Genomic DNA, 122,017 nt, shown 5'->3' on the forward strand with positions numbered 1-122,017 from the left:
GCTCTCTCCCACCCGTCCATATACCCCACCCCACAGCCCATCCACCCCCAACCAACCGTGGCGACTGCGCCGGCACGCAACAGCGAACACACACACTGCATGATAATCACAAGCCGCTCACCTCTTCTGTAGTTTCCACCTTACCCTCACCATCCCCAAAATCACATATGCGGTGTAAACAGACATCTACGTTTCTCTACATCCGTCACATTTACAACAAATCTTGTGCTTTATTTCTAGTATTGAAATCCAGCATTGAATCCTGTTTGTGATTGCAGACATAAAACACAAGAATACACAATTTCGTAAGAGTTGATTGTGACTGCTTGACCTTCTCTACTCCCCAGGGTCTGGCCCTCGTCACCATCGGTGCTGTGCTCTCAGCAACTCAGTAAATACCGTTAGTTTTAACAAAGTCCACCAGCGTTAGCTGCAGATTCGCCATCACTCTCAAGAAGAGAAACGATCACGTTGGAGATTATTTTGTGCTGACCTGACATGCATTACAGTACTTGCACCATGGCAACTTCAAATAAGCGAGTATATTTTACCATGACACAGTTTTAAAGAGTGTCAAACTATCACAGTCTCTCAGCTGGCTGAACAGTGTGAACATTATGAACTGTATGTGGCATTACTTAACAGTTTTCTTCCTTCTTGGCAAATCTTGCCTTAGCCGTTTATAAGAATAACACAATTTGAAGTCAAATTTTGAAGTTCAATTTGAAGTTATACTACAATAATGCCTGGAATATGTTCCCTGGCAACATTGTAAGTGGGACATTTATGCGCTGCATGTGAGTCATAGGGATCCCGGTGGGCATTTCAAAGTGCAGGACTTTGACACCAGAGACATCGACTTGTGGCTAAGTTTAGGCAACAAAAGCAGCTTTTGGTTGAGGTCACAGAAAGACTGTGGTAACCCAGTAGCATTATGATTTACTCATCAAAAAATGGTATTTCTAGAGGTTTGTAGATTAGTAATGGTGCAGAGGTAATATGGCCCACGTATTCCAACTCCACTGGAGTGACCGTCTTTTAACATATAGAACAAATCAGTTGGAACAAATCATCTTGGCTGAGGCTGACTGATGCAAAGCTGGGAGCCAATCCCGTGTTTCTAATTAGCCCCGGCTCTGGTGTGCCAGCCAGCCGACCGACGGTTGGCATGAGGCAGCAGGACAGCTGCACCAGTGTCCTTCACTCTGCCCCAGGTGAGAGTCTCCGGGTCCATTGCTGCCTCTGTGAATGGCAAGAAACTGAACCCTGGATCGGAGGGGAAAGGTATAGCTCACACCCCACGTAACACTCGGACCAATATTTCATGTTTAAAGGGAACTCTCCATCAGCAATCTGATCTCTACCACCCCTCACTGCCGCCACGCTCCACTTTCACACTTGCAGTGTGAAACCCTGTGGAGCAGCACTCTCACTACACAATAACAAACTGACTGATAAACAGCATAATGAGTATAGGTTATTGATATGCAAGTATGAAATTAGAACATTCCAATGCACAATGGAGACGGCAGATGAATCATTATTAATTCTGGTTGCACAGTGCATGTCGGCAACAATCGAGACACATTTTTGAAGGCCTTTTTCCCCACAACGATGACATGATCACAGCAGCACCAGCAGGCATTTTTGCCAAACCAGCAAAAGAGGGAAAAGAGCAGCAAGAGATAAAGGCAGAGAAAGACAGAGTGAGAGGCAAGTGTACAATTAGACACAGTTTGAGGAGAGGAGAGAGAGAGAGAGAGAGGAGGAAGGAGAAGAAATGGGGAAAGAAGGGGAAATGAACTAAGAGCTGGAGAGAGGCAGAGAGGGAGCAATTTAATGCTGTAATGAAGTTCCTGATAGCACCCTGGGAGATGTGCTTTGGAGTAGCTCCAGGACAGCTTAGCATTGCACCGAGGCTCTTAAACCCACTATCTATGCTTCCACACACACACACACACACACACACACACACACACACACACCGTTTGAACAAATAGAAATTTAATACGAGCAGGCTCTCTGCGCTCTCGAGCCAATTCTGAATCCCCCGAATATGTGTCAGCTCCACCAAATTATGCATCGACAAGAAGAGACACAAAGGAGGAGCAGACTGGCAAGAGAGATGGCTGTGAGAAACCATCACTTGCAGTCATTCTCCCGTCGCTCTCACTCACACACTGACGTGCACACTTGCAAGCTACCTTGACAAGTACACACACATCATCCTTATGAGAGCACGAATGGAAACCTGTCTCAGAAAATATTCTTTTCTTCTTTCCCTTAATGTTTACAGTGCTGCTATCATGCTTCTGCCACCTGAAGCCGCTCGATGCTTCCCACTGCACCTGTTGTTTTTCTTTTCCCACTCTCTTCTTTGGCTGCATGGCGGGGCAAACGTATCTCTTGAACATCAGTTGCAGTGCTGACCTGTGAGACAGTAAGTTTGACAAGAGGGCTAATGTGGTGCCAAGTTGTAAAGGTATGAAGACTGTGGGAAAAAAACGCAGCTAATTTTCCCATCTGTGCATTCCTGTCAAGATAAAAAAGGTGCCCACTGAGAGGAGGAGGGAGAAAGAGGTAAGACTACAGAGAGGAAGGGATGACAAGGAGAGAGGACTCAGAGAGAGCGAGAGAGAGAGAGAGAAGGAACAGGCAATTACACCCAGCCCCTCTCCAACAGACCCATTCCTCGCCTCCTTCAGGCCAAGCGCAGCAGCAGCACGAGCAATAGGATTTAACTGAGGATAACGCGCAGCAATAGGATCTGAGATTTCTCGGGGATTGGCCGCCAAAGACGGAGGAAAAAAGGATATAGTATCGCAAAGAAATAGTTGTCATTACAGAGTCAAGAGAGGTGAACAAGTCAATCTGAATCGACTCCGATAGATTCCGTGGCTCGTTACAACTACAGGACGCCTTTCGGTTCGCACCTGTGCGTCGTGCATGTCCTCTTTCTCTGGGGATAAAAGTGCGTTAAATTGATACCGTTTTTACGCACGGTGACACGCCGAGCTGGAGAGACTCGGATACGGTCCTGGACGCACGATGCTGATCGGTAAGTGTTCAATACTCCACTCTTTACCGGTGATGATGTGGCTGCGCTGCCTATAATAAACGCTGTGACACATTTATGAAGGGTTCCATAAATATCACGAGTGATGTCCATGTGGATGTTATAGAAATGTTGCAGCGGTATTATTGGTAATAATGTTCTTATTCGGTCACCCTAAACTAAAAATAAAGTATCTGACATTAAAACACATCAATAAGAGGAACAGGCGGACTGAAAGTCGCTGTCAGGAATATTAGAAATACTGATGATGAAGGAATTAATCGGGCGCGCATGCTGCGCGGTCAAAAAGAGTCGTTTTATGATGGGATTTTGAGCGGAACGTATCAATACTTTCGGTCATGTAGTCGTTTACACGTCACTGTAATGGTCACTGCAGAATTGAATCTGTATCGATCCAGTTTTATGAAGCTCAGAAATAGATCCCGATACCCAAATGTGCGCGTCCTGACTGGTGCGGAGTTACGGACACCTGAGCCTCCTTAGTCCTTCTCATCCCCCTATAGCTGGAAGTTTATTCTTATATTGGGAAAATAGAGCATATGGATTTGGCAAATTAATAATGAGAATGTTGAATTTGTCTCTTCTGAAAAGTGAGAAAGTCGGAAAGCATCCGGACTGCCGATAGTAGGCCTATCTGACCTGCATGTCACCTGCAGCTCTAAATGGAATTTAACGACTACGTCGATGAGAAAATAATCAGCAAATTTACGTTCAAAATGGATAGTGATAAAATGATTGTCTGTTAAATCAGAACTCATTTGTGTGAAACAGGGTTATGGGAGTTTATGCGCAGAGGATGACAGAACAGCGCGATGTGTAAAGGATTTTTCTTTAATGGAATATTTTTGCATCTTCTCTTGATAATATATAGAGTCAAAGACGTGCTTCTAAAGTAATGGTTTTACACTTATTTATTTCACAGAGAGACTTCAGACAATTACTTGTTCATTTGTTTTTATTAATAAGATTGATCAACATGCCTTGACTTATTATTAAAGTAGTGAGGTTTCCTAACGGTGGAGTAAAAAAATCTTGACTATATTCGAAACTTTTGATTTGATAAATTTGGCATAGCTGACAATGAGAAAAAAAAGACCCAGTAAATCCAGAATAGAGAACTTCTTCACTTCGTTTGCATAATGAACTCCATCTCATCTCTGATTATATCAGAGAATGAAGGTGTACATTTATCTGTGTGAGCTAAATTGAGGGATGGAGCTACTTAACCTTCTCTTTTTTTCTCCCTCCAAAATGTACCAATTGTCATCGGGCTCTGAGCATTGAGCCGTTTCGTACATTTCAGTGTAGAAAGAAATAGAAGACCAAAGAGTATTTTAAAAAAGTGAAAATTACGAGATTATTACAAAGGTTTTAAGGGAATACGCTGATAGTTGTGCTTACTGATTTGTAATGGTTATACACTCACTCAGACAAAAACACACAGGTACACCGGGCCGCTGGATGTGATGGATCTGGCTATAGGTGAGATTGTGGGGCGCTTTGAGATCTCGGTGCTCTTAAAATGGCTTCGGCACATGGGCCAATGACTCATGCAAATGGCTGCCACATTAGCATTTCTCCAGATATTTACTCCTCCCAAACGCCACTTCCCAATCCCTCCGCCAGTGAGCGTGGATGTATACGCGGGGCACCAAAGCCTTCAGTGTTGAGGTGTTTCACTGAAATGTTGTCTTCATGTGCTCTCCCTATCGCCCTTTTAGTCAGCTCATAAAAGTGCAGCTCTAATGTCAAGTGGAGCCCTAAACAGGCCTTTGTCTTGTGCTGATTTCAGCATGGCCATTATGTCGTCTTAAAAGGCACTTGGTGGCTCACAGGGGAGCTCTGTGGCTGCATCAGCTTCTTCTCAGTACCACATAACAGTTACTTGACGACGACGGCCATGATAATTCACCGTGTTGTTGCCTTCTGAGAGACAGGGCTCCGTTCCTATTCAGTATTGACTTGAGGAGGAACAAGAGCTGGTGGTGGGGGATCAACCTTGTCTCACTTTAGCCATCCGTCCGTGACCGCCCCGCCGCCTCCCCAGGCAGGAGACAGGTTGTGGGGCTGTAGGAGGGCTGATTATAGGCCTGTCCCTCTGGGAGTGGGTGCCATTCCTCCTCTTCCACCCCTTTTTTTATCTGCAGGATCTGAGGTGTGTGTGTGTGTGTGTGTGTGTGTGTGTGTGTGTGTGTGTGTGTGTGTGGAGGGGGGGTGGTTGGGAATGCATAGGAGACGGGGTTAATCTCTGCTAAACAGGGTCCCGAGTCAGGACTAATTACAGGGGGTTAGGGTTACAGTCCGAGACCGTAGGGGGTTGGGCACATCCTGAAAGCATGCTGTGAGAGATTGATGAAAATAAGTACAACGGCAATGAAAAGCAGTGTTGTTTCTTAGAGATAGACGAGCGTAATGATAGCATACGTACAGACCAAACAGGCAGTTCTCGACCTTGAGGCGTCTGTGTCCGCTTGCCCTTGGTTCCAGCTTAAATGTGTAGAGGATGGAGGGGTTCCCAAGCAGTGGGCAGCAATAGCACGTCTGTTTGAAGTGGTTGTGCAGGTGGGTGGGGGGGGGGGGGGTGTAAATGAGGGAGTTAATTAAAAGGCCGCACTGTTGCACTGAGGGTTTTGCTACTCTTCCCACCAACTCCACATCTGCACCATCGGCCTCTCAGACAAACACGCTCTTCCTCGAGTGTGTGATTTGCTTTGGTCTCTCGGGTTAAAGCAGCTGTGTGTGTGTGTGTGTGTGTGTGTGTGTGTGTGTGTGTGTGTGTGTGTGTGTGTGTGTGTGTGTGTGTGTGTGTGTGTGTGTGTGTGTGTGTGTGTCTGTGTCTGTGTGTCTGTGCACATGCAGGCAAAAGCAAAGTGTGAGAGGCAATGAGACATTATGATGGATGGATCTCCTGAGCCTCCTGTCTCTTTGTTCATCCCTCGTGAGCCAGAGGGATGAAGGTGGCAGCTCTCCAGCTCCTGCTCCTGCTCAACCCATTTCAACCTTCTCTCTCTCACTCAAACACACACACACACACACACACACACACACACACACAGCAGAGACAAATAACCCACTGCTCTATTAGCTCAGCAAACACCTCACCTCAAATGACAAATATGTAGTCACACTGACTTTTTTATTTTTCATTAGCTCTGCTCCTATTAGTCTGTCATCTCAGTAAAGACTCCTGTGAGAGTGAGAGGAATGTCTCCAACTACCACTAACTGTATAATATATTATTTCATACTTATTGTTTCTCATCTCACTGCATTTTATATGCTGTCCCACTGGTGTAAGGTTCTATTCCACTTTTATGCAGTCGTCGATGCATGCGTGTGGCTCTTTTTCACTTTAATGTGCCAGTCAGCCATTGCTTGCAGGGAACAGGAACAGTGGGACGTGTTATCACTCCAAAACTCAATTTTTTTTAAAGTCCTGCTGTAGTCACTGTTCTTGATCTTGTTTTATCTCTCCCTGTAGAGATCAGTCCAGGAGGTGATGTGAGTTGTAAAAGAGGATTCCATTCATAGAAGCTCTCACAATGTTGCATATCATCAACCTCTGATGCTCAGTGAATTTCCAGGAGTCGTTTCATGATTAAGTGCTGGTATTCGAGCGAGAGTCTAACCTTCAATACTCATAATAAGTGTCTTATAGAAGCACATTGTCTTTTGAGGTTGTTATATCTGACTCTCTGATGGATTTCTTTCTGTATGATTGTATTATCCTACACACCAAAGCAATGTTTACAGGTCTGCACATGAGAAAAAAGTTGCATGAAGCCTGCACAAAAGAGGAAGCTGCACAAAAAAAAATCGAATGCATTTCGCCCAAGTATGAAAATGAAAGAAATGTGGGGGTGTGAAGTTAAAGAGAAGTTAGCTTTCCAGATCTCTATCGCCCGCTCCTTATTTCGTTTAGGCGGCAGGTTTTGATAAGTGTGGAATAAAAAAAGGCAACATCTCTGCTTCTGCTTCATCGATTTTGCCAATCCGACTATAGGTTACAGGGGTGAAATGCTAGGTTGATGTAGTTTTCGTTTAAATATGGAACAACGTTCCACGTTTGTATTGAATTTATTCGATTATTTTATCCCTGAAAATGGGGAAATACCCTGAATGAGTTGCTGGACTTTGCTTTATCTTTTTACCAAACTCCACTGTCACTGGTACAACGTCAAGCTGAATGTGTTTGAGTGTTAAAGCTTCTTTTGCGTGAATTTTATTCAGAAGGGCTTGGAGAGCAGGGTGAGTGGGTGGACTGATGCAGAGACAATAATTAGACCTGTCTACATGGACCTGCCGGCACCTTTCAGACAGGTCAAAGGTCAGAAAAGAGCAGAGGTCACGAGTTAATGAAGCTGGCGAAACATGACCTATTCAGTGCTAGTTTTCCCTGATCTCCATAGATATTCATGAGATCCCTTTTTTAGTTTTCACACACACACTTTGTATGTTCTTTGTAGTGGTGGAGGCCATTGTTGTAGTCAAACCACCTGAAACGAGACAATGTCATGACAAGGACCAGCGTGTTTTTGTGCTTTTGCACGTACAGCGTTTGTATGCACAGTTTGTATGTGTCCCTTTCTGGCCTTGGGGGGCGGGGGGGCTTGTGTGTGAGTGACAGTTCAAGTAATTTCACTGAAGTGACAGCATGGGTTTGATTGGCCCGCCTGCTGGAGTGAAGGCTTCTGGATGCTGAGAGCTGCAGGCATACGTGAGGCCCAGCGGGAGCTCTGACAACATGAGAAATGGTCCCGCGCTGCACTCGGCAACAAAACCTCACCACTTAGCCTCTCTTTCCCCAGGTGCTAAGGCTAAAGATGGAGACCTTGAAGGGAAGCAGCAGCACATCATCTCCCAGTGCTGTGTGTGTGTGTGTGTGTGTGTGTGTGTGTGTGTGTGTGTGTGTGTGTGTGTGTGTGTGTGTGTGTGTGTGTGTGTGTGTGTGTGTGTGTGTGTGTGTGTGTGTGTGTGTGTGTGTGTGTGTGTGTGTGTGTGTGTTTTTCTGCCCTTGTGAATTCATTGGTCTTTAGCAGGTAAGGCAGCTTCTAACTGAAATGGGGACGACTTCTCCTCCACTTCATTCTCTGACCTCGACCTAAATGATTGAGAGAAGAGTTAAAGGCTGTTGAGAGCGACAGACCAGACTGAAGGATGAGAAGTAGCGCATAAAGAAAAGAGAGAGAGAGCGCTACAGAAACTCAGACTGGTTGGAATAGAAAGGATTGAAACTTAAAGGGAATATAATTTGAATATAAACTCTCTTGTGGTTCTCAGTTCTCGCACCGTCTCAAGTGCATTTGTAAGTCATACCAGACTATGTTTATGTAACCACCCCGGCTCTCTAAGCAGGAGGAGGATCAGCAGCTGAGACAATAACAAAAGACATTGATTTTACAGTCAACTCCAGCCATCAGAACCTGGTGCCCTGACCAGCGATCTGCAATACTCCAGGGTCCAATGTGCATAATAGAGTGCAGCTAGTGTGTAAATGGTGGTAAGTGTAAACAGAAGACTCGGTGATCCAGCTCTAATGGCCGTCTTTGCTGCACCTCTTTGTTAGCCATCGGGATGCTGACCTACGCCTGTACTGCACGCCATCTCAGGAGCGTTTAACAGCTCGCCGGATTAATTACAGTGGCTGGGAATTAATGTCTGATCCTTGTACTACAGTACACACAAGCAATAATATATGGAAAGTATTGTAAACATAATAAAGGCTGTATTCACACACAAAAGACAAACTAATGAGCTGCTGAACCACCGGAAATCTGTATTGTTATCGCTCATAAATTGATCAACAGCCCTGTTAATAAACTTAGATATACTTAAAAACCAAATGTAGGTTATTCATGGTTTCTGTAAAGTTTTGTTTACAGCAGCTGTAATCAGCAGTAAAAACATAAAAATAAAATAAAAGTCAGTTGAGAAACAATAAAATCTTAAATAATGTCTGTGAATAGACTTCACAAGATTAAGGCTTGTACGACATGTATAATTGATTGGAAAAATGCAATCACAATACATAAATTATAGTGTACATCTTTTGTAGACACACAAACACACACAAGTAGATCTCAGCATTGAATTGCTGTGCCTAAACAACAATTGAATATACATAAATCATTGACAAAATGCAATCACCAAAGCATATGGTTTGCATTTTCCGTGCACAAGCAAACACAAGATGCAATCCCCAATATAAATAGTAAGCATTTTCTGTACACACACACACACACACACACACACACACACACACACACAGGAACACAATTGGCAGAGCTTGTGCACAGCAGAACACACTTCGCCAATTTATGATACACATCAATCAAATGAAAAACCACAAATGCAAATATAGAAATTCTGGCAGGCATTTCTTTTGTTCAAGCAGACGCACATTTAAATGCAATCAGTGGTATAAATGTATAATGGGACTGCAATGAGTACACACAAACAGAATATGAATATACCTAAATGAGTTGGGTTGAAAAGTACATAAATAAATGTTTTTGGGTGTGCGAACATAATTGTGTATGAAACACGTCGAATATGTACAAGCTTTGTACATAAATACATCTCAAGTCACCCGCTGTTCAGTTCAGCTGTCTCACTTCTCTGTGTTGATATTTTGCACTACAAAGGTGTGTGTTGGTGTTGTTTCTGAGTGTGTCTGTGTGTTGGCTTACATCACCTACAGAAATTGGCATTCGCTTCTTGTCGTCAGTACTGAGCCGTTGTGGAGAGAGCCTGACTGGGAATGATCAGCTCTAATGATTTTATGAGAGTCTACATGATTAATGTTGGCACAGCAGTGAGTTTGCGAACAAACCTTTCTCGCTCTCTCTCTCTCTCCCTCGCTCTCTCCCCCTGCTCTTCATCCCCTCCCACGCCACTCTCCCTCCCCCATCTCAGAGGGAATATCCAGTCTCAGTGTGCGCTGCTTTCTGTGGCGCTAGCTGGCGTTTGCCACATTAGTGTGTGTGACAATGGGCCTCTTTGAAGTGGGTTATTCTAGCGCGGCTCACAGCCCGGCGCAGCAGAGAAGATGTGCCAGCTCGCTGTGCAGACAGGGCCATCTATATATGCATAGACGCGCACGTGCACGCCAGCACAGACGAAATACCGGGGTCAACACAATAGCTTTCACACCCACATCCTCTAAATACGCTTTATGAAAGCTCTTCCATGGCAGACAAAAGCCGCGCACTCCTCCTGTGTAGGCACGCATCTGCCTCAAAGCACAACACCGCACCAAATAAGAGCCTGCACCATCCTCCCATCACTTCAACCTCAATCTACCCATCTATCATTCCATCCATCCGTTTAGTTGTTGTTTTCTCCCCGTCCTCCTCTGTTCCCTCTGCAGGCCCAGTCCAATCTGAAAGCTTAGTTGAGCTCGGTCTCTCTCAGCTTATCTCCAAAGGCTGCCTTTCATTTGAGAAAATGCCTTCATTCCCAGCTCCTCTATGAAGAAGCTGATAAGGGATGTCTTTTATCCACAGCAGATACCCCCCCCCCCCCCCCCCCCCCCCCCCTCCCCACCAGCCCAGTGTGGGTGCTTGGCTTATGTGTATTTAAACGCCTGCACAGCATATGCAAAATGATGTGTGAGATTATATTTGTGAGTCTTGTGTGAATATGTTTTCTATGTATGTATATATATATATATATATATATATATATATATATATTCGTAAGACTTAAATAGTTTTTTCTATGCATGCGAATAGCCGGTGATTCTATGGTGTGCTTTGAGCCATCATTCCGTGCTGCTTATCATTCCAATGTGACATTTCTATGATTACCCATAATCACACAAGACTGCTGCAACCTTGCAGGTGTCTCTAATAGGAAGTGATTAAGTAGTACAAGCTAATCATCACAGAGCCTCACACTCGTGTGTGTGTGTGTGTGTGTGTGTGTACGTGCATGTATGTGTTGAAGAAGAGGCTGTCTAAGGAATTGATTGGGGCTGCAGGGTGGATTCGTTGCCAGGCATGGAGAGATAAGTTTTGTCTGTTTGACTAAGTCGTTGCTGAATGAATGCTTCTGTCCCGCTTTGACACAACAAATACATTGATTGGCCTTTGATGCCGCAAATGTCACAGCGTCTTTGAAGACATTTTTAAGTGTTCAGAATGAGACTCGGGGCTGAAGTCTGTGCTCGACCGTCTCGTGTCTGTATCTTTTAATACTCATGTCTCTGATTAGAGTCCCAGTGGACACACCCTGCTGTGCCTTGGACATTGGCAGGTGGTAGTAATGGTGTCACACTGCTTTTCTCTGATCTCAATCTTAGTTTTGGGCCAGAGGAGCTGCTCCCTTCTCTCTTTTAGCCTACATGGAAGACACAGCTTGTCGTCTCAGATCTGCATTTTCCAACATCGCCCCTGCCCGTTTGGAGCTCCTGCCCTCCCCTCAAGCATAAGCTCGCTGCAGTCGCTTCTCTCCAGGGACCTATGAATAATATTTGTAAAGCTATTAAAAAAAAAAATACTCCTCACTGCTCCCCGCGGAGCCCCAACCTCATTGATTTTTTTTTTTTTGTTGCTTGAGGCCAACGATTGTGTTCAGGCTAATCTTAGCGGAATAGCGAGCGCATGCGTCAATGAGAGCGATGCATTAGCAGCTCTGCATCTATTAAAGCTGCTTGCTGTGGTTGAAGCCACACACCACTTTGATGGGATTTATCAAGCAGCTTTACCAAAGAGAGGTGATTGAATTCATTTGCTTACTACTGAGGAGGGATTGCGAATTGTACACTTCCCCAACTACACTTCCACCTATTTAGAGCCATTTCCTCATTACTGCAATCAAATCCAACATTTGCTCTGTATTACAATCAAACCTTTTTGTCAGCTCATCAGCCGCCTTTGTGCCTTTTTGGTACTCAAACTCGTTGTGCTGCTTTTTGTTGCCTTGTGTCATTACGGGTGAGAGCTATACCTTCATGGGGATAACTGAGCAGCAGAATTTGAACCTTTTGCAAATCTATCTGTACCACCTCAAGTTTTGGGGTCAACAATACTGATTTATGTTGTTTGAAATAGAATTGGCTAATTTTAGAGTCATATTTTTCAATTCCAAGACAGTTTAAATCGTTTGTTGAGGTGTCTTTTTTTTTTTTCTTATGTGTAATCCTATACAAGCATTCAAGTCGAATCATATCCAATCAAATTAGTGTTTGCTCTCGTTCTCTCAGTCAATCAGCAACATTGATTTTATTAGAGGTAATTGTTCCCCCTTGATAATCATGATTAGTCCTATTCTCTGGAGCGTTATGGTGGAGTACGCACTTCTGCTGTTGTTGAAGCCAGATTAGCGGTAAATCCTCTTTGTCTCAGCAGACAGACGCAGACGGAGTGAAGTGGGTTAGCTAAGACGGGGGTTACAGTGTTGTAGCCAAAGGTCAACAAAGCTCTTGGTTCACCAGAGTTTTGTCAACTCAATAGCGATGAGTCCCTGAGACGCTGCCTTATTTTGATCCCCGTGATGTTAGGACTGATGTAACTGTGTGGTAAGATCTTGTCCCAGTCCACTCCACAATGGTACCACCCTCAGCTGAATTTTATATCTGCAACTCACATTTAATGTTACATTCATTTCTGTTCAAACCTTTTTTTTAATACACTTTTATTAAAAGTTAAACAAATTATAGCCAAAAAAAACAGGCGTGTTTAGAGGTACAGTATATTGAAATCTATGCCACACTTTATGTAAGATCTAAATTTCCAGCATGATTTTATACAAAATATTTTGCAAATATATTTCTTTAATTATTTAATAGTTGATTGCTCCTGTAATGAAATTGGAACCTAAAAAATTATATTGAAGGATCAAGTAAGGCAAGTCACTAATTAATCATTACAAATATTTAGAAATAGATTTAGAATAAATTGAATGATGCCTTTAAAAAAGTGGTCTAACCAATACAAATAAACAAAGGTATAGTTTTCAAAACTTAAAAAAGTCCCATAAACTTGTCTATGAGTAATAAATATGAGTAATAAATATGACGACAAAAATCACAAATAACAATCATTCTTATATTAAACAATTGATGAGAGTTCAAACATTAATACAACAGCAAACCTGTAGAGAATAAAGTCACACTCTTCAGCCTCGCCGGCCTCACGTGCATGTTAGTGCATGTGAATCCCTCCCTTTGAAGCGGTTGGCGCCCTGATTTATGAAGTGACTAAGAAAGTGACTTCTCACACCGCAGTGCTAAGTCCAGTTCGAAGCGTTCAGCTAAAGGCAGCCTTCCAGATGTTCCTTTAGAAAGAACACACATTCTTTGTCTCTTACAAAGAGAGAGAGAGCTAAGACCAGAGTCAACATCGGTCTGGCAGTTTCCCAAGCCCTCCGAGCTGCTAAAGGTCTCCAACTTGACTCGCCCATTTGTTTTGGTCAAAGATGCTGATCAACTAGTGATTCTTAATGGTGTATATCGAACCTTTAAATAACATAATGCCCATTGCTGCAGTTGGATTTTGGCTGATTTTAAAAGCCCTGTAAACTATCAATGAGTGTCTAACTGTAAGTGATGGGATGATGTGCACATGCACTATTATGTGCTATTCTCACTGGTTTGAAGTGGGTGACAATTAGTTAGATCAGGGTGATGTCATTAACTTCTGTGCAACAATCAGGATTCAACAACATTTGAATCAGAATGTGTTGCCACGGTGGATCAAAACACACCCACACAGTCTTGATGAAGCACATTAGCTGAGGATTGAACTCTACTATAAATAGTCCCTAAAGACATTTTCATGCATTCTGTTTTTCGGGTTGTCCATCCGCCTGTCTGCACATCTGTCCCCTTCTGTAGTTTGTACTGTTAGTAATGTTAGAACCGTTAGCTGCGAGCTGCCGGCTCAGCCGCAAATGAAATGCTCCCAATCCTGTATATATATATAGCACCTGTATACGATTTGACTCCAAGTTTTCTGAGGCTTTGAACTTCAATGATAGAGATTGTGAGCATTACATCGCAAACACTCAAGTTGCTGTAAAAAAGTCAGCCATCATTAATATGATGTCAATTTGGTATTAGCTTGCCTCGAGGATACAATAAAATGTAGAGCTGCATTCAAAATAGATCCTGGCATTGTGTCGTGCCTAAAGTAACAAAGAGCATCCCAATTAAGGAATACAATGAGAAAGCAATGTAAAGCATTTTATGGTCATTATTTACACCCAAAACGCATGGATTTTAGGAACTTCTGCTCTGTAAAACATTTAAGCTGGTTCAACTTCAAAACATAAGTGTCTCTGCTGCCTTAAAATAAAGTTTAAATGTCATATCATACTGTGAGTCATGATGTAAAACCAGTTCACTAACTCGAGCTAACAAGTTCAATAATATAAGAACAATGTATGCTGGGAAGTCTGCTACTATGCTAATTATGTTTCTTTGGAAACTTAATTGACTGAATAGAACATTCACTAAACTCATCGTTTCAAAGCCAAAAGCCTTCAAACAGATCAAATCTATTATCATTGAGAATGAAAAAACATCAGTTGATTCCACTAAACGTATTGTTTTACAGTGTGGTGTTTCAAAAACTGCTTCCCTCTGGTGACCTCTGACGGATAGAGAGTTTCGGCGGTGTTGCGCAGCGAAGCGGTAATGTTATAGTGCCACATTAAAATCACGTTCCAGACGATTTCATGTGAGAGGAAGAGTTTCTCTCAGCAGCCCAAAACCGTGGTACTAATGCTGGACTGCGTGGTGGAAACACGAAATCCATGCAGTTCCAACAGCAGCAGTCCAGGGCTTACCCCGGACTGTCTGATAGATCAAAATTTCACACGATTAAGGTTTAATCTAGTCTGTGCGCACTTTACAGTACTGCACGCTTTGAGGGTGTTCGTCCATCCCCAATGACCCCAGCGCTTATTTTCAGTCTTCATTGGATCGTCTCCGCTGTGCTCTCTCCCGCGATAAGTAGCAACGCTTTGACGCTTGAGGACACTTCAGCAACTTTCAATCGAGATTAATCTGTCTTTGAGATCTGCCAAGGTCTCCGTGGATGCACAGCTGAGAGAACGAGAGAGAGAGAAAGAGAAGGCGGTTATAGAGACGGGCCATTTGTAGCTGCTGTCTCGGAGATGTGGTTCCATTCCCACTTTACAACCAGAGGGGACAGCTCACTATATCATTCAGCCGTTTGTTATTTTTGTCTGACGCAGTAGATGGCCGAAGGGGAGAAATGTCTGTCTCTTTCTCTAGTTGCCTGAAGGTGAAACCCATGCATCATACAGAGAGTGTGTGTGTTTGCTTTGAATGCATTCTTGTGTGTGTGTGTGTGTGTGTGTGTGTCCATGCAGATGTCCACATCAATACGTGTGAATAAAGGGGAGGCTTATTCTGGAGCTATCAGGTGTCAGAGACTATTGTTCAGGCTGAGTGAACCAGATTGAATTCCTGATTCAGTTTGGTATTTCTTTAGTGTTAAACTAAACAAACCAGACGGCTTGCCTGTGTTTTTTGACAACATCCGCTTATTTCCAGCCTCTACCCTCTTTGTCTATCTATCTCCGTTCCCTTGGCTTTCAGCGGTGCTCCTCTTCTTTTCTTATCTGCCCATACCTCTTTTACATCTCCTTTATGCTCGCATACTGATGATCAAGTTTTCATAGAGCAGAAAGCGGGGTTAGCGTTTGACTTCATGGTCCTCTCTGGGTGTTTATGAGGTCTGTGTGGCCACAGCGACGGGAGACACGTCTGCAATTCCCAGGCGTCCACAGTGAATCGCAGTGATCCGTGTTTCTGCTGTTTCTGCGTCAGTTATTAAAAGCCAGGGGAAAGGTTACCGTAAATGCCACTCAGCTGATGTGCAGCTCAAGCTTGGCAGACCTCCTCAACTCCCCTGCCACCCTTGGTTTCACTCTAACATTTAGAGGAAATTCACCTTACTTGCTTTTTTTTTTTTTACCCCTGCTACAACCCCCTTAAAAAACATCTTCCAATGCAGCCGTAGCTAAAGCAGTACTTCCTGCCGCAGAATTGAAATTAAAAGCATGAAAAGTAAAAGTAACCCCAAGCCTAAATCGAGCACCTGAGTCTGACAAATTGGCAGTTTCCTCTGAATCATCCCCCTACACCTCCACGTCTCCAGTACTGTCCCTCCGAGGCTTCCTACCCCCTCCTCCCCCTCCCTTGTCACCACTTGTCCCAGACACCCTGGGCACTCATCACAGAGGTCACGCACCTGTCGCCTGCTGTAAACAGGAAATGAATAATTCAGGAGACGGCGCTGGGTGACTGCAACAGCTGATGGTCTCTCCGTGACGAGCAAAGATTTATCCCAAGGATTCGCATTATAATCCTGAGCTGGAATCACACTAATGAGAAACGCTCGAGAGAGAGAGAGAGAGAGAGAGAGAGAGAGAGAGAGAGAGAGAGTCTGAGGGCCCACTCGCAGCCAGACCACATGTCCTTGACCTCTGTGGCTAATGAAGTTAGTTTGAAATGGCAGCCTGTAGTTGAACGAGGAACTTCCTCCGCACTCACTTTTTTTGCATTTTTAGATTTGCAGGAGGATCGTACTGATATAGTTGGACCACATGCGCTCTTAACTGGACTAACTGTTAACAAAAGAGCCTCTCCTCTCCTCTCCTCTCCTCTCCTCTCCTCTCCTCTCCTCTCCTCTCCTCTCGCAGAGGGAGCTGACCTATAACAGAAAGCCAGTTATGTTTGAGAGAAAAACCAAAGTAGCAGGTTGAGAGGCAGCAAGATGCCGGTTGGGGCTGCCGGCTAGCTGGAGTGATTGCTTTTCGCTCCTTATCGCCACACCAGCAGGTGTCGAAGACGCGCTGTACTGCGGCACTTATTCACAATTATAACACCCTGGCCACCGGCTCACCCACCACACCACACACACACAACTCCCTTCGCCACTTCCACCCATCCATCCCTCTGCACTTCTTTTGTAACTTCCTTCACATCGAGTGAAATCCTGCTGGCCAATAGCAACTTGGGAATCCTGTTATGGCCTCGCTCCTCCAGACATCTGCCCAGGCTCTGATAAGAATCCTTATCTGCTCAGCCCCATGTCTCTTCTCCGCACCCAGGCTGAGCAGGAGGGCCTTCCGGCTGGAGTGGAGGTTATATAATACAGTATAAAACCACCATGGGTGGTCACATATTGTGTCTGGTGCGTCATTTTGGAAGCGTCACGGAGTAGGCAGCTGCAGAGCGACGTGTTAAATCATTTGCTGTGGTGAAGTTTTCCTATTTAAAGACGCCGGCTGCCTCTGGCTCGGGTGTGCCGCCTGCACTACAATGTCTCGTATGTAGAATGATCCCTTCATGCCGTTCTCCCATCTTTGTAATTACTCATGAGGAATGAGAGGAGACATCTGCACGCCAGCACTGTGAGGAGAGGAGGAAGGAGATAACAAAGGGCAGAGCAGCTTCTCACAAAGACTTTCCAATTTGCAGCTTGCAGCTGTTTCTCTTCAAAGAGCTTGTCGAACGGCCCGTCCTCTCTCAGCCTGGAAGTGGCTCACAATCCAAATTTCTTAGCCGCCGCTGATTAGGGGCCAGCGTCTGGCAAACGATGACACTTTTCCTCCTCTGCAAAAATGTGTTAACCGTGTCTGAGCCCGACTCTTCTCCATTAACAGGTGTTTAGACGTCGACGTGATAAGAGACACAGCTGTACTCACACACACACACACACACACACACACACACACACACATAACCTTCAGTCCATGAACATGGGTCTTTCTACATCTGTCATCATTGCACACTATGTGCATGTATTGGCACAAGTGTTGTAAAACTGTGTGCATGTGAATATTGAGCAGTTTGTGCATAATTGCGTTGACTTGTCTCTTGACATTTCCTACCCATTGTTTTACCTTTGTATAGCTGCATATGCTGTACATGATTGAAAACCAAATGAGTCTAATGGATCCACAAGGCATGGCACCGCAACCCGTAAATTAAGTCCCGCAGATGTGCTTCTGTAGATTAATCTTCACGCTCCTGAGCAATTATCCTGTCAGTGACGCTGAGGCACGAGGTTGATTTGAAACAATTACAGTCCAGGTTGGGCAAAAATTAGCTCCGTTACTGCACAAGGACGCTGCTGATTGAGAGTGAGGGCATTTTAAAGAGCAACCGAGGGGCGATTGTTTTTCAATATCGGCTACATTGTCTTTCAGCCGACCTTTTCCCTGAGCACAGTCATTTTGAGGGTTAAATTCTTTCAGTAAATTGTCTCTCAGTTTTGCTTTCAGTCAACAAAGGTGTTATATCGTGTAAGCACATTTGGCTAATTAGAATGATCTTTTAATTATCTTTGAATTGCTACTGTGTTAGCTTTTTCTTGAGGTGTTATCTACATTATAGAATGTGAGCTAATTTATGCATTACCACTGTGCCAGCCTTCCCAGCTGGAGGACTTTTATTACCAGTATTCCTGTGTCATAATTCTCATGTAACTGCATTTCTGTTCCTCAAATAATATGAGAGCTGTCTTCCACTTCCCTGCTATGTGTTAAAGGGTAGAAAATAAATTATTGGCCCTACAGCTAGGACTTAAAAAGAACAGGAACGCTTTGCCTTTTGATAGCCAGTACACATTTCCATTACCGGTTTTAATTGGCCGTAGACACACGCCTGAGAGCGGAATTCAAATTAGCTGAGAAAAATCGAAAACGAAGAACCTGGAAAGAGGGAATGAATGAGGAAAACTAATTCAGGTGGAATTGGAGTAGATGATCATCAAGCCATTTGATAGAAAGGAAAAAAACAATCTGCTCTATAAAGGCAATTTACAAGCTTGCTGCAATACAACTGGCTAAGCAGGAGCTCCTTTGCATAAAAATGATTGTAATAATGCAAAAATAATGTACAGCGCAATGGCCTCTGCAAGCTTTTTTCCTAGTGTCGTTTGTATAAATAAAGGGAATGTTCTCGCCTGCGATACATAAGAGTGTGAGTGTAAATCAATCATTAATTGTAAAGAGCTTTTCTCCTGTGTGTGTGTGTGTGTGTGTGTGTGTGTGTGTGTGTGTGTGTGTGTGTGTGTGTGTGTGTGTGTGTGTGTGTGTGTTTGTGTAGGTGTGTGTGCGTGTGTGTTGTGATACACTATTCAAAGAAATTCAAGAGAGGATAGTGCCACTGTGTTCAGCTACAACTTCATTTTCATTTCACATTCGTCACAGCCTCGTAACCACCTTTGTGTCTGAGCGAGCGTTCTTTTTCATCTCTGGCTCCTCTCAACTCATCAGCCGAAGAGTTAAAATTAGAAAGCAACCTCTGTCTTGTGCTTATTTTCTCTTGTACACCGCTTCCCTCTCTCTCTCTCAAACATCCTGCCAGCCCGGCTCGCCCACCATATCTAATCAATTTATAATGACCTGTCACAGTTGGCGTGATGGCTGCGTGACGCTTGGTCGACCAGCCTGATATTTATTCATGTAAGAGCGATGTTGCACTTAATGCCGCTCCCACAAATGACTCAATTTGTTGAGGAAATGATCCTCATCTGAGTTCCTGTCACTCCTGCAGAATTCCTGCAGCCCTGGGTTGTTGCATGTGTGTGGGCATGGCTTTGAATTAGTTCATTTTGTTTTTTTCACACGCCACTGCAAGTTGGTAATGCTAGTTATCACAACGAAAGGAAGATGATGCCAACGTCGACTCTGTCAGACAGATGTTAAAACTGTCAGCGTTTTGTGGCTTTGATCATCTCCCACCTTTTCAACAGAGTGTTGTAAAAGTTTGTTTTTACCTAGAGGGAAAGGTCCGACACCTGCCATTATCTTTGCAAAGCAAAAAAGGAGGAGATTAAGAAAGTGTGGGTGACTTATTAAAGCTGCTCACCCTAAGGCTGGAAAGCAAATACAAATTTATTTTTCTTCTTCTTTCTTCTTTGCTGTTTATCGTCACATTGAAGCACTGTGTACAGCTGCTGCTTCTGCAGAGCAATGGCTGGCCATCGGCGCCATCTGCATAGATTAATGTGTTTGATATTTCCACTTTTCCTCCTCTTTTTTTTTTGCCTGTGTAGCATCAGGAGTAAAGTAGCATCTCTGTTGCCCGCCCATAGCCGTCTGCCTCGCAGGGCTTCGCAGTGGGGAAGCTGAGCAATTTGTTTCTGGGTGGCTCCGGGCTTATCGTCTCAGCTTGACAGATGGGCTTTGCCTCTGCTCAGGTTGGGTTCGGTAGCAACGCGCTGTTCGCTGCTTGCCTGACAGAACTCATTATAGACACTGCCCGGGAGAAGAAGCATCTCTACGAGGTCCCTCTACCACCGCCGGACTGCCACGACTCACTGCTGAGCCAAACAATGTATAGACCCAAACATACCGCTGAAATCTGTTCTGTAGTTTGAGGTAAAATATCGAATTTAGAAATAATTTGTTCAAATCTGATCTTTTCAGGTAAAAGAGCAACTATTAATGTCAATGTGTTGCTTTATAGCAGTAAGAAAAGAGACGGCAATGTCAGGGTCATTTGGAACCTCTCTCGGTGAACAGTACTTACCATAATTTAATTTCAACCTTGTTGTTTATCAATGCGGATAACAGGCAAAGGTTGATATCTTCCTCTGATGAGGAAGCATCACAGCTGAAGCCAGAGGCTGAATATTGATCTCATTTAAACTTCAATGTCAGGTCATATTTGATTTATAAGCTGTAAACTAGCCTCTATATATACTTGTATTCACTTCTTCTCATTGTGTCGTCTGTCATTACCAAAGCGGCAGAATAATGATGTAAATGTACCCGACGCAACAGGAGAGCAGAAGCCTGACTGAGTAGAGGGAAGATTTTGGGGGTTGACTGAGAGGTAAACACACACCGATTCAGGGTCTGACTTTGTATAATTCCTCCAAAGCTGCATGTGAAAGAAAAGTTATGAAGTCATCTTCCTTCCAGAAATTGCTCTGTTTTCAGTCAGGAGGCAAACTGTGCTTAGCCTTGCATATAATCAGGCCACACGGAGCAATCTGCCACCTCCTGCAATCCTGGGGAAAGGAAAAGAAAGGAGGGCACAACTACACCTATTTGAGATTTTTAAAAAAGCAGATTATCTTCAAAAAGGTTCCAGAAAGGAAGTCCTGAGATTAAATATAATCCTCATAAGAAAAATCCTCACAACGTTATTAGAGGCTGACTCCAGTATCTCTGCTAGAAATATCTCAGCCAACATTTTTATCATGCAGCTTTTTCGATTTCTGTTCTTCTCCTCTCGCTCTGTTCTGCTCAAATATTCCTTCCACATATTTACCGAATAAACTGTATCTGTCTGCTCGGAATACAAACTGCCATGTGCAGCGCACACAGTCATTAGCTTACACACCCCAGTACACAACGTAGTCGCAGAGCAGCCAGCACGGCATGTTGAGTGACCCAGAAAAAAAAACATGATTCAAATAAACAACTTTAAAGGCTTTAAGGTGAGGAAAACGAGTGAGGGAGAGGAGGGAGGGCAGAATAAAAGGGCTCTTTGTGGAACTTTTAAATTACAGAATAATTTACGTTTCTCTACTGAAGCAGGGAAGTGGCTTGCAAACAATTTTTTTTTCCCAAAAGCTCAATTTGAATGCAAAAGCAGCTTGAGTAATGTATTTATTTGGCCACTTTTCAGGTATGAGTCTCATGTTTAGAGTAACTGTATGCATCACGATGAGATCATAACTGCAGTTGTAGAGACACATATAATTCTTGCCTGTTTCATGCATCTGAACCAATCTAATTGGCCTAATTGGGGGCCAAATTAAGTTCTTTCATCATCTCTGCACTGTTTCATCTAATCAGTCCTGTCGCACCCTATTTTATTGTACTCAGGTCTGCGGATTATCGTCATATTTTTAGAAGCAGTGGAGAAAAGAACTGAGGGAGGAATGGCTGGGGATGGAGAGGAATAAAAAGCTGCAGTTTTTAATTAAAACTGATTGTGCTTAATGTTCTCCCTCCATGCTATTATGGTTCCCACGGTGGCCCTCAGACCACCTCCTGATCAAGCGGAAGCTAATTGGCTGTTAAGAGTCACTTTTCTCTCCCTCCCTCTTTGTCTCTCTCCCTGTGTCTCTCAGTGGAGTACATTTGGACATCCAGAGGCATGAGCAATGTCATTTCATGCCCTCAAACGGCCGTGAGTCTCTAATACACCATGAGGCCAATTTACAATTTCCAGGCGCAGCGCGTCTGAGGAAGCCATTTGTATGCATAGCATGTCTTGGGTTATTTCATACCTCGGGTCGAAAAAAAAGCCTCCGTTGGTTGGGTTATTGTAACTAAAAGGCTCCAGTTCTATATTTATGCATAGGGTTGTAGTTGCCGGCTCTTCCTGCTCCGTCAGATCCAGTCCCATCAGAGGGCAGCGGCTGATGGGGAGTTTGCGGGGTGGCTGGGGGATGGTGAAACAGTGTGGCGACAGCGCGGCAGATGCACAATGAGCATCATCGTGTCATGACTCTTGAGTGTGCGTGTAAACCGGCATATGAGGACTGCGCTAAACATCATCAAAAAGAAAGATTATTATGTGTACTTGGCAACTGACGAAAGAATCATCCACATGGTGCAGAGTAATTATGCTCGCATTGTGCCTGCACTTAGTGCTCATCATTTCACCGGTCAGCAATTTTCCTTGCAAATTTCCCTGTTCAACATATTCAAGTTGAGATGTGTAGATATTCATTATCCCAGCTGGATAATCAGATCAGAAGCCTGATGGCGAAGGTCTATCTGACAGTCCAACTGTTACCCAGCAGGCAGGCACTCACAGCTGAGCAGCAGAGATGTGGTGAATAATGCCCTTACATTTTGCAGAAATCAACAGCTTTTATCCCGGCAATCCCACAATCACTTCACCAAGAAAAAAAAAAAATCAAAATGACACAGCCAACTCCTCCTCTGGTGTATTATCTGAAACCCACACAAAGGATTTCACCATGCTTTCTTTAGGCGCTATAGAAAACTGCATAATACAAATTCTATTCTGAGTTTCTTCCTTCTGTTGTGGTTGTTGAAGGACTTGGTCTTGCATGTTACTTTACCTCAACACAGCGGCCTTTTGTCTTTTTATACCAACAGTATATCCAAAGTCATGCGTGTCCTCAGGGATTCACAAGGGCACAGCGCTAGCAGCGGTACAGTGTCCTTGTTTTTTCAGTGATGTTTCTTTCTCTGCGCAACGGATGACGACAAAGGGAGTTCTGTCATACTGGAGTCTACAACTATTGAAACTATAGTTGTTGAAAAATAAGTTGAAGCAATTTTTTTTGGTGAAAAAAATCATTTCCGGAAAAGACAGATTTTTCCTGTTTGAAAAAAACAAAAGGTGACAGCCAAAATGCCATACTGGAGGCTTCAAAGCTGTCGTCCACAAACCAATGGGTGACGTCACAGTGACTATGTCCACATTGTATTTACAGTCTATGCCTAAATATATGTCGCATTGGGGCTCTTGCTCAAACGACTGATACCGGTCTTTTTTGGAGGACTCGAAATCTCGAAAAGGCACCTGTTTTAAGCAAGATCATACGAAGCCAAATTGCGGTGCATTTTTTGAGCGGCTATAACGGTTAGAAGGAAAAAGAAGGTGGAGATCAACTCTACCAACTCCAAGACCCTGCTCTGCCAGCATCTAACCCACATAATTACACTGGGCCACAAATAGAAAGGCCGTTTTCTCTCCTACCCGACTCTCTCCTTTTTCTCCTTCCTGTGCCGCTCAGCAGCACTTTGCAGGGATACGCAGCGCACGGGGGCAGGGCGGAGGTATTTAGATGTGAGAAAAGGCAATTTGTCAGAAACCTAAGGGACCCACTGGAGTGATGACAAGAGAATTACAGTCGAAGGCCTAAATGTTGAATGTCTAATTCTGTGAGAGTAGAAGAGGAATGAGGAAAGAAGGCTCAGTATGTTTGCTTGTGCACGTTGGAATCCATTATTTTCTCATATGTGCAAGAAGAAAATAATTGAAATTCTGTGGCTGGGATGCACCACACAACCATCCGAGTAGATGCGATGTGACGGTAGCTGTTGTGTAACAAAGCCCAGTGAGTCATGAGAGGGAGGAATGCGTTGTTGTGATGGTTGGAGGAGGAGGAGGCCTGCCTGGGGAGAGACTGGCGGAGACTGGCGGAGACAGTCAGATCCGTTAGCAAAGTCATCTCGGAGAGAGAGAGAGAGAGAGAGAGCCTGGACATTTGGTTTCAGGCCTTGCCTCAACCGCCAGTGGTTGTCTGGACCCCGGACCACAACTGGGGCGTAAATAAACCTAAGACTTGACCCAGACATGGCTCTGGACAGAAAGAGCATATGTGCACATAACGACATCCGCATACATATGTGCAGACACACACACACACACACACACACACACAACATTAAATGAGTGGAAAATGACGCAGAGTGAGAGAAGGAGGTTATCAGGGGCTGCAGGCTGAAATAAGCCATCCTTCCTCCTTGCACGTACACACACAAACACACATTGAAAAAACACAAGAAATGCGCTTGAAAAATGTATGTTGCTTTGCTTTAAAGTGTACTCCTACCGGAATCCCACACAATATGTGCCAAGTGCCTGTGTGCATGTTATGTGACTGTGTTCATATTGACTTCTTTCTTGCCCTGGGAGCTATTTGTTTTCAAAGGTGCGTAGGCAGTTCTGTTTGTATGCGTTTGTGTGTGTGTGTGTGTGCGTGTGATACTGGTCTAGTACATGCAAGCAAAGCGTACACACACACGCCTTCGCTCGCTGTCGTACATACCTGGATTCGGGCTGTGCCTCTGTGGCAGCGTTATCATCCAAAGAGGCAAACAGCCAGGACCTGATTTAATAAGCTGCCTAGGGAGTCTCAGAGAGGTGGGGAAGCACTATCAGCTGATAACCGTCGTCCCTGCAAGCCCAGCCTTTTCTCTGATAGCCCTGCCAAGAGACGACTCGGCTTCTCCTCGTTTTCTGTGTGAATGTGTATGTGCGCTGAGTGTGTGAGCGATCTCCCGCCGGCTGCTGCCCACGTGTCTGTAGGCTGGCCGTGTCCAACCTTTGCTGCATCTCTTTGGGCGTCAGACAAACAGCAGAGGGGAGTCACACATGGCAAAGGCAGGCCTGAGCCCAGCACTGAGGAGCATATGCTCAGAGCTCGAGTCTTTTAGCCCAACCACCCAACAACCACATACATCCCCGCGCCATAGCTGCCAATCCTGCCAAGCCGCAGAAAGCCATGGGCCAGACTACTGACAGATTTCCCCATCTTTCCCTCTGTTCTGTGCTTCACACAGGACATACAGCAGCAAAAAATAAAATAAAAAAAGGTTGAGATAGTGGATGGGTGCGAAGTGCACTTGGTTTTCATGGTGGAGGCAGCAGACCTATAATTAAAGTTGGCTTTTTTTAAAACTAGGATCTTTTCATAAGAAAAATCTGAATGCCTTGTTGAACCACATGTTTTCTCATCTAGGCAGCGCACAAACAACTGACTGGGTTGTCTTATTTCACACTTTGTGTGTTGCAGATACCCAAATGTATGTGCACAAGCGCTGACAAAGTGAGTTCTCTATGATATGTCCGCCCCGACAAAGTGTCTCAATTAATTAAGCTCAAAATTGGGTTGTATTTGTGAACAGGTTTGGATTCAGAGAAGATTCAGTTTAAGATTTGTTCAACTTCGTGACACTAGTTGCTAGTGCAGTGTTAGCTATATCGGTGTTGAATTTAGCATTTTGTTGACATGGGAAAATGCATACATTTCTATCTATTTGAGTTCCATGTGCTACACGACATGAATGAATCCAACATTTCTCAGACTGTTGTATTCTTCTTTTCTCATAGTTGTAATGTAATTTTATTTCAACAACAAAAAGTATCATAGAAGATCATATCAACACCACTGTTTCTGTCTTTACCTTTACCTTTTTCCTCCCACCATCTTTTTTTTGGCCAATGTTTTTCTGTATTTCTAAGCCGCTGGTATTATTGTCATTATAAGGTCAGTGATTGCTTTTTTTGTCTGTGGTGTGCGTTATCACGTCAAGTATCAAGTACTACCTCCTCACTGTATGTGGAGTGTGTGTGTATGTGTGTGTGTGCGTGTGTATGTTGCAGGGGGGCTTACATGATAGGCATACTTTGGTGGTGGCCACGGTGACCCGCAGCTGACACTGATGATTGATCCTGGTGCTGGGATAAGTGCCTGTGCACCGGTGAGCACACTGGTCCACTGAAACGCAGCCAAGCGGAAAATTAGAAATCTCTTCATCCCTGGTCCATTTGAAATCCGATATCTCCCATCTTCCCCTCGCACAGGCACCTTTCCTTAGCCAATAAATCAGTAATTAAATGATGTGTTTGTATGTGTGTGTGTGTGTGTGTGTGTGTGTGTGTGTGTATGCACATGAAGATGGTGGGTTGTCCTTGGGGGATCAGCCTGGGCAATTGGGGTGATGGGAGTATTAAGTCTCCAGTAAAAGTGCCCGTGTACATCTCCTATTGTCTGCATAAGAAGAGAAACACACACACCGTATTGTCCCAGACACATGCACATGCACATGCGTACACACACACACACACTTGAGTTGTACAATGTGTGTCGGATGTCAGCCGGAGGTGTAATGGTGCCTCTGGTACCAAATAAATCAAAGTCAGGCCTCCTCTGAGCGCAGCACCTGACCTTTTGGAAGCCTTCAGTTCTACTCCTACAATCACACAGGGACAGAAACGGCCCCCTGTGTTAACATGTCCCGTTGTTTTGCAACTTCTCACATCCATCTCTTTGTGTTGTCCAGGTACGTCGGCCCAGGGCAGACCCCTTCTGGCTTCCCTCCCCATCCCGGGACGGCCCCTGCAGCCTCAGCTCGACCTCAAACACCTCCTGCCCTTCAGACTCAACGGATCCTCCCCACTCAGCCTCTTCCCTAACTTTAACACGGTGAGTGCGATGGCTCTTTGGCACCTGATATCATGGAAAATAGCAAATAGATAAAGTGGAGTTACTTAATCTATCCTCTAGGAATTTCAACAACTAAGGTCTCAAGCAAAGACTGACAAAATATCTTATAAAAAATGTTCTTTTCTCATCTTGCACACGCTTGCAACAGTGGTATTGATCAAAAATCATGTCAACCCCCAACAAACATGTTAACGTTTTTAATACTCTGAGTCAGGAACAACCTTAGTTTTATGGGTCGGGGTTGTGATCCAAATACTTCATACATTTAGTGTCAATATTCAACCTCATGATCAGTGAGAGAGGCTTAAAGACAGACAGGGCTATACAGCCATGTCCTAATGCTATTCTGCCAGACCTTAGCCTCAAATACTCGTCCCCTAAACTCTCCCTCTGTCCCTGCAGGGGCTTTACCTTCAGTTTGGGATGCTAATCTTTATTCAAGCAGTGTTTCACCTCTGAGCAGTCCAGTTGTCACCTCAGTATCAGCATCTCAACAGATGAGACCCTTATTACTTGGTTCCAAGCCTCGGCAGCAAACTGTTCGGTGCTTACCTTGCCTCTGTGCCTGGAATTAAAAGCCTGTATCTTTGATCCTTTACTTACCAGCGCTATACCCATTGTCGTTTTGTGTGTGTATGTGTGTGTAGGCACTTCTGATTTCTTTGATCCTAGTTTTACACGCGTGTGCTTGTGCACGAGGGTGTGTGTGTGTGTGTGTGTCTGTGTGTCTTCGCTTCACTCATCGCACACTGTGAAACCATCTCCAGTTCCGTGGTCTGTAAATGAAACATAAGCCACAGCTTTCGCTCCAGCATACACTTTACGCCTTTTCATACCAAGCGGGAAAAAGGTTGAAAGAGAGAGAGAGGAAGGGCCACACAGACTACTGGCTGGTTGCATGTGTGAGGGGGTGGATAAACGTGTGCTGTATGATGTGAATGTGTGTATGTAGGGGGTCTCCAACCTGCTTTATGGCAACATTAATTCCTCTAACACACTCGTGTATTTATATTAGTGGTGGAGGCAGTAGGGCAGCTCTCTGGTCAGTGTTTTGTCTCTGTAATGCTTATGTTTCAGTGAGGAAATTGCTGTTTTTATTCTCAAATCAATGTCTTGGCCTTGCAGTTCTGTTCTAGCCTTTATGTTGTCTGATATAAAGAACTCCTGGCAACCCACAGCTGATATATTCGAGAATTTAGAAGGCCTCATGCTTCTTTGATTAGAAAAAAACAAAAGCAGTCATATTAGAAACCTTTCTTGCAGAAGAATATTAATGAATGCATAAAATCATACTTACAGAGTTGCAATGGTATTCAGTCTTTCAGCCATTGTTATATACAGTAGAATACAACTCACAGTAGGACGTGGAATCCACCACAACCATAATGCAGAAATTATAACTGTGGAAATAAAGTAAAATCAGTGTCGCTTCAGTCCGGGGAGGAGATGATTAGCCTCCATAACACACAGTCTGACAGCGCAGCCGTGGCATTAATCACAAAGTCCATTCAACGGGGAGCCCCGGGTTCTCTTAGCCCTGATAAGGCACATGTTGTCCTTTACGTGTGCAGGGGGGAAGATAAATGCACCTGTCTCCAAAACTAAATATCCTCCGGTTCCCCTGGTGTCCCTTCTTACATCCCCCCTCTCTCTGTGTGTCTCTTTCTCTCTACCTACCATTAAGCCCCATCATGGTCTCAGCCGCCCAGGCGCAGGATAAGTTCTGTCTGCACCAGGATGGCGGGGGAGGACGGAGGGCTTGGACAAAAGACTCATTTATAGCAGTTGGTTCAGGATGGCTACAGACGGACAATGGGCACATTCTTTGGTTCCTAAAACAAATAGCTGTGAGCAACCTGCCCTGCTAAGGCGGACAGAGGGCAGCAGGAGTGGGAGAGCTAGGTTTCAACAGTCAGGCTTTGGCTGGTGAAGGGAAAAGTCAGTTGCTCCCAGAGGTGGCTTTGAGTGAGGCAGAAGAGGCCAAAATAAAGCAACAAAGGCCAATATAGCCCTTAGGGAGAGACCTTCAGCGTGGAGGTTTCAGTGTCAGGTGTGTTTATATTCCCTCTCACACCTGGCCTTCTTGAGGAATCCGTAGTAAACAGACTCCGCCTTGGACATGGCACAACTCTTTGTGTGGAACGAAGGGATCTGATGCTGTTCAGGCTTGTGTATCCGTATCAAGGCAGCGCGTCATCCTGACTGCCATCAATACACCAACGCTCCTTGATCTCTGAGCCACTGAGGCTGTAGTGCCACTGGTGTAGATCCAGTGAGCGGTCTAACTCTGTGTGAGTACTTCGCTGTCTGCGGTCACCGTTCTGCCAAAGCGAGCAGAGGAATGGACCGGGCCAGGCCCCGGGCCAGCCTTGGGAGCGATCCAAGATGATTGTTATTATGCGATACCACGCTGAAGGGTGCCACAATGAAATCAGCTGTGGCATGCAGACCTTCTAATGAAGCCCCGGCTTTCACTCGACTGTTTATAGTACGCCGTTCTGGGACTGTCTGCAGTCTATTTACAGACGGTTAAAATTGAATTAGTCTGCCCAAAACCCTCTCCAAACGCTTCCCTCTGGGCTGCACTGACTCATAATGTATTAGACAGTCACATAACTGGGATTACAATGAACTCTAACTACATTTAAATACAAGCTGTAGTGAGGCTTGCAGCAACAGGCCAATGCAGTCGTGTTAAGAACAATATTACATATCCTGCAGAGTCTGTCTGGAGAGAAAAAGACTAAAGCTGAATTTATAGTCTACATAAGAGGTTAACAGGAGTCGCCCTATAGATACCTGTATCAAGCATCAGATTGATATCACTTCACCATGTATTGTACATGATCAGCCTCTATCATGCTTGAATTATGTTCGCCACAGTAACTGTATGTACATTGTGATACAGGGCGATGGTGCGGGGGGGGCTACATACATACTCGCAGAATCCATCTGCAGTGCAACGGCTCTGCTAGATGTGTGTTCCTGAAAAACAGAAGACTACTCTACCTCTGCAAATTCATTCACTCTCAACAATCTCTCAAAGAAATCTGAAACTTGAATGAGAAAATACAAGCACCTTAAGCTGAGCAATCAGAATTCTTTCAGTCCTAACCATTGTCGCTTGTAGCCCTGACGTGCAGTTACATTTTTGCGAAAGCATGTGCACAGGTACAGTGTAACCGCTTAACACAGAAGTATAACTCCAGTCGATGGAAGTGAAAGCCACAACTCAACCGCACCGTTAAAGCAGCAAAGATCATCCATCAGATCTCTGAATACTCCTTGAACTTACGGGAAATTCCTGCGTTCTGGGTGGGTGTAACTCTCTCTTAAACTTGCATCATATGTTCATTTTTATGTCAGAAAGAACAATTTTAGGAGCCATTGTTGTCAGTATTGTTACCATTTCTATCCTGGACACCAGTGCATTGTGACTAATTGTGAGCATGGGGCCCTGTCACGGGGTGTGAAGGTGGACCCAAACGCAGGCACAGACCAGGGAGTATGGGTGTAAAGGTTTATTAACCAGGTAACCAAGGGGGGAAACAACCAGAGCAAAGCGGGAATATCCAGGGAGGGCGAGGATGGAATCCAGGCAGGAGGAGGCAGGGCAGGCAGACTGGGGAACCAGGAGGATGAACAAAACTGCGGGAACAGGGAGACAGGGTCAATGCAATGGCACACTTGGGAAAAAACTCTGAATAATTCTCAAACCAGCGCGGCCAAGAACGACTAACTACCACGTGAGCTGTAACAACGATCTGGCGAGGAGTGGATGAAGAACCGGGGTAGATATACTGTTGAGTTGATTAGTTGATGGAGTGCAGCTGGTTTGACTGGGCAGGTGAGGTGAATTGTAATCAGGTAGCCGGGAGGAGACCAGGTCGGAGCCCTGGCCATACCACACACACACACAGGACAAGCAGGAGGCACGGCCTGGCCGTGACAGGCCCGTCTTGGCTCGGCCCCATTTTTGAGGTCTGGATGTTGAATTAACAAAAAGGTGGAGCTCTATTCATGCATTCCGCCCTGTGAAAGCAGGGATAACCCCGATGATTACTTGCCTGCAATGCATGAGTGAAGAGTGAATCTGACACACAGTGACCAGTCACACACAGCAAAACGGATTCCACACCAGTGGAATGTCTCCTGTCTTTACTGTGTCTGCAATTAAGAACCAACAGCTAACGGCCACAGATTTGCTGAAATCAAAATAGTTTTCTCTTCCAATTTTATTGTTTAACACAAAAGTACTCAGGTGCACAATAAAGTGACATTAAAACCAGTAGTCCCTCAGACTTTCATAGGTGCTTACATAAAATATGTCTTATAGGATAAAAATGTTTGAGGAATCATGAAGAAATTGTGTGGGAGTAGTAATATCATCAGTGTAATTGCCATTAAACTGCAGACCTTCTCAAGGGAGGCCATCTTTATGTGAGGCGTCGATGTATAAACTGCTGACTGATCATCTTTAGTCAGTGGGCCGAGCACTGTTTGTCTTCTTTTTATATTGGTGAGGGATTTCTCTAAGCCATATGTGTTGAAGTAGTTATTCTTGTTACTGAATTGAACTGATGGCTCATTGATTGCACCTGTTGACGTTGTTGTGTATTGTAATGGTACATTTTTACTTAGTATATATTTCTACTTTGTATAGATATTTCTTCGTAGTATAGTATATGTAGTAAAGTATATATTTCTACTTAGTTTGCTCTGAACTCGGTTGAACTTCACTGTGTTCTCTGCGGTATCTTTGCCGGCGCGCAAAGATACCTGTAACTGTGTTGTATGAGAATGTTCCAGCGCCAAGGCCGTCTGGCCGCTTGTTTTCGTTGCTGGCCGTTTGTTTTTCACGGTTGTTTCTCGCAGTCTGAGACCAAAATGTCACATAACGTAACATTGGCCCCCACCTTTGCTCCTTCTGTATAAAGAAAGCGCGTTCACTTAACACGGGGTTCTTCCTCACTGAGACTGTACACATTCTGTTGCGATGATTGAACCTTCTCTGCGCAGAGAATAAATATGAAAAAGACAACCTCTGGTTTTCGGTATTCGGTATTCAGTTCACTAGCAACACTCAGTATAGTTGAAATACATAAAGTAGGCCACTCCTCTCTGAGCTGGTTATTTCTTCTAGCTGGTTTTCCCTCTAGTGCGTCATAAGAAGTGTGTCAGTGGCACTCTTAACTTCTGCTTTTTCTCTTTTTATAACAAGTAACAAAATAAAATACGTCCACTGGTCAAGTTACTCCATGCATGCACAAAGCTCTGAGTATCGCACACTGTCCTTGAAACTGAGATATTCCCCTCACATCACAGGGTCATGCAACCTCATGCTAATTCACTGAGTGAAGTTTTCATTTTTTTTTCCGGATTCATGCAATACATCTGCTCAGCTATCACAGGTACACACATCCAGCAGCAAGATGATCATACAGTTGAAACATCGCCTCACTAAAACAGATTCAACAAAAAACTGAACATTTTAACCTTTGTGAAGATAGCGTTCATTGCAGGACTGATGTATTAGACTGCATTTGTGTTAGCTCGCCAACTTTCATCTCTAACAAGGGATTAGCTGTCTATCCTCAATATATCTCTCAACATTGGTGCCAAATGTTCACCATTTATCACAAATAACATTATTTCCCCATTACATTCTGCTGTAGCTAAATCAGTTAAGTGGCTATTTCTGCTAACTGGTTAAAAACTACACATTCACTGTTGGCCTGTGACTCCTTATATTTTTCTTTATATGGCCCAAAATCAAAAAAGGATGGCCACCCACCGCTGCACTAGAGGATATAAAAGTATGGCCACACCGAGGATTGAATCTTGTCTGTCTGGGGAATAACCTCACATCTGAGTTGTGACATTTCTCATTTGGGAAAATCAAAATTTGATAGAACTGACGTGGTTTGTACTGGTCTTTTCTTTCTGCCCCTCAGATGGACCCTGTCCAGAAGGCAGTGATCAACCACACATTTGGTGTCCCTCAGCCCCTCAAGAAGAAACAGATTATCTCCTGCAACATTTGCCACCTGCGCTTTAACTCGACGGTAAGGTTTTAGTGGCATTATATGCCTTGGTGTTTATGAGAAATATAGAGAGTTTGTGGGACAAGAAGAGAGAAAGAGACGAAATGCCAGACTGTGTGATTTACAACATAAATGCAATCTGTACCAAAAAGTGTGTCATACTCAGAGAGAATAATTGCTTTGTTTTGTGCTTCTGCAATCGTCTTGAATGTTGCTTTTTGAAAATATGGCCGCCCCTCATTTACTTAAGCCCTTCTCATCCCCACTGAATGTGTGTGTGTGTGTGTGTGTGTGTGTGTGTGTGTGTGTGTGTGTGTGTGTGTGTGTGTGTGTGTGTGTGTGTGTGTGTGTGTGTGTGTGTGTGTGTGTGTGTGTGTGTGTGTGTGTTTGTGTGTGTGTGTGTGTGTGTGAGAGTGAATAAGCAAATCGTTGCGTCTGTATGCAAAACAAAAAACTGGAAGCGGAGCCCTTTCTGTAAATTTATGTAAATGTTAAAGTTGCTCATTTTGTTTTTGTTCTAGTTATGTGTAAAAAAAAAAAAAAAAAAAAAAATGTCTAAAGTTTCCCTTTCAGTGGGATCTGTGTGTCTGTTGTTTTTGGTATGAGGGATTAGACAGCAGGGAGAGCTGTCGTTTATCAGCGAAGAGCAGAGACAATCAGCAGCCACAGCAGGAAGCAGCAGTCTCGGCTCCTCGTTCCATTTCTCCCATCCTTGCCACTCCAAGCACGCGCACACAAACACACACAATACTGTAGGCTGGCAAACATGCGCACTAGAGCACACGCGTACATACACATAGACACACAGGCACACATCCCATGACATTTCATGCATATTCACATAAACAAATAGATAATAGTCCAGAAGGCCTTAAGACGTCTCGTCTGGCACTGTAAAGTACACACACAGAGACACACTTTTTTTTCTGGACTCCATCTTCAAAGAAGGGCTGAGGCACAGGGGACAGGGAGCTGAGGGGGGGGGGGGGGGGGGAGGAGACTCAGACGTGCTCCTCTCCCATTATAGAGAAAATCCCATTCCCTGCCGCTGCACACCGACTTAAAGAGGAGTGTCGGGTCTGGCTGTAGCTTTATCTGTCTCTGTGAGACCATGAATACGTTCCTAACACCTCCATGTACCCTCCTCAGAGTTTTCTAACATATTATACCAAGTTATCCTGACGCATAATTCTCAAAGGGGGGAAAAAATAAGCTTTCTCTGTTGCTCAGTAGAGCACAAATCGACCTTAAAGAGCAACTTAACAGCAGCTGAAAATCTTGTTTTTGCTGACCTCCATTGGTTCAACTGGTCACCTACCTGCAGTGATATAAAGGTGCACCCCAGGGTGTGTCAGTGCACTGTGACATCACTGTTGGGTGTGGGTACAGGTGCAAAAGAGCACAATTCTGGCGACACATACGTGTTGTCTAATGACACTTTTGACATATTGGGAAATACGCTTGTTCACTTTTTTTGCAGAGAGTGAGATGAGAGATCAATACCACTATCATGTCTGTATGTTAAGTCAGCAGCTGGTTCGGCTAGCTTAGCACAAAGACTGAAAACACAGTAAGCTAGCCTGGCTCCGTCCAAAGGTGACAAAATAGACCTAACTGCACCTTTAAACTAACCTGGTTTCATAGGGGGTCGTGTGCCGCACTATTTCTTGGTTGAATAAAGTAACTCCCGAGAGTCTTGTCATCACTATCACCATATGTGATGATGAAGATGATGAAGCATATTTCCCAAAATGGCAACTTATTTCTTTAATTTCACACTAGAGGAACACCTGCGCAGTCAAGGGTCCTCTGGTTGCCTTGGCCCTTTCTGCTGTGAAGATAAAAACCCCTTTTCAATCCAGAAAAGGAAATTAAATGGTTTGAGGACGTGTTGCTATCGAGGCATCTTGCATGTTAATGTGTGTTAGGTATTTCTGTTATGAACAGGGTTTTTTCGACTTTCATTAACAGTCAAGGAGATGGGAGGGATTTTGTCTGTCAATGGCTTCTGAAAAGGGCTTGAGGTTGTTTGAATGTTGTTTCAAGAAGCGTGTGTGCGTGTGTGTGTGTGTGTGTGTGTGTGTGTATGTGTGTTTGAGTGAGAGTTTTCAGTTTGTCTTCGACTCTTGTACCTGCATACATTTTTTCATTTGATGTCTTTCCTCTTGTTCATCATATTTCTAATTCCTACATTGTGATAACATAATAGAACATAATAAGGCTACATGTATTTATAGCACACAGAGACAACTGTGACTGGCAGATGTTTTAAAGGCAACATATGATTACCACCAATCCTACACTTTTTAGTGACTTGCGGGGAAATGTGCACTTCAACAATCAAAGACATGAAACAAAACAGATCTGCCATTTGGTTTGCTTACTTCATTTTGTTATATTTTTTGCTACAAGCAAGTCATTATTGGGAGAGAGGGTTCAGCACCATATCAGAGCTATGGGGGAGGCATGTTCCACGGCCACGAAATAGAATACTATGCACCAGATATAGTCCAGTGTTTACTCTTAGCCGAAGGATGGCTTAATCACTGGACAATGAAGGATCCCTTAGAAAGAGTGCTGTACCCTGCTGGACGGGATGGTGATGTGAGAAACAAAGCTCATTTCACAGCTTGTCCCTCTGCCTCCACTGAGACTCAATTGGACGGAGGGGACTGGTGGTGGAGAAGGCGCTGGCTGAATTCGTCACATCACGCTAATCTCCGAAGCCTTTTCACGGCAGATCAGTCACACGATGCGCTGAAGTATTTTACAGACACTTTGACAGCCACGTTATTCATAGGCTGCCACTATGTCACACCATTAGGCTCGCTAATGTGAGGTGTACATGTTTAACTCCATCCTCGGACTGCTGGTGTTCACATTAGAGCTAAGCTAACACGTGGGACTGGAGGCTGTGGTTGGGGGGCATGTATGTGCACCTGGAACCTTGGATCTGTGCACAGCAGACACTAATCTTATTTATTGCTCCCCGGACTTAATGTATTGTTAATGCTCAGGTAATCAGAGGAATCCGCATTTTGCTCCGACTGAAACTTTTGTCATTTATGCATGTATTTATTCTTCACTTAGGAGCCCTTCAAAATATAGTCCAAAACCTTTGCTCAACTTGTTTTGGCAAGGATTTGCATGATTTATTTCTCGAAGAATTAAATCTGGATGCGAGTTTGGAAGGAAGCATTGCAGCAGTGGAAGAAAGACTTACCGAGCTCCACATGTCAAAACACCCTTCCGAAAAAAAGAGTATTTTATACCTAATCCTTCACCCTTAATCCATTTATCACCTAAATATTGAGGGTATGAAAATAACCATATTACTCGGTAGTCTCTATGTTCTGGGTTATTTGGGGACATTTAAGTTGTGCACACTTTGGATTTAATTCAAACAAAACTCCTCATTTAGCCGGCGGGTTCTAGTTCTGCTTCTTCCCTCTATAACTGTCCTATCGAGGCCGGGAGCTGATGAGCGCTGATCCCTGGAGGTTGTTTTAGCTTTTAATGAGTGATCTCTGCATTGATTTCTCTGTAATTCCTATGTATCCGCGCTTGCTCTGACAACAGGGGGCTTTGTTCTCGGATTGAACAGGACCGTGAGAATGATGAGAATGTGAAGGTAAATCTCCATCCACCCGGAGGGAAATTTGTGTGAACGTGTTTATTGCTGCATCGCAGTCAGTGTTTTGCCTCTGATTTGTCTCAGATGTGTCTATGTGTTGCCACGTGTGTAGGATTTGCAGAGGCTGACTCTCACAGTGCACATTAATAGGGTAGTTGTGGAGATGGGATCCTCACTCTTGTTGCATATTACGCATGCAATTATACCTCTGGCCTCCCAATGTGCCAGCGCCGTTATCAGGTGGAAACAGACTCGCGTCCTCGCAGCCTGCATATGCCTGCAAGCGAATATTCAGCCGTGCATTTTAACATTTATTGCACGTGGGCTCCAGTCCTTCCTCCACACAATACATTAAGTCAGACACTCCTTTCTGCTTTTTCCTCCTAACCTGTTTTTTTTGTTTTTTTTCTCATTTTCCTGCAGAACCAAGCAGAGGCCCACTATAAGGGCCACAAGCACGCCCGGAAGCTCAAAGCCATGGAGACCCAGAAGAACAGGCAGCGACGGGCTGGGGAGGCCTCATCCACAGGAAGGGAGAGAGACCGAGACAAAGACCGGGGACGAGATCGTGACAGTTGCAAGACGTCCACACCCGAGGCAGCTCTTCCTGCGCTCATGGATACAAGCTCAGTGGAGGGAGCGAGTAAGTAAAGAGAAAGCCTCTCTTGATGATCCCTCTATCCTCCTCCTCACATCATTGACAGCTTCCATCCTCCTCCTCCTCCTCCTCCTCCTCCTCCTCCTCCGTATGTTGGCCTCCCTTATCTCTGTCCCTCTGCTCCGTCCACTACTCGATGAGATTACATCTTCCGTATGCCTTATCCTTCGCCCTCTCGCCCTCCTATCCTCTGTGTTTCTGTGCATTCACACCTCAGCAATTTCAACCCACACGATACCCCTAAAACCTCTCTGACCCGGCCCTATGTCCCTGAGCCTTGTGATGGATGGTGGACTCCGAAGCTGTGGGATTGTGGGATGTCAGGGAGCAAGAGGTGTTGTGTAAATAAAGGGGCTGGCTGAGATCGATGGAAGCCTCACCGGGCTCGTTTTTTACCCCCTTTGCTTCTTAATTTCCACTGCTTGACTCCCCTGCTCTCTCCTATCTATCTCGGTTAGATAGAGAGGGTAGTTGTCGGACCAGAATTGGTGTATTTGTGCAGCATGAAAATAATGACACACAGTGCTGGCTGAGTTGAGAGGGAGCGAAATAGTGGTGAGACTTTTCAGGGGCTGTCAAAATATAGTCGAAACTAAAGTTGAAAGAAATCAAAGGCACTTATCTTATTTGACCAAACAGTTCAGATGTTTTCACATCGGTGGTGTAAATATAGACATTTTAACTTTCGATGAAGAAAGAGGAGTGCACTGGTTTCCTTTCAGCAGAATACAAATGTTGACTTCTCCACACATGGCTGCAACTTTAACTCGGAGTGCACAAATTGCTTCGATGTCATTTTGACTGCAGAGTGAGCACATTACCTTCTCGCGTTGCACTCGTCTGGGTCCACACTCTTCATTTATCCATCCAAGGTGATGGGAGAGGGGAGCAGTTTTCCCTCCCTCTCTTCTACTTTCCTTCTTCTCCTCTCCTCCATTTCCCCTGCCCCGCAGAAGATCACTATCTGAGCAGAATTTCAAAATGCACTTGGATGCTAGATGGAATATCAGAGAGGAGATATGAAGGTGCTGCGCAGAGGGAGCCCCCCATAGACAGGCTCATGTGCACGTTGATACGCTCACACATGCACACTTTTTCGCCTTGGGCACTAACCGTCTCCTTCAGAAAGGAGAAAGTGGACAAAAGACTGTGAGCCTGATAACACTCTCATCAAATCTCATTTTAATATTCCGCTGTTGCAAAGGAGAGCTCTGAAAGAGGGAAGCAGCACTGGAGACGAAACGAAATGATGAATGGAAAATGAAAGATAAGATGAGAGAGAGAGAGAGAGAGAGAGAGAGAACATGGAGGGAAAGAGGGGTCAGAGGAAAGAGTAAGTAGATAACTCATAGCTAGTTTTTATGCTGTGAATAATTTTACAGTTTCAAGGCCATTTTGTGAGGAGGAACACTCTTTAATAAGCCCAATTGTGTGATTGGCCTGATGTGAAATTGAAATGCAGCAGTGCGAGCCAGTGGTAGCATGCACCACAATGCCAACCTGTAATGGAAAAGCGCACCAAATTAACACTCTATGAAATGAGTTATGTCTGCCATGAAACTAAAGGCTGGTGGAGCTGTCGGAGGGTAATGCCCACATTGTCGGCCATCAGGAACCAATAACACAACTGCCGGCTGTTCCTCTTGGTCTGGCTCACAATAAACAGACCCAGACCCACGAGAGCAGCCTTTTCAGCTCCGTTCAAATATCTACCGATGCATATTTAGACGTAGGAGGCCTCTACCATTCATGTACCACCTTCTGACTGAGAGTTGCTGGCTGGAGTTCAATGGACCTGGTCATTTCGGCTTTGTCGCGGAGAAATAGCAGAACACATACGTATAATATAATATAGATTGAATAGCAAAATGACAGGGCCACAACGCAGGACCTTGAACTGCTCAAGTACCAACACAACCTCGTCACAGATGGGGATGGCCTATATGTTGTCCGTTTACTATTAGCCACCTACAGCATCTCTGACTTCCTCTAGATGTTCTTTCATTAAGAGTTCCTACATACAGGAGGGGAAGACGGGAAAGAGCAGAGACAACGTCTTCAGTCGCACAAAGGGACCAATCGATGCTTATAAACCATGTTCCAGACCGACAAAGGAGGGAGCGAGTTGAGAGCGCAGCAGGCTGGTGCCCAGAGACAGAGGGCCTGCATCAATCGTGACAAGCATCAATCACCCTCTGCTTTGATTTACTCCGCTGTTGGAACCGTCTTCACGGGGACTCGGTCTGTCACCGTAGAAATGATGATTTAAAGCAAGGATTTTTTTTTTTCCCCCGCGGGAAGTTGTTTATGTTCTGAGGCTGCCTTGGATCAGCGCTCGCCTGCTAAACCGAGTGCTCGCTGTCTGAATGCGTATGCGAGCATGTGCATAATGAGTCCGATATTCATATTCAAATGCTGTTTGGCTTTGGTTAAACTTCTCAACGGATCAATCTGCCGAATTGAGGTCTCTTCAGATGTGTTTACACTCTAAAAGCCTGTCGTATTTAATTGGACGGTTAAAACATGGATTTTATTATTTTCAAGTTAAAGAAAACTGATGATTGCCTCCATAACATTGACCCAAATATCCATAATTTTCAGCTGTGTAGTTCTACTCCGCAGAGGCACTGCTGGCACCGCCAATACGCTGGCCTTTGGTCTGACAGTTTGTCAATTTTGGTGGCAGTTTCTCTCATCATGTTGATGGTCAGAGAGCAAGTGGGACAACAATAGACAAACAAAGGGAGGATGTGTAACAGTCTTGGTATTTATCAAACTTCTTTTCAGTTTCGCAGGATGTTTGACCAAGAATCTTTTCACAACTTCCCTTCAGGACTATTTCCATAATAAACCCTAATCCATCTGTGGGTTAGTCTTCAATGAAGCAATTCATCTTTTCAGACTTTAAAATTCCTTAAATACTCACAATGTTTAAGAGGTGTTTTTTTTTTTTATTGATAGTTTTGTCCAAACAACAATCCAAAACCTAAAGCTTCGATTTAACTCACAATGGAGCTATCACAATATCAGATTTACACACGGTTATCGTGATAAAAAAAAAATCATGATGGCGAGGTTGTCGCGATATCTAGGCTATAAAAATGTTGAGAAAATCATCCTCTACTTTGGTTATTGTGTGCTTTGTCTATTTTATTGCACACAAAATACAAATATGGGGAAGTGGAGAGAATATATGAGGCAACGGATTATTTACAGAACATCGTATGTGTATTATTAACATGTATTTCATTTTTAAATATCACGTTTAAAGTCAATACTGGTATATTGCGACACCCTTAATTCACAATAATATAAAAAGAGAATAGTAGCAAATCCTCACATTGGGGAAGCTAGAACCGAGGGAGGAAGAAGAAAGAAATAATGAAACTGACACTGTTGCTTGATATATAGCTGGAATGATTATCAATATTCCTGTTGAGTGCTTGATTAATGGACCAATCATTTCAGCAGCGTAGCGTAACAGAGTAGAAGATTCACTGATGATCTTTTTACTGTTTAAAAAATATAAATATCTTAACCTCAGCTGGGATAGCTAAAATGATTGTTTGCTGAATGAGGTCCTTCAGGGTCTGAGTCTTTGAGGGTTTGAATCCTACCAGCCTCCATGTCACTTCCTCTGTAAGGTTCCAGCTAAGTCAATTGATCAATATCACTCCCCTCCAGAGACTTGCTCAGGTGGCCCCGTCTTTCACATAAGCTCAGGATCATACTTACCCGCAACCCCCGTCCCCAACAGAGGAGCTCAAATCCCTCAGGGGTCACTCTCATTACAGCGAGGGGGATGTCTAATCTTGCTCTTTTTCTTTAACGGGAATGAGAGAGGAAGACCCTTATCTCCAATGATGAATTCACTCTGAGACGTGAATGGGAAAATCAATGGAGCAGAGTTGGATAGAAGAGGGTTGTGAATGTGTGCGGGGAGAAAGCACACTAAATGAAATGGAGATATGCAGCGAGCGTAGCGCAAAGTGCTCTGGGGGTGAAGTGTGTGACTCCCTCGGGAGGGCAATGGGGTGAAGGGGAGATGTGTAATGGAACTCCAGTGACTTGTCGACCCGGGCCCGGCAGTCGATGGGTTTGTTTGTATTGACTGAGACTCCGGGTCCACTTGATATTTGAATAGGGATGTAGAAAGCTGATGGCATTTACTTGCCCAAACCAAAACTAATCTAGTCTGCGCCACATTGTTTAAAACAAAGGCTGATAGGCTGATACTATATCAGAAAATGACACAAAGCGAGCACTTGAAAAGCACTCTTAATGTTGCCTGCAATATTGTAAAAAGAGAAATGGTTATTTGGAGATTAATTCAGCCGACTTTATATTTGCCCTGAAAAAGTTCAGTCAACCTAAAGAGAGTTGTGCTGATTACGCATGGGATTTATTCAGACTCATTGTTTGTTTTCAGACATCGTGCTGAGTTGGTATTATATTAACTGCGATGAAAAAAGCTTATAGTCAGTGTTGGGCAGGTTTCTTGAAAAATGTAATCAACTACATATTATATATTGAAAGAAATCAATTACATTAACACTAATTACTCAAAAAAGTACCCAAAACATGTTAAGTTACATAACTTGTAATATAATTGTTTCACTACCCATACTTTAGCTCATTGTTTAGCATATATTTACTGTTTTGGTTCAATCCCACTAACTGGCACTATGCCATGATCTGGGAATCCTGAAGCAATAACCTCATGGCATCACTGTAAACCACTGTGAGCCTTCGCATACTTTTCCTGTAGCTACAACAAAGAAAGGAAAGGAAATAAACAACTGCTAATAAGTTCCCCAATATCAGCTTAAAATGTGATAATATGTCAATGTTGCGTTCACAGCTTTTTTCTGTTCGCCAAACAAATTATTGCAGGTTTAAATGAACCACAGCTTGCTGATGTTATCCTCCATTTCAACCTTTTTATGCAGGTCTTCAGTCTGACCAAGAACCAGCCAACCTGGAGGAAAAGCTTGAAGAGAGTCCCGGGAGCTCAGTTATGCAGACACCAGTGTCTGAGGCTTCCTCTGTGGAGTTGGTCACCCTTTCCCCTTCTCAGATATCACCTTCCTCACACCTCTCAGAGACTGCCTCAGACACCGGCGCCCCCGAAGTCCCAGAGGCTATCGAGGCCGTGGGCCCCGTCACTGAGTCAGGCAGCAATGCGGACACGTCGAGCATAAAGGAGGATCCCCAAACAGATGAGGACAAGGACCCCAAAAACAGCAAGGCTCACCTCCATTGTCCTGTCTGCAAAGTCACAGTCAACTCCATCTCCCAACTGGAAGCACACAACAGTGGTAAAGGGCTTTTAATTCAAGACTCCATTTGGTACTGACTTTTGGTTGGTTGGACAGCTGAGCGTCAAATAAATGCCTGCAATGTTATTTAATGTGAACCATAACAAACCTGCCAGCTCTCTACTCTCTCCACCAGGCACAAAGCACAAGCTGATGCTGGAAGGTCACAGTGTTCTGCCTCGGCGCAGGGGGAAGGTGGTGGCAGCTCGTGCGGGCTGCAAGAGCAAGAGGCTGGCTAGCAAAGGCAGCGTCGGGGTGCCCAGCAAGAACTACCAGTGTGAAGTGTGTGAGATCTGTGTGAACTCTGAGACCCAGCTTAGCCAGGTAAGTGTCAAAAGAAACATGAAGATTTAGGTTGTATTGCGTATTTACGTCTAGTCCACCATTTAATGTTTCACTATCTACGTTGTGGATTTTGTCAGCGGCCTTTGTAAAAGTAAAACTGGTCAACTTTAAGACAAGAGTTGGTACAAACTAGTGGATGTGGCGTCATTCCAATGATTCCAATGATTCCAGGTGGTATAATGTGATAAAGACATGGACAGAAATGTGTATGTGAAGCACTGGCAACGTACCAAACTTATGACCTGACTTTTTAGCGCAACAGAAGAGATCTGAACTGTTTTGCTATTAAAGTATTAAAATAGGAGGACAAAACTGCAAGAGCTGTCACTCTGGCACTTTCCTCTCCTTCCCGCGCTGCATGAAATGAAAGATGAGGAGGGAAGCGGGGGCCTTTGAGAAGTCGTGCAGATTTGTCACGGCATACTAAGTGACAGTGTCGCTTACCCGATACGATTTTGTTTAAAAGTGCATTGAAGCACTGTTGACTCTGTTCGGGGAAAGCACTCTTGCCCAATCACATCAGGCAGTGGAGAAAATGTTGCATATAATTAACTCACCTCCACAGACAGATGATGTGGTCACAGAACTTCCTGCACATGATTAGCAATTACCGTACACATGAAGAGATATTACACATTGAACCTAAACCAGACTGACTTCCGACGTTACACTTATAAAAGCTACCACAAGCGCTGTGTATTAACATGATAAATATCTATAATGGGATTTCAAAGGCCTTACATAATCCAAGAGACTATTTTAGCATCACTTCGACGAAGGATGCCGTAGATCAAAGCCGCGCTTTCATTTATAGCCACGTGAATGAAGCCATTGAAAGCAGGTTGCGACTGCTGAGTACATTCAAGCAGCAGCTATTTTTTCTACATTAGACAGATACCATCTGATGCTATGACGAACTGCAAAGCCCCTCAGTGAGCAGGCATTAGTTTACCACTCAAGATTGCAAGCTACTAATGCCGCCTCTATTTAATTTTCTGGTTACGTTGGCATCAAACCAGGTTCGGGAGGCAATTTCTCCCCTTTTGATGTTCATTAAATACTACATCTGAGTAAAGGGATTGTCCTGGAAACTTTGCCGATACGCTGCAGTGGAATGATGGAAAGATACAGGATATGCTGACATGTGTGAGCACCCTGGCTGCTTTAGCCTGTAAATGCATTCCACCAGTCTTACATAAACAACCTCTATCCCAGGAGGACATAAGCCTGTTAGTACCGCAGCCAGTAGAAGGAGATTGTGTGGCAGCCCTAGAAAGTAAAGTGATGTAATGTCTGTGGACTTCAGTCATACTCGATGTGTAATGTATCCATTATTAATCGGCAGATAACATTTGCGGTTGTACCACTGTGGTACGGCAGATGCTTGTTAGCTCGCTGATTGTATTTTTGCTGGTCTCGGCAGCACATGAATAGCAGAAGGCACAAGGATAGGCTGGCCGGAAAACCACCCAAACCCAAATTTACCCCCCACAGCAAGAGCCAGCCACGCACCAGCTTAGCGGTAAGTCTCAGCATAACGACACAGACGAACAAAACACCGTCCCGCACATATGCACGCATGCACATAGTGCACGCACACGCACTCGAGGAAGACAAGCAGAACATGTGCCGACATTGGAATAAATTCAGTCCAGCTTGTAAATGAATGCATTTTTAAACCCCGGTTTTAATTCATCTCCAGTTACAGTTAACTGGTTTGACCCCAGCTCGAGCAGACATACAGTGAAGAAACACACACAGATCTTGTTACATTGCTCAGCATGCTTGTGTGCCTGTACTGTCATAGAGGTTAAGCACACTGTTCCCTACCCCTGAGACTAGTCTATAGTCCTGCTCTCCCAAACCGACCAGCTCTGACATCAGCAGCCTGAATCAGCACTCCAGATTAATCACTTCTCTGCTCCTGTCATATACACACCTCCCCATCTCTCCTTCTCCCCATGCTCTTCCTCCTCCTCCTCCTCCTCCTCCTCCATCCTACAGAGCGTGAGATGGAGTGGCTATGCAGGCGTGGCTGTGTCTGCCATGAAGAAAGCATTCAGCCAGTACAACCTCACCTCCCTCACCTCCCTCTCCTCCCTCTCCTCACAGGTTAGTCTGGGGTTGGATTTGAGGGCGGGGGGCTTCAGATGGCTGAACTTTAGGCCTGGCCACGGGGCAGGGGACTGAGCAGAGAGCATGAAGAAATAATGTTTATAATAAAGGGATAGTTCTGATCTTTCTTTTTGGTTTGTGTACTCATTTACCTCTCTAACTCTCTCTGAAATATATGATTCTTAAGTAAAAAGTCCGAGGTACAAGGCTGTGGATGTATAAATGTCGACTCCTATGGATCTTTGAGTAAAAGCATCCAGCCACAGAGCTTAAAATTCTATTACATGCACCATTAACGAGATGATAAAGCTAAAGAATACGTTGTTGAGAAATGTGATGATACAATCTGCCGCTTGAATCAATTCGCTTTTGGGTTCATGGTCCATTTTTATTTGAGTAACTATGACATTGTGTTTTGTTCACAAATTCAAAGACGAAGCATTTTGAATTTGCTGCTCTATAGCAAAGGCTACTGAGGCTCATTGGTATCGTAGCATTCACCAAAATGAACTACAAAACATGATTTCTCAGAAACAAAACTGAAATAATTAAAACGGGGAGCCATGACATAAACGCACATGATTGTTAAAGGGGACATATCCATGCTCATTTTCAGGTTCATACTTTTGGGTTTCTACTAGAACCTGTTTACATGCTTTAATGTCTAAAAAACACATTATTTTTCTCCTACCGTCCGTCTGAAATCCCAGTCTGCTCTGATTGGATGTGAGAAAAATATGGTGCACCTGCGCAAAGGTAGATCTCAAGCCGCGGGTGGTGGTGCTCAGATGGGGGCGGTATATTCCAATGAGCCTGCATGTGACATAAGAAGGGGAGCCAAATCTGACTGGCTGGTTGAATCACATGTTTTCTGATCTAGACAGCCCACAAACAACTGACTGGGTTGACTTATTTCACAGTCTGTGTGTTGGTAGGCACTCCACATACCCAAATGTATGTGCACAAGAACTGAAAACTGAGTTGTCATGATACGTCCCCTTTTAATTATTCTGTTTTTATGTTAATTCATTTTGAGGGTCATGTTTGAATACAAATTTGAAACATTTACCTCCCACTTTGCAACTCTATGGATGGACATTAGCCTGTTGATTCCGTTCATTTCTGATGCTCGAACCTCTTCTCAGACTCTTTGTATCATGAAACTTCTTAGTTTGTTCCTTGATAGAGAGGATGCAAAAAGCAATCAGGAGTCCAGTTATGTATGATATTTAGCAACGTATACAGATGCATTCCTCTACGTTTGGGCCAGTTTGGTGAACATGTTTGCCCTCACTGTTCTTCTCTCACTTCTCACTGTTCCCCCCCCTCCTGTCCTCTCCAGACCAAACTGGCCTTGCAGAAGCAGCTGACCAAGACCTTCACTGCTGGCTTCCTGCCCAGCCCCCACCTCACCCAGCCAACTCTGTGCACAATGGCAACTAACCCACTGGCTCTGCGCCACCCAGTGGGCACCACCACCTTCATCCAGCACCCCTTCCTGGGCCCTGCACTGTTTCGGCCTGCCCCGGGGCCGCTGCGGGCCACACACACACCCTTCATCTTCTCCCCCTACTAAAGACTTGACCCACTTCCTGATTGAGCTCCACCCTTGTCCCTTTACCAAACCCCAGGCCCTCCTTTAGTGTGACCCACATGACAAAAGGCCACACGCAAACTATGCAGCCCGCCTGACTTAAAATGGAAAGAGTGCACAAGTCCTGATGCTCCGTAGGCCATTAGGCCTGAGAGCTGTTCCTATCGTAAAGGCCAAGATCCCCCATCATGCCTTCTTTCTGCTCCTCTTATCATGACCTAAGGAGCAGGACAGGCCTCCAGACAGTGACTGGTGCACAGAGGCCGCTTTTATAGCCATTTCATGGGTCAACATGGTTTGGATTATTATATTGTTGTGTAATTTATTAGAGAAAAAATATAGACACGTCTAGATGTATGTTTAGTGTGGTTGCCACAAAATAAGGTCCCTTTACTTGATGCTCTTTTAAAACGTTTTTTTAACTTATTGGTTTGGGGGTTTCCTGAAAGGTGGGAGGGTCATAGGTCATTAAAGCAGCTGTGCCGGAGGCCTCCTCATATGGCTGGACAAACCTCTCTCATTGATCAGTGTTTTCAATCAACGATCTTAAAGGACCATCTGAGGTCAATTGCTGTCACGTTTCATGTTGGTTATGGCGATTATCAAACAGTCCTGTGAGTGGTATGTAAACCTGCATATATTAAAACTTTACTCTCTGAGTCACAGCCATCGTCATAACCCTCCAGATTTAATTCTTTTCCGCAGGATTAAGCGCTCATTGAGGTCACAAAAAAGGTCAGCTTGTCAACTTGACTTTGTGTCAATTTGCAAATCTGTCTTTGGAGTCTTTTTTTTTTTTTTTCTCGCCAAGCTAGCGCCACGAAAACATTCTCGCAGCTATGGATGTCTTAAATTCCCAAAATGCCATCATGTCATTCCCCTCGTGACTGCTCTTTTTCCTTCCCTTCCTCCTTCACCACGCTGTCGCCTCGCTTCAGCATGAGATGATGCTGATGATGATGCTGATGATGATGAGGAGCAACACAAACACGTCCACTAACACACACACACACACACACACACAATGAGAACACACAATGGATAACTTGAAGACTTGATGGGATTGCAGAACTCAGTGAAAAGTTTGGATGACAGTGAGTGGGGAGGCTGCGCAACCAGTTCTTGATTGACATCCTGTCGCACAGCGTGGGAGGGAACAAAGCACAGTGCCATGGCAACCACATTAAAAGCACCTTAAAACTGATTTTACTTAAAAAAGCAATGGAAATTGTGTTGATATTCACCTTTTGTTTTGCCCTATAGGTGTATGTTTTTGCATATCAATTTAATTTGAAAGAAAAAAAACAACAATCAGCTGGGATCGTTGACATTATGGTTTGTCCATAACTAAGACAAGTCTCAACTTCAAAGCAATACATTCAGTATGTTCATGTTTATGATGTGTTTTCTGTGTCGATGGCTTTATCTACTCTATACTGTACACACCTGTAACAATGTATTATGTACTCCAACACAGCCAAGGGCCAACTCTGAATTGCCATTTGAAACGAGGGGCCGTCCTTGTCGGTGCTGCCCCTGATGCTCGATGCTCGCGGTCCGTCTCCACATGTTGTGACTCGGGGGGGGGGGGGGGGGGGGAGCTGAGCCGTTTCCATTTATAGCTGCTCTCGCTCTGCAGAGAGGGTGCTTCAGCGCCATATGACATTGCCGTTTCACTTTTTAGTGGCGCGGGAGGACTTTTGTATGAGCGAAATGACGTCAGAGACAAGTTGTTGGGATAAGTGTCACAAGTGCAACATCAACTGTTATATTGCAGTTCATGCCCGCGTGCTGTCTCCCCCCCCCACCCAGGATATCTACTAACTCTCAGCCCTCCCTCTGCCAAAAATGAAACTGTTGGCATGGTCTCATCAGGACTCTGAGTGTAAACATCATCCTTCTTTCAACAGTCATACCAAATCATGTACTCTTACATTACAGTAATGGAGCAAATCCTATGCATTCTTTCATTGTGCAATATGTATTGTTGTGTGTGATGCAGCAGTGCCATCTGTCGTAAAAGCCCTGTAATTGCCATCCAGTGCTAGTGCTTCTACAAAACCTTTGATCATACAGTATGTGTATTTCTGTTTAATTAAGGACCCCCCCCCCCCCCCCCCCACCAAGTCTTTCTGGGTAAGCGAGGCCATACTGATGTGATTCTCCCCAGTCGCACTACTCAGTGAACCAGCCAGCCTTTAATCGTCACTGTTTGTTTGTTTCTATCGCTCAGCGGGAACTCTGACCTAAAGAACTGACACTTTCTTAAAATAAATAATCTAGAGAAGGCAAATTATATGTAGAAATCATAGAGGAACTATAGAGATTTTATCAGAGTTGCTATTGTTATCTGTATCATAATCAACTGCTATTATAGAGGAGAGTAAATTACGTTATCGTAGGCTCTGTACAGCATACGGGGAAAGGAAAAATGCTTTGCTATCTTTTGTTCTTTGTTTGTTTATTTACATGGTTTTGCCAAGATGTTTTTTTTTTAAGGTACAACAGAAAATATTTAAAACAAAAGTTTTTTTGAGTGAGATTTTTTTTTGTCCTTGTTGACAGTGACTGAATTAATAATGTAATTCAAGGCCTTTTTTAGACAATATCCTAAAGTCACATTAGCCAGGCCTTCTCAGGGGTGACAGGTTGAGCAAATGCTAACATGACCATCCATTCAGGGTATCCCTCCATAGCTCCAGAGAGCAGGAAACACTGTACGCATGGATGGAGTGATGAAAAAAACAAAAATATATTTACAGTGCTGTACCATAGAGAGGACAAGGGATGGATTTTGGAAAATAAAGCTTTTAGAAATTGTAAAAAAATATGTTTTTAATGACTGTGCGTGCATGTGCATGTGCGTGTTCCTGCATCATGGGTAAAAACAAAGAAACGTCCCAGATTGCTATTTGAGCAGTGACAATCTGCGTGTGGGTGTGTGAAGAAACATAACGAGAGAAAACTCAGCCAGATGATTGCTAATGAATAAACAGTGACAACATGAATGCTCAGATTTGGGGAGGTACTCAAAATGGCACTTTCTTTGATTGAATTATGTTTCGTTAAGTTGAATCACGTGGGGAAAAGAGGAAAAAGCATCACAGAAACAAAATACTAGTAATTAATCAGTCAGTCGAGCCTGAGCATGTCCAGCTCTGAGAGTCAGGAAATTTAAAAAAATGATTGTACATGTGTTCCTGTCTGAGTTTGCAGGTGCAGAAGGTGCCGGCTCCTCTGAAAAGTGTGCACCACCCTCACAGCATCTGTTTATGTGGCAACCCACAGCTACTCATTTTTGTGACAGCAGGTCTGGTGCGTAGCCAAGACACGACGGCGAAAGCAAATGGAAGCTCATGTTGCATCTGTGGCACACAGAGGAGTGATAGAATGACACACCTGAGAGGCTGATGTGGTATGGAGACAGGCTAATCTCATTTATCTGCAGATGATTCTCCACAGATGGCCGTTCCAGAGTGCGTTGTTCTCTGAAATGGCTTTAGCGGCTGCAGAAAGATTTGGTACTAGACAATGAATCCACTCGGATTGTGGAACAGCAGCTGTGTGTGTGCCGACATGACACAGTGTTGCCCGTCTCTGCCCATCCCTCAAGGCAACGTCGACACAATGAAACCGGGCAGAGGAGCGTCTTCACAGTGATTAACTGTGACTTTTATCTCTCTCACTGGATAATCATGTATTTTGCTTATGTTAGCTCTGTGATAATTATCCAGTTTTCTTGTTTGTTTGAAGGAGAGCCCTTGGATTATTTATTGACGTTGTCCTCCACGCCTCAGGCCATCGTGCCAGCCCGTCCTTTGTGGAAACAGGAGATAAGCACAACAACGAAGCCCAGACCCTCCTGTGGTGCCAATCAAAGGGAAGTCATCGGATCCCCAGCACCTAACGCCAGCGATATGGCAGAAGGACATGATGACCTTGCTATGCTGTGACACATGGTGTGTATTCGCTGTATTGATCAGTTACCTTATCTGACTCCTCTCCGTGGAGGGAGTCGACACCCTTATCTCCTGCTGTGGTGGTCAGCCACCGCTCCTCAACTCAAAGGGTCACGACTTACAAACGTGTGTGTGTGTGTGTGTGTGTGTGTGTGTGTGTGTGTGTGTGTGTGTGTGTGTGTGTGTGTGTGTGTGTGTGTGTGTGTGTGTGTGTGTGTGTGTGTGTGTGTGTGTGTGTGTGTGTGCGCGTGCGTGTGTGCGTGCGTGCGTGCTTAATTGAAAGTAAATGGATGATTATGAAAGATTTATAAACTGGAGGAGAAAATAGACACGTGGCCATTTTCTTTTGGTGCCACTTTTAGCTTAATATTCATTCTATATCAATTATCGTGACTGATAATGTAACATAATGTATTGTGGAACATGATGTGTTTGATCCAATATAGCAGTAGCACTTTATTTTACAGCACAGTCACTTGATATTTAAAAAATCGGAGTAATCAGCAGTAACATAATCATTAACGTATCAAAGTAATTGTGTTTAGTACCACGAACGTATGTCCTGACTTTAATAACATTTATTTAGTATTTGTTGGTACAAAAATGCTTAGTTACGATTATATACAGTAATTGTCAGGTAAGCATTAACTTCTGTAGTTATTGTTTTGTACACAAAAGTAATCAACCTCATAAAATAGCCAATAATATACTCATGTAAAGGAAGTACAGTAGAGACTGTAATTGTGAATATATACACATAATTATTATAACTAATGAGTAACATGACATCACTTATTTACTATTTCTGAATATTATTACACAAGTTGATTTCAATAAAAAGTAAAAAAGAAGAAAACAGTCGTAGAGAATGGAAAATGATAAACTTCTTATTATTATCATATTCTGCTGCTGATTTTAGTTTCATCGGATAAATGGTAAAGTTTTAATTAGTTTGCTCAAACATATAATGCCTAATCATACATTGTGCCTATAGTGCCTAGTTATTTTATTTTATCCATAACCAGAGTACAATTATGTATTAATTACAATTATCAAATATGTAACAGTATTAGTAGTTACTACAGGACATTCCCTTTTTTGGTTTCTTGCATGAATATATTTCTTATTGCAACTATGGAGTATAATTACTCAACATAGATTTTCAACATTTTTTATATTACTATATATATATATATATATATATATATATATATACTACACACCACAGATGCATAACCTATCGTAAAAACACTTACTGTCTGTATTGCAAAGATATTTACAACAACACAGTACTGATCACTATAGAAAACACCAGGCTAGTACTGTGCTGTAAAGTACCGAGCCATCAATGATGTCAAATTTGTACTCATGGGTAAAAAAAAAAAAGCCAAAGAAAGATGAGAGAAGGAGGCAGCTTGTCGGAGTAAATCAATTTGAGTTTTTCCGGCTTCCACAGTCACTTAATTTAGTCCTTTATTGATCTTAAATTGTTTGGTGGGAGACAATGTGTCCACGTGTCCTCGTGGATCAAGCTCTTTCAACATGGAATGCACAAACTATAAGCGAGATCCACATTTCCGCATGTTTCAGAACGCCTTATGCTTACGCCAGATTAAATCACGCTATGCTTTCAGGATAAAGGATCCGTCTCAGAGGTTTGTGGGTAGCCATCTGACATAACTGATGGCTTCAGGGCAGTTGGTCTTTCCAGCCCACGCTGATAGAGAATAGGGGGCACTGCAGTAGACCGTATGTGTTCACTCCAGTGTGGAATTGTTTTGTTTAATCTGACGCCTCATGATGAGGACTGTGAAAAGAGGGTCCATCAAGCAGCTTCCAGGGAGATAGTCTATTTCCTCTGCACAAAAAACAAAACCAGGGAGGATAAAATATTATCTATTTCATGCGTCCCCCTGGGAGAGCTGGATGCTCAGCTGCAGTCATGAGAGACAATGTCATGCAACAGTGAAAGGGGATTACTGGTAGCAACACAAGGGCGTCGCCTTGTTGCCCTGCGACTGTGACAAGCAAGTGTGGATTTCTCCTTTGTGGTCAGTGTGTAGTCTGAAGGAAGCAGAAGGTTCATAAATCACACGGGCAAGTGACAAATCGATCCCTCGCTCTGGCACGCTCACACTGTGAATTTCACATTTTGTGTTGTGAATCTTCTGGTGTTTTTCTGTTTTTTTTTATGTGGACGTGGGAGACATTACACAGAAAGACAGGAGATGGTATTGACAACTCACAGGAGTCTCTTCCTCGCTGTTGGAACTCGGGGACATAAACTGAACACCCCTGTGTACTGTCACAGTCTAAATGTGTGAGACTATAACTGAACCAATTCTGAGTGAAGTTACATCAGTGCACTGGCTCGATTCTAGTCATTAAAAAGAACATGATTGAAATGAGATGGTACATGATAGCACCCTCTGGGGACGCTAAGGTGAGTGTAATATAATCCCATAAATGTTCCACTTGAGGTTTTCTCATTATCTTGCATTAACCTCTCCAGTCAACATGGCCGTGTGGGACTAGCAGATCATTTCCTCTGCCTAAACATCTCTGACCTTGTCTGAACCACATTGTTTCCACTGCCTTAAAGGCCAATGCAATGATTTGTCCTTTATTAATAGATATAGAATGCCAAATTAATTAAAGATCCAGTAACAACCATTCTCAACCAATTGCCTTGAGATTATGAATTGCAAAAATGTGTAGAGTTGGGGTGCACAGATCATGATGATACGTTTTATACGACTGCATTTATGTCGTAGGTGTCAGTTTAGGGGCATTTCAGTGAAGCGCTGGCACAGAAGGGGATCTTTTCTCCTGAATGTTCGTCATACATATTTCACTTTTGTACACTCCATATTTTGTTGGCATCAAAAGTCATCAGGTGCGCTGTATGGCAGTGGACAATTTTGCCTGCTCCTGTTTGAGTTTGAATGAATTAATTAGTATCTATCGATCTGTGTTTTTCTTTCAAGGGAGATCAAATAAAATGCTAACACCTGCTTTTCTTTGAAAACTGTCCTTAAATCCTCCCACAGGACAAAAAGTATGAATAAAAAATGCTGAACCCAGAGGAACTAAATGGTCAGATGACATGTAACATCTCATTAATTCGGCAGATTGGGGTGTCAGTTTGGGTTCTCACATAGTGGCAATATTACAGATATTTATAGAGATTATTATTAATGAAATAAAATGATATAAATAGGCATGTTAGCACAAATGCTAATCTGTATTAATAATATAGACTTCATTATCAGATACCCCTGCATCGTGAAATGCATTTCAATACAAAGCTGTGTGATAGTTGGGAATGTTTTGTCCACCTTTATTTACGTACTTGCTGCTTGATGCTGGTACGTAATGTTGCAGTTCCTCACTTTAACCACTGGAGGGCAGTTGTGATTCTCAATACACTCAAGCCAACTAGTATCACCGTGCTAATATTAATAAACCGTTATTAATATCAGTATTTGCAGCTAATTATTAGAGTGATTGTTACAAATAGCATCAGTGACATCAGTATTTGTAATACTTGTATCAGAAAAGAGATGTGTTGAAAAACCGATGTAACATTTAATTTATTTGATATTATTTTCCATGACTGTTATTGGCCCTCCTATACTGTACACCTCCAGCCTATACCAACAATGTTGTCAAAGTGGGGTGAAGCCAAACACATTTATTGCTGACATTAGATGCAACTAAATGTGTTAAATCCGAGCACTTCTTTAAAGATTGTTGTTAACACAGATTAGTTACAGCCTGGTGCAGACATCCCAAGGTTATATATCCTTTAAAACAGCATGAGAACATCCACATTGTTTTACTGGACGATCAGAGACATCTACTGGCCATCAAACATACTACAAGGTAAATGAAATCATGACAATCTGTGATTGGGGTTGGGTAAATTTTAACTTTTTATACTGGACGAGTTTTTCTTCCATCAAATGCCAATTGTTTCTTGCCTTTTACGTTTGGGAAGGATACAAATCACAGAGACAGTTAACCAAATCTCTCCTTGTCCGGTCACAACTCCAACACATGTGCTTTTGTGATGCCTCAAAACTTCCAAAATGCATAATAATTCCCATGATGAATTCAAAGCCGGCTGTATCCAATAACTTCATTCATTTAAGCACCACCACAAATTCTGGTTAGGCACAGAAAAAAATCTTTATTTTGTTTACAAAACATGCAAACAAATATCAAGTGAACACATTTTTTGAGATATTAATACATAAAAGCTTGATATTCACAAAAAGTAGCCACAGTGTTGAACACATGAATAAAAGACTATATCAAAGAATTCCCCCTTTTTCAATCAAACAAACATTAATAGGTCATATTTTGATTTGAAGAAACAGTTCAGTGGTCGGCTAATGAACACTTTGGAGTTTTTACAGCTTAGTAAATAATAGCTTAAACTTCAGCAGAGACTGTAACTGATTATATGATGAGTCATGGTGATAACGCTATGGCGTTTTACTATAGAGACTGCTCCATGTCTTTCATGTGTCACAACCAGAAAAAAAGTAGCACCCGAGCAGAAACCGCCTCTCATCTGAACGATTCTATCTCATTTGATTTCTAGAGCCTGTACAGAAGGCACTATGTGGTAAGGAATGTCAATCATTCACTGTCTGACGTCCAACAGTGAATCTCAGCAAAGAACAAATATAGTGTAACACATCTCACAGTTACTGTACATCATCATTAATGTATCAATAAAATGGGAATGACAGACAAAAACACTTTGCATCCTTCAATTTCTTAGCTGATAAAAGATCAGAATGTTTAGTCATTTAGAATTGAAGTAGTATGTATTTCACCAAAACATCAAATATGGAAGGCGATACCAATACCAGCAGTACTCACTGTATATAAACATCCATACGATCCTCCTGCCTTTTCTCACCATCGCTTCGCCACATTCTCCACACCAACTCTTACTACCTCAATCCTTCATAATATCAAAACAGTTTTTAATACACAGTGTTTGGTCATTCAGCTGTCTGTAGAACCACTGCCCTTATTCTTATTGCGACTGAGAGGGAACGTGGACTTGCTCTGTGGCTGGGTCATTTTGCTGGCCAGGTAGACAAAGGGTTCGATCAGAGTGCGCCGGTCCACCACCGACACCTCCCACAAACGCACCTTCTCATTCTTTGCCCAGTTCTGTGCCATATTGGGTTCGACTCTCCTCTCGTCCGGCTTGTCCAGCTTGTTACCCAGCACAACAATGGTCACCTGTGGATCAGAATCACGAGGTCAGACGAGCCCCACGTCGAAGTAATCTCTAGCTCAGTCCACATCAGTGCGCTTTCACTACATCAGCATCAAATTAACCTTCCCAAGCATATGAATGGGTTCAGTCCTCACCTCTTTCTTGTCTCTGTGGCGGTCGATGTCCTTCTTGAGGGCCTCCATCCGCTTAAAGGACTCTTTACTGTCAATGCTGTAGACGAGAACAAAGCCATCTGCAAAAGTGTAGTAATGGCGAGGAAACTCCATCCCTTCCCGAAGGCCGCGGGTGTCGTAGAAGCGAACTTGCTCTCGTGTGCCACGGTCAGTTTCTATAGAGCCGATGTAGATATCCTCCAGGGTCTCCATGGGCTCTGAACCTAACCGTGGACAAACAAAGACATATGGTGACGTATGGTGTGATATACCGCAGAGGTATTAATAAAATGCTTATAATCAACACATTAGAAGTGAGCACTTTGTAACTTGAGACAAATCACAATATATTTAGTATGACTGGGTGTCAGTAGAAGAAAACATATGCAGGAAATCTGTTCAACATTACACATGAGAGTCTTAGGCCGCGGTTACAAACTGCAGTCATGATACTTTATTCTTACACGAGCTCTATGTCGTGTTATTTATGCAATCAGCTCTGTTCATAGTAAGTTCTGGCTTCTCCTACAAGTACCTCTCTGGTTTTGCTTTCATGAGCAAGTTGTACTGTAATTTACATAATATATTATGCTTGTCCAATTGCTATTTCCAAAGGATTACAGAGTGCATGTGTTATTAAATAGCCTTAGATGCACCAGTATATCAGCAAGAATGAATGGCAACTTAACATTTCAATCAGAATCAGAAGTTTATTGCCAAGCATATTATTCAAATTACCTTGGTGTCTGATGCATGCAGTAAACATGGCAAGAGGAAATAAAAGTACAGGCAAAGTATTGCAAAGGTCAAGAACTGAAAGAAGTACAGAACCGAAAATACAAACGATACAAATATGAAAGAGATTCTATAATAAATACTATAACAATAACATACATATAGAATAGAAATGTGAGAATGTACAGTGCATCAAAGACAGGCCAGTGGTCTTATTTGAACTAATAAAAGGGAAATCGTCATTCTATAACGCAAAAGAAGGTATACCTGCAACATGATTAGCATACAGTAGTTGTTCCAATACAGCCGTTTTTCCGACTGCAGCCTGGCCACACACCACCACCTTACAGCTCTTGCCCATGACTATCAGGTCAGTGAACGGTAATCTGTTTTTCGGAGAAGATACACAGATGGGAAACTGTTAAAAATCATTTATTACACGTTACGTTATTTTATGCTATTGTCATTACATAGCAATTAGCATAGCATCGTACTACACATGCGTTTTGGGTAACAGCATTGCAAAAAATGCTTATGTTATAAATACTTAATAGCTTAGAGCAAATAAAGATAGCAAAAATATACAAAATGTCAAGTTACGTTAGCCATGCTGATCTATAACTGAAACTAGCTCGCGTTAGCAGATTATGCTTATACATGTCTCCAATCTATGATATTAACAAATAGCTTAGCATTAGCTGTCGGTGGGAGGCAGAGCCACGATAACGCATACCAAGTAGCTAATGTTATCTGAAATTGACTAACCCGAGTAAAAGTTGTGTCTTCTAAATGTATACGTTGATATTAGCTGCCAGCAGCTAGATATGTAACCGCTAATAGCTACGAGAATCTTACTTGCGAGTAGATTGCTCTTCCTACCTAACTGTCTACTTCCTGTTTACAGTGTACGTCACGACTGCAGTAAATGGCCCCGCCCCTACCCATTGACGGCAAAATGGCGTCGGAGAGCTGTGATGCTGTGAACATGGACCCTGACATGGAACTGCTCAGTGACGAAGAATTAGAAAGGTAAAAACAAATGAAGGCTTTGTTGTCATTGGCATAAATACAGCGGTAGCGATGCGTCTTACTGAAATGTCTCATCTAAAGTCCTTCATGTGTTAATTTTCTTCGTACTTCGCATTATGAGCGCTAACTAGCGCATCACCGCTGGGTAGCTAATTAGTCTTAGCTAATTCCTGCACTGGATTGTTGGGTTAAATCTGCTGTTACCTACCAAGAATACAGCGTTCACATTATTACGATGTTCCCAATGACATCCTATCTGGATAACTAGTCGATGACACCATTCGCTGACTGTGTGGTCGTGGTGTAAAACATGACAGACTTCCAAAAAAAGTAACGGGCAGTGGCCCACGCCATGGTGTCATATATTCCTGGCTCAGCGTCACTAAATAGCTTCGTGTTTGACTGTAGTAGGCACTTCTGCCCTGCTGGTTTGGCTCTTTCTATGTTTAGCGGGAATGTCCGTCACATTCCTGGATATGCTCTCTTTACTCATGATTATGAATGGGATGCTCACACTTAACGGTCTTACGGTTTAAAGGGGCAGTGTGCAAGATCTGGCCACATGCTTCAAACAAATAGGGGGCAGTATTTCACCTCTACGACATGGGCCCTTTTCAGAAAGCAGGTTTAACAAAAAAGGCTCGTTCGAGATGAGCCAGTCCTGCGCGGAATCGATCGCTGCACAATGCATCCCGGTTACATTTGGGTCCGAGTTGCTCTGACGTCATGCACACGTGGTCAACGATTACCTCAGGAGAGCGAGGCAGCCGCAGTTTTTAGAGCCAGGTGCCGCAGTTGCTCTCCACCGACTGCATGACCCCAATGCATGATGGGAAACGCCTGGCTGTCGCCGGATCAGAGAGCTGATTGGCTGTTAGATTTGACAACAAACACCACGTTTTGTAGAAAATCCTATTTTGTGTAATTGTAATACTTAACGCTAGATTGTTGACTATTAGTATCATGTTGTGCAATGAGGGTTTAATCTAAAGACTTATCTTGTGATTGATAATAACAATAAAGCTTATATATACAACACAAATCGAAATGAGCATCAAAGTGTTGAACAGGCAGAAAAGAACAAAAGATAGCATACAATGCAAATACATGCAGGTTTCCACATAAATATATATTTACAAACAAACATGAATGAATCCAAACGTGGTCTGCAAACTCAAAGTAGTCTACAGATCGGATCTAACAGGATGTAACTGTTTCTTTGACTTCCTGTGTATTCTTTGAAGGCGGCTGAAACCTGAAACTTGACCGCAGGTTCTTGTCGAAGCCCCCCGCTGCTGCCGCCTGCTCTCATCTCGAACGAGCCTAAACTCTGAGCCTAACCCTGAACCCCGAGTTGACAAACCCTGTGATGGGTAACTGAGTTTTTGTTTCCAGAACAGCTGATCAGAGTTAGTTCAATTAGCTCTGAGTATGTTCACAGTGAGTTAAACTGCTATGTGGTGAGTGAAAAAAAAACATCATCAATGGAGCTTCTATTTAATTTAATTAATTGATATGCGGACTGTGCCCATTTATCCTAAAAAAGAGCCTGAGTCAAAGCAGGGAAAAGTGTCAGTAAGTTAACACAATAAAGTTTTCTTCAGGGATGTCCATTGTTTACCAGACTTACATCACCGTTACAGATGATGAAGTGGTGGACTCTGAGTGGAGTTTGCGCCGGCTGACTTGGAGATGTTACAACAGCTAACTGGAGGTCCTCCCGGAGACTGAAACGAAAATACGAGTCGTTATCTCATTTGTGCCACTTTGGATTTAATCCAATAAACAAACTATATAATTGTACATGGACCGTACAGCGCCCGGTTACTGGTACCAACACGCAGATAGCTAAAATTAGCTATCGGACAAAACCACATGTGAAGAGAATGAGACAGCAGTGTTATTCAGAGTTTAAGCTGTTTGATTATAACTGATGGCTGTATTTAGATTGTATGGATCCAGTAGGAGAGGTGAAATGCTGACCCTGTTAGTTTGGAGCATGTGGTCAGATCTTTCACATTGCACCTTTTTTAAAGATTTCTTCTTGCGGACAAGAAGTTTAGTAATCTGTGAAACAAACCCAGCCAGTTGACCACCACACACACCTGTATAATCATGCTCTGTCCATCACCACCCTCACCTCAGTCTTATATTTGTCTTGTTTTTTTTGTACACAGGGAAGCAGAGGGCTTCAAAGAGCAAGGCAATGCCTTTTATATCAAGAAGGATTATGCAGAAGCATTCAGTTATTACACCAAGGCCATAGGTAATTATCACCCAATAATATGAGTCAGTCCTCTTTGTTAGTCGATGGGATTGTGTTGATTTCCTGTTTGGACAAGAAATAAACGTGTGAATTCTGTCTGTCCTTGATAGGATGTCAATAACTTGTTTGTTATACAGACATGTGTCCGAAGAATGCAAGTTACTATGGAAACCGGGCAGCCACGCTAATGATGTTGTATCGGTACAGAGAGGCGTTAGAGGATTCCCAGCAAGCGGTGCGACTAGATAACGACTTCATGAAGGTAGATTGTGGTAAAACAACCCATTTATAGATTTAATTCTAAGAACGCATCAAAGGGAAAAACCTGCTCTCGTCATGTCTTAACATTGTTGAGTATTCTGTAGTCTGCAATATGCACTTTCCCTCAGCCGACTAGTGCTAATGCTTTGCTAAATGTTTTCCAGAATGCTGTGGACAGTGCTGTGTGTTTAATTTAGCAATAATATGTGTAAAAAGCATTTTCTTCATAATTTAGAAAGAAAGAAAAATTAACTTGAAACGTTGGACCTTTGTTAGCTTTCTTAGCTATGTGCCTGTTCAAATGGAGGATGTTTTTTAGACGTATACATCTGTTTATAGAGCGATGTGGCTCCTCAATACATAAGCTGTAGCCCTGTGGCTACGGCACATCCCGACAGTAGTCCAGTGGGTACCTGGGAGGGATAAAAGGTGTGTCGCATAACAAATGCGTAAGTTAGAGCCAGCCGTGGTTTAGTTTTTGGTACACAGTGCACAGCTGCTTTCAACCAGGGAATTGAGTGACGTCATCTCTTCAGCAAGTGAACTGTAAGTCTTTTTACCCACAGGGCCATCTGCGAGAGGGCAAATGCCACCTGTCTCTTGGCAACGCTATGGCTGCGAGCCGCTGCTTCCAGAGGGTTCTGGAGCTGGAGCCTGACAGCAGCCAGGCCCAGCAGGAGGTGAGTCGGCCTCAGTTAGATAAAGAGCATGATGTGACCACTTGGAAACGATTACCCACTGTCAAGCTTTGGCCACGCTGGTGCAAATAAAGCGAGAATAGTCTGATACTGAAGAGGAGATCAACTGGACTTACTGTTAATTCTCAATGACAAAGCCAGGACGCATGTTTTAGGTTCTTCACAGAAGTACTGCTGCTTCTGTTGACCTAGTTTTACAAGCATGGCACAGAGAGGCCATTGTTGGCTGTAAAGCTACTCATCTACCACAAGTCTTTGAAAATTGTCACTGAACACCACACATTCCTTTCCAGCTGAAGAACGCCGAATCAATCCTTGAATATGAGAGAATGGCCGAGATTGGATTTGAGAAGAGGGACTTCAGGATGGTAAGCTTACACAGTGGTTACAACTTTATGTGATGAGTCAGCAGCAACCGACACGTTAAGCAACACAGACTTCAGGTGTGCTGTGGTTGTCTCCAGGTTGTGTTTTGCATGGACCGGGCCTTGGAGGCTGCCGCAGCCTGTCACAGGTTCAAGATACTGAAGGCCGAGTGCTTAGCCCTGCTGGGACGCTACCCCGAGGCTCAGTCTGTAGCCAGGTGAGACGGCATATTTGAAGAATACTTGGTGGCTCACTTATTTCATTCAGATTATCGGAATTTGTCACAATGAGCGCAGGGGAATAGGACGAGGGGGTGTGCACATGTGCCGTAGCATGCCGGACCAACTTGATGCGGCTCTCATTACGACATGTTAGAGGGAGTGCCGGCAGGAACTGTGGGGCGCCTGCTCTGTTTTCAGAGAGGTCAGATTCTAAAAACTTAAATTTAAATAAATAAAACCCTTGCTGGTGCTCTGCTACGGAATGTGTCTGTTATCCTGTTTACCGACAGTTGCTGCTACACCACTGCATCCTTGTAATATCTCTCGTCTCTCTGAGGAAACATATATTATAAGTTTATTGCAATTTTCTGATATATATATATATATATATATATATATATATATATATATATATATATATATATATATATATATATATATATATATATATATATATATATATATATATATATATATATATATATATATATATATATATATATATATATATATATATATATATATGCTTTCACTTAACATAAATTTGTATCATTGGTTCCTGTTTAGTGATATTCTGCGGATGGACCCTACTAATGCAGATGCGCTGTACGTGCGCGGTCTTTGTCTGTATTATGAGGACTGCATTGACAAGGCGGTCCAGTTCTTTGTCCAGGCCCTGCGCATGGCTCCGGACCACGACAAGGCTCGGCTCGCATGCAGAGTGAGTCATTCAGTAGGAAAGAGCTTTAGAGATCAAATGAACTAAATACGACCATTACCTCACATTACCATTATTCTTATTGGGTATAGTCTGTAAGTCTGATTGACAATGCTGGTATGGTAGCCCAGAGTAGCTTTTTAAGATTGTCTTATATATATTTATATATTGTCTTTCCAGGATGCCAAAGCACTAAAAGCCAAGAAGGAGGAGGGGAACAAGGCGTTCAAGGAGGGAAACTTTGAGGCAGCCTACGAGCTGTACTCTGAAGCACTAACAATAGACCCCAACAACATCAAGACTAACGCCAAGCTGTTCTGTAATAGGGCCACTGTGGGCTCTAAGGTGAGGAGCATGCACAGGAGAGATGCCACTAGTGCATCAACATCTCTCAGGTTGTTTGGGCCGGTCAGCTGCAAAATGTATCTCACCAAGGACACTTTTATTAAGTAAATCAGTAAGTTAGATCAGTAGATATTGCAAAGGAGACCCACTATATAATAGACAGGAACACAAACAAAACTACAACCTATGAATTCATCATTAATATTCATTGATATATTTGCACACAAGTCATACCCCATGCATAATACAGGCACACACACGTTCATTCAGTTATTGATGGGTAAAGTACACATTCTGTCCCTCTGACGGTATAATGTGTTTTGGTGTTTTTGCCGTATTGGGAACTGGGCCACTGCTTTTCTCTCTCTGGCTCCACCTCACATGGTTACAGTGTTTTTCTTCTTTTTCTTTGAAAGCTGAAGAAACTAGAACAGGCCATTGAAGACTGCACGAAGGCCATTAAACTGGATGAGACCTACATTAAGGCCTATCTACGGAGAGCACAGTGGTACGTCACAGGACTTCTAGCTTTGTTTGTTGATAGAGACGGTACGTTCTGTTCCATATGTTCAAACTGGGTAGAGAAACAAAAACAGACTTGTTCATGCTGTGCTGCAGCTACATGGACACAGAGCAGTATGAAGAGGCAGTGCGAGATTACGAGAAGGTTTACCAGACGGAGAAGACAAAAGGTGAGAATCAGACTGCTCCGTGGTGGCTGAGCTGACACAGCTTTCAGCACGGATTTATCCTCCTTATTCTGCCTTATTGTTTGTTAACCTGTCCTTCCCACCCCCCCCCTCTAGAACACAAGCACCTTCTGAAACATGCCCAGCTGGAGCTGAAGAAAAGCAAGCGGAAAGATTACTACAAAGTGCTTGGGGTAAATAAGAACGCCACAGAAGAGGAGATCAAGAAAGCTTACCGCAAGCGGGCGCTTTTACATCACCCAGGTGCTTAACTTAACAGAAAATCCACTTAATACTATTTACAGTTTTTTTCCTCTTCCCAAATAACGTTTGTACTGTTCTGTCCCACGTTTACCTCCCGTCAGATCGTCACAGCGGAGCTACTCCTGAGCTGCAGAAGGAAGAGGAGAAGAAGTTTAAGGAGGTGGGCGAGGCTTTCAGCGTGCTTTCGGACCCAAAGAAGAAGTCTCGCTATGACAGCGGTCAGGATCTGGAGGAGGAAGGCATGAACATGGGAGGTCAGCACCTGGACATTTTTATTATAAAACAGCTGTTTTAATGGTGAGAATCTGGCTGGAAAGTTCTGTGTTGATGTTGATTCTTACTTGCATTTTTCGTCTCCACCAGATTTTGATGCCAACAACATTTTCAAGGCGTTCTTCGGTGGCCCAGGAGGTTTTAGTTTTGAAGGTAATGTCTGAGGAATTAAGTTTTTCAACCGTTCAACATTTGGTATGACGTTGACATTTTTAAATACACCAGTTATTGACTTGTTTGTTGTTTGTTTCAGCATCTGGACCAGGGAATTTCTTCTTCCAGTTTGGTTAGCTGGAGGATTTGTCGACCTAAACAGTTACTGCATCAGGACTTTTCAACAATGTCAACCCCCCGACCCGCCATCCATATTTAATGACTGATTGCAAGTCAAGATTCCTGTCTATGCCATTGACTGAATGAACCCAATGACCACATGCAACTAATGTTTTATTAGCAAGGACTCCAGGACGGCACAGACTGAGTTGCAATAGTGTTACTGGTTTTGGATTTGGTTTTCTTCCTTTCAGAATGAAACACACTTTAAAGTCAGTAATGGCTAGCAACGCTGGTCCAAATATTATCTGGATTTTTTGACAACGCAGCGACTTGCGCAGCTATTGTATCGGAGCTTTTAGCGATACATGCAGGAAGGGACATCCTGGGGGAAACTCTTGAGATGCAACTGAGCATTGAGCAAGCTATTATCCACCTCGCCTCAACTTGCTGCTGAGGGGGCGTCCTCTGCATGACAGTTAATAACTTGCTTAATGATTTTTGATCCCTTAGCAAGTGGCACCTTCCCACTTTTGAAGAACATGTCAGACAGACAGTTGGCTGCTACGAATTCACACTGAAAACTGCCTCCTTGTCATAAGCCAATAGGAGCACTTGAGCATTTTTTTTTTTTTTTTTTTTAAGTCACAGCTGGAGCCTAGACCTCCACTTACACTACAGCTGAAGCACATTAGAAAGATGGCGGTGGAGGCAGCTGTGCTGGCTTTGTTGCCAGCAAAGTCGCCCTCCCCCTTGTTGTCACAGGTTTTGTGTTTGATGTTGCCATTCACAGATTGATGCATTGTACATTTTACCGGAATGTAAAGTGTTGATTTGTGATGATAGTTGTTTTTTTTTTCATTATTTTTATTTATTTTGATATGTATATTTATTGTAAATTTGCTGTCTGATAGAGAACCATCTGTGTAAGATGGCGACACCTTTCTGTTATTTAAAAGTTTGAGAGAGACACTGATGATGAGCATCCTTGGACACAAATTCGGGAAGATAGTTGTTTTTTAGTTCGGTCTGCATGCAATATTGTGCAGAAATACATTATGCTTTATGTGTTCCTTGACTGTAATGCAAGCGGTCTTATTTAAGTTAATGCAAATTAGACGCGTTTGCTATTGTCCAAGTCATAGGGTGATGGATACGTGGTTATGTTCAGTTTACTTCCTGATGAGTTTGTTGTTCTCTTGGTGGACTTCATGAAGAAAAGAAAAGCGTCTTCATCTTTGCTCTCATTGTTTCTGCCCTTATGGTGAAACCATCCTCTCTTTATCCTTAAAGTACCAGCCAAGTCAATAAAGTTGGCCTCCTCTGGGTTTCCCCTAAATTGTGTTTTCTTTCTTTTGTTGTGGTGGCATAGTACGTGAAGGAGTCTTGTAACTTTAGGCTGCTCAAATATGTCCGGTCCACTGTGGAATTACTCACTACAGAAGCTAAAAAACACTCTAATCTACTTTAAAGTTTCTGTCAATATTAATAGTATTTGATCATATCAAAAACAAATACGTGGTCAACTGGAAACAGTGTTTTTTGTGCTGCATTAAACCAATAAATGGAGAGTTGTTACGCGGGTCGAGCACAAGATGGCGCTGTTTCTCGCTCTTGGTTATGTTAGTGTTGTTGCTAGGATACCAGTTGACCGGAGACGTTGATGCGTTTGGATGACTAGTAAAGTAAAAGTCTCTGCCAGCGTTATGACACAAACGTTTGCATAGAAATGTCAGACACGGACAAAGATCAAAATGGTCAAAAGCCGAACGGCGCATTCTCCACTTGGATGACCGATGGGGACTGGTTCTACATTAAGGGAGAGTATAAAAAGGCTGTAAGCAGCTACACAACGGTGAGTTACGTTATTTACGTAGCGTAGCTCGGAATGGTTAACGTTAGCTACCGAGGCTTTGCACGTTGCACTAAACTGAAGCTTGTCATAGTGGTGATGGCTACAGAGCATTTTGGATTTACAATACTTTATCCAAGGGTGTCAATATAACTTCAGAATCAGCTTTAAAGGCCAACTACCTCACTAACCTAGCTAGCTATGTGTGTAGCTACATAAACGGAATTTGACTCCGGATTTTGCATTATTTTTTTTTTTTTCAATGTACACAGAAATAGACAGAACAGCTAAACAAAGCTGAACAAATGAAGGTACAGAAAATGCAGATATTTTACATATGATCTAGGGTTGTGGACAGATATTTCTAGAACTATCAGAAATTATAGGAAAGAATATTCCACAGTGTCCAAAAAACGTGGATCTGATTTAAACATTGAAAATTAATAACTACAGCATGGCTGAAAAAAAAATGCATTTTAGTGAATTGGAAATCTGACTTTTGTCCTCAGAAATACACTGGATATTTGAAATAACATACTGTAGTTCAGAGTAGATCCTCTCCAGTGTAAAATAATAGACCCACCATGTTTAGGACGATTTGTGGAGCCTTCATAGATGCCTTGATGACAGAAACTGCTCTGTGTCTTTTGAAAGCATGACTTGCTTTTGGCCTTTGTTTAGGCACTGACTATAAAGCCTGATGACAAGACTTGCTTTGTTAGCCGATCCAAATGTTACCTGAAGATGGGGCAACCTGAAAGTGCTTTAAACGATGCAGAGGCTTCACTCAAAGCGGACACGTCATTCTACGAGGTAATTACAGAAATGTTAAAGCCTGTCTCTGTTAAAAAAATAAAACATGTCTTTCATATGATAAATAACAGTCAGCAACTAATTTAAATATAGGAGAATATATGAAAAGTGAAGCGTATAAACATTTATCATGATTGTTTTTTTTTAGGGATTGTACCAGAAGGCAGAGGCCTTGTACTACATGGGAGAATTTGAATTTGTACTGGTGTTCTACCACAGAGGACAAAAGTTACGTCCACAAATGGAGGAGTTCAGACTGGGTATCCAGAAAGCACAAGAGGTTATAGAAAACTCTGTTGGCAGTAAGTAATTATTTTGTGATTTAGACTAAATTATAGTCACAAAATATGAAAACCCTCCTCACGCCTAAAACCATTTGTTCCTCTCTGGCATCTTTGTAGGCCCTTCCTCTCTAAAACTGAAGGTTAAGGGAGACTTGTCATTTCTCCAAAAAGACGAGGTGAGTCTTTCTTGTGTTCCCCTTTAATAACCCAGTATTTAACAGGAAATGTTGGAGGTAAAGCCGCTGTAACAATAATTGTACACATACAAACATCAATCTTGTACAGAAAGAAAAGACCCGATGACAAAGGATTACTTCTCTAGATTGTAAAGTTGTCTGTGTATAAACTTCAACCCTGGCCTTCCTTCTGGTACATACTATTGTGTTTGTGAATGACCGGCGGGTAAAGAGGGCACAGCCATTTGCTGCTATTCAGCATCTGACAGTGAAGAAAAAACAGCAGACCCAGAAGACCCCCAAGAGTGAGAGGACAACCAAGCAGCTGCTGGGAGAGTTTTACACTGACAAGAAATATCTAGAAACCCTGCTTAAAGATGAAGGTACTGTTTCATTCCACCTTGTGTTGTTTGAGTCTCTGCATCGTTCACTTAGTACACTGTAGCTTCAAATGTTATTCTATAAGTTACTCCTCCAGTCCCACCTATACTGTGATGATTTGTTTTCACTTTTAAAAGACTTAACATTTCAAATGGATGCATGTTGATCTGCAGATTTGGTTAAAGGAAAGACGAAAGGAGGGGAGCAGCTGCACGACGTCATTCAGGGATGCCTCTCATGCCTCGACTCTTGCACCGAGTTCTGGACCCAGGAGAAACCTCTCGGTGCACAGGAGAAGGAGCGTAAGCTAAGGCAGGACAAATGTAGCGAGCCCCGTCACGGAGCGACCTCTGAACCGACTCAGTTTCTGTTGAAGAGCCTGGATGACATTGACGCAGGTAAGCCAGGCGCCTGGCCGAACCGCTTTCCTTTATAGCCTCGAAGAAAGCTCACCGTATGTTTGTCGTCATAGAGTTGACATCTGGAAATGCAGAAGGTAGTCTCAAGAAGGCAGAAGACGTCATGAAGATAGTGCAGGGCTGGTCAGAGGAAGAGGTGCCGAATAAGAAGGAAGTTTTGGGCAGCCTGCACAGTTGCATTGGGAATGCCTTGATCGACCTGGGCGACATGGACAAAGCTTTAGAACATCATCAAAAAGACTTGGAGTTGGCTAAACAGTGGTGAGAATTAAAAAAGAAATGACACAATAGTAGTGAATGCTTTTTACAACAATTGATCAAATGTTCAGTTATTCTTATCTACAGCAAACTCCCAGATGCAATGTCCAGGGCTCTGGACAACATTGGGCGGGTTTATGCTCAAGTTGGACAGTTCACACAGGCCATTGAGTTGTAAGTACATACTGGAAATACAGATTCACTTGTGTAATTTATGATATTGCTCTGCTTTATTTTGATGGCAATCCTGTACAGTCACTTCCCTCTCTTAACAAGCACTTTTTTACATCGAGGTGTGACTATTGTAAATTGGTTTATTGATATTTCATTGTGCTTTCTCTGTATGTTTTCATTTCAGCTGGGAGGAGAAGATTCCTTTGGCCCGTGGCGGTTTGGAGAAGACCTGGTTGTTTCATGAGATTGGTTGGTGTTACCTCAAACTCAATCGCCACAAAGAAGCCAGAGACTGTGCCGTGCATTCAGTTGCTGCGGCCGATGAAATTGCTGATGAGAAGTGGCAGATGAATGCCAATGTTTTGGTGGCACAATCAGATTGTAATTATTTATCTTTCTTATATATTTACAAAATCAGTTTCTGTGACTTGTCAGCTTATGTGCTAGATATTTAACTTTTTAAAACCATTTAGATTCACGGTGCTGTTGTCATTGTACGAAAAATACGGACCTGATCTCTGCTCAATTCTCTTCTGTTTCATCTCAGTGAAACTAGGAAACTTTGAATCCTGTGTGTCCCACTTTGAGAGAGCCTTGACCCAGGCCAAACTGCAAGATGACGACTCTGCCATGAACGTCATTCAGAAGGTCCCCTCACTGTTGTCACATGCTTCCCTTCACCATCGCTTCAGTTCCAGCTAAAGATATTGTTTTATCGCTGACATTCATCATTGTGCTTTCAGGCCCTGGATGAGGCAAAGCAGCACCTACCACAGTGAGGATGTCATCAGTCAAGAGTTATGGTGCTTCAAAGTGCTGATTGAGAGAAACGACCTTCAGAAGACAACAATCCTCAAATGAAAAGAGAGCAATACAAGTCGTCTCCCACACTGATGAATAAGACCCAGTATTCTGCATATAGGCCTCTACGTATGTTTTTGATTAGTAACTTCTCAAAGGTCAAAACATAAACAGTCCAGTATGAAACACAAATATAAACCAGGCCCTGGATTTCAGGCTGTTACTTATTAGATCATACTGTGGAATTAATATCGGGAGCATTGGTCTCATTCTAGAAAGTTGTTCTCTATTTATGTGTATGTTCTCTGAAATAAAAATTGTATATGGGGAAGTGTTTCAAAGCTCTATATCTGGCCTGCCTCCTTTTATTTTTACAGCATTGCTACTATTTGTGAGGCTGCATTGTTGTCAGATTTCTATGAAAAACTGAAACATCTATTACCTATCAAATGCAAAACAGAGAGGACTCTTATCACACTTGATTTGCACACTGCAGCCTGTCAACCATGAAGTCCTTTAACCTTTTAATAAGTTAAACACAGAGCTGTACTTGCTGCAGTGAACTTCCCCTTTTCATATCTTTATTACACCTGTCACCAGGCTCACATGGTGTACTTTGCATACAGAGGATTGCTTCCTGCAGGGTTTACACTAATGTCAGTGTATATGGTTTGTCTGTAGATCACAGACAGTAGAAGTACAAATAATGGTCATTGCCTCTTCATCCTTGGAGACTGAGCGTTGAGTTACTGCACTAAGTGAGGCAGGTCTGGACCTTAAACAGTTGACCTGGGGTAGCCACTGTGTCGTGTTACCTGACCTGAGGGGAGAGTCTGCATATCGATGGCACCTCCTTTTGTCTGAAATGTTGATAAGGAATGTAAAACAAAGTACAGTTGTAGTTTGGTCATGTAACTAAACAGAAGTCTTCGTTAAACTTGAGGAAACTTCCGCCGATACATTGCTGTATATATTTAAACCACTATAGTCGTGTTACTCTTTGTCTGAGGCCTCATTTGCAGATAAGAGCGTCATAATATTATTAATGTATGACGGATTAATACAAATACATGAAGTGTGAACTGAAAAATGGGAAATAATGGGAAATAAACATAGACTTTAAAATCTGTATTGATGTTAGCGCAGATGTACATCAACATATATAAAAATAAATACACACATAAATAGAATAAAAACAAAAAAGACCAAAAAAACATATAGAATCAATACATAAATTAAAAAGGTGAAGGAGACACATTATTTTTCTCTGAAAATGGTGAAAGTATAAATTAGACAAACAGTGAAGCATCATTTGTGTGTGTGCTTTACTTCATTCTATCTATTTATTTTCAATTCATAATTTGTATGTTCTTTCTCAAAAAACATTTCAAATCAAGTTTAAAATGCTAAATAAAAATAGGTAATCAACTGCAGAGGTGTATCACACACTTCTCATTTGTTTTGTTGTCGTCTTCTACAGCGGCGTCCTTCCGGTCCACAGGGGCGTGTCTGTGGCCCCGCCCAGTTGCGCGTTCCCGTAAATTTCCGTTTTCCTTCTTGAAGAGTGGAGCGGGTGCGTGTCTGTACCAAAGCTTTGCCTTGTCATTGTATCCAGAGAGAAACGCGTGGTCAGCGGCACTACCGACAGCTCCACTGCAGCCTAACTGGTAAGCTGGTATTCTAGCAAACAAAAGCCCTTCACACGGGACGCTGCATCTACATAATTGTGTTTTTTCTGCACTACCAGCCTAAATAAGTTGCTCCAGTAACAGTCAGGGGTTTGTAAACGCCAGGAAAGCATCGACTTGGTAAGACGTGGCGCTGTAGCTGGTGATGGTTTAGCCAAATTGAGTGACTGCCAGGCTAAATTGTTTTTGTCTCGCGTGCTAGCGTTAGGTGCACGCCACTCCCCGCCTGGCCAACATCGTGCAGTTAGCACCATGTTCATCGATTCCTCTGTTTTAATGCAACATCTGAGATCACTTAAACATTCTTAGTCAAGTAAACGTGTGATGTATTTAGTACAAACTTGCCATAAACTAAAACAAAAAAAAGATAATTATCCCCTCCCTCACTGCGCCATTTACTGCTGCTGTGCGTTACCTCGCTCGTAGAAGTTTGAGACACTTGAAAGTGTTAATATCTCCCAAGCTGTGTCTGTTTTAGTTTCGTTTATTCGATATTCCCGAGCTGGAAAAAAAACAACCCTGAGTGTCGTGTTTGTCTTTGTTGAGCGCTGGTGTGAGAGAGCTTCCCCTTCTGTCTCATGACTCGATGTGGTTTCGCACATCTGTTAAAATCCAGCCTTTAGGAACAGACATTTTTAAAAACGATTCTATCACGTGTTTTCCTAACTACCCCTTTGTGTGTGTCTGCTGACAAAGCTTGGCGATGCAAGGTTTGAATATAGTATTTTTGCACACATGCTTATGGCCACTGGCACACAGATCCCTTTTTTTTTTTGCTCTAATGCCAAAATGTTGCCACCCCTACTGTATGCACACGAGTACGACACCCCTGCTGAACATAAACGGGCACTATAGCTCAAAGTTGCACAGTCATTGTATTGGATGGCATCGGATTGTGTTATCTGGTCTGCATGTCCCCCAACATTTTGTAATGTATCAAACCGATCCACCCCCTACAACTCCATTATCTCTCTTAAATCATGGATATTGAGTAACTTCCCGTTTTGAGACATATTGACCAGTCTTTTTTTTTTTTAATATATATATTTTTGGCCTCTAGAAGGGCATGTGATATGTGGTCAGAAGTGATGGTAAAAACAAGCCTGTACATCTAAATATAGACAACGTTTCTCCTTTTTTTAAATTTTTTTTATTGTCTTTAAGGTGGTGTGTGAAGTCAGACTTTAATCCAGACATGGACCTTGAAAAGAGTGCAGAGGTTTTGGATTTGCCGGGGACTGAAGTGGAAAAGGCGGTTGTGTCAAAAGTGGAGATGCCAGAGGAATGCCCAGAGCCTGAGAAGCCACCAGCTGCTGATGAAGCGGCCGAGCAGCTGGCGGTGACTGGTCATGATGCAGAAGTCCCAAACCTGAAGGAAACACAAGAGTTGATTGTTACGCAGTCTGAGGGAACAAACAAAATGGAGATTGAAAAATCTGACATGGTGCCCGTTGCGGTGACGCCACCAGATCTAGATGAGTCATCGGAAAAGACCTCTGGCCCAGTCGCAGCTTTAGACACGGAACCAGAAAACAAGAAGCCGGTGCCAGAGAACGACCCAGAACCGTCGTCTGTGCAAACGCCTCTGGCCGAGAGTGCCCCTGAACCAGAGCCAGAGAAATTGGCAGAATCGGTTCCACAAGCTGACCTACAAGGGCAAACATTACCTGAATCAACAGCGCTGCAGCTGCCAGTAGACGCACAACCAGCCAGCCAACAGGAGAACGGGTCAGTGCAAGTGGGAACTGTGACAGAGTTGCAGACTGCAATGGATACCGTGGCAGAAGAAGTTTCCAAAGAGGTGGTGGGAAAAGATGTCGCGGCTGAGCCGACAATGGAGGTGAAAGAAGAAAAAGCAGCAGAGGTTTCCTCGGTGAAGCCAACAGAGGCTGTGACATTAAAGGAGGAGGCATCAGCTGAAAGCATGGAACCTGCAAAGGGCGAGAAGGAAACATCTGATACTCTGAAGGAAGCAGCAGCAGAAGGTGTTAAATCTGAGAAGATTGGTGCCGAGGTTCAAAAGGAAGAGGACACCGCCCCCGCATCTGGCTCCCTGTCCTTTGCCCTCCTGGACCGAGAGCAGACCAAAGACGCCCTGCGAGCATCTCGTACCCTTGTTGTCCTCCGAGGCCTTCCGGGGAGCGGCAAAAGCTTCCTGGCGCGCGCCATAGCCGAGGCCTACGACGGCCACTGCTCCGTCTTCTGTGCCGACGACCACGGCGTGAAGCCGGAGAATCCCGAGTCGTCTGCGGAAGGATACCGGGCTCTGGACGAGGCCGTGGTGGCCTTCTGCAGTGCAGGAACGGCCTCCTCTGTGCTGGTGGTGGTGGTGGACGACACCAACCACACCCAGGATCGACTGGCCCGCCTGGGCGACATCGCCGCGCAACAGCGCCTCGTTGCGGTCTTTTTGGAGCCGCGTACCGAATGGAGCCGAGATCCGGCGCAGCTGACCAAGAAGACCGGGCGTGGACTGGAGGTGGCCCAGCTGGAAGCCATGAGGGGTTCACTTGAGGAGATGTCTCTTCCTCTCTACTTTGGCTGGTTTCTTCTCTCCTCCATCCAGGACAAGGTGAGGTGCACATCAATGGACTTCCTGAAAACGCTGGACACCTTGGAGGCCTTCAAGAAGCACTTGATTGACTGTGAGTGTGTTTATAAGTAAATTAATTTTAATGCAAAGTGTTTAAGTCTTGCATGACTAAGATGTAGCTGATCTTGTGTTGTGTTTACAGTCACTGGGAAAGCTGAGAAGGAGGTGGATTTGGAGCAATACTTTCAAGCTAAAGGAACCCTCCACTGCACTGCAAAGTTCTGTGACTATGGAAAGGCTGAGGGTGCCAAAGAGTATGCACAGAATCCAGTAAGAAACCTGTCGAGTGTTTTCTTAAAGATGTTTTTTGCAGTAAATGATTGAAAAAAAACATAAATCTCTCTCTGTTCGTAGGCATGTAAACGTTTTACTTTTTATTTCATGCATTGTTGGGTGAATATTTCAAAGAGCAACATCCCAGCATAGTAATCTTGTGATCTTTCTATTTTTCTACTCTCCAGGCTGTTAAAGATCTCTATGGTGCTGTATTCGAGCTGTCTCTGAGCGCCCTCTTCGTGACTCCTCGCACCGTTGGTGCCAGAGTGTCCCTCTCCGAGGAGCAGCTCCTGCTGTGGCCAGCTGATGCCGAAAAGGCGGCGGGGTCCGCCCCCCTGCCTCTGGGAAGCCGCGCCCACATCACTCTCGGATGCGCCGAGGGCGTCGAGCCGCTTCAAACGGGCCTGGATCTGCTGGAAATCCTGGCCCTGCCGAACGGGGAGCTCATCGAGGAGATGGAGCTCGGCTCGCTGACCTATTACGGCGAAGGGAGGTGGCTGCTGGCTCTCAGGGAGCCCATCTGCACCCCGGCCTGCTTCTCCAGCTTCTACGACCACAAGGAGGTCGAGCTGACCAAAAAAGAACCGGAGAAGAAAAAGAAGAACAAGTGCACCATACTGTAAATGGCAAACACGGGGATGGTGTGTCTGGGATGACTGGTGAATTGAGACTTAGGCTTACTCTGTGCAAGGTTTGTGCAGCGTTTAGGGTTCAGTTACAGCCTCTCTAAATCCACAAGCTGTGTGCCTTTTTTTTTTTTTTTTTTTTTTTTTGTTACTGTTGATTTGCACCACAACCCAAGATGCCTTCAATCCAGTTAGGCTAGTTGACAACAGGTCTTGTTTCACACATCGGTGCCAGAGTTGCAGTGCCTGGCTGTCTGCTGAGGCGTTAGCTGCAGGTTTAGAAGTTAGTGTAGATGGCTCCCGTTATCTAACACTTAGATTTCCTCCTCTACACATGTCGTTATCTGTCAGTATTCAGATGTGAGTAATTAGGTACTTTCTTTGCATGCAACAAAAAAAAAGAGAAATTTAAAAATAATGCATTTTATCTGTCTCATACAATACATTCATGATATTTGATTTGCATATTCAATCAAGCATAGTAACCATTCTGCTCTGCTAAAAGTACCTCTTCTGCTTCAACAGAATTAGTTCAGTGTTTCCTGTGGCTTAGTTGAAGAAAAAAAAGTAATGTCTGTGTGCGTGCACTGCCTAGGAAGTAGTTGTTGCAATAGCATATGGGCCAAAGTTATCTATTTGATTAAGTGTATTAGAATGAATGTCATTTATAGAGGTCCTTCCTTGTAAGATCTTTGCGTAGTTTGAAAGGGAGAATGCTGATGAATTTTGCATTTGTTTCAGCAGCTTGCACTTAATACTTATCAAATGCTGTGAACCCAACTTCATGTTTTGCAACTTTTTCTACTACTGCACCATTGTCCCTTTTTATTCTCTTTGAACGGCACTTCATGTGTTGCTTTTCAATTTGTACCCCCCTGTGACTGTCATTTTTTGAAGGCCAATTCCTACTCTTGTGTAGCTGTTATGAATCACTATTTTTGCACTTGTTTTGTACACTTAATAAAAAAGAACATTGCTTTGCTCCAGTAATGCAATTTGCTGTGTGTTCATTATGCTGATGCGGCTTGGAGTCTAGCATGCAACATGCTGATACCTCAGTGTATCTGCACATAATCTCTCACTGCATGCAGCTGTAGTGGCATGTATACACCAACAGAGGGCACTCATCCTTTGTGCGGTGCGTAGACAGTAAACACATCAGTGGTGAGATGTGTACATTGTGTAAGATTTGGCTCAGCTATTGAAATACTGTGATTTCAAACATTGTGCCACAGACTGGATTGCACAGTGTGTCTAATCTCCCTTCAGTTTGCCCTTGTGTAACAATCTGGCACAGACAAAATGCTACAAAATGTATCAGACTATCTATCTATATATATATATACATACACACACTGCCGGGTAGCTTGTGAACTTCACCAACGGGTTATGGATCTGAACCTACAAAGTAACTTTCCACCAATGTATACAATCCATTAAATTCTAATTAATGTGATTATTTATAATTCATAAACTACCATTAAAAACGTTTTAATCATGCCTCAAACACACTATAATGAAATCTGTTTGCTACTAAATACCATACTTCAAATTATTTGTACTAGTGCTAATTAACTGAGTTTTTCCACAAACGACTAAAAAGGCAACTGACACGTTTACTCCACAGCATCCTTGAAACTAAACTATTTGTTTAGGTCAAGGACATGTTAAAGACCATGAACTGTTCTACATTCACAATGTTATCCTCACGGTGCGTGTCAGACTTGATGTGCAAGATGACGTGATGCCCTCATTGATTGCTGTGTAGATAAAGAATGTCAACCAATCAACATCGGCCCTTTCTTTCTTCACGAGTGGCGCGTGGGTGAAAGAGCGCTTGCGCTTTGAGAGGACACTAATGGTGCCTTCATGTACTCCCCGGAATTTCTTGTTTTTTGATTTTGTCCAATGAAGTTTGTGGAAAACTAAAGTGCGTTTGATCTAATATATTTAGAAAAATCCCGTGGTGGAAAAAATGTTTAGTAGAACCTACTCTCCACCAGTGCGAAACTGTATCTTCCAGTGGCGAAATTAGGTGGAGAAAATGTACACTAGGCATGTAATTGTTTAATTTTGAAGCAAACAATAACAATTTTTTACTGCATTTTATTATTCATATATGTAACTATATTATAGAATTCCTGAAACTCTCATAATAATAAAAAGTCCTACGTGTTGATATTTCTTCTAATCACGCTAATATTTAAATCGGATTTATTTATGAATATAATATAGAAAAAATATTTTTTGTAATAAAAAAATTCAGTTCAACATACAATTACTTGAGTAAGATTTGTAATGCAGTACATGTATTACTTCAGTAAAGGAGCTGGATGGTGCCTCTACCACTGCTTGTTTGCCCGTTTGAATTACTTGCTCTGTTCGTGTGCCTCCCATCGCGTGGTTTCAATATTTCCCAGTGTCCCTGAAGGCAGCAATAGAGCATGGTGTGGAATGAACCAATCAGAAGCGAGGAAACATCAGCCTAGCCTATCGGCAGATCGGCGATGGAGACAAAACTCCCAGGAAGCTCTGCTCCTCGGCACCTCTGATATCCACAGACGGCAAGAGGGAAGCAAGAATTGCCGAGAAAAATTCACACTTGCATCCGCAACACACTTCAAGAACCGTCAAAGGAAGAAAATACACAAGGTAAATTAAATATTGTATTTAAATATGCATTTACTTTTTTTTTGCTTTCTTCCCCTAACTCTGTCTCTTTCTGTCTCTATCTCTGATTTACAAAAAAAAAAGTTGACCTGCTCTGTCAACCCACGGCAAACCTGCCACATCATGCTTATCAAGAAGTTAGAGTTGTAATCACTGAAAGTTTTCTTGGAATGTTGGACATCTGCCAAACCATAGCTGTCTGACTGGTTTACAAATGAATGAAGCGGTCTGCTGAGTAATTTATCTCGGGCATCAGTGGATCTCTGTTTGAGCTATGAACTTTGCAAAGCCAGGCAGGGTTTGTTGTATACGTCAGTACGTTATAAGTGAATATGAAGCACACACTTTCATCTTTTTTACCTCACTGTCTGTCTGATTTAGTTCCACTGGTCCAGATCTGTGCCTCCTCCTCCTCCAGTCATCCATCATCGCCTCTTTTTTTAAATCTTATTGTGCGTCATCTGAATCAGTGTTGCTGCTGATGTGACGCACTGATATTTAATACCTCTGACACTTCAGTTCCACAGAGAAAGTAGATGATGTATGGAACCTGCATGCGCTTTTTAGATAAATGGACGCAGCGCTGTGGTCGACTCAGGACAGGAACGATGATCAATAAGGAGAATGACAGTCCCATTAATCCATGTAAGAAACGGCTGACAGGGCCGGAGTGTGGAGCAGGAGTCCTGTTTGAGCCGACATCAGGGCTTTTAGCTTAATGAACCACGGACAAGAAACAAATGCAACATCTCGCAGAGGGTTGCATGATCCACAGACAGTGACTCTGATTCAGGAGAGACGGTAATCGGTAATACGCCCTCTGTGTGTTTTAGCTTCAATAAGCCATGTTTCTCAATAGTGATGCACGTTTGATTTGAGGTAGAAGCAGTGAGAATATTTGGAGTTGCAGTTGGTCCAGTGTGTGTGTGTGTGTGTGTGACAGTAGCTGTTGCATCAATATCACAACAGAACACTTTTGCATTCAATTAGCCAAAAATCAAAACATTTGATCAAATATACTCTTTATTTTTATTTTTTTAGGTCAGGTCAAAAGCTGCGTTTCTGCAAGATGTACAATATATTCTCGCTGATCGGAAAGCAACAACAAGCTGCTCAGATTTCAGGATGGAGTTTAATGTGCAAATGTCCAACGTCAGGGTACACCATGTGATTGTAAGTGATGCAAATCTAAATTACAGCGTAGTTAATTTCCCAGTTTTTTTTTCTGATCTTGGTCCAATCATTGAAGAAAAATGATTCCATGTTGCGTCTTATGCGTCTCCTCTAAAAAGACAAAGGAACCTCTGTCAAGTAAAAAGACAGATAATGTCTTTCAAGATTTTCTATCACATTTTGATTTATATGAGAGTTCTCGTCTGGATGGTGGAATTCACCTTTTTAAATGGCTTTAGTCTCGTACTAATGTCGGGTGTAGCTAAGGTAAGAGAGAATATAATAATATATATAATAGAATAACGCTGGTTTTAAAGACAAACCCTGACGTCCTGCTGTGAGCTGTGTGTGTTGGTCCTGTTGGAGATGACCTCATCGAGTGAAGCTTGTGGCCAAAAGTGTAAAGGTCATAACTCCGCTCTTTTGTAATTAAAATGTATGGACGCTATAATAAAGTACTTGAATTTCTTACTTTACTTCCGGCACATTCTGACACTCAGAAGTTCATGGAACCGAAAAACAAATGTCTTTCTCTGCTGCTTTCGGGCTCTGCTAATAATTGTTAACTGTCACTAGGTTACTGCTGCAGTTGCAGGACGGTGGAGAGAGTCCAGTTACTACACTCTGCACACTTGATTGTGCAGCGTGGAACCTGATTGTTTGGCAAATAAGTGCACATTACCTCATTAGTGTGTAGGTCAAACAAAGCGAGGCTAATCGTGTTGTATTTAGCTTCATGGCTTCGCTGTCTGTGTCATGCTGTACTCAGTAATCTGACAGAAGGCCTGAATCTGTAATCTGATTTTCTAGCCTCTTAATTCTGTGCAGTTAAACTTCATTATGTCAATACAATTCATTGAAAATACAAATCAGGATGCTGTCTAACTAACCTGGTTTACGAGACCATTTCTTGACTGTTCTGACAGCAGAGGATGTCTGACATGTTGTTTTTGTTTTTCCTCACTCATAAAGGAGATCGTGGATGAATTCAGAAAGCAGTAAAAAAAAAAAAGAAACGCCTCTAAACTCTCGTGCTCATGTCTCTGTCCACCATTTACGTCTGCTTTTCTGTATTCATCCCCCTCTCAACATCTCTGTACCTGCTTCTCTTCTCGTCCTCTCTGGCCAGTCTACCCCTAAGCAGTCATGTCGGCCAAAGCCATCTCTGAGCAGACGGGCAAGGAGTTCCTCTACAAGCACATCTGCACATCGGCAGCTGTCCAGAACAGATTCCAGTATGCCAACGTGACGGCCGACACCGACTTTGACCGACTGGCGAAAGAGCACCCATGGCTGCTCACAGAGGTGAGGCAGAAGATCCAGCTGTGAGAAAAATAAAACACGGATTCAGACGTAAGATTTTCTGAAGCTAAATGAGCAGCGAGTTTGCGTTATTATCCCAAATTTATAGCCCATGAATGCCTAAAGCACAGTCGTCCATAAGGCTGTGGGAAATGATCTCCTCTTTATGGAGACAATCACTTAGGCTGGCAGCAGAGTGCTCTCTTGGCGCTTGTTAGCTGACGTCTCAGACAGCAGAGCGATCCAGCAGCTCTGAGGAAATGGAACGAGGATGCAGAAGAGAACATCGCATCTCTTTTCCATTCTCAGTTGGTGGAACAGAAATTGTCTCTCTCGCTCTGTCGACGGGTAGGTCAGGGGGGGGGGTTCAGCTCGGGAACGGTTTCTTGGCACAAGCGGCTCTCCAGGTTACAGGACGGTTGCGTGGCCTTGCTTTCAGATCGACTCTCGCTGTTCTTCATAGCGAAGCACTGGCAGATAGATGGGCCGTAATATAAGTTAATTGAATTACGCCGTGACTCATCTCGCAGGATGAGATGACATTCTCCCCCTGTGTCTCCCTCCCTCCCTCCCTGCTGAAGGTTTTATTTATCTACGAGGAGGATGTGGAGGGCAGATACATGGAGATATGTGCAGTAGAATTGATTAGGAAATTGCATTAACTTTCACCCTCGACCCTCTTTCTTTGCTCACTGGCGAGCACCCAGGTACTAATGGGTCCACTGTCATAAGTTATTCTCTTCATCTGTCTTGCCAGTGAGATGAGTCGGGCTCAGTCGGTGGATGTTAGTTTGGATTTGCGTGAGAAGTTCCTACTTAAGTAACGTTCACCTCAACTTCCAGCTGATAGAATAGTTTGTGAATGTGGGATTTGCTGATCCCAGATACCTCTGAATGATAACTAAACACCTGCTGTCACATGTTGGAAGTTAAGATGAACAGTATTAAGTTGTTTTGTGTCATTTTCAATTTCAATCATGGAACACATTTCGAGGCTGGATCTCTGTTTTATGTTTGTGTGATGAGTGTCTGTTGGATCTTGTGCTGCAACTGACATCCTTTTCCTTAAATTTGCCAGTAATTTTTTTCATCTCCATTACTTGTAAAAAAAAAAAAAAGTAAACAATGCCCATCACAACTTCCTAAAGCCAAAGTAAGTTTTGTCCGCACAATAGTCCAATACCCGAAAACACTCCGTTTACTACAATATAATAGAAAACTACATTTGGGTGGTTACATTTGATAAGTTGCACCTAATTATTTTGTATCTTAAAGAATGACTGAAGTGATTATTTGATATTCCACATTGCTGAAGATAATTGTGTTGATTTTTTTTTTTAAATAAATGTACTAATCATCATTTCAGCTCTATTGAATCTAAAGAACACTAATCAAGAGTAGCGATCTGTCTTTGTGAAATGTCTTCAACGGAATTTGACATTTTAATAACTGTTTGAATTTATTACCATGTGCAGCTTGTTGCTTTCAACAAATAAATATCCAGTAGAGATGTGAATGCAACAGAGCCGCTATAGAAATCGTCTAAAAATAGCTCTGTTTTGTCCAGATTTACTCCCTTAAATATATTTTTATTCATCTACCTGAAATACATAACCATAAAAATGTACTGCGACCCTCTCTACAATAGCTTTAAAAAATAAAACGTCAGTTTGATGCCTTTTAGTTCAAGCTGAATGTAATTATCTTGCTCAAATCTCCCATCATTGATCTTCCTCCTGCAGAGGCTGGTGGTGAAGCCCGACCAGCTGATTAAGAGGCGAGGGAAGCTGGGCCTGGTCGGCGTCAACCTGGACCTGAGCGGCGTCAGAGAGTGGCTGAAGTCCCGCCTCCTGAGAGAGACGACGGTACGTCATCCACCCTCTGCCGCTCTGCTGTGTTTGAGAGCGTGCACTTGAGAGAGCTATTGAGAGACACTCCTCCTGTTGCCCTTTCCTTCACCCCCTTTACTTTGCTTTTTCTGTGTTTTGCCTGTTGTCTTAAACAGCCCAGATCACTAAGAGGTTCAGTATCAATCCACCGGCAGTAAATCAGTCCAGTTTAGCTGAAGCGCTGCTGAATAAACCAGTCAGTCCATCTATCCAGTCAGCATATAACCGCAGCACAACAGATCCCTCGCTGTGCCTCTGGGACGCTGCGTCGCCTCATAAAGCAGGGAGCTTCGGTTATGGAGGGACTCGGATGGCTCATAAAGCATATCGAGCGTCAGCGTGTGTGTTGCAGCACTGAGATTGCGTAGATGCATCTCTTCACAGATGAGATGAAACTGTCAGCTGCTGCTGGTGGCGGTAAATCTAAATAAATGAAGCCACAGCTGTGTTTCCGCTTGTATGTTATCTGTATTCTACTCTTAAGAGTGTATATATAGAGTTAGAGTAAAGCAGATGTTTACTTATCAGATGTATTTTGTGAAAAAGTTGATTTCAAGTTAGAATAAGAAGGGTGCATTAAAATAGACTTGATTTGTTTTATTTAATAGAGCCACTTTAACACATCCCTTTCACTCCCTTTCTGTCCATGTGTGGTTAAATTGAACCATTCATACCCAAAGTGCATTCACAACATTAAAGGCTTTTTCTTTTCTTTCTTTTTTCCTCTGTAAGACGGTAATAGAGGTCAGTTCATTTATCTGAATTGGCCTGAGCCGCTTGTGGTTATTTTGTTATTTTTCAGACTTTTTTTTTCTACCTCTGCTCAGCACACTTCAAAATGGCAACTCCCTCTCCGCCCTCTTGTTATTTTTTTGTCCTGTTCTCTCTGGCTGGCTGCTCTCAGCCGGTCCCTGGTTACTTCATGCCCGTTGGCCTTTAACGGAGGACCGATGACAGCCCCACCAAATGAGCTGGGGCTGTGTTAGCGGGGCTTTTCCTGAGTAATGCATGACATTTTCTTCCTCCTTCTTCTCAACCTGTCTCCTTTTTTCTCTTAAAATGTCAATTAACTTATTTTATCATTTAGATTTAATGTACCTTTTGTTGCCTCCACCCACCAGTCCAGGAAGAGGACTGATGCATCAATATGGAAACACCCACAATCTGATCACTAGTCAGACACTATCGGTTTTTAAACCCAAATGTGGTTTTCTTCTTACGGTTTCTTTATCTACTCAGCATTTCATCTTCTTATGATTACTTTGTTGATGATCCTCAGGTGGGAAAAGCCAAGGGCGTACTCAAGAACTTCCTCATCGAGCCTTTTGTCGCCCATAAGCAGGTAAAGCTCTCGTTACACATCTCCCAGCTCAGTCCTTACGTGCCTTATTTACACGTCATCACTACTACCAGTGGACACTAAAATGGCTGTTGCAGAAACATTTACTAACCGACGTCTGCGTCATTTTCCCGGCCCGTTGTTCAGGAGGAGGAGTTCTACGTGTGCATCTACGCCGCCCGCGAGGGCGACTACGTGCTGTTTCACCACGAGGGGGGGGTGGATGTGGGAGATGTGGATGCCAAGGCGAAGAAGCTGCTAATCGGGGTGGATGAAAAGATCAGTGAAGACTCTGTGAAGAAGGAGCTGCTGACTCACGTCCCCAACGACAAGAAAGTGTGAGTTACGTGGAAGTCTTTGTGGTGCACATGCAAAACTTAATGCCGGCAGACGACAATATAGTATATGGAGAATCTAAAGCCATACAATAGCCTGGAGCTTACACTGTGCGTTTGTGTTTGCATCCTGTGGTAAAGTTTACCACTTTAAAAGAAATAAAGACTTTATGACATCAAATTATATAATTAAACCAAGAGCTTCGTGATGACATCCCCAGCTAAAATATCATTTCACAGGCTTAATATTTAATAGAATTAGCGTTTTAGTTTCTATTATTGTGCATATTTGGCTTTTATTGACATCGATGCTCGTGCTGAAGTCCGGTCTTATAGCATGTTTGTGTTTATTGTCAGCAGTTAATTGTCAAAGCTCCTATATGTGCCAGCCGTTTAGAGGAGATCGATGATTTCCATGTCACACATATATTCAAATGACAAAAAAAAAAGGTATTTTATTCTAAAGCAGTGACTCTGTGCTCTAAAAACAAAAGCAATCTTAAAGATTTCCAGATATACTTAACTACCAACGTATTTACATAGCTTTACTCCAAACTACTAAAAAAGACCCAAAACGGGGAGCATTTTCCATTATGTAATTAAACCGAAAGAGGAAAACAAAAGGGTCGCATAAATGGAGTAAGAGAAAGCACTTTGATATTGGCAGTAAATGTGGGGGTGGGGGGGGGGGGGAGCAGCAGCAGCAGCAGCAGCAGCAGCAGCAGGAGGAGGAGGAGGAGGAGGAGGAGGAGGAGGAGGTGGATGGAGGGTTTCCATTAGACAAATGACAAACTCTCCTTTGCTTCGCCTTTCTTCCATCAGCCTCCACCCCCAGTGTTTTTTTTTTACCCTACAGTGACATTCAGAGCACGTCCGTTTATTTTGATGGGTACGATACCGTGGCCCAGCCCCTCCTCTCCATCGCTCAGACGTCCTCTTGTGACAGCGTATACTGGCCAGACTCACCGTCTTGGCTGACATTGAAGTCCCTCTGCCAGCCCCAGCTCACCTCCTCGCCCCATGCACTCTTCTCTTCACACTCTGGATTAAAAACAAAAGCAGCACTCGGACACTTTTCTTGCCCTCCCATCAGAAGCAGACATGGGAAGCTGAGTCACTCGGGGATTCAGTCACAGTTTTCCCCCCACAGGCCAGTCGGAGTCCTGACAACATGCTGACGTGGTTACAAAGGCTGCCAGCTGCCTGCACAACTGACAGGCAGGAGAGCAAAACACAGCCTCCCCCCACCTCCTCCTCCTCCTCAAGCAACTCCCCACTCCTTACTGCTCTGTTTTGACATGTGACGGAGGAGGCAAATTAGATTTTTCCTTCTCTACAGCAGCTAATTTACAGGTGGACTGTTTCCTGTCCAGCTCAGCCTTAACAACCCGTTAGGGATATTGCCTGTAGTTTGTCGCGGTTTGAATTACGCGGAAATAATATGATATAAATGTAATATAATTATATGTTAATGTATAATGATCATGCTTTGTTTTTAAATCACCAGGCATAGGTTGTACGGGGACATTTTATTGCATCGCCCAGTATTACAGAATTAAGAATGAATTACCTTTTACTTAAAAATATTAAATATGATTAACTCCAAAGCAAACTGTAAAACCAGTACATGCCTTATTAAGAGTTTTGCATTGCAATGCTGTGAATATTCAGCAAGTCAAGGAGATTATCAAACGGCTGTTTGTGTATTCAGATAATGATTTTATGGTGTTTTTTTTCTTTCTTCTTAAAGTTACAGTGATCCTACACTTTTAGGGCTGCAACTGATTATTTTCACTGTCAAAAAACCTACAAATGATTTTCTGGATTCGTCAATTGTTTTATCTCCAAGATGACTACTTGAAATTGCTTGTTTTGTCCGAACAGCCCAAAACTCAAACATAGTCAATTTACAATAATGTAAGCCAGAGAGAAGCAGAATAAACTCACATTTAATAAGCTGATACCAGCGACTGTTTGCACTTTTGCTTAAAAAGTGATTGAAATGAGTCGTTCATTATCAAAATAGCTGCAGATACATTTCCTGTCTGTCAATTTTTCCACTAATTATTTCCACTGTATCGTGACTATAACTCCTTTTTAACATTACAACATGATTAACCGGACATCCTCAGCCAGCTGTGGCGCTGCAGAGTTTAATGAGTTGAATGTCGTCCCTCTGCAGGGTCCTGGCCAGCTTCATTGTCGGGCTCTTCAACCTGTACGAGGACCTGTTCTTCACATACCTGGAGATCAATCCGCTGGGTAGGTTGTTTTTTCTCAAATACAATCGATGTGCTGTGTCTGAACAAGCAATCATGATTATATATATATATATATATATATCTCCATAAATATGTTATCAGATTATAAAATGATGCAAAGGGTACATCAAAAGGAAATCGGAGATGAAAACATCAATGCATAATAAACTTCTTCTTAAAGCCAAGAGGCAGAAGTTTATTCTTACACATTTTTAGCACTGAGGGAGGAAACATTAAATAATTCAAGCACTTCCTGTTTGATGAATGCAGCCCGTATTTATAATAGAATAATTGGGCACCAGTATGTGCCTTCTGGCAGCTGTTCCATGTGGATGTAGCACGGCTGCTGAGCCCGGCTCTCCCTGCTTTGATTTCATACCTCCTCCTCCTCCTCCTCCTCCTCCTCCTCCTCCTCATCTTCACTTTCCTTCCACCTCCTGCAGGGACAGCAGGAAGGTTGTGGTGACCTCTGCCTGAGGCATGGTCCTCCCAGACTGACATAATGAAACTCAGTGGGTGGCGGTTTGTAAACCTTGTAGGAGTATAGATCTCTTTTTTTTTTCCTCTTTTCTCTTTCTCAGTGGTCACAAAAGATGGCGTTTACGTGCTGGACATGGCAGCAAAGATCGATGCCACAGCTGACTATATCTGCAAGGCCAAGTGGGGAGACGTGGAGTTCCCTCCACCCTTCGGCAGGGAGGCATATCCTGAGGTGAGGGGGCACTGGAGAGACGGAGCTTGCAGTGTGTCACATTTCAATCTGTCAGCATCAAATAGCTGGTGTTCGTCTCCAAAGAGCTTATTTGGAGTGTTAAGTAGGATGTAAATTGAGCAAATGATCTTATATTTTAAGAAACAGTCCTGAGTTACCTCAATCATTTCAAATTAGATCATCACTAAATATAGGGTAGACGATTTGGATTTACTTCCAATATTTAATAGGCTAAACTATGACCGTGACATCTATATAGTGCCTTTTATTAAGACAAAAGAAGGGCGGTGTAACTCTCCACTGCTGCTCTGTAGCAGCCCCTGCCCCAGCTGCCCCGTGTGAATTAACGAGGAAGGGTCGTTACGAGGAAGAGCTTTGTTAAAGGTCGTCTGGGCCTGTGCATAAAGACTCGGTATGTTGACGTCATGTCCCGTACTGTAATGAGATGCTTTTGTTAGAAAAGATCTATTGTTAAAGGTATTCTATTGTCTTTTTAAAAGCCTCCATGTTTACTCTTGAGCAATGTAATCTATATCGCCTGCATGACAGAGCTCAATAATATGTATACAGGACTTTTATTTTACATTTTTGGCTGATGCATGTAGGAGCTTGCTTGAGACGGACTGTCTGTGCACCAGACGGGCTGTTCTAATTGGGCTGCTGTGAGACTAGACTGGAGATGAGGGACAGCGGGTGCCTTTAATTGGGAGCTTTTTTTTTTACTCTCAGCCACCAGCTGTGGCCCTGACTGTCACAAACAACCACTGATGCACATCACATCCTCTTAATATTTCTGCAATATTTCCAATTAATAGCTCTTTAAAATCAATGCAAGCACAGGAAATTAATTGTGGCCAAATGAAGAAGCGCTTGTGCAAGTCCTGCACTGATTACGGCTACAACCTCACACACACACACACACACACACACCCTGCCTACTTCTGTAGCAATCACATAACGTGTCTCACAAGTCTTCATTGGCCTTTTCTTAAACATTTGCAGGAGGCCTACATTGCCGACCTTGATGCCAAGAGTGGCGCTAGCCTCAAACTGACGCTGCTCAACCCGCGAGGCCGGATCTGGACCATGGTGGCAGGAGGAGGAGCCTCAGTGGTGTACAGGTACCCAGTCACAGTGCCAGATCAGGACTACATATAAACCAAAAGCCTGAACAAATGGGCCGCAACTAGCCATGTATCTGAAACAATCCAATTGGATGTCTTCTTCTGGCTGCTGAAATTGTCTCCTGACTTCATCCTCATTACATTGATTACACTACGCATAATTAGGTTTAGCAGTGTATGCCAGTGCTGCAGTAGTGAGACTGATGGTGCAGCAGCTCAGACTTTGCCCGTTCAGCTGCCTGGTAAATTGGATTCTTGCCATTTTAGTGAGTCTGGAGGAATGAGCTCCCTCACTCCCCGTCTGTTGGAGGTGTGAAGCGTGACATGCAGACACATCAGCCATAACTAATTATTCCCTCTGTGCAAAGTGTTTGTGTCTGTTTACAGTTCAGTATTAATTCAGAACCAAGTGCATTCTGAAGTTTAGCGCTCAAGTTAAGTTGCTGATCATCTCATTTTATTTAGAGTATTGATACGTCTGTCCCAGCGTAGGGGACACACAGCTGTTGTTGCCCTTTTCCTCTGTGTGGGTGACTCGTATAAAACTTTCGTAGTGACACAATCTGTGACCTGGGTGGCGTCAACGAGCTGGCCAATTATGGGGAGTATTCGGGAGCGCCAAGCGAACAGCAGACCTACGACTACGCCAAGACTATCCTGTCTCTGATGACCAGAGAGAAGCACCCTGAAGGTAGGAAAACGGCTCAGACGGAGCTTTCTGTGTGTACTCAAAGTGGTCTTCTTCTCTTCTAAAGTTGTGTTTCTGTCATGACGTTCTCCAGGAAAAGTTTTGATCATCGGGGGAAGCATTGCAAACTTCACGAATGTTGCAGCAACATTTAAGGTACAGTATCACAGGCTTTTTGTTTATGTAGTAGCCTTGATATTACTTCATCAAGATATTCACTGAGCTTAATCCTTTGTCTTTGCTAGGGGATTGTTCGAGCCATCCGAGACTATCAGGTGCCACTGAAGGAGCACGAGGTTACCATTTTTGTCCGCCGTGGAGGCCCCAACTACCAGGAAGGCCTCCGAGTGATGGGAGAAGTTGGTATGTTGTACATTCCTTTTTACACTTCTTGAGTGCATTTTTAATCTGCAAGCACCACACTTAATTTCCCTGTGCCTGCTCTCCTCAGGCAAGACAACTGGGATCCCCATCCATGTCTTTGGCACAGAAACTCACATGACTGCCATCGTTGGCATGGCACTGGGCCACCGGCCAATCCCCAACCAGCCTCCTGCTGCTGCCCACACTGCCAACTTCCTTCTCAACTCCAGCGGCAGCACATCGGTATGACACACACTGACCCCACAGAGACCAGTAGGCTGTCACGATGTTGTGTAGCCTCACTGTGCAGTGAATTTACATCGTCTGTTCCGCCAATAGCGTGGTGCAGTTTGGTGATGGAGTGAGCAGGGGACTTGCATGCCACAGCCTCTGTTTCAGTTGGTGTCGTGTCCTTTTTAGTGAACCAGATCAAAAGCCCAATGGCTCTTTTGTGTAATGGCATCGCAGAGCATTGTGGACTGCTCTCACTCAGATAGTCTTGAGAACACAGTCAATGACTCACTGCGACTGCCCCAAGGCATCCATTAAGACTGTGTAGTGCGTAGGCTTTCAGAAAAGTGTGTGTTTGTGTGTGTGTGGACCTGCATGTATGCACAAACAGGCATGTATTTGCTCCTATGTTGTTGTTAAAGCTTTTGTTTTAGAATTGAATGCCTTTCAAGCTTAAAGCTCTGAAATCCTGCTGGTTATACTTCATAAAAATATCAAGAACAGAAAGACTCCCTGTGTAACTTGGTTGCAGGTGACATCTTATAAAATAACCTGAGTGTTTGAGGCTACCCTGCTTCTTTTATCAGGCTTCATCAAGGACCAGTTAAAGCAGATCAGTTCTCTACAGAGCTGTCCTCATTAGCACACACACTTTTAAAAATGTGCATAACAAAATAAAAAATGGATGAATCTCTGTTTTTTTATTTGTGTCATTTGCAGACCCCAGCATCGAGCAGAACTGCTTCTTTCTCCGAAAACCGAGCCAAAGTTGAGGATTCACCGGCCAAGAAGGCCAAAGCTGGAGCTCCCATCGGTGAGAGAACGCAGTCACAACTGCACTGTGAAATCTTTGCACTCTGAACGCTGAGGTTCCGATGCGTTTCCATGCATGGCTCCACCGCTGAGCAGCATGACAGGTGGAAGGAAGCCTTGCGTTCATGCACGGTTGAGTTTAGGTATTATAGCTCCCCCTTTGGACAGCAGCACGACTCTGTAGTTATAACTCACCAAAATGGAAGTTGAGTGCACTTATAAGTAATTGGACACATACACACCTAATCCTAAATATTTTAAAGATAAAAATGTTGTGTTGTGTTATGATTTATGTAAAACATCAGTAATCCCAGACTCCTAAAGCATGCTGGGTTTTACTTTATCAGTCTATTTTTATTAACCTTATTGATGGCTCAAAAGGCCTCATCCCCATGTCAGTGGCGTTATTATTTTTCTTTTAACTTAATTCAGTTTCTATTCTGTTCATGTGCACCTGTCACTTTTTGCTTGTGTGAAATATTTATTTAATAAACTTCATAGAAAACAAGTAGAATGTCTAAGAGCCATGGATGATCTTTGGATGTAAATACTGGTGTTTAGATTTTTTTTTTTCTGTAACTGCTTTTCTTTCCCTATAGCCAAGCCAACTACCCTGTTCAGCAAACACACCAAGTCCATAGTGTGGGGTATGCAGACGCGGGCGGTGCAGGGTATGATGGACTTTGACTACACCTGCTCCAGAGAGGAGCCCTCTGTCGCAGCCATGGTCTACCCGTTCACGTAAGTGTGCTCTGTCCTCCCGCTTTAGTTTGTGTTTACTTTCTTCCGCTGTCAGTGTAACTGCTCATTATTGTACATTTAAAATAATAAAAATCCCTTCAGTAAACAACGGTGTCCTTTCACTGTGTGACAAATGTTTTTATTGTATGCCATGCCTTTCAGTGGAGACCACAAACAGAAGTACTATTGGGGCCATAAAGAGATCCTCATACCAGTGTATAAGAACATGAGTGACGCCATGAAGAAGCACCCCGATGTGGACGTGCTCATCAGCTTTGCCTCTTTGCGGTCAGCCTTTGATAGCACCATGGAGACCATGCAGTACCCACAGGTAAGTGCAGCCTCATCCTGCACCACCTGCAAGGTACTTAATAGCTAATAAAATGTAAAGTGACGTCATTCTATCATTTGCATTCAGATTCGCACCATTGCCATCATTGCTGAGGGAATCCCTGAAGCCCACACCAGGAAGATCATCAAGGCCGCAGATGAGAAGGGTGTTACAATCATTGGACCAGCAACCGTTAGTCTTGCTTCACTTCTCATTGGGATTATCGCACTTTTCCCGCTGCGTTCTTTTGTCCGAGCAAACCAACAAATCTCTGTGTTTTTTGACCAGGTTGGAGGAATCAAGCCCGGCTGCTTCAAGATCGGGAACACGGGAGGCATGTTGGATAACATCCTCGCCTCCAAGCTCTATCGCCCAGGCAGCGTGGCCTACGTGTCCCGCTCGGGCGGCATGTCCAATGAACTCAACAACATAATCTCACGCACCACCGACGGTGTTTTTGAAGGCGTCGCCATTGGTGGGGACAGGTGTGTCGCTATCCTTTTTATCTGCAGTATGTAAGCATGTGGGTTTGAATCGGCCTATAATATTGGTCTTTTCTGCAGATACCCAGGCTCAGTGTTTACTGATCACGTGCTGCGCTACCAAGACACTCCCGGAGTAAAGCTGATAGTTGTACTGGGAGAGGTAAGGAATAAATCCACACACTGCAGCTTTTAAACAGTTATTGATTCGCTACATCCTGAATCTGTCTCTGCCTTCAACAGATTGGAGGCACGGAGGAGTACAAGATCTGCCAGGCCATCAAACAGGGCAGGATCACAAAGCCAATGGTGTGCTGGTGTATTGGTACCTGTGCTACCATGTTCTCCTCAGAGGTGAGAGGGCAGATGTAGAGTCTTGTGCATTACAGTTCATTGCACGATGGAATAACCGTTTTAAAGACATTTCTGACCCATGTTGTACCTTCCCCACTCCCCCTCAGGTGCAGTTCGGCCATGCAGGAGCCTGTGCCAACCAGGCCTCTGAGACAGCAGTCGCTAAGAACAACGCTCTGAAGGAGGCTGGTGCCTTCGTCCCTAAGAGCTTTGATGAGCTGGGAGAGATCATCACGTCAGTGAACATTGTCTCATTCATTCCTTCAGTATTTTCTTTCGAATGAGTCCTGCGCTCCTCTTACAGTCTTCTGTGTGTTTTTTCATCCATGCAGTTCTGTTTATGATGACCTTGTTGCCAAAGGAGTTATCCAGCCAGCCGTAGAGATGCCTCCTCCCACGGTGCCGATGGATTACTCTTGGGCACGAGTGAGTCTGCCCTCTGAACATGAATGAATCAAGCTTTTATCTATCGGATGAGGGCAAAACAAATGTGAAACAAATCATATTTTAAAAAGCTGGATCACAACAAATATATGCATTAAACTTGTGTTTTTTCCCCTCTTGCCCTGCAGGAGCTAGGTCTGATCCGTAAGCCTGCTTCCTTCATGACAAGTATCTGTGACGAGAGGGGTCAGGAGCTCATCTATGCAGGCATGCCCATCACTGAGGTCTTCAAGTCAGAAATAGGCCTCGGAGGAACTCTGGGGCTTCTCTGGTTCCAGAGGAGGTCAGCCTCTTAACGCAGTCGTTGTAATAAACAAACACTTGACCAATCATTTAACCCGATAACCATCTTTTGTTTTACCCCCTTTTCTGTGCAGGTTGCCGAGGTATGCCTGCCAGTTCATAGAGATGTGCCTTATGGTGACTGCTGATCACGGCCCGGCTGTTTCCGGTGCTCACAACACCATCGTGTGTGCTCGAGCTGGCAAAGATCTCATATCCAGCCTCACCTCCGGCCTTCTCACCATCGTAAGACACCTGTGACTCGTGTGCTTGTATTACTGACCTGCAACAGACCACCATGAGCAAGAGCTTTTCCTTTTTTCAGGGTGACCGCTTTGGAGGTGCTCTGGATGCTGCAGCAAAGCAGTTCAGCAAGGCTTTTGACAGCGGCATGCTGCCCATGGAGTTTGTCAACAAGATGAAGAAGGATGGCAAGCTGATCATGGGCATCGGCCACAGAGTCAAGTCGGTGAGTACAATGGCTCCTTTAGCATGTGTGTGGAGATATCGTTTAAAGGTACTAGAGATAGAGGCCAACAAGATTGATTGGAGAAGGACGATTTTGAATGAAAGGGAATTGTCTGTGCTTCGCCAGATTAACAATCCAGACATGAGAGTCCAGATCTTGAAGGACTATGTGAAGCAGCACTTCCCCTCCACCCAGCTGCTGGACTACGCTTTAGATGTGGAGAAGATCACCACCTCCAAAGTAATATTCATCCTGTCAGCCTTTACTAAATAGTGACGTGCTGCATTTGTTTAAAACTACATGATCTTCTTTTCCCTGTGTGTGTGGATTTTGTTGTCTTAGAAACCCAACTTGATCCTGAATGTGGATGGCTTTATTGGTGTAGCCTTTGTGGACTTGCTCAGGAATTGTGGTGTTTTTACAAGGTGAGCCAATAAATGCTTCCCATTTTTACAATATCTTTATACAGTTTACACTTTGCTTCTTTTAAAAAAGGATGCCTTTACTTTTATATAAGACAAAATGGAGAAACAGGCTTTCAAGATACATTTTTATATTGAAGCCATAGAGATCCAAGGCTGTTTGACAACTCGGCTCTTTGATTTCATGCTTCTACTCCATAATGCCAAATATATGAAAGTGTGGACTACAAAGATTTGTTGTACAGTTTGTCCATACTAAAAATGACCACAAAATGCCGAAATTGCCTTAAATTAAAAGCGTCCGCCTGCACTTCACACATGGTCAATATGTTTGAGTTTAAGTGCAAAATAGGTAGGCCTACATTGTGGGCAGCTATCTTTTCGATTCCACAACTCTCATCCTTGTTATCCATCATGCCTGTCGCAGGGATGAAGCCGATGAGTTTGTGGAAATTGGAGCTCTGAATGGCATCTTTGTCCTGGGCCGCAGCATGGGATTTATTGGTGAGTAATTTCTGTGTACAGACCCACTGCTACAGTAAGATGGGCAAACACTTTATAGTCGAGCCGTCTTTTTTCATGTTTTCTCAGGACACTACCTGGACCAAAAGAGGCTGAAGCAGGGTCTGTATCGCCACCCCTGGGATGACATCTCCTATGTGCTGCCAGAACACATGTCCATGTAATCAGAGGGACTGAACCAGAGAGCGTCAGCCCTCCGTCCCCAAATCCCTGTGATCCGTCACCCCGAAGCAGTGGCGTAATATCGGAAAGATGTAACTATTGATGCAGCTTGTAAATTGCAAATATTGAAGAGTGTGTTTTTAGTTTTAGAAACCTGTCAGTGCTGCAGCTCTTTGAATATTAGTGTAACCTGCCAAACTGTAACGCTCTAGTGAAACAAAGTCGGGGTGTGACTGAGTGAGATTAGAAGATGAATCCGATATACAGCTAAGGGGGGGAAAGTTGATTTTTCAACTGACCACCAGTGAAGTACTGTTCTTTTCTCTCTCTCTCTCTCTCGCTCTCTCTCTCTCGCTCTCTCATATATATATATATATATATCAATATCATATTAACCTAGCATGTATCACAGACTACTGTGTCTCTGTGCAGCTCTCTTCATCGTGCCACTTGAGAATCATGAGCTTGCTACAAGGGGTTGAACATGTGCAATAATGCCTATAATATATGAGAACATACTGTAGATTAGAGCTTTATTGATGTTATAGTTTTGATTTTCTTTAATGTTTTTTTAGGCAGTGGGGGGGGGGGGGAATGAAACATCAGTCTGCTTACTGTGGCAAAAGGGACCATTATGACTTATTCCTGGCAGGTGCTGCAATTCGGTCAACAGAAAATATTCTCTCTCAGCTGGTGGGACATTTGAGAGATTGTTGTTAGTCATAAGAACGCCAAAAACAAAAATCCCTTCCCAGTTACTTTAGTGGATTAGGGCATTTTTGCCACAAGCCCCAGGATGTGGTTATAGTAAAATCTTCTATGAGAAATAAGCTATGACAACATTACATATTCACTATTTTTAAGGTCTGTTCTGTCTTGATATTGTTGACATAAATGCACTAGTCCCATTACAATAGCCTGAACTATTATTAGAATATTTCCATCAGCACTACAAGACAGCAAAGCATTTTAGCGGTTAAATGCTATTTTATATTTAATGTCTTCACATATGTTTTCACATGATTAATATATTAGGTCTAAATACGTTTTTTAAATTAATTAAGATTGTTTAATTTCTTTGTTAGAGAAGGATTTTAAAAGTTATTACATGCCCAATATTTCTCCATCTATTACTCAGTCTTTTTGCATTTAAACAAAGCCAATTAATATGACACAGCCAGCATAAGTCTCAATTGGGACATTTGACACACCTTTCAGATTGCTATATTTGTATTCAACGGAGACAAACTCTATGTGGACAATCTGCTACTCGTAAGACTGAGTGAAGGACAAAACTTCAATTCTGTTTGTAATAAAGAAAATTACACATTTTCCCAAAATATGAGGACCAAAAGAAAACGTGTCAACCATCACCAGTGTCATCTTCTATAATGTGAATGTAACAAAACAAATCTTTAGACAACCAGAAACCTCACCAATATTGTTGCAATGTTTGTTTGTAATTGTTTCGATGTGAATTGAACATGCCTCTACTGATTTGTTGTATGTTGACAACTGTGTAATTGAGTAAAATAAAATGTAATTAACGTAATGCAATTTAATAATGTGTGTGTGTGTGTGTGCGTAGCATTTTCTTTTAAATGTATTTAACCTCTGCCCATATAAATATTTTAACAAAGTGCATGTGTCAGGGTTGGATTTAGGACTTTATTTTTTTCCCCTTTGGAGATCTAAAACGTTGCACATCCTCTCTTTGACTGCAGCTGTTTTAACGTGAATGCAAAGATGCTTTATACCCACTTTACAAAAACGTGCCTTTTCTGCCATTACAATTCAAATGTCTGCCATTAATGGCCTTTTGTCTCAATTAGAATAACCTATTGGAATTAAAGTAAAACGGTCTGACTTAATGGGTCTTTATTGCAGGCATTACAGCGCAGAAAATATATAGTAGTGATTGAAACACTATGATTATTCAAAGTCTGTTTATAAGCTGTCTGTCTCTGAGCCTGCAGAGCAAACTGCAGGCGTGCCAGTGCAAGTTTCTAACCATATCTTAAGGTCAGTTTAGTGGGAACGGCTGCCTCTGACGTAGGCGACGCCTTTCAGCCACTGCGCATGTCAGTAATTCTGTCTGTGTTTACCGAGCTGAAGCTGGTTCCTTATTCGTTATTTCCAACACTTCAATCAACTACGCTCAATCAGTCACTTGAGACACAAAAAGGTACGTTTTTAGCTCATCTGTGAATGTTAAGCCGATGTAAAATATCAATTATGTGTTACATATATCCCTGGGTTGACATGAAATTAAAATTAACCCTTTGTTTGATATCAGACTTCACTATTGACACTAAAATATTTCTTTTAAAACAGAAAAAATGTCATTTCGACGACTTTTTAAGCAAACCATGTTGCCCTTTAAAGAGACAATCAGTCCTGGTTGGTTTAACTATTGCAACACTTTAATCAGTGGGTCATAGGGTCAGTCACCATTGTATTAACTCCTTCAGAGATGGATAGTGACTTAAAGTGTCAAGCTTTTGAATACTTTCATTTAAATAAAACTGTCTCCATTTTATAAACGGAAATGAATAGAGCTATACACAAAATTATTAAATCTTGACGCTCATGTATCTACAGAAGACTCTACTGCTTAACTCAAATAGATGCCACTTTAACAGACATTTATTTAAATGAAAATAAATGATAACGGTCTATGGATATGACGCGTCGAATGCGAAACGCGCTTCGCTGTCGCCCCCTGTTTTGACTCCATGTATGTGTGGCTGCGTATGTCGCTTCCTTTCCTTCACTAGTTCACTTCGTTCCTCACCACTGCTCACCTCCAGCGCTGGCAGCACGATGGCAGCGGCGGCCCCCAACCCGGAGGACTCCGCCAGGAGCAGCAGCAGCAGCAGCGGCACCAGCACGCCCAGCGCGCTCGTCGGAGACGGGGACGCGGAGGAGGCCGAGGACTTCACCTCCTCCTCCCACTGCTCGGAGCTGTCTCGGCGGCAGAACGAGCAGAGGAAGCAGGGCTCGTTCTGCGACGTGACGCTGGCCTTCAGCAGCGGGGTGGCTAGCGGGAGCGTGCAGAGCTGCGAGTTTTCAGCCCACAGGTCGGTCCTGGCTGCGGCTACCGATTATTTCCCCCCTTTGCTTGGAGGACAGTTTTCCGAGTCGTTGTCCGGTCGGGTAGAGATGAAGGAATGGAGCTCGGAACCGGGGCCAGACCCGGATACGGTGGAGAGTGTCATCCAGTTCATGTACACTGGAGAAATACGAGTTAGCACCTGCAATGTACATGAAGTACTGGAGCTAGCTGACAGGTACGCTCTGTTTACAGTAACATTTCAGATTGTGTGTCAGAGAGAGAGAGAGACCTTCTATGGCTGCCCTGTTGCCTAACAAAGTATTGTTTATGTGAGGCCTGGCCTAACTAGTCCAAACAGAGTGGTATCATGTAGTTACAAGGACTGACGTCCATCATATACTCTATGTTCTCTGTTTGCTCAACGCTAGATTCCTCCTGCTGCAGCTGAAGGATTTCTGTGGTGAGTTCCTGAAGAAGAAGCTGAGCCTGACCAACTGTGTGGCGGTGCACAGTCTAGCCCACATGTACACCTTGGACCAGCTGGCTCTACGGGCTGCAGACATGATCCGTCGCAACTTCCACAAGGTTATCCAAGACGACGAGTTCTACACGCTGCCCTTCCACCTGGTGCGTGACTGGCTGTCCGACACCGAGATCACAGTGGATTCTGAGGAGGTGCTGTTTGAGGCCGTGGTGAAGTGGGTGCAGAAGAACCCGGAGGAGCGAAGCCGCTACTTCGAGGAGCTGTTCCGTCTCCTGAGGCTGCCCCAGATCAAGCCCACCTACCTGACCAGGGTGGTGAAAACGGAGCAGCTGGTGGCCGCCAACGAGGCCTGCCTCCGGCTGGTGTCCGAGGCGGTGGAGGGCCACGCTATTCGCTTTGAGAACCTCAAGTCAACCGATATGGAGTTCTGGTCGTCCCACATGGCCTCCTTTCAGCCCCGCTTTGGCCAGAACATGGACGTTATCATGGTGGTAGGCGGCGTGTCAGAAGGAGGGGACTACCTGAGTGAGTGCGTGGGCTACTTCATTTACGAGGACCGCTGGGTCAACCTGCCGCACATCCACAACCACCTGGACGGCCACGCCATCGCGGCCACAGAGTCCCACGTCTACGTAGCCGGTTCTATGGAACCGGGCTTTGCCAAGACGGTGGAGCGTTACAATCCCAACCGCAACACCTGGGAGCAGGTGAGCAACCTCACCACACGCAAGCACTCCTTTGGCCTCACCTGTATTAAGGATGTACTGTACAGCATCGGTGGCCATGGGAACTTCAGTCCGGGTTTCAAAGACGTCAGCATATACGAGCCTGACCAGGACAAGTGGGTCAATCTGGAGTCTGCGCCCAAAATCCTGCGAGACGTGAAGGCGGTGAGCGTGGAGGACCGCTATGTGTACGTCACGGCCCGCACACCTGTCGATACAGATAATGAGGATGGACTGAAGACGGTGACCACTCGCTATGACACGGAGAGCCGCCAGTGGCAGGACGTTGACTCCCTGCCCCTTATTGACAACTATTGCATCTTCCAGATGGCCGTGGCCTCTACTAACTTCTACCACACGGCCTCCTGCTGCCCCAAGAGCTACACGGAGCGCGAGGAGGTCGCCAAGCAGAAGATCAGCCTACGCATCTCCGATGAGATCCTGGAGAGCCTGCCGCCGGAGGTGACCAGCATCGAGGGCGCTGCCATTTGCCACTTCGACGAGGACGTCTTCATCATCGGAGGCTGGAAGAACAGCGACGACGTGGACAAGCAGTATCGCAAGGAGGCCTACCGCTACTGCGCCGAGAGGAAGCGCTGGATGCTGCTGCCGCCCATGCCGCAGCCTCGCTGCCGAGCCACCGCCTGCCACGCCCGCATCCCCTATCGCTTCCTGTACGGCTGCCAGCGCTACCCCATGCCACAGAACCTGGCCCGCCAGCGGGATCGCATGCAGCAGATGCAGCAGCTTCACCGGCGCACGCTCACTTTACGCCGGCAGCTCCAGTCTCAGATAGAGTGCTGAGCGAGTCGGGTGTTTGCTCGATCGAAGAAACTGCACTGCTCTGTCCGAGGATACACTGCCAGCATCCGGTCCATTGCAGCCACCTTCATCGCCCCCCTACATGCACCTGCTGCAGCGGGTCTTGTGTTGCTCTCCTCCTGGATTTCATTAAACTGAACTCTGTGCCATCGGTGTTGTGTTAATGGCTGATTTGTGGAATGCCATGAAATGTGTGGACAGGCGTGCACTGACCTGTGGTCTGTGAGGAAGGATGAGGGGAATGTAAATATGTGAATAAGAGTGTTCTATAGCAGCCAACAACTGAATATCCCTTTTTTTGTCAAGTATGTTGGTAGAGATGCTGTTTATCTGTTTGTACATTCATAGGATAAAGGTGTACGTGTAAACATTTAGATGGATATTTTACATTCCTTTACTGTGTGCCTGTACCTAGGGTGGCTATGTGACATTATTAATAACTGCATTCCTACATTCAATTCAACTTGCTTAATGAAGTCTCATTCCATTTTTAACACTGTGACAATCTCTTCATGCAAGTAGAACTTACGTCCAAATGTCTTAACTCTTAACTTGTATTATATTTGCTCTGTTGGAATGGCTGCGCTCGTTTCTGTGCAGCCTCGACAACTAGATAGGAATTATTTCAGAAAGGCTGTTCATCTTAAAATCCCGTAGACTAGATTGCAGTTTCCCTTCAACAGTATATGAAATTGCAATATATTTTTTGTTGCTTGTCTAACACTTGAAAGCTTTCTCCCGGTGTCTGGAGAGGTGAAAATATGAGAGAACTGTGATGTTGAAAAGATGTGATATGATAAAATAATGCCTTTAAATTATCCTAAAATTGAAATATTCTATTTGTCCACTGCATTAAGCGCCAATCTCTGGCTCAATCATTCCTTTCTTTTGCACTTTGGCAGTCTATTGCTCAAGTGCACATTCCCATTCGCTCGAGAAACATACATTGAAAATGTATTTATATGTGTGTGAGTGCAAAAAGTGTGTGTGATTTGTGTTCGCAGAGCTTCTCTACAACTGCACTTTTTGACATTTAATTGTTTGTAAAGTCTTAAAGAAATGTTGGGATTTAAGTTGCCGTTGCACTTTGACTTTGCTTGTTTCATATCAGACGAGGTGATTGTATTTTGGAAAGGCTTGGATTTAGCCGAGTGCATAAGTTTTGATCTTTGAAAAAAAAAGAAAGGGAAATGTTCTCATTATTCGCGGACTTGTTTCCAACATGCAATGTTTTGTTTTATCCTTGTGTTATTGTCCTTAACTTCCACATGGGTGTATATTAGAGACTTGCTATGTTGTTCTGTGGTCTCCTCTGACCCTCCTAATAGACTTAGACATGAGACTAAAAGGAATCTGACTGATGGGCAAAACAAACAAATTGTTACATGAATGTGTTGTGACTGACATTCAGAAATTCCAGATGTGCAGCGCCTATTACAGCATAAAGGTTACAGAGCGCAGAAATGATATTCATTTCCACTTTATGACCAACATAAATAGCACTGCAGATATTACGTGGAATAAGCTTTGTAATTTGCTTTGCATGTGATCGTCTGACATTGTGTCCTTGTATTGGATGTAAGAAATGCTAATGTCATCACTTGCAATTAAAGTTGTTTTGTTAGTCAAATGGTTGCACACACACACACACACACAGTGTGTTATTGCTTTGTTGGACTTCAAGGAATTACTACCCAGAAATCTTGATGTATAAGAAGCTACAAAAATGCCAACCTCCAATGGCTACTTGTAACAAGCGTAGGTTGCACTGTCATCAGTGGTATTGACATTCAATATTTAAAAAAATATTAGTGTTTTTGTTAATTTTAGATGCATGCATTCATCTTCATGTATCGGCCCGGTTTTATTCCCTCTATCATTACCAGGACACCGCAGAGAAACCCTGGTGCAGAGCCGGGGTGGGAACCTTGTATCAGGGCCATTGCTGTGGGGGGAGAACACATACCGTCACACCTCAAGTTATACAGGTAGTGGTGCTGCATTTAGGTCTAGTCTCGCACTTACTATAATGTCAAACGAAGAGAAATGTTTGGTCCCAGAGAATGCATGGCATCTTCACCTTTATTGTACTTTGTGTAGACGGTTCTCATCCATGGTTTATAATAAAAAGTCACGTCTCGGTCACTGAGAAAATAATTTAAAATCAACTATGTTTTGTCAGTTAAAATAACATTCCTACACACTCAACAGTACCTGAAGGCAGCATCACCGCTGAAGCTACACCCAGATTCAGTCGCACCAGTAGCAACGTTAACGACACGCATCACGGGAGGCTGAGAGCTGATACTTAACCTTAACTGAGCGGCAACCCATTTCAAGAAAATGGTAATCATGTTTGTTTTTAAGTTAAAGCACCAAAAACAACGCACACTCTCATTCAACAACAACACAAACTATCTAGCTAGGTTAGCTGAACGTACCTAGCTTAGCTCTTCGCGTTGACGTTAGCTATTTGGCTTTCATAGCTGTATCGCATCAGCAAATTTACTGTCGATTATTGTAATAATTATAGCCTCAATGTTTGGTAGTAGCAAATGTCAGTTAGTTCGCTAAACAGTGGGTTTAAACGTGGTGCTAGCCCCTGACTGGTGAGCTAACTGGCGATGCTGGTTTTGCACGGGTACGATATTGTGTAACAACTTTCTCTTCACCTGTCACGTTTTCAACGTTAAGATTTCACAGCTGACCAACTCCTCCGTGTGTATGCGGGACCCTCAGAGGGTGCAGGAGATCCTAGAGGCCATGGTGAAGGCTGGCTCCAACACCGTGCAGGTAACGTTATATAGTGTGTGTCCTAAATGGACAATATATATGAGTGTAGTTGAAAAATAAAACGTATTTTTATTTTTTTCTCCATTTGTCAACCAGGTGATCTCAGATTTTGACATGACTCTGACCAGATTTGCATACAATGGCAAAAGGTGCCCTACCTGTCACAGTAAGTCGTCTGACGTTCTCGTGCATTTTAAGGTGGATTTTTAGCTAAACATTGTTGTCACTGAGACTGTGTATTTTATTTTCAGATATTCTTGACAACAGCAAACTCATCTCCAATGACTGCAAAGAGGAGGTACTGTAGTAATGAGGCAGAAGCAGGTTTTTCTTTGTTAGGACTGTATATTTTTTATCTCCGTGTAAGCCACAACGCAGACATCACAAATGTAGAGTTCAACTTGTTGGATCTTACAAGGAAACGGTGTTGGGGAGTAACTGGTTACATGTAACAGAGTTGCGGAATTAAATTACAAAATAAATGTAATTGTAATCAGTTACGAAGAAAGATTATGTAATTACATCTCAAAATATTGGCGATGACATCTAAATATATTACTTCCTGCAAAGAGCGCATATGTAGAATAAGACATTCATTCTGTTGCTTTGACAAACTTTTAGTTAAAGTTTAACAGTAATCAGTGTTGAGTACTGTTTGCAGTGCTTGGTTTAAGTTTATGTTTTTAGGACTTATCAGTTTTATTTGTTAGAAAAGTAATAAAATCAAATAAGTTACATTTCTTTTAATGAATGAAAGTATTATTATATATTACATTTTAACCGTGTAACTAGTGATCTGTAGTAATCTGTAATTATATTTCAAAAGTAACTTTCCCAACACTGCAAGGAAACTATATGTATATATGCGTTTTTTGGAAACGTTTTAGAAATGTTGATGTTCAGACCTTAAGCAATAGACTACCTACACAAATACAATATTTCATTTGTAATGAATTGATTCATTTGTTCTGTCACTTATAGTCTGTCTGCCCTCTAGTGAGCAAGAGGAAGAATTAAAACAGACAAATTGAACCTTCAGTAATGTGAAAGGTTCTTGTTTCAGTCTTCCTGCTGTTAAATCTTCTGTTTCCTCACTTCATTTTGTATCTTTATTGTGGCATTTTTTTCAATAAGATACACATTGCTTCATTATTATTTGGGAAAATAATTTTATAAATATTTCCTAAATCCCAAGGATATAATCTGACAAAAAGTAGAAAAGTGAAGATCATCTCCGAGTGTAATTGGGTAAAACGTTAGTTTTCTATTGTCCTGTTGTCTTCCAGCTGAAGGAGCTGCTCAACACATACTACCCTATAGAGATAGACTCTTCACAGTCAATAGCAGATAAACTACCTCTCATGGTGGAGTGGTGAGTATCTAACACAGCTTTTACTCAAATATAATATGTATTTTAATGTGTTCATGAACCTGTGCTGCACTTCTATCTCACAGGTGGACTAAAGCTCATGAACTACTGGTACAGCAGGAGATCAAGAAAGACCTGCTGGCCATTGCGGTGCGGGAGTCCGATGCCATGCTGAGGTCAGAAAACCTGCCATTTGATAGTTTAAATGTTAAAAACATTGTGTTATGCGTGTGTGTACTTTAATAATGAGTTGTTTTCACAGAGACGGCTACCAGCTCCTTTTCGACCACCTGTATGAGCACAGCATCCCTCTGCTCATCTTCTCTGCTGGAATAGGAGACATCCTGGAAGAGGTCATCCGCCAGACGGGAGTCTTCCACCCCAACGTCAAAGTCTTCTCCAACTACATGGACTTCGACGAGTCTGTGAGTAGCCGCGCCGCAAACTACCGATGTGTTGAGAGTGAAGCGATGTATTTGACTCTTCGTCTGCTGCCACAGGGAGTGTTGAGGGCTTTCAAGGGAGAGCTGATCCACATCTACAACAAAAGGGAAGGTGCGCTGCTCAACACCGGCCACTTCCAGGAGCTGCGTACGCGGCCTAATGTGCTGCTGCTGGGAGACTCTCTGGGAGACCTGACCATGGCCGACGGGGTGCAGGACATGGAAAACATCCTCAAGATCGGGTTCCTCAATGACAAGGTCAATCAAATCCCATTGTTGTTTCTATTTTTGTTTATTTGAACTCTCTCCCACTTTGTACTGCAACTGTTGCACAATCATGTTCAGTCCCTGCAGCCGTAAGATAAATGTCAGAGCACCAGTACATTCATATCTACCCTCTAAACAAATAGTACGCTCCCACTTTTCACCATGTTAAAGTCTATTTTTTAACCCTGGATCCCATTCTCCCATGTTTTTGGGTCTAACTGACTAATAAGGACAACAAGTTCTGAAATTGCTCCAGTATTGAGCGAGAGCGCTGCAGACGGCGGCCGCTCACAGACTGCAATGTAATCATATCGGTGCAATTTGGCTCCGTCACTTTACGTCCACTGAAAGTGCTTGTTTTTGCCACCGACAGGCTCTGGTTGTTTATAAGTGTCTGACAAAAAAAATAAATACTGAAGTTACCATTTAAATAGTCATATTCTGACATTAATAACACTTCTCCATTTGTTTTTTTTCTCAGGTGGACGAGAGGAAACAGTCTTACTTGGACTCGTACGACATTGTGTTGGTAAAAGACGAGACCTTGGAAGTCCCCAATGCGATAATGCTCTACCTTACTGGCAATAAGTGAACACATCACTGGCCCTTTTGTATTCCACACTCCGGCCCCATCAGCTCAGGAGGGCCCCTGCTCACAGAGGGCCAGTTTGAAGGCTTATTTACAGGCAACTAAGAATGTTTCATGATCATTTTATTTTACAAAGTTATTCACGAGTCCAGTCAGCCGCATCCCTCTTTTATGTCTTTGTCAATCGGCCCTCCTCATGTTCATAGTAACACTGTATTTGCACCATACTGGACGTGATGGAAGCCAGATTTACACCGTCTACCTACTCTGCAGCATGTGAAGAGTATGTGTGTGTTTGGGGAAGAGATTAGATTGCTTTGGTCTTCATATAGGATGTAATGATAAAGGGAAAGAAAAGGGCAGCACTTGATATCTGGTTTGAAACTGGTCTCCAGCCTTTCACAATAAAGCTCATTTCCAGCCATTTTCACTCTGAAACCTGCCGTTTAAAAAAAAAAGGTTTAACGGTTTTCTTACAGTGTCAAGTCTTCTATTTCTGGTCATATTGTCAAGCATTCAGCACAGGTTCTAGTTTTTTTGAAAACAAGTGTTTCTTGTGTAACACCACAATGCTACTAAGTGAACTATGACATCAACACCCGACTTAAAGAGTGAAATAAAAAGCTCTTTTTTAAAGTACGGTGAGAAGTTATTTGTCAGAACTAACTGTTACCTCAAATTTTGTAGTATTACAGAGAAAAACATTGATTCAAAAGTCTGCTACTTTACACATTGTAACAAGCTAAAGTGTCATAAAATGACTTATTTCTTTCTTTAATTTTCGGACTATGTGCCATTTATTGTCCGAACTCATTTCCTTTTCATATGTTCCAACTTGTCTCAAATAAACAGTGGTTCCACCCGTTAATGATGGTCATGTTTTATTATGCCTGAGCGCTGGTGACAGCTGTGGCCAGAGGCATTATGTTTTCGGGTTGTCTGAAACATCCACTTGGACCCGAGGATGATTTAAATTAGGTGGTCACTGTGAGCGTGAGAACAAAATGAAGTGATGACATGAACGTAAACGCATAAAACCATGAGGCGGCAATTCTACTTTAAAAAGTTTGAATGAATGAAAAATGTTAAAATTGAGGCTAATGAATTGAAGTCTACCAAACTAATTCACTGGTACATTGATAGTGTGGAAGAAATAAAGCAGGTGTTGTCATCATTTTTCTATAAAACAGTTTATTTTATGTTTTACAACACTTATTATATAATTGTACAAACTTACCACTCATACACTGTACAACCAATGTTTTTTCTCAACATTTTTATATGAGGCACTGCATCGACTACTCATTTTATAGTCATATTTTGGAAGAAGGGCCCAGCCCAAATGCGTGCGTAGGTAGTTCAGTGTCAATCTTTGTGTCTTTTTTTCAACATGACGCAATTTCACTACAGACCATCGTTCTTCCTTTCACATTTTTCAAACACTCGTTTCCTTTGCACAACATATTTTAACAGAATCTAGCAAAGCAGACTGCTCGACTGCCTTTAAATAAAAAGGCTCAACAATGTTTCAATCCCAGTAAAGACTGGGATTGAAACACTGCACGCCGGCTCCTTACCACCAATTAAATATCGCTCGCGTCCCCTTTACAGCTCGTCTCGTCTCGCTTGCTCAGGCTCGTCATCCAGTTCACCTTCTACAATCTTCCCATCTTTATTGCGGTCCTGGTTATTGAACATGTCCTTAATGATGCCATCGGCATCGACCCCTGGCCGAAGACGACCTTTGCCCTCTTCAACTTGTAGCATGATGAAGGCCGAAAACTGGAGACAATAGGAGACAGTTAAAAGCATTCTCCCTGCCGATACATTGAGCGGGAAGCTGGTTAGACGGGACCTCGCTTGTCTGCTTACCTCCTCTAGAGGAACCTCTTTGTCACCATTGAGGTCCATAGCGGGAAAGAGGGGATCTGGGCCGTCTCCCAGCCACACGAACATGTAGCCTTCAGGCACACCCTTCTTCAGCTCCACCAGCTCCAGCTCAAAGAAGAGCACTGCACTTCTGGGAACTTCTCCAGCTGGCGACACCCAAAATTTGAACACACTTTAATTTAACCTGAATCACGTTTTCTCTTGAGTGCAGTCTTGAGTAGTGCCAATGACTGACCTCCATTTTCACCATGGCCCCAGTGTGGTGGAACGACCACCTCCCTCCTCTCGCCCACACACATGCCACCCAAACCTCGCTCAAGACCGGGGATCACCTTGTCCGCTCCGAGAGTCGTGATGGAAGGTGTGTCGAACTGGTCCCTGGAAATGGACACATGACCTGTTACTACCACTCTTAACAGTGGGGGTTTAAAAAAACAACTTCTGAACATGCAGGCACATATGCTGTCGTCATGGATAGGTAAAAATGGTATATCTGTCAGACAAGCAGTGATTACATGCAGATAGCAGGAGGAAGGGGATGCAGCGTAGCAGAGGGCGCTCACGAGGAGTACAGCAGGGTGCCGTCCATCAGGGAGCAATTGTAACGATACTGAATCAAATCGTCCGCTTCAGTGGTCGCTTTGCAATCCCGAGGCATGTGGGTAACTTTAATATTGACCGGGTCTTTGGGGTTGTGGAAGTCAATGACATGAATGTCAAAGACCAGCACAGCTGAGGCAGGGATGAGGTCTCCTACAGCGGGAGGAAAGAAAATATAAACAAGACTAGTCGGTGCAGTCCAAGTGTTTTCTGAATCCTCCTAAATGCAGTGCGTGGAACTCACCAACTCCCCCTTCTCCATACGCCATGTGAGGAGGGATGGTGATCCTTCTCTTCTCTCCCATGCACAGCCCGTGCAGGGCTTTGTCCATCCCTCGGATCACGTACCCCATGCCGATGTAAGTGTTATAGGTGCTGTTTCGCTCGTAGCTGTCAAGGAAAAGCGTTAAAACTCTTAAAAGCTGCGTGTGTATTTTACAGCTTTCTGAGGAACGGAGGAATCTCAAGAGGTTTACCTCGAGTCGAAGGCCGTGCCGTCCTGGAAGCTACCGTTGTAGTGGTAGCGGATGTAATCTCCAGTCAGCGTCCTGCGGGTGCAGCCTTCAGGCGCCTCCTTCACCTCCACAATCAGATCATCCTTCGGGTTGAAGACGTCAACCAGCAGCACCTCAAACACCAGCGTAGCCTGAGGAGGGACCTGAGTTCCTGTTAGGAAAAGAATAAGACTTTCAGTCTATGTCTCACAGTTTTTATGTCCATACCAGCCAAATATACTTTACCTTAAATGTGGATCATTTTTCAAAGCGTACTCTACACTTCCAGGCAGACATTTTTGTTTCGTTCATATTGGTGTGGAACTTTAGACGTGCAGTGACTTGCTGAGACAGTGAGTTGTGTGTGTGTGACATGAGGAATTCATTCTTTTTGTGGACTCTCCTCAAAACTAAGTTCATCCAGAAGGTCAATAATCAAACATGAATACTCTGAGAATATGAATGTCATTCAACAGCTGAGTCTGGAGTTTCACACGTGTACTTGAATACACCTACAGAAAAGCATTTTCTAAATAATCTTTGCTCTCACATAATGCAACTTGACAATAAAGGACAATGAAAAAAGTTAAACAATAATAGATGACTTATCTAAAGCCCCTTTCACACTATTACATAAATGTTCCGGCACGTTTGCCATCATAGCACACTGACATGAACAGAAACCAGTGGTTGCTTTGGATAATGACCAACAGTAAGGAGACGTATTGTGTGATTTGTAGTTATTGTCAGATTTACAGTTCAAATCCAAGTCTAACAAAGTCCTTTGAAACATAAATTAATATAAAAAAATAGTAATAATTGTAGGTGAGCGAGTTTAAAATGCTAAACTTAAATTTTTTGGTATTTGAGATGATTGGATATTAAGCACAGTCATCTTGTACATTACTAGTTAGTACCGTGGCCAGTCTCTCCATACGCCAGGAAGGGCGGGATGATGACGATCCTTCTCTCCCCGACGCACATGCCCAAAAGACCCTCGTCCATGCCTTTGATGAGGTCGCCCTGTCCCAAGTAGGTGTCATAGGTCGCATTCCTCGAGTAACTAAAAATCGAAACGCAAAGTTGTCTTGAGAGTCACAGAAACAGACAAAGAGCTTCCTGAATGTCATAAAAACCTATAAGCTCACCTGGAGTCGAAAGCTGCCCCGGACAGCAGGGTGCCATTATAGCGGTAGCGGAGGAAATCTGATGCCACGGTGGTGCGGTGGCAGCTGGCAGGTTTGCCGAGTGTGCGGATCTGGACCTTGTCCTCAGCGTTCCATATGTCCAGCAGGAGCACATCATACACCAACACAGCGTCAGGAGGGACCACACCACCTGTGGGTACAAACAACACGGATTGACACAAACCAGCACAGGTGATGTGTCCAACAGGGGGGGGGAGGGGGCTGACTGTCCTGTTCATCCGCACCTGTTCCGATGCTCCCATAGGCCAGGTGTGGGGGGATTGTGATCCTCCTTTGTTCATTGACACACATGCCCTGAAGACCGCGGTCCATCCCTGTGATGAGTCTGCCCAGGCCGACCTGGCTGATGAAGGCTTTGCCTCTGTCATGACTGGAGACATTAAGGGAGAGGTGGAGGAGAGTCGAGCAGGTAGAAGTGTCAAAAATATTAGGCAACGTAAGAAGAAGAACAAAAGAGGAGGATGCTTCTATTAACATTTTATAGTTCTATAAAGTCAGAATCCCCAAAAAAATCCATCCACATCAGCAGCATTATTCAAAAGGACATCATTTCCTTCTTGACCTCACTATGATCAGCCGGTTATTTTACATTTAATTTGCAAAACCTGGGGAGGTTGTTTGACGATTGGCCACAAATATCCACCACACCATAACCTCATTATAGAAACATTGAGGGGGACACTGTTATCAACGTGCAATGGCGTTTGACACGTTTGCAGTCCTTATCTTGTCTTTGAATCCATCAGGAAAATGGTTGTATTCCTGTATTTTATGTGCGTGTAGTGTTGATACTAATCGACGTTACTGAATAGGCTTTTGCACCGTTTTAACAACTGGAAATAATATTTCTGCAAGAGTCAGAACTGTATTCTTACACGCTGTATGTTAGTTATATTGTCGGTATGTTGTTACCGTAGCTGGTTCTCAACTTTAAACATAAAAGCCAACATTCCCTGTGACTGAACGCAGTCTAAATGAACTTAAATGGTGCATTCCGCTGTAACTTCACCTGGAGTCAAACTTTTTCCCATCTGCATAGAAGGTACCGTTAAAATGATAACGGATAAAATCTTCTGTTTGCACCTCTCGGGGACACACTTTGGGGATCTCGTACCGGTCCACAACAACATCCACTAACGGCCCCGGGTTGCAATTCACAATGACGTCATGAAGGCAAAATACAACCGTTAATATTATCAGATCCATTTGGAGAATTGAGACAATAACTGCGGAAGCTCGCGGGGTCTGATGAAGGAAGAGAGTCATGTTACCGACAGAAGTCTGGTCCGCAGTGGCGATGTGTCAAGACACCTGGAATGAGAGAGAGTACTTCCGGTTACGATTAAAAAATAAATGCCTTGACTATTTCACAATTTTACATCACGTGCAGTCCAGACACTTTTATGACATTTATGTGACATAAAATAATGACTTTTTAATGATATTTTTGTCATGTTATTCTATGATTTTTTTTCGACATGCTAGACTATGACTTTTTACGACATGCTATACTATGACTTTTTACGACATGCTATACTATGACTTTTTTCGACATGCTATACTATGACTTTTTTCGACATGCTATACTATGACTTTTTTCGACATGCTATACTATGACTTTTTTCGACATGCTATACTATGACTTTTTACGACATGCTATACTATGACTTTTTACGACATGCTATACTATGACTTTTTTCGACATGCTAGACTATGACTTTTTACGACATGCTATACTATGACTTTTTACGACATGCTATACTATGACTTTTTTCGACATGCTATACTATGACTTTTTTCGACATGCTATACTATGACTTTTTTCGACATGCTATACTATGACTTTTTTCGAAATGCTATACTATGACTTTTTACGACATGCTATACTATGACTTTTTACGACATGCTATACTATGACTTTTTACGACATGCTATACTATGACTTTTTACGACATGCTATACTATGACTTTTTACGACATGCTATACTATGACTTTTTACGACATGCTATACTATGACTTTTTACGACATGCTATACTATGACTTTTTACGACATGCTATACTATGACTTTTTACGACATGCTATACTATGACTTTTTACGACATGCTATACTATGACTTTTTACGACATGCTATACTATGACTTTTTTCGACATGCTATACTATGACTTTTTTCGACATGCTATACTATGACTTTTTTCGACATGCTATACTATGACTTTTTTCGACATGCTATACTATGACTTTTTTCGACATGCTATACTATGACTTTTTTCGACATGCTATACTATGACTTTTTTCGACATGCTATACTATGACTTTTTACGACATGCTATACTATGACTTTTTACGACATGCTATACTATGACTTTTTTCGACATGCTATACTATGACTTTTTTCGACATGCTATACTATGACTTTTTTCGACATGCTATACTATGACTTTTTTCGACATGCTATACTATGACTTTTTACGACATGCTATACTATGACTTTTTACGACATGCTATACTATGACTTTTTTCGACATGCTAGACTATGACTTTTTACGACATGCTATACTATGACTTTTTACGACATGCTATACTATGACTTTTTTCGACATGCTATACTATGACTTTTTTCGACATGCTATACTATGACTTTTTACGACATGCTATACTATGACTTTTTTCGACATGCTATACTATGACTTTTTTTATTACTTTTTTCGACATGCTATACTATGACTTTTTTATTACTTTTTTCGACATGCTATACTATGACTTTTTTATTACTTTTTAGACATGCTATACTATGACTTTTTTATTACTTTTTTCGACATGCTATACTATGACTTTTTTATTACTTTTTAGACATGCTATACTATGACTTTTTTCTACATGCTATACCAGTGATTTTCAACTGCTGTGCACACCAGTGTGCCGTAAGAGATCGCCCCTAAAAGAAACATGGAATTATTAACAGCTAAGATGCAAGAAACCCGACCAGAGGTAAAGAAACTCTTTATCGTCTGTCATCATAAACCACCAGCAAGTTTCAGCTTGAGAAAAGTCAACATGATGTACAAAGTGACATTACTTGAACAGAAAAACAATCAGATTCGATGTACGTATGCATTTGCAATGGAATATATATTTTTAAATAAAAAATAAATCTGCATTGTGCTTTTATTTTGAACGGGAAATCGACCAAACTTCCGTCCATGCTCTGTCTCTCAATGTTGCTTGATGCGTCTTTCGGCTCATGTACTCCAGAGAGCAGCAGGAGGAGTGGCCCCTGGTTCCCACCCACTTTTTAATGGAATTCTGCAAACGTGTAATGCCTGGCCCAGAGGCCTGGCTCCATGATTTCAGTCACGTATGAGACTGAAATCAGTCCCGTGCCCCCCCCCCCCCCCCCCCCGTGCCCCCATAATCGGATGTAATTCTTTCGTGTCACAGTGAAGTATGGCAGGCATAGGCCTATTGTGTTCTTATATTTAAACGACACACAGAATTACTTTTCGGGCTTAACAGTTTGCCTAAAAAAAATAGGTCCTGGGTCTTAATAACCACCCTGCTCTACCAAAATAAGTCTGAGTCTTATAACATTATGAATATGAAATGTTACAGATATTGCAGACTCAGCGGTTATTTTTTTCGCTGAAGTGATATGTGTCAAGTATGCACATTATTTTCTCTTGGCTCACCAACCCAAGTCTCAGCTTGTCAGTCTGCTAAGAAAATAGGTAGCCAAGCTGAAAATACTGTTAGAGCTCCTCAGACAACTATTCAGTCAATATATTTTATGAATAAATCATCTGTCAAGAGTTTGGGATCTGAAAGCAAAATGACTGAAACATATTAAAAACCAAAAACATTAAGATCACTGTTAAAACGTAAATGTTCATGGGTCTGTTGTGTATTTTCACACTGAGGAAAACTGGACCCTCTGGCCTTTCTTGAAGTCGAACTCTCGTCTGCGGCGTCTGTGTGTCAAGCGAACCAGAGTGATCACCATTTATACCGGAAGTATGGAGCTCTTTCTTCAAGGTAATTGTCGCGAGTTGTATTTGCTACCTAGTTGATTGAGCTATATTTATTTATTTTACAAGTAAAACCTACTCAATGTTGCCGTAGCCTGTAATTTTATATTTTTCTTTTATTTATTTTATTAGTCTTATCTTCTGCCACAAAAATATTAATTTCATGAATTCCATTTATTTTTTTACTATGTGCTACAACAATACACGACAATCTGTATTTTTTTTTTCACATGTGCACGCAAAACACACACAGTACTTGAGAAGCCTCTAATGCAACTCAATACAATTACTTTGAGAGAAATAAATGCAGACATGATGTTCCTCATGTTTTTTTTATATTTTACTAAATGCGTGTACTAAATGTGAAAATTGATCTTTGGAGAAAAACACCTTCAAAAACACTACAGCATGCTTTGAAGGATGGCTGGATATAATATTACATGTATGTGAAATTAAAACAAATGGGGTCAACAGACCAGAAGACCAGAAGAGCAGTCGCTCAAATAAGACGGGCTTTTATTTTGAAAGTTTTGACCCGTTGTTCTCGGTTTCAGCATCTCGATGGACGCGACTTTCACAGCATACGTGCAGGCAGTCAGTCATGAGTATTCCCTAGTAAAGAAAGAAGTTTCCCGATCCATTCAAAACAAGAACGCCCTACTGCTCAGAGCCGGTTGAGGTAAAGATGCTCCTGAGCAGCTTTTGTCTGGCCCTTCTCATCCCGGCCGTGGTGGAGGCTCAGTATGAGAAGTACAGCTTTAAACGTTTCCCCCAGAAAGACATAATGCCGCTGGACTCTTCGTACAGCTACGCGCTGGAGCAGTACGGAACGCAGAACTGGGCAGAGAGCATCAAGTTCCTGGAGCTCAGCCTGCGCCTCCACCGGCTGCTGCGGGACAGCGAGGTTTTCTGTAGCCGCAACTGCAGCTCCGTCAGCCGGGACAACAGCACTCTGTTCGCCGACGGCAGCCTCCGCGTCGTGCGCCACATCCTGCTGAGAGCTGCGTGCCTTAAAAAGTGCAAGGCGGATTTTCCAGTGTTTAAACTCTCGTATCCAAGTAGGGATTTACTGGAAACATTCGAGAAGAGGGTACCGTATCGGTACATACAGTATGCGCACTACCAGGTGAGACCAATGTGTCGAGTGTTGTGTGTCCAAGAGGGCATAATAAATGTAGGCCCTTACCAATAAATCCTAAAGTTACACCAAATGCTTCCCAAAGTCCCCCAAAGTTCATGTTGTAGAAATGTCATATGGGACTTAAGATATAAACTTGTTAAAATATGTACAATAACACAGGAGCATACAGTAGGCTACGTGTGTATTTAGCATGTGCGTAACGGGCGCGATCACACAACAACTGTATCCGCAGTCGGTTTCTCGAGGCAGATTGACTCGGTTTGACTCACCGAGAGGACATTTCTAGTCTGCGAGATGTGCAGTAGTTTCCCTCCTGCAGACCAAGCAGTAGCTGCGCATGTGCCACGTCTCTTCCAGTGTTCCCCTGAAACAATCCCCTCATTCTTCTCTGTCAGGCAGGTTAATGGGGGACTAGGTACGAGGCAAAACAAATCTGATCTCATTTCTGTTTTATCATCTTTGGTTTCATACATTGTGTAAAGACTTCCAGCTGTTGTTATTGAGTTATTGTGTATCATTAATTCTATTGGTGTAATAAACGGCATAACCCCTTTAACGGCTGGGACTGCTTCATAGTTTTGTCTGGTCTAACCAGTCTGGTAGAGTAAAAGGTGAATCAAAGCTCTCAATCTGGTGATCAAACAGCCGCCAAGATCAACAAACATGCTTTTAAACATGCCTACAGGATTTACATTACTCTGATCTTACTTACTGTATTTGTTTTACGGCATTGGACCATGAATACGAGCAATTAGCAGCATCAAAAGGTGGACCTCCTCTTCTTTCAGGAGGGAAGTGGGAAGTTGAATTTGTTTATTACGCTTCGTGTTTTGGCCGAGGCTACCCTGAATACCTGACATTCATGTCACATTCATTTTCTATTCACTGACTCAACAAGAATTCCTATTCTGACATAAAAGCTGTCTATTCTTCCTCAGCTTAACAACAAGGAGAAGGCTGTGGCAGCGGCTCACACCTTCCTGAAGAAGAACCCAACGGACTCCTATTTAACTAAGAACATGAAGTACTACAAGACTCTGTTTGATGTGGAAGAATATCTAATCGACCACGAGGAGCAGCCGTATGAAGTTCGTAGATAAACATTGTCGTTCTTACCCAGGGTGCAAATCAAACACATGCTTAACTATTCAAACTTTTTACATTAACACATCTGTTTTTAATCCAGAGTGTTTTCCTGAAGAGTGTGACGTTTTACAACAGCGGAGACTTCAGCAACAGTGCCCGAAACATGGAGCAGGCCATCACACAATACTTTCAAATATACAGTCTCTGCTTGGCAGGCTGTGAGGGCTCTTATGAGATCGTAGAGTACAAAGACTTCTATCCCACCCTGGCAGGTAATAAGGGACCAATTTAACATCTGTTTCCGTTTCTTGTGTTTTTGGAAGAAGTAATTAATATGCTTGTTTGTTCCCTTCAGATCTCTACACAGATGTGTTGAAATGCAAGGTCAAATGTGAGGAGAACCTGACGCCCAACGTTAGAGGCTTCTTCGTGGAGAAGTTCGTAGCCACCATGTATCACTACCTCCAGTTTTCCTATTATAAATGTAAGAACTGTGACAAAGGCTCTGGATTCAGGCTTTTGACAGCAATAAGTCGAAGACTGCTTTGACATGTATTATGTTGTGATCCTCTACAGTGAATGACGTAAAGAGCGCTGCTCCGTGTGCAGCCAGTTACATGCTGTTTGACCGTAAAGACCAGGTGATGCAGCAAAACATAGCGTACTACCGCTTCTACCGGGAGCAGTGGGGACTGGAGGAAATGGACTTTCAGCCTCGGCCCGTAAGTGAAACAAAGACCTCTTTACTGTTCCCTTATGGTACTTGCTGGACTTTGGTGGTTGAACCAGAGGCGGCAGAGGGTGTTAACATATTTCACACTGCTTTTGACTAAACCAAAGCAGGAAAACGATAGCATAAAGCGGTCTTGGCATGAACATAAACACAATCTCAGGGTGGTCGTTAGAAAGCCATGTACTCTTGTAAAGGCAGACTTGTTTTCACATCTTTTTTTCTTGGTTCGGAGTTGCCAGCAGCTGCAGTGTACCAGCTCTGTTTGTTAAAGGTCTTTGCCTTTTGAAGTCAACAAGAGGACAACAAGGCCACATTTGTTGCTTAGTGCCGAGCTATAAAACAGGCTTGTTCTTGCCAGCTACTTGGGTCAACACGCAGGTTTATGTCACTTTTTGTTTTTCAGGAGGCTCTGAGGTACTTTAACGAGACAACCAAGCAGAAAGAGATGCTGGAGTTTGCACTGAACTACCTACAAACTGAAGATGAGGTATGTTGTTGTACTGTTGGTACAAGGCCTAGACGGTGGCACATTTACCGGAAGCATTGGTTTTGGGCAGCAGAGTGAAATAATAGAGAAATAGAGAAGACTCAGCAATGTGTATGCATGCAGTACCCAAACCTCAGCTAACATTAGCCACCATACATTACTGCTCATACCAGACCAAATCAGGCTGTAGGTGCCAAACTGTACTGACATGCATCAGTATTGCTATCATCTGCAAGTTAGAAGAAAAAAATGTCACGTTCTAGACAGAATAAAGGTCCATTTCACCCAAATTAGACATGTTGTTTTATTGTTATTTTATTCATTTATTTTGTTATCTCACTCTGCTGATTTTATGTGATGAGGTCCATTGTGCTGGTGTGGCGGCAGAGACATACATTTCAAAACCTCAGCAGATAAAACCTGAACTGTCTGCATGACTAGACAACCCGAGGGGAACTTAGGTCTGACAACTGGGCTCAACAACAACAACTGAACTGGCTAATCTATTTGGAGTTTCGGCCCTTGTTTCCCTAAGTACAAATTCCACCTTTTCATTCAAGTATTAAATATTATAAAATATGTTTGGGGGATATATATCTTTTGGAGGAGTAAACTAGCAGACTAATTGCAAGCTGCTGTTGAGGTTGTGGATAGGGGGGGTGGGGGGGGGGGGGGCACAAGAACAAAGTCTGAGAGGATGAAAGGGAGAGGAAGAGGGGATGAAGGCTGCGGAAGAGAACGCAGGAGGGGGGCTGTGTTTTCTGCCAGCAGCTCGTGGTATGTGGCTGGGAGGTGTTGGCCACTGAGGCTGTGCCACATCCATTTAACTCAGGTCAGCCCCTCCCATCTCTACACACTGCCTGGACCCTAAATGTTGAGGAGGACTGAGAGAGAGTTAAGGCTGAATTACAGGGTGCACAAGTGACAGATTTATAGACCTAAAAAGGAAAAAGTATGCATTTCGCCAGATAGAAGTAAGATAGTAAAATGCTTGCTTGCTGTTGACTGAGTGTTTTGTGTTACCTTTAAGGGCGAGGTAAGTCCAGAAGAAACGGCCTCCTCTCACACAGAGCATCCTGACACTGAGTTTGAGGGTATGGGAGACTACGAGGAGTCCTTCCTGGCTGAATGGTGGCAAGAACCCAAAACGAAGTGGGACGCTGGCCAGGTCGTAGAGTGACATCTGTCCTCGTCTCCTGAGCAAAGAGCTTCCTCGTCCGGCTCTGTTCCCCGTCTCCTGACAACATACCAAAGAGTGTTGACCTCCCTACAGACAGACATCGACATTTCCAACAGTATTTAGCAGAAAAATAACAAACCACCAGTGTACATTCCACCAGCAAAAGGATAAAACGACAAACTTATCCGTCATCTTGATCAAGATCAGAGATCGACATACTCTGTTTTGGCTGTCATCAGCCTTTTAAAACCTTCATCTGTATAGTTAGTCATTGTATGCCAATACTTGTCATTGACTTTTCTACAGTTTTATTTAATGACAGCTGAATGCCTCGGTGCCGTGTTATGAGGAAGGTGACATGTAGCTTTTCTTATGCTGAACGATTTGTCAACGACCAATTGGGTAGTTGATGTAATAATTTCATAATTAAAGTAATATTTTAATATACTTTTTGTTGTTGTTGTGACTTAATATCAATACGATCATCCAAGAAAATGCACGAGGCACAACATAATATTTGATAGCAGTAATGTTCATTTGATTAGGTTTTGATGAGTAATTCGTAAAGAAAAAGAAGATGCTGGTTCCAGCCTCACAAATGAAAGGATTTGTTCATTTCTTCCCTGTTTTATATCGTAATTTGAATTCCAGTTTGTAGTCTGATTAAAAGTACCACTGAAGGACAAAACAAATGATTTAAAGATGCTAATCTGGAAACAGGAAGAGGTTTAACCACCACTAACAAAAATTAAAAAAACATTAGCAACATTAATACATACATTATTTATTCATTATTTCACTCTTGCTTTTATGTGCACACTTCTAAAATCAAGTGTATAAAATTGACCTTTCTTTAATTTGTTTAAGATTTTAGGACCTGTGGTGGTTCTAGGTGGGCTAAAAAGCCTGAACCCCCCTCGTGTACGGTGATCAGAACTACCTGTTTGTCCGGGATTAAAGCTCTGCGCAAGCTTTTACACAGGAGTATAAATTAGGCATTACTCCTTCCTACGTAATGTACCCATCAAAGATGCTGCAAGAGTACATTTCAGGAAATGACGAATAAAGAAGATCAAAAAGATCATATTAAGATGACCAGATAGCAATACACAATACCTGGAAGAGAATGTTTCCTGTTCGACCTTGTGACTTGCAGTTTGCATGTTCGACCTATTTGACTAAAAAACAAAAGGAAGAGCTGCTTTGCCTGGCTCTCTGATTTACATAAACAAATAGCACAAAAGAAGGTTGTGAGCAGGAGAGAACATGTGTCAGTTAATTTTCTTTAGTAAAATTATACTTCAGGATTATTTGAATATATTATATTGAATTGACTACTAGTTATTATTCATATACAAATATCTGAAACATACGGTGGTTGGTTGACATTCAACTCCACCTGTGAGTTTGTAACATCTGTCCTCAGATGATAATAAGCCACCACAGATGGAAATTAGCCTTTTGCCTCACTCCAGCAAGGTTTATTAATGTGCATTGTTCAATAAACAGTAAATATATTATCAAATTAGTCATCTCCATCTTCAATAACTATAACATTAAAATGCTGCTTACGTGTTAAAGCATCAGCAATAAGAATCTAACATCATTCTTGGCAATATCACAGGGGTCATTCTGTTTTCACTGGATGAGCCTGTGTGTTGTGTGTGTTCTGATGCCGTCCCGCCCATGTTAATGTGGACAATATAATTGGTCAGTTTGACTTATGGGCCGTCAGGGGAGTGACGGTGGAACTGGCCAAGTGAGTCCCAGGCTCCTTACATTGGGAAACTTGTGTTAGTGATTTGCTTAATGTGTCTTACTGAGTTGGCACAACCCACATAGAAAAAGAGGTATTTAAGCAGGGACTTTATACCGAGAACACAGTGTTGAGATCTTGACGCTGAAAGACAAATTTGCCGTAGGGCAAAGTCAAGTCAACTCTGTGGAATCATGTTGATGAAGAGCAGCTCTACCTGTCTCTTTATCTTCATCTTCAACCTCCCTCTGTTCGAGCAGGCCTTTTACCAACACAGAAGGTATGTTCACGTGGCGGTCCCATTGACCAGGTCTTTGGCCCAAAAGTACTGCAGGGAGTACCACACTGACCTGGCTACTTTTCAAAATGACTTTGATGCACAGAGTCTATCCAAATACGACTGTTGGATTGGTCTCCAAAGAGATGAAGATGATCGTAAAGTCTGGAAGTGGTCTGATGGAGAGGAAAGCAACTTTACAGCCTGGGAACCTGGTGAACCTAATGATGTTGGGGGAATAGAGAATTGTGTTTTTATGAGAGGGACTGTTTGGTATGATTCTCCATGTGATACCCCTCTAACATTTCTATGTTACGAGAATTCAATCTTGGTGAAAGAGAACAAGACATGGGAGGAGGCTCTGGAGCACTGCAGGTCTCTTGAGACAGACTCCAGTTCAAGCAACAGAAAACATCGCTTTGATCTACGAAACATGGACTTTGTAGGCAACAATTCGGATGCCATAAAAGCGATCATGGATGCCCAGACGCCAGAGGTGTGGATAGGTCTACGTTTCCTGGCAGGAGAGTGGCTGTGGGTCAACGAGAGGCCTCTGAGGGAACAACTGCCGGCCTGCCCAGCACCCGGGATGTACTGTGGGACGATGTCGAAGACGGGGGAGCTGCGGCCAATGAACTGTTTGGAGAGAAGGAATTTCTTTTGCTCAATAAGTGACATGTAGGTCAGAGCATGTAGAATCATGTTTTATCAGTCAGTAGTTTCACTATTTCCTATGTTTGTACTTGTAGAAGAGGAGTTGATACGTCATCTCTATTTACAGTTTTTAGAAATGATGAAAACATTTGATGAAAACATGCTGAATCACAGCATGTTTGGTGTTTGTTGCTGAAACTGAAAATATATAGCTATTTAATTGTAAAAAACAACAACAACCTTATATTTAATTGAGTAAATTTCCAGTCAGAAGTCTGTGGTTCCGAGTTGGTATTTGAAATTACAGTACGAGTGATATTTTCTGTCTAAACAAACTACAAAAATGTGAATGTACATTTTATAAACAAAATGTATTTCTACGTTATTGGTCGTCTGTCATGCGTCTGTTCAGGACGTACCCTGCCTTCACCCAGTGTATGTTTGACATCAGCAGACATGTGGCACTTGTCCCTCATTTTAGTGAAACAGAGGTTTTCACTTAACAACTTTTGTGCATTTGAATATATGGCATTTGCTTTATGCAAAAGACATGTAGAGTGTATTGTTATGTAAACTAGTTGGCAGAGCGCAGGAAGTGTCTTACACTCTTTCTCTTGACCAGAGTTTAGATCATGATATTAAATTAAAATCCACTGTTCTCCGTGCCTTTAAGTTAGTTCCTGAGGCTTATCGCCAAAAATTTAGAAATTGTAGCAAAACTGTGAACCAGACTTATGGTGAATTCACACATGAATTACGATACTAAGCACTGTCTACTGTCTGTCTTAACATACTAAGACAGACAAAACAAGTTATTTAAAGATGCCAATCTGTGATGTTTAACCGCCACTAACAAAAATAAAAAACAACATTAGCAACATTAATAGTAAAAAAATAATCGGCAGTCGCAGCCTCAGATTGAAGAACCTCTTGTGGTAAATAATTGAAGGAATCAATATTGATGCATAGTTTTACACAGTTTTGCCCTTAATTACTGGGTTTCCTACCACTGTGATTTAAAATACATATTACGATATTTTAAAAATGTCTTTCAGAAGCAGAAAACAAAGGCATTGAACTCCAAAGTATAACCATCTATGAAAACCATTAAATATGAATACCATAACAGCAATGTCGCAAAAGTAGTCGGTGTGATTTATTTTTGAAGTATTTTATTTTCTTTCCATTTCAAATCAACTACAAGGCTTAGTTAATTCCTCTTTTTTTGTCTCAATTTAAAAAGTGTCTAAAAATATGGGATACGTTGCATCTTATTTTTCACTTTTTTTCCCCCATAAACTTCATCGAACAGATTGTATTTGTTACCAACTCTGTACATATTGTAATAATAACAATAGTGCATCTGCCATAGTGCAAAGCTCAACTGAACCAAACTGACCTCTTACACACATACAGTTTCAGACAAGCTGCCTCCTGGACCCCAGACTAGATCTCTTTTAATCTCATTTACATTAAAAAGCCCCTGGGCTGAGGCGTTCACCCAGGGCTCAGAGCTATCAACAAATGTACAAAAGATTCATGACATTTAAGCGATGGCTGGAATGATAAGAGAGATGCGAGACAGCTAGCTTAGCTGTTACGCCACATTTAAAGACGCATGGACAGCGTTGACGACAGGAGAGATTTGCAGATCCTGTCGAGAGACTGACGGCTATATGTTTGCAACGGATACAACTCATTATTTTAACACAGCTTTTAAATAAATCTCCGTACAGTGCATTTAACATTCAGTATATCTTGCACATATTTACAAATAGGTGTGCATACAGTTGGCTAGTGCTCGTTTTTTTGTAGATACATGACATTAAAACTGTTTCATTATTTATTAATGTGCTGCATTATAGTGGCGTCATGGCTGCAGCGCACAACAGTTTGTAGAAAGAGATGATATTCTAGAGGTATAAACCTGCCATCCTACCTGTGATAGGAGTTGAGTTATTAATGTACACGGACACAACTGCCCCTAACGCGCATACATTCTTCTTTTTAAAAATCTCTGACACGCTTACATTCACCCGTGAACAGACGTACAGAATAAACCTCACAAGCGTACACACATTTGGTCTAAAAGTGGTGAGCACACGCACACAGACTGTTATTGTGGAATGTATGTTGGTCAGTCTGTGGTTGAAAACACTAAGTTACGGTCTCTGCTGCTCTAACAGTTCAGTGGTTCACAATGATCCCAAAACCATAACACCTAGCTTCCCTTTTTAGTACCTGAAACCTTAGGGGGGC

At 43.0% G+C, this 122,017-nt stretch overlaps 10 protein-coding genes across 18 annotated transcripts in view; 8 read left to right on the top strand and 2 right to left on the bottom strand.

The window, feature by feature from the left end:
• The window catches only part of znf385c (zinc finger protein 385C), a 73,057-nt gene extending 24,750 nt beyond the window's left edge, over nucleotides 1-48,307 (top strand). The window contains exons 2-9 of the mRNA XM_076085553.1: nucleotides 26,845-26,987; nucleotides 32,963-33,073; nucleotides 37,110-37,329; nucleotides 42,294-42,662; nucleotides 42,799-42,986; nucleotides 44,431-44,529; nucleotides 45,012-45,119; nucleotides 46,465-48,307. Of these exons, the coding sequence (XP_075941668.1) occupies nucleotides 26,845-26,987; nucleotides 32,963-33,073; nucleotides 37,110-37,329; nucleotides 42,294-42,662; nucleotides 42,799-42,986; nucleotides 44,431-44,529; nucleotides 45,012-45,119; nucleotides 46,465-46,698 (1,472 nt within the window). The 3' untranslated portion in view covers nucleotides 46,699-48,307. The remainder of the gene's footprint in view (nucleotides 1-26,844; nucleotides 26,988-32,962; nucleotides 33,074-37,109; nucleotides 37,330-42,293; nucleotides 42,663-42,798; nucleotides 42,987-44,430; nucleotides 44,530-45,011; nucleotides 45,120-46,464) is intronic.
• Nucleotides 48,308-54,847: 6,540 nt separating this feature from the next.
• nkiras2 (NFKB inhibitor interacting Ras-like 2) lies at nucleotides 54,848-57,749 on the bottom strand. Of its 2 annotated transcripts, none has more exons than XM_076085660.1 (4): nucleotides 57,591-57,749; nucleotides 57,093-57,211; nucleotides 56,073-56,314; nucleotides 54,848-55,940 (listed from the first exon to the last, which is right to left on the bottom strand). In XM_076085660.1, the coding sequence occupies exons 2-4, from the start codon at nucleotides 57,184-57,186 to the stop codon at nucleotides 55,698-55,700; spliced, it is 579 nt and encodes a 192-aa protein (XP_075941775.1). In that variant the 5' UTR covers nucleotides 57,187-57,211; nucleotides 57,591-57,749; the 3' UTR covers nucleotides 54,848-55,697. The 2 variants fall into 2 exon arrangements, with proteins under 2 accessions (XP_075941775.1, XP_075941776.1); XM_076085661.1 differs by having other exon boundaries at nucleotides 57,681-57,747.
• Nucleotides 57,750-57,751: 2 nt separating this feature from the next.
• Nucleotides 57,752-65,567, top strand: dnajc7 (DnaJ (Hsp40) homolog, subfamily C, member 7). 6 transcript variants are annotated; one of them, XM_076085620.1, is made up of 15 exons: nucleotides 57,752-57,854; nucleotides 59,099-59,294; nucleotides 60,032-60,120; nucleotides 60,231-60,382; nucleotides 60,948-61,061; nucleotides 61,373-61,447; nucleotides 61,544-61,662; nucleotides 62,234-62,387; nucleotides 62,565-62,729; nucleotides 63,146-63,237; nucleotides 63,348-63,421; nucleotides 63,536-63,682; nucleotides 63,784-63,936; nucleotides 64,046-64,108; nucleotides 64,209-65,567. In XM_076085620.1, exons 4-15 carry the CDS (start codon nucleotides 60,260-60,262, stop codon nucleotides 64,244-64,246), a joined length of 1,317 nt encoding a protein of 438 aa, XP_075941735.1. In that variant the 5' UTR covers nucleotides 57,752-57,854; nucleotides 59,099-59,294; nucleotides 60,032-60,120; nucleotides 60,231-60,259; the 3' UTR covers nucleotides 64,247-65,567. The 6 variants fall into 6 exon arrangements, with proteins under 6 accessions (XP_075941735.1, XP_075941729.1, XP_075941733.1 ...); XM_076085614.1 differs by having other exon boundaries at nucleotides 60,258-60,382; XM_076085618.1 differs by having other exon boundaries at nucleotides 59,099-59,227.
• Nucleotides 65,568-65,705: 138 nt separating this feature from the next.
• odad4 (outer dynein arm docking complex subunit 4) lies at nucleotides 65,706-69,717 on the top strand. Its single transcript, XM_076085670.1, has 11 exons — nucleotides 65,706-66,083; nucleotides 66,762-66,893; nucleotides 67,042-67,195; nucleotides 67,295-67,353; nucleotides 67,586-67,736; nucleotides 67,908-68,132; nucleotides 68,207-68,414; nucleotides 68,499-68,585; nucleotides 68,770-68,966; nucleotides 69,133-69,233; nucleotides 69,329-69,717. The coding sequence occupies exons 1-11, from the start codon at nucleotides 65,958-65,960 to the stop codon at nucleotides 69,362-69,364; spliced, it is 1,476 nt and encodes a 491-aa protein (XP_075941785.1). The 5' UTR covers nucleotides 65,706-65,957; the 3' UTR covers nucleotides 69,365-69,717.
• Nucleotides 69,718-70,902: 1,185 nt separating this feature from the next.
• Nucleotides 70,903-75,559, top strand: cnp (2'',3''-cyclic nucleotide 3'' phosphodiesterase). Its single transcript, XM_076085609.1, has 4 exons — nucleotides 70,903-71,053; nucleotides 72,239-73,719; nucleotides 73,810-73,937; nucleotides 74,129-75,559. The coding sequence occupies exons 2-4, from the start codon at nucleotides 72,270-72,272 to the stop codon at nucleotides 74,564-74,566; spliced, it is 2,016 nt and encodes a 671-aa protein (XP_075941724.1). The 5' UTR covers nucleotides 70,903-71,053; nucleotides 72,239-72,269; the 3' UTR covers nucleotides 74,567-75,559.
• Nucleotides 75,560-75,688: 129 nt separating this feature from the next.
• aclya (ATP citrate lyase a) lies at nucleotides 75,689-95,235 on the top strand. 2 transcript variants are annotated; one of them, XM_076085606.1, is made up of 28 exons: nucleotides 75,689-77,221; nucleotides 79,542-79,717; nucleotides 81,457-81,579; nucleotides 82,883-82,945; nucleotides 83,090-83,280; nucleotides 85,460-85,539; nucleotides 86,120-86,250; nucleotides 87,253-87,371; nucleotides 87,929-88,065; nucleotides 88,157-88,218; nucleotides 88,308-88,425; nucleotides 88,514-88,668; nucleotides 89,377-89,470; nucleotides 90,069-90,210; nucleotides 90,373-90,541; nucleotides 90,629-90,733; nucleotides 90,830-91,026; nucleotides 91,105-91,186; nucleotides 91,267-91,377; nucleotides 91,485-91,612; nucleotides 91,710-91,803; nucleotides 91,950-92,104; nucleotides 92,199-92,349; nucleotides 92,429-92,572; nucleotides 92,699-92,812; nucleotides 92,915-92,997; nucleotides 93,422-93,498; nucleotides 93,586-95,235. In XM_076085606.1, exons 2-28 carry the CDS (start codon nucleotides 79,559-79,561, stop codon nucleotides 93,678-93,680), a joined length of 3,279 nt encoding a protein of 1,092 aa, XP_075941721.1. In that variant the 5' UTR covers nucleotides 75,689-77,221; nucleotides 79,542-79,558; the 3' UTR covers nucleotides 93,681-95,235. The 2 variants fall into 2 exon arrangements, with proteins under 2 accessions (XP_075941721.1, XP_075941722.1); XM_076085607.1 differs by lacking the exon at nucleotides 75,689-77,221 and having other exon boundaries at nucleotides 79,115-79,717.
• Nucleotides 95,236-96,488: 1,253 nt separating this feature from the next.
• On the top strand, nucleotides 96,489-100,394 carry LOC142944502 (kelch-like protein 11). The gene is made up of 2 exons (XM_076085665.1): nucleotides 96,489-96,968; nucleotides 97,162-100,394. The coding sequence occupies exons 1-2, from the start codon at nucleotides 96,502-96,504 to the stop codon at nucleotides 98,744-98,746; spliced, it is 2,052 nt and encodes a 683-aa protein (XP_075941780.1). The 5' UTR covers nucleotides 96,489-96,501; the 3' UTR covers nucleotides 98,747-100,394.
• A 141-nt stretch (nucleotides 100,395-100,535) lies between these two features.
• LOC142944378 (cytosolic 5'-nucleotidase 3-like) lies at nucleotides 100,536-105,093 on the top strand. Of its 2 annotated transcripts, XM_076085630.1 has the most exons (10): nucleotides 100,536-100,752; nucleotides 100,976-101,110; nucleotides 101,459-101,557; nucleotides 101,654-101,723; nucleotides 101,809-101,855; nucleotides 102,844-102,929; nucleotides 103,013-103,102; nucleotides 103,189-103,351; nucleotides 103,427-103,627; nucleotides 104,118-105,093. In XM_076085630.1, the coding sequence occupies exons 2-10, from the start codon at nucleotides 101,108-101,110 to the stop codon at nucleotides 104,226-104,228; spliced, it is 870 nt and encodes a 289-aa protein (XP_075941745.1). In that variant the 5' UTR covers nucleotides 100,536-100,752; nucleotides 100,976-101,107; the 3' UTR covers nucleotides 104,229-105,093. The 2 variants fall into 2 exon arrangements, with proteins under 2 accessions (XP_075941745.1, XP_075941753.1); XM_076085638.1 differs by lacking the exon at nucleotides 100,976-101,110.
• A 303-nt stretch (nucleotides 105,094-105,396) lies between these two features.
• On the bottom strand, nucleotides 105,397-109,720 carry LOC142944244 (peptidyl-prolyl cis-trans isomerase FKBP10-like). Its single transcript, XM_076085611.1, has 10 exons — nucleotides 109,427-109,720; nucleotides 108,642-108,787; nucleotides 108,358-108,547; nucleotides 108,127-108,272; nucleotides 107,192-107,381; nucleotides 106,960-107,105; nucleotides 106,679-106,868; nucleotides 106,351-106,493; nucleotides 106,098-106,261; nucleotides 105,397-106,007 (listed from the first exon to the last, which is right to left on the bottom strand). The coding sequence occupies exons 1-10, from the start codon at nucleotides 109,681-109,683 to the stop codon at nucleotides 105,831-105,833; spliced, it is 1,749 nt and encodes a 582-aa protein (XP_075941726.1). The 5' UTR covers nucleotides 109,684-109,720; the 3' UTR covers nucleotides 105,397-105,830.
• Nucleotides 109,721-113,050: 3,330 nt separating this feature from the next.
• Nucleotides 113,051-117,445, top strand: p3h4 (prolyl 3-hydroxylase family member 4 (inactive)). The gene is made up of 7 exons (XM_076085626.1): nucleotides 113,051-113,570; nucleotides 114,524-114,673; nucleotides 114,772-114,943; nucleotides 115,027-115,155; nucleotides 115,248-115,393; nucleotides 115,808-115,891; nucleotides 116,922-117,445. The coding sequence occupies exons 1-7, from the start codon at nucleotides 113,130-113,132 to the stop codon at nucleotides 117,069-117,071; spliced, it is 1,272 nt and encodes a 423-aa protein (XP_075941741.1). The 5' UTR covers nucleotides 113,051-113,129; the 3' UTR covers nucleotides 117,072-117,445.
• Nucleotides 117,446-122,017: the final 4,572 nt, after the last annotated feature.

This window comes from Anarhichas minor, unplaced genomic scaffold (genome assembly GCF_050575085.1).
Source record: "Anarhichas minor isolate MPS153535 unplaced genomic scaffold, ASM5057508v1 ptg000007l, whole genome shotgun sequence".
NCBI lineage: Eukaryota > Metazoa > Chordata > Actinopteri > Perciformes > Anarhichadidae > Anarhichas > Anarhichas minor.

Coding starts and splice junctions, on each gene's coding strand:
- LOC142944244 (XM_076085611.1), bottom strand. CDS start 109,683: ATGACTCTCTTCCTTCATCAGACCCCGCGAGCTTCCGCAGTTATTGTC. Junction 108,273..108,357: donor GGGGCAGCTTTCGACTCCAG/GTGAGCTTATAG, acceptor TTCGATTTTTAG/TTACTCGAGGAATGCGACCT. Junction 106,008..106,097: donor AAGAGGTTCCTCTAGAGGAG/GTAAGCAGACAA, acceptor TATTGTCTCCAG/TTTTCGGCCTTCATCATGCT.
- LOC142944378 (XM_076085630.1), top strand. Junction 101,558..101,653: donor CTGGCTCCAACACCGTGCAG/GTAACGTTATAT, acceptor TTTGTCAACCAG/GTGATCTCAGATTTTGACAT. Junction 101,856..102,843: donor CCAATGACTGCAAAGAGGAG/GTACTGTAGTAA, acceptor GTTGTCTTCCAG/CTGAAGGAGCTGCTCAACAC.
- p3h4 (XM_076085626.1), top strand. CDS start 113,130: ATGCTCCTGAGCAGCTTTTGTCTGGCCCTTCTCATCCCGGCCGTGGTG. Junction 113,571..114,523: donor TACAGTATGCGCACTACCAG/GTGAGACCAATG, acceptor ATTCTTCCTCAG/CTTAACAACAAGGAGAAGGC. Junction 114,944..115,026: donor CTTCTATCCCACCCTGGCAG/GTAATAAGGGAC, acceptor TGTTCCCTTCAG/ATCTCTACACAGATGTGTTG.
- dnajc7 (XM_076085623.1), top strand. CDS start 57,781: ATGGCGTCGGAGAGCTGTGATGCTGTGAACATGGACCCTGACATGGAA. Junction 60,121..60,257: donor TTATTACACCAAGGCCATAG/GTAATTATCACC, acceptor TTTGTTATACAG/ACATGTGTCCGAAGAATGCA. Junction 63,422..63,535: donor CCAGACGGAGAAGACAAAAG/GTGAGAATCAGA, acceptor CCCCCCCTCTAG/AACACAAGCACCTTCTGAAA.
- aclya (XM_076085606.1), top strand. CDS start 79,559: ATGTCGGCCAAAGCCATCTCTGAGCAGACGGGCAAGGAGTTCCTCTAC. Junction 85,540..86,119: donor CCTGGAGATCAATCCGCTGG/GTAGGTTGTTTT, acceptor TCTCTTTCTCAG/TGGTCACAAAAGATGGCGTT. Junction 89,471..90,068: donor CAAAGCTGGAGCTCCCATCG/GTGAGAGAACGC, acceptor CTTTCCCTATAG/CCAAGCCAACTACCCTGTTC.
- cnp (XM_076085609.1), top strand. CDS start 72,270: ATGGACCTTGAAAAGAGTGCAGAGGTTTTGGATTTGCCGGGGACTGAA. Junction 73,720..73,809: donor CAAGAAGCACTTGATTGACT/GTGAGTGTGTTT, acceptor TTGTGTTTACAG/TCACTGGGAAAGCTGAGAAG. Junction 73,938..74,128: donor AAGAGTATGCACAGAATCCA/GTAAGAAACCTG, acceptor TCTACTCTCCAG/GCTGTTAAAGATCTCTATGG.
- nkiras2 (XM_076085660.1), bottom strand. CDS start 57,186: ATGGGCAAGAGCTGTAAGGTGGTGGTGTGTGGCCAGGCTGCAGTCGGA. Junction 56,315..57,092: donor GTATGCTAATCATGTTGCAG/GTATACCTTCTT, acceptor GTCCACGGTTAG/GTTCAGAGCCCATGGAGACC. Junction 55,941..56,072: donor GCCACAGAGACAAGAAAGAG/GTGAGGACTGAA, acceptor TCTGATCCACAG/GTGACCATTGTTGTGCTGGG.
- LOC142944502 (XM_076085665.1), top strand. CDS start 96,502: ATGGCAGCGGCGGCCCCCAACCCGGAGGACTCCGCCAGGAGCAGCAGC. Junction 96,969..97,161: donor GTACTGGAGCTAGCTGACAG/GTACGCTCTGTT, acceptor GCTCAACGCTAG/ATTCCTCCTGCTGCAGCTGA.
- odad4 (XM_076085670.1), top strand. CDS start 65,958: ATGTCAGACACGGACAAAGATCAAAATGGTCAAAAGCCGAACGGCGCA. Junction 68,586..68,769: donor TTCACACAGGCCATTGAGTT/GTAAGTACATAC, acceptor TTTTCATTTCAG/CTGGGAGGAGAAGATTCCTT. Junction 68,967..69,132: donor TTTGGTGGCACAATCAGATT/GTAATTATTTAT, acceptor GTTTCATCTCAG/TGAAACTAGGAAACTTTGAA.